Here is a 126,545-nt window from a genome sequence, read left to right on the forward strand (position 1 = left end):
TCATTTCTTTCTCTAGCACCTGAGTTGTAGTTTGTGGTTTCAAGCCTCCCTTCCCCGTCTCTGACTGCACACCTTTGCCGTCTGTCCCCTGAGTGCTCACCGGCTGGGACGCCCGCATCCCGACCCCCGAGCTGTTGTCCGCGACAGGACCCTCCGTCCTAGCCCCGGTCGCAGTCTGTGACTGGAGACCCCTTCTCTCACCGCCTCGCCGCTTCTGACTGAAAGCACGTCGGCGTGTGGCTGTGTCCGCTGGGGCGGCCCTCCCTGCGCCCGTGTTCTCCTGCCATTGCTCGGTGGCGATTACGCTCCTCAGCTACGCTCCCCGGCAAGGCCGCTGCCCGTGATCGTGGGCCCCCGAGATTACGCCCCCCGGGGCTGTGCCCCTGGTCACCTGTGCGCCCTCCCACCCGTGAGTGGGGAACCCGCTTTTTCATGTGCAGAAATGCAGCTGCTGCAGCCCAGAGTGGAGCTCCGGTCGTCCCTGCCTGACGACAGCCTGTGTTCGGCTGAGCGACGTGAGCTGCTTGGTTCCACCTGCACAGGGGTCTCCTCAGCCCCAGTTCTCCCGCGGCAGGCTTGCCTCCTGCCCTCTGGCACCGGGCAGGCTGTCAGGGGCCTGACAGCTCCTCAGCAGGACAGGACGGCTCTGCAGCGGGGCCACCCACCCCCGTGGCCAGGCGAGCACTCGGACACCTGGCCTTCTCATTGGCTTTGCCAGGAGAGGCGGGAGAGTGACCGGCGACTGGTAACTGACCGCCCAGATTCCCTGGGAGGAGCCGCAGGCTGGACAAGGGAAGGTGGCCACGAGGGCCTGCCAGCCCAGGCTCTGGACAGGTCCCAGCTTAGGACGCCTTCTGTCCCCAGGTCTGGAAATCGGCGCCAAGGCGGACAGAGCCATGGTCCACACTGACAGGCGAGACCCCTAGCGCCCTCCTTCCCCAAGGAGCAGAGTGGCTGCGAGGACACGGCAGCCACCTCCACACGGCCTTCCCGCCGGGGGAGAAGTGGCGTCAAGGGTGATGGACGAGAGCACAGGGACGTTGATGACCTCCATCCCGGGGCTCGGGAAGAGCCACCAGCCGCGGGAGGCACCTTCCGTGCGGGGATCTAGCCTGGCCCGCCCGCCACGTCCGACTGAGCTGTGTGCTTTCTGCGAGATTCTGGGGGTCACTCAGCCGGAGCGCCCACCAGTTTTATTGCTCTAACATCTGGGACCAGGGACACAGGGCTGGTTCTTAGCAGGACACGCGGACGGACGGGGCTGCCGGTCCCCAGGGGACTTGCTCAGGACCCCTCTGCTTTCTGGCATCAGACCGAGGTTAGGCCTATTTCTTCCCCATCGTGAAGTGAGTATGGGCTCGGTGTAGGAAGCCACCGACCCCCAGCCGTGGTCCAAGGGTGGCCAGTCTAAAACTATCAAAGGCTTTGATTTTAAATTGTGTGTGTGATGGCCAGCGGACCCACATCTCCTCGTTGTGAGAAAGCGGAGGCGTCACCTTGATTGAGGTGCAAAACCTCCGTCGCTGGGACTCAGGGAGCCAGACCCTCGGGGACAGACCAGGGCTCCTGGGTGTCGTGCACACTGACAGCCTGGTCACCAGGTGGGAAGAGGCCTCGTCTGTCCCCAGGGTCCATCGACAGGGCACCGGCCCACCCCACAGGGCCGGAGCATCCAGGGCCCCACGTGGAGCTGGGGGATGGGCAGACACCAGGCTCTCAGTGCCCCTGGCCGGTGCTCCGAGGGGCCGCATTGGCCGTGGAGGCACAGCAGGGAAGGCGGGGAGGGAGGTCGGGGTCGTGCTGGCCCCCAGACTGCACGGGAAGGACAGGGCCCCATCGGACACACGGCCAGGTGTGGCTTCTGTCTCCCTCCCACCCCCAATCCACGCGCATCCCAGTCCGACAGGTGTGAGACAGCAGTGGGCAGAAGCCTGGGTGACATACTCGACACACGACAGCGGAGGAACGTGTGGCTTCTGAGGTGAAATTGCCCATGTGAGGCCGCCAGGCCTGGATCCCCGCTGGGGGAGGTGCCCCGCGGCGAGAAGACTGCTCTCGGTCGGGGCCCCTCGGGCCCCTCCACGTTCCTCCCTGAAAGAGAAGCTCTTCTCCTCCTTTCTGTGATTTGACCCTGGGAGTCTGAGTTCCTGGGGTTGGACGTGCACCCGGGGGACAGCTCCTCCTCCTGTCCAGCTCCCGGACATGGCCACCCCCAGGACAGGGCCGACTCACCGGCCAGCAGCCATCGCCCCGCGTGAGCGCCCAGCAGGCGTCTCCCCTCCTCACACGGCCGGTCCGCGTGGCCCCGTCTCCGGCGAGAGGTCTGGAGTCGGGACCTGGATTTTCTCTGGGTGAAGCACTTCATCTGATTCAGGGGTTTCAGACTTCAAAACCCATGGAACTTCTTTTCAGAAGAAGCCTCACCTGGAAGCCCAGCCTGAGAGTGAAGCGAAGGAGAACTTCCCCACAGGGAGGAGCAGGTGGAGCGCCTGCGCAGGTGGCTCCCCCGCGACCCTGCCCCGGAGGTCTGGGGTGGGGCCCAGGCCTCCCTGCGAGCTGCCTGTAGGGAAGGACGAAGTCCTTCTCTGCCTCGGGTTTTGTGACGGGAAGATGCCACCAGGGGAGGTGGGGCTGGGAGGGCCCTGGTGGGAACAGTTCCCAGAAAACCATTCAGTGATCGGCTTCCCAGAGAGGCCGGTATCTGGGCTCTCAGGAGCTTCTCAACCTTTCCATCACCTCGAGGGGAGAACAGAAGGCGACTGGGGTTGCTGGGGCCTGTGGCCCTGTGCACCTGTCCCCTGGGCAGGCAGGAGCATTTCTACAGCCCAGACCTTGAGACCCTAAGCCCCACACGCTGCACCACCGAGCTCAGGGGCAGAGGCTGTCTCCCAGAGGTGGTGCTGCAGGAAGCTTCCCGAGCCCCGCGGGGAGTTCAGACTCTGGTGTGGGAGGTCCCCAGGGGCCATCGAGTCCACGAGGTGGGACCCTCCCAGCTGGGGCGAAGTCAGAGGGCGGCTGGGCCATGGGGCGGGTCTAGTTCTGCCAGGAGTGGCCGCAGGTGGGCCTGAGCCTGCGAGGACCAGCAGTGACCATGACCTGTCGCCCCAGGGCAGCAGGGGTCCCATTGTGCGGCTGCACCAGGACTGTCAGAGTGGCTCCAGCCAGCACGCACGTGTGACACCAAGGGCGGAGCGCACCGGTCGGGACTAAAGCAGGATTGTTGTCTATGTTTGCCCGACTTCAAATTTTCCTTCCGTAAACGCTGGCCAAAGGCAGAGTTGGAACCCACTTCCATGCTCCTTGCCATCTTGGGGTCACTGACTCGTGTCCAGTACCACTAGGAAGGTGGCCAGGCTGGGCAGGGGCACCCTGAGCCGATGGCCCCTCCCCCTCCTTGGTCTTCCCGAGTCCTGGCCAGGGACCCTCAGAGTGGCCTGGAGGTTCCCTCAGAGTGGAAGGAGGCAGCAGCGTTGCCCCACAGTTAGGCCTTTCTTCTGCAGGTTTTACAAAGCGTTGACTGTGTGAACATGGGCTAAGCCCCTCCCAGGGCTGGGAGCATGAACTCTGGTCTTTTGTGGGTTAGTAGGAATCTCGCCATGTGAAAACAGAGCCAAAGGTCACACGCCAAGACCGCGGTGTGAACTTAGACTCCAGGAAAGCACAGGCTCTGAGCTGGGCATCAGGGACACAGACCTGGGGGCCCAGCTGGGAAGGCAGGGGCTCTGCTGAGGCTGAGAGAGAGGGCTTCACAGACTCTGACCCCCAGCTGCCACCAGGCCACAGGGTGTGTTCCTCAAAGGGCCTGACCAGTCCCTTGTCTGACTCCAAAGCTGGGCATCCACCCCACCTCAACTGGACACACAGCGCGATGTGGGTGGTGGGGTCATGGCGTCATCAACTTAGTCCACGGCCAAGACGCTCCTCAAAGACTGGAGACCATAAGGTGATTCGAGTGGGGCCCGGACAGCTGGCAGCTGAGGCTGGAGCTGACGGGGGGGACGCGGCCCTCGGGGTAGGACGGGATGGGAGGTGCCTGGCCAGTAGGAACCCCAGCACGACCCCGGCCTCGTGGGCACCAGCTCCAGCCCCTGGGGACGGAAAGGGCTTTCTTTCTGGAAATGCGGGCGTGGTGGACCCGGCCCACCAGGAAGCAGGGAGCAGGTCACCCAGCATCGCTGCTGGCGATGCCCCGCCTCGCCCTCCCACAAGGACTGCAAATGCCCAGTACTGGACGGGATCTTCCTCCGCAGTGGGTCACCCCAGAAATGCACCCGGCCACACTCAGGCAGCTCGTGGTCAATTGCAGTGGGAGGCGGGACAGACAGACGGACGAGCTTCAAGTCTGTTTTACTCTGTTCAGCTAGGGCTGCTCCTGCGAGGGAAGGGCCGCTCCCACCCTACAGGGAGGTCCGGCAGGAAGTGTGCTTGTGGTCACACAGCCAGGACAGCATGGACCTGGCCCTGAGGCTCCAGCTCTCTGCATTTTGTGACCTGGAATGCTCTCCGACAAGCCCCAGCTTCGCGGGAGCCCCAGACCCTCCCAACTCTACAGTTTATGACCTTGAGGCCACCATAGTCACACACAATCTTCCCAAAAGTAGCAGGTTAGTCCCGAGGGACAGAGGCGGGCGACCCTGTACAAACTCGAGGGGAGTGGCCTCTGGAAAACGCTCGCCCCGGGCAACCCTCCAGGGCGCCCAGGGAGTAAGACTTGGGGGCACTGGGCGAGGCAGCACCACGCGTAGCCCTGGTCCTTTGGAGGTGCAGACTGAATCCCAGAAGGTTCCACAGGGAAACGTGTGAGGAACGTGCAAACGACAGAGTCGGACAAGCCACAGACACACCGGGGAAGAAGGAGAGGGAGATGTGGGCACAGGATCGGCCGTTCCAGCCCTAGGAGACCCAGGGTGGACGGGGTGGTCCCCGAGGGCCCAGGTGTCTGTCCTGGAACCAGCTTCACTCTGTGCACCCAACAGAATTCGCCCCAGTGCATGTGGGACACCAGAGGAGACACAGCATCTCCGTTCTCAGGGCAGGACGACGCTGTCAGAGGTCACGAGGGCAGGGGCAGTGCACTCCACCCACTCGGACATGGGCTTGGCCTGCCCTGTGTGCGTGGGCACCCAGAGGGGCACACGGAGGAATGAGTGAAGGGATGAATGGATGTGTGATGGACCAGAGGGGGCTGCCATGTGCCCAGGGCAGGGGCCGCTCCCCCTTCCTGGGACCCAGGGCGGCTGCAGATCCAGGTGCCCTGGGGCCTCTGGTCTGAGGGATCCCAGCTGCCCCTGAGGCCGCCGCCTGAGGAAACCCTCTGTGGAACTGCTGCGGCCGCCGCCGACGGGGCTTCCAGCTGCTGAGCAGGACGTCCGCGTCGCCTGCCTCCTCGTCCTTCGAGCAGAACAGTTAGGTGACCAGGTGATTTTTTTTCTTCCTTTGTGACCAGTAACTTCGTTATTACACGTACAAGCCTGTAACGATATTAAAAACCAGAAATGTGAAGAACTCACACAACTCAATCTAGAAAACACTACACAACTGAAAAATGGCAGAGGATTGGAAGAGGCGTTTTCCTGAAGACGACGCACAGACAGCCAAGAGGCGTGAGAAGATGCTCGACGCCACTGACTGTGAGGGAGACGCAGGTCAGCACCACGACGAGGCGTCGCCTCACCCACCAGGATGGCTGTTTCTAAAGAGACAATGAATTAGTGTTGGTGAGGACGTGGAGAAAAGGGAACTTCCCTACCAGTGCAAACTGGTGCAGTCACTGTGGAAAACAGCGTGGAGATTCCTCAAAACATTAAAAGTAGAGCTACCGTATGCCCAGCCATTCCATTCCCGGGCGTGCGTCGGAAGAAAACGAAAACACTAACATGAAAAGATCCACGCACCCCAGTATTCACAGCAGGGTTACATGACAGCGGCCAAGATACGGGCACAACCTAGGTGTCCGCCGACGGAAGTGCGTCCGCGCGCACAGCAGAATACCACTCGGCCATGGAAAGGAGCGGGGTCTGCGGCAGCGCGGGCGGGCCCGGAGGGCACCGTGCTCAGTGACAGAACTCAGGCAGAGAGCAGGTGCTCTGAGATACCATTTATATATGGGATCTAAAAGGTAAAACAAAATATAACAAAGCGGAAACAGACTCACAGACAGAGAACAGGCCACAGGGGAGACGCGTGGGGCGTGGCCCCGAGCTACGACGACTGGGTACAAGAGGGTGACTCACGGCCCGGGGAGTGTGGTCGCTGTCTCGTGCCTTCCATGGAGGGTAATCTGAAAAGTGTCACATCGCTACGTTGTGCACCTGAAGCCAATGCGACTCCGTCCGTCAACCGCATTTCAGTGAAAAAGAAGCGTGAGGTGAGAAATCAGTCCACTTCAAAATTAAGTTACCTCAAGGTGTGTTTTTAATTAATTAACTAAAACAAAATTAAAGTGGGAGACCCCTCCACACCTGAAGGCTCAGACACAGTCTCCTGCACCCCCTTCTAACTCACGGTGGCAGCCAGGGCGCTGGCGGAGCCCGGCCTGTCCTTACGTGAGGGCTGGGGGAGGAGCCCGGCCACTTTCCTCTCGTGATAGCTACCTTCCCCACGACTTCATGGAAGAGTCTGTCCCCGGTCACCCCCCCGTGACCCCCCGCCCCCAGGACTTGGTCCGTCCTTGCGCCGAAGCCGGTGGCCCCGCAGCCACGGCCTGGCGGGCAGTCTCGACGCTGACGGGGAGGGCTCCTGCCGGGGGCGTCCCCTCTGGCCCGTCTGTGCAGCTCGTGTGCCCTCGTCCCCGTGAGCTTGCAAGTCGGGTCGCCAGGCTCGGGGCAGAGCCCTCTGGAAGCCGGCGGGTCTCACTGCCCACCCAGACCCGCCGGGAGCTCCCCAGCCTGGCGACCTCCCCAGGAGCTCAGGCCTTGGTCACGTCTCAGCAAAGCTTGCACCTTTCTCCTCAGGTCCCCTTCATCTTTTGCTGGTTTTCGCACCTTTAGGATGTCTGCTCCGGGGTACAGAAGTGCAGCTGATCCCGCATGCTGGGTTTGCACCCAGCACGCTGGCTGCACCTGGTTACGTCCGATGAGCGCGTGCACGTCACTCTGAAGCTGCTCCCTTCAGTCTTTTACTTCTTGTCTTACTTCTTTCTCATCTTCCCTAATTTCTGTAATATCACTTGTGAAAAATCTGTTTTCCCTTCCAACCGTCTCTCTCTCCCTCCGTCTCTCCGACTCTCTGTCTCCCTCTGCCTGGCTGTGTGTGTCTGTCTCCCCCGTGTCGCTCCCGCATGGATGATGTGACCCGCGCCCCTCTCGGGATGGTAGGAACCAGTGCTTTCGGGAGGCATCCTTGTCGTTCCTGCTCTTAAGGGGAACACTTTCTGTTCAACCGTTTAGTGTTACACTTGCTGAAGGTTTTTGGAAGATGCTTCACCCAGTGAAGGAAATGCCTTTCTGTTCTTAGTCTGCTGAGAGCTGTTGTGGACGACTATGGAGAGCTCGCAGATGTTTCTCTACAAGCCAACCACGTGGCTGCTCTTCTTTACTTGTTAGCATAGCTCTAGGAACTGGAATTTTGTCTGTCTGGGCACTGCAGCATGCCCACTGCCTAGAGCAGGAGCCAGTGACAAAGCACCTCAGCCTCCCCATCTGGAAAATGGGTCCATCGCAGGCACCTAGGACCGGAAATCTGGCTTCTGGAAGCAGACTGTGGCCAAGTCACAGCAGCACCGGCTGGGCCCAGGGCTTGGGCCAGTGGCCGGCGGGAGCCGTCGGCGGCTGTCAGACAGGACGGTCATCCAGCTCTGCCCACTCTCCTGGCTCAGGGCACAGCCCAGGACGTGGGGGCCTATCACTTCAGCTTCTCTGGGGTCTCAAACTGGAGAGGTGGCCTTTGGAGGACTGCTCCAGCATGAAGGGGCCACGGGGTCCTTGGACATGCCTATGAAGCCCCCGGTCCTGGGGGTCAACTCCACCGCATCCCAGGGCAGCCAGCTGAGGAGGACTCAGGCGTTGGGGCTCCCGGAGGGACTAGCACGCAGAGGGGTCAAGGCGGAGAGGCCCCTTGGATTTGTCTGGGGCCCAATGAGCAAACATGGTCACTCGCAGCTCCCCCAGCCCGTGAGCACCAGCAGGCCCCGCCACCCCCGTTCTGACACTCTGGTCACAGTTGCTGCACGGGGCTCCCTCTGCCCAGTCTCCTGGGCCAGGCAGCCAGCACCTGCGTGGGTGCGTGTGTGCTGGCACAAGTGGCCTGCCCGGAGCTTCGTGAGGGGGACGGGCCCTCTGTGCTGGCATTTCGCGGTTTGTCGACCACACACCTGCCCACCTCTCAGTGCACAGTGCCCTGAGAGGCCGACCTCACGAGCACCTGGGCCATGTGGCCTCTGTCTATCTTCTCTTCCCTGGGCCCTGCACCCCCCTCTGCCCTGAAGCCCATGTTCGAGGCACCTCCAAGACACCTCTAAGCACGAAAATGGGTCAGTGTGCCTGCGATCTCATCTCAAACCCAGCAACACGTTCTCCACCAGCCTTACGGTAAAACGTCATCCCTGCTGCTCTGAGAATGGCCATTAGGCGGGGGTTTTCCTTTCTCCATCGCTTTTACCCAGTCCTCCCCGACGGCGACTCAGAGTCTCTGCTGAAACTGGAGAGGGGACATGGGTGGCAGAGCTCACTGTGACGGAAATCTCAGCCACGTTCATGGTGGCTGAGGGGCGAGTCTGGTGACGCGTGGAGACGTGTTGCTGCTCTCTGCGATGGGGCCCAGCTGACGCGCCGTCAGCACCTGGGGCCCCGGGGTCCGAATGACCCGCCGCGTGGCTAGGGCCAGAAGCCACTCACAGCAGGTCCCTGACTCACTCCTTTCTCCAGGGAAAGCAGGTGAAGCTCGGGCGAGGACAGAACATGTGCAGGACTTGGGAAAGCTTCACCACAAATGTCAGCTCGCTGTGGTTCTTCGTTACAATGTGTAATAACCACCAGCTGTCAAAATTGTCAAAAACGTGTCAATCCAGTTACAGTTACGGGATGGCTAGTACAAGGAGAGGAGAGCTTCCATGTTTCCAGGGATGAAGGTACAACAGGAGTTTAAGGGGCACAAAAATATTGTTGCTAAACCAAACTTGGGCTCTCCTGCCCACGTTTATTGCAGGCGCCAAACAAGGAGTCTGGGTGTCAAATGCGTAAAAGACCCGAACGCGCCACGGCTCTCAGGGGAGGGTTTAAAGACGGGGGAGGGGGGGCTGTGGGGGCAGGATCACGCATGGACGCTGTTCTGAGTGGTCGGTGGGGAGGTCACCGGGCGTCGGCATCATCCCCCTTCTGGTTCCAGCTGATCTGGGTCCACGTGTGGGGGGGCAGCTCGCAGTCAGCCTCTTCCCCCGGGTGGGGGCCTCGGTGTCTGCAGAACAGCTCAAAGGACGAGGCTCAGAGCATTGCCCACAGCCCCTGAGGAGGAGCTGAGAGTCCTTGACTTTGTTTAGCGGCTGAGCTATGACTAGTTTGTCTTGCTTGACTGTTTTCCTGTGTGTCTGCGTTTTCTCACTTTGCTGATTAAATTTGCTCTTTGGAACTCGGGGAAGCCTGGGAGGCTGAAGCTTTTCTGCAGACAAGAGGGCGGACACGGCGGGGCCCTGCTCGGTCTCACTGTGAGGTTGCAGACAAACTGCAGACCCTTTTCAATTCTTTTTCAAAGAGGTTGACGTGAAAGCCAACTGGAGCCCCTGGCCCTGGGGGCAGGAACGCCGCCGGGAGTGGGGACGCAGTGACCTGACTGCTTATGAGCTGTCGCGGCAGAGCCATGTCAGACTCTACGCTCACTTCAACGTTCTCTCCTCACAAACAAGAACCACGGCAAACGTGGGGAAAGCATGTTAGTAACAACAGTCGCTGAGCGCTGTGCACACAGGAACTGTCTTCCAGCCAGCCCACGTGCGTCAGAACAGTCCGGCCCTCAGCACTGTGAGGGGCGCCGCCTCCTTCCCGCTTACAGGCCTGGACACAGCACCCTCGGGGGCGCCAGCCAGGACGGGCACATCCAGGCAGCTCGTTCCGGATGAGGGGCTCCCTGCGTTCAGGGCCGCAAACGTGGAGAGCAGGAGTTACCCCACGGCAGGACGGGGAGAAGTTCCAGGTGCCAGGGAGCCGAGGCCGCCGTCTGCTGCTGGCAGATCCAGTCCTGGGGCACAAGGGGGCCCGCGGGGCTTCCTCCTTCCTGAAGCACCAAAATTCAGAACCTGTCAGCAGTGGTTTCCTCTGGGCGTGGAGTGAAGGCGAGCTGCGGGCTGTCACTTTGCAGCTTTCTTTAAGCACGGGCACCATACTTTTTGTAACTTGTTACTTTGAAAATAATTTTGGAATAGAGAGAAGTTGAGAAACAGTACAGAGAGTTCCCGTGTCCCCTGTGCCCGGCGTCCCCCAGGCCGGCATCTGGCGTAGCCTCGCCGCCATGCTGGGGTTGGGGGCGGGAGCCGATGCGGGTGGAACACAGTCAACTGCACTTTGTCGGGTGTCAGCCTCCACGCGTGCCCCTTCCTGCCCCAGGTCCTGCAGAGGGCCCCGCTGCACTTCCGGTCCTGCTCTTGGTTTCCTTGTGACCATGACACCCACGAAGGTCAGGGGTTTGCCAGACGTCTCTCACCTTGAGCGACTATTATGCATTTCGACTCGACTGCGGTGACGTATCTTTGCAAGAAAACAACAGGAGCGCGGATCCCCCAGTGCCATGTCGGGGCACAGGTGCCAGTGTGCTCTGACCTGGTGGCCCCGGGGAGGTGCGGTCAGCCAAGATCCTCTGCTGAAGTGTCCCTCTTTCCTTTGTAGTCAATAAAGATCTTGGAGAGAGACTTTGAAACTGTGCAAGTATCCATTTCTCCTCAAAACGTTCAGCCTGCCTTGGTGGGTCTTGCTGCAACGACCAGCCCTGCAGTGCTGCATGGTGATTTTCTGTTTCCCCCACTCCTTCCGCATTTAAGACCTGGAGTCTCTCTGGAAGGAAGGGCCGTCCTTCTCCCTCGTTCACTGACACCAGTAAGGGCCGCAGATGCTCACCGTCAGCCTCGGGTCCCGCCCCTGCACAGCCGGAGCGCGCCTGGCGGCTCAGACGCCCAGCTCTGGCTGGCGGGCTCGACCAGCTTGGCTCCTGTAATGTTCAACACACCCCGTGTCTTTCTGAGCACTGTCCTGCTTTCTGGCACAAAAGGATGCTCTGGGCTCATCCCACATTCTCCCCCAGCCCTGGAATCAGCCACTTCTCCAAGGAGCCCTGGTGCCTTTCACTGGACAATGGTGTCAGAGGCCAGCGTCTGGGCACTAGGTGTGCTCGTTGCTGTGGGCGCCATTGCGCAGAGAGATATTAAATAGCGAGCTAGCCTGTAACTAGTGCTAAGTGTTTACTGAATAAATGAACGAAAGAACGAATGAGGGAACTGATTCATCAAAATAGTCAAAAGCGGTTTCTTTTTTATAAGAAATAATTTAAATGTAAATAAGCATACGTTTTACTTGCGCTGCTTTTCCTTCTCATCTCGCTCCTCCTTGCGTCTGGAGAAAAAACCCATGCAGATGTTTTGACTAAATAAATCTGTGGCCCCTTCTCAGCTCCTGTCCAGCTCAGAAACGGCACCTGTCACCGTCCACAGGGATCCCTGGGGCCTTAGTAACATAAACGAACTTCTCAGCCGAAGCAGAGTGATCCCGATGGTGCTTCTTCACCTGAAAGCAAAGGCTTGCACGCTGCCAAGCAAAGGCAGGGAAGGGCGGACACGGCGTGGCCACGAGGCAGGGGCGCCAGCCCCGCCGGGCTCTCTGGAGTGGGGATTGTTCCAGGAGCGCTGGGTGTCCTGCACACCATCAGTGTCTTAGCTGGGGACACCTGCTCCTCCTTCTCGACCTGCATTTACGCTGGATTTTCTTTCCTTTGGTAAGTAGGTTATTCTAGGCGTATTTTCATTGCATCCACAGCAATTACACAAATCTTCCTGTCGCAGCTTTGCTCCGGGCAAGACCAGCCGCCTGTGGCCAGCATCGCCCTGCCCCCGCCGCCGCCAGACTTGACTCCGGGTGAGAGCGCTTGTCACACCACCGCCTGGCTTCCCATTTCCATCGACCGTGGGTGCCGTGGGGGCTGGAGCCTAAGCCTCTGCCTGTGCGCGAGCCGCCGGGAGGCGTTAGAGAGTGAGGGGCACCCGCCACAAGCAGACGGAATGCTGAGCGAAACGAAGTAAAAGTAGAATGGAGGCCTTAGGTGAGGAGCTGGACTTAGGGGAAGCGTTGCACTCGGAGAGCACCTGCCTCCCCACGAAGCCGGCGGGTGCAGTCAGCGTAGTCCGGGCCACGCATTACACCACTTCTGCCCCGGGAACCACCCGGGTACAGAGACAGACAGGCAAGAGGGCCGCAGGCGGAAATGGCCGAGGTCGCTGCCAGGAGTAGGTGCCCAGGTGTTCTGATCCCCCAGCCCCGGGCCAGCCCGCCGGGCTCCCATGTTGCAGTCGCTTGCCCTTCACCCCGAGGATGGACGCTCCGGAGACGTGGCCGCAAGGGAGGGGGGCAGACCTTGGAATCCACCTGCATTGACTGTTTAAAATGATTAATTATCAAGGAGGGGATTAAAGCCAAAAGAAAGTATAAAGAAGGAAGAACCAGCACGAAATATGAAAAATAAACAGGAAGAGTTTTTAAAAGAACAAAATAAAACTTTGATCAGTTCATCTGCTACAACAAAAACGCCACAGCGCAGAGCGTGACGGGCAGACGTGGTCCTCACGGTCCTGGAGGCCAGGGTCTGGGATCAGCAGGGCCGTCCTGGGAGGACGCTGCTGGCCGGAGCCGGCCGTGTTCTCTCAGAAAGGGCGCTGGAGCTCCGTGGGGCCCTGTCATCAGCCCGCCCGCCAGGGGGACCCTGCCCTCACGACCTCATCCCCTCCCAGAGGTGCCGCCTCCTCCACATGGCGCCAGGGTCAGGGGCTCAGCACGTTGCTTGGGGGACACAAACATTCAGTGCAGAATGAACTTCCAAGACCAAAGCATGTTGTTATTTGAAATTAAACCACAAAGAAAGGGACCGGCAACAGAGCCATCGCGACTGAGAGTGACGCTTTGGAGAAATAAGCCACAAAGTTCGTTCAGAGAGAAAAAGAGGCGGGGAGAGTGGACGAGAGGGTAAGACACGTGGACGAGAGGGTGAAAGGTCCAGCTGGTTGTTCACGGGAGTTAGAGGAACAGAAGAGAAGCACCTTACGACTGGCAAGGGCAAGAGAAACAGAACCACCCAAAAAGACGCCACGTCTTGCAGTGAGGCTGCAAGACATGGGTGGTGAGAGCAGCTTCAGAGCGTTCTGAGAAACGGCGCGTTTCCTCCAGGCAGCGCTGCGACAGAGGGAGGCCCCCGGGGGGCAGTAGCACCCGCGTGCGCACGCGGGCGCGGGCACGGGGGACCTGAGGTCCGCGTCCAGCGGTGGGGCGGGGGGCCAGACGTGCCCCCGGTCTCCAACGTGGTGATGGTTTCATAGCAACGTCTGTGGGTCGAAGCTCGCTGTGTTGCACGCTTGAAATATAATCACTTTTTGTATTTTTGGAGGTCAATTATTTCTCCCTAAAGTTGTAAAAACATTTTTTTAAGACAAGTCTTAACAGGCAGGTTTAAAAGCAGGTCAGACCGAGGAGCAGAGAGGATGGGGAGGCTTGACAGGGAGGTGTAGAAACACCTGCACTGAGGACCAGAGAGAAAGCGGCGAACATGCGAGCTCCAGTACGTGTGAGAGGCGACAGTGGCGGGATGGGAGCGGCTAGCACCGTGTGCACTGCAGCCCCAGCCGTGGAGTCGCGGCGCACGGCCACTCCAGCACCAAGGTGGGCGCCCAGGAGCCCAGCAGTGCCAGGTCACAGGAGAATCGCTGGAAACCAGGGGCAAAGGGGCATTTTAAAAGCCAGAGGGAAAGCAGAAATACACTCCACAAGGAGCAATAAAGTAATGGACCCAGGAAAGCGCCCTGACGTCTTCGTGGCCTGAGAGAAAGAGAGCACGTTCTCTTACGCCCACAGCGCAGCCTTCACAGCGCAGGTGGGACAGGCCGCTCCAGACTGAGGACCAGGTGGCCGTGGCCAGGGACCGGCCGGACGGAGACACCAGCGAGGTCACCCCGGTGGGAGGTGTGTCCCGGGTGGAGGCACGAGGGTGCAGGTGGTGTGAAGACAGTGGAGAGGGCGACCCACCCCTGGCACATCCGAACGGGCGTTGTGAGGACTCAGAGCTGCAGGCTCACAGCACCTCCCATGGGGGGCCGTGTCCTGGGCTCTGACGGACACCCTAGCTGGTGACGTCGAAGTTAACAACCAAAGGTCCACGTGGATGGGTCCACAGTCACCACGGGGACCTTAGCACACGCTTATTAGCAAATGGTAATAAACTGCCAGAAGACAGAGATTTGTAAAACATATTTACGTAATTGACAAATCAGGGAATTCAGTGCATAAAACAAAATTTCAAGAGTAAGCAGGCCATTTAAAGCACTGACCACAAGCTGGCTGTGAAGCGAGTCTCCCAGAACTTAAACGACTGAGGACCTTGAGCGCATCTTGTCGCCGGGGTGGAGAACAGAACATGATGTCAGAAACCCTCAAGTGTTTGGAAATTAAGCAGTCCCCTTTTGGATAATCCGCGGGTCAAAAAGGAATCACAGTGGAAATCAGATCATATTTGAACTCAGTGATAAAAATACACAAACGTGAACCGCGGTACGCAGTGATTTTACAGCCTGAAATGAACATTTAGGGGAAAAGAATTTAAGAACGATGGCCTGGTCACCCACTCTATGGAATTAAAGAAGATTAAAGAAAGGAAAAGCCAGCGAAAGGAGCGGGGAGGGCAGGGCAGGCGCTCACCAAGTACAGACATGCAATAAGGCGTTGTTTTTAAAAAGGTGGCTCTGTGAAAAGACCTGGAGCGCTGATAAAGCCCCGACAGCAGGGGGTGGACAGGAGAGCAGGCCCCGAGGGCCAGCGTCGGAAGCATGCGCGCCGCTGCCGGCCGCTCCGCGGGCGGCAGAGGCTGTGAGAGATTACTTGGGGACGTTTTCTGCCTTTGTATTTGAAAACACAGAGGAAATGGATGAGTTCCCAGATAAACACGATTTTCCAAAACTGACTCAAGAGAAGGAGAAATTTGAATCCCTCGATGAAGTCGATCTGTAATTAGAAGTCTGCCCCAGAGAGAGTTCGGCCTCAGCTGCTTTTCTCATAACAGTTTCAAACTGGAGGACGCAGACCTGGGAGGCTGCCGCGCTGCCCTCACCCGCCTTCCCCACCCCCGGGGCCTGGCCCAGGCGGGAACGGCCGTGTGCGGGGTCACGGCCTCCCTGCAGCCCCAGCAAGGCCACGACGAGCTGGCTGGGGCCCCTGGAGACCCACCCACTCCTGGCGCCGCGCTTCCTGCGCTGCAGTGGTTTTGGCCCTAGTAAGCAGAGCCTGTGGCCCAGCTTCTGCAGTCCCACCCCGAGCGGTCACGCTGCAAGTCTGCACCAGCCCCACCCCAGCGGCCCTTCCCTTGGACCAGGGCTCCTGGACCAATGGGCTCTGCCCTAATGCTGAAGGGCCTGCATCTCTGGGTGAAGACAGCCCAACCCTGCGGCCACACAGGGTCCCTCGACCCCATGGCTGCCCCGGCGAGGTAGGCTATCAGACTGTGTCCACGTGCACACACTCCCGTGCGCTCGCTCACTCACTCACACAGGGACTTCTGCCTGCAGCCACCTGCACGGCTGGTGCCGTCTTACAGCCAAGCATCGCGTGTCCTCACCGGCGTCTCTGTAGGGACGGTGCCTGACACAGGCAGACATCACGGGACCACAGTCTCACGCACGTGCACTCACAGAACTCGCCCCTCACCCTCCATGGCGCCCAAAGGGACCTGGATGAACCACAAACCCCCTGGCAGAGCGGCAGCGGCTCCAGCAGTGGGGGTCGTTCAGCCCACGGACGTCCGCACAGGCCGCACTGCGGCAGGGACCCAGCTTCAGCTGCTTCGCACCGGGTGCTCTCTGGGAGTGGAGTAGCATTTGCTAAATTTGCATCTGGGCCCTGTTTTCATGACTTGGTGTCAGTTCTACCAAGATGGCCCTGAGCCCGGCTGCGAGGAACCCCGGCCCCAGATCTGTCTGGAGAAGCGTCCAGACGGGCAGGGAGCGGGGACTCTGGGGAAGACGAGTCTCCAGCGCCCGCTCCACCCCACCGGAGACGCCGCAGGGGAGACCCCAGGAGCCGGGGCGGCTACGGGCACAGGGTCACCCTCCCTCCCAAAGGGCCGCCACCCTGGAACATGCGGATACAGTCAGGGCACCGCCCTCCTCTCTTGGGAGTTGTACCTCCCTCCCTCCCGGCTTCCAGGCCTTTCACAGCGGGACCTGTCTTCCCTGACGTCCACGTGCCACCTGGCAAACGCTGGTGGAGGGGGCAGAAGGACAGTCAGGGACGGGGTCCAGGAGCCTGGGCCTTGCACAAGCTCCCCCCACTGTGGGCACAGCGGGCTTGGAGCAGACTCGCAGGGCTGCGGGCGTCTGTGAGGGGCCGGAGACAGCTGGGCCTGGCTCACCTGGGCAGGCGACATCGCCCGCCTCTGGGCAGGGCGGGGGGTGATGTCACCACAAGTGCGTCCGTTTCCTGAGACACACACAGGCCACACCTGTGACTCTGGGTTGGCCGAGGAGGCTTCTAGGAGCAAAACGCCATCTCCTGAGCACTAATGAAAACGGGAAGAGAAACACCAGTCTAAACGATTCAAAGGAATGTGGGTTGAGACAGAATGTCTGGGGCCGCAGTGATGTCAAGGCATCCGGCCAACTCAGCCCCTGTGGACTGAACTCGGGGACCAGGGACTCCATTGGTGCCTTAACTGACCTAATGTACTGGTGCCATGGAGACCCTGCAAAGAGTGGCTTCCTGGGGGGAGGGCGCAGCTCAAGTGGCAGAGGCTCGAGGCAGAGGTCCCGGGTTCGATCCCCGGGACCGCCCTGAAAATAAACGAACCTGCTCACCCCCTCAACCAGAGTGAAAAGGAACTGATAACACAGTAACGCCTACACATGGAGAGAGGGGCTTCTGACGGGACTTTCAGGAGAGAGCGGGTCCCCAGGGAGGCCTGCGGTGGGCTCCTCCCCGGAGCTCGGCGCCTCGGGCTCGGGTCTGCACGGATGGATGCGGGAAGGCGCTCTGGGAGCCCTCAGCCTGGGAGGCGCAGCCCCCAGGGCCGCCCGCGACGCTGAAAGAAACGCAGCATCTATGTGCACACTTTAAAGGGCCTTCGTGCCTTCCCGAGTCACCGCGAGCTCGCGTCCCGCGGTGGCGGGTCCCTGCGACAAACACTGAGAGGAGCTTGTGCGTTTGGACGCGAGCTGAGGACGGGCCCTCATCGTCTTCACAGACGGGCTTTCGGTTAACGCTCCTCCTGTCTCCCGTTTCCAAAGGCGTTTGGGGAGGCAAGTGTGTCGGCAGCAAGGCCCTGAGCCGAACTTGCCAGAAAAGGGGGTTGTTCCCAAAAGTCAGGTTCCCTAAAGCAGACGTTCGTTCGTTCGAGTGCCGCCTGGCCGGACGCCGGGAAGCGCGTGAGCGCGGCCCGGCCTCCGGACGGCGGCTCCCCGCGTCCGCGGGCGCCCTGCGCGCATCTCCCCAGAGCACCGAGGACAGGCCGTCCCTCTGGGCCCGAGGCTGTGTCGTGCCTGTGGGGCGGAGTGGGCAGGACCGGCCCTCGTTCCAAAGTGTTTCGCAAGCCTTTCCCTCAAGATTAGACCCTGGGCCACTGGTAGGGTTTCAAATCTGAACTGGAAACAGATTTGTTGTTTCTGCTTTGATGAAGTTCTGCTGTTTTGTGGGGCTTTGAAGTTTATTTATTGTCCTCAAATTGCATTAATTATTTTTGTGCTTTGTACTTCTGTTCTTGCCTTTAAGGCTTTGCGAAGGGCCCAACATACCCGTAGAGTCAGACAACTCAAAGGAACGGATCCAACAGTCACTTTTAATTGGCAGCAGAATGTGGCATCAGCTTTTGACAAACTTGCACGCTATGGTTTAGAATTAATTTAACCTTCCCTTGAAGCTGGAGTTCAAAGCCTCGCTCACGCTTGACGTGGCATTTTCTGAGGAGAATGTCTGATTCCTAGTTTGAGACAAGAGCCTGGGTCTTGAGCGAGGCCCCGTATTACTTCCATATGAAGGGGCAGAACTGGAAGGACGGGGCTTCGGACTCCCGGCAGGTTTTCCAAGACCAGTGACAACTGTCTTTGGTTTGTGTCCTCTCCGACTGCCACCTGGCCGGGGGCGTGTGCAGAGCACGCCCCTCACCTGGGTCACAGGGTGGCCATAATGGCAGGCCCCTACCCCAGCGGGGCCGGGTCGGAGCCCAGCACCCCCGCCGCCCTCACTGCGGACGCCTCCTGGGCCTGCACAGAGCAGCCCTCTCGCCCTCTTGCCCTCTCACTCCTCTGTCTGGCTCCTTTCTTTGCTCCTTTCTCAGCGGTTCCTGGGGCGCCTGCTGTGGGGGTGCTTCTTCCAGGCCCTGAGGGCCCAGCAGGCAGATGAAGGCCCTGCCCTCAAGAGGGGCCGTCCTCCGGGCGACACAGTGAGCGCAGACCGTGTCCTGGGTGCTGGCCGAGGCCCACGTGGGCTGGAGGAGGGGAGCAGGGGGTGATCCCCCCACGCAGACCCCAGGACGTACAGGACGTATCCGGGAGGCAGCCCCCGGAAGCAGCAGGGGTCTGTGTGTCCCAGCAAGGACAGGAGGGGGTCTTCATTGTCTCTGCCCTGGGGCCGCTGACCTGCACTTCAGGGCCACGCTGCCCTGGGCCTGGGCACAGCCGTCTGGCGATGCTGAGCATGTCTACGTGTGCGGCGTCTATTCAGCGGCCGGGAAAGCAGGGCCCAGGGGATGGGGTGCATCCACATTACAGCCCCTGAGCAGAAACCGAAGGCCTGTGGGACCCGGCCCGTGGGCTTCTTGGGCAGAGAAGCCCTGTCCCGAGCAGGACCAGCTGGGTGGGCTGGAGGGAGCTGGGGCGGGTGGGCGGCGAGCCAGGGCTGCGAGCCCAGGCTCCAGCTCTTACCGGGAGCGGGGAGGAGCCTCGGGGTTTGGTCGGGGGTGTCTGGGCCTGACTCTTAGTTTTAAGGACCCTTGGCTCCTGTGGAAGACACACTGTGTGGGGGCGTAAGAGCCCAGGGCAGCTGTCGGGGCCTGGAGGGGCTGCAGTGAGGGGCCCGGGCCCGGCAGGGTTCGAAGGCAGAGCTGAGAGGACTGTTGACAGCTTGGATGGAGCGTGAGGGGACGGCCAGGACGACTCCCAGGACGTCGTCTGGAGGGGGAGGCTGCTGCCGCGGGGCGGGGAGACGCGGTGGTGGACATGCTGGGGGGACACCAGGGCGGGTGTCCTGGGAACTCACGTCTGTGGTCCCAGCAAGAGGAGCCAAGGGTGTCACGTGACCTGTGGGCCAGGAGGATGGCACCTGTCCCTGGACGCACCCCCCTACAACCCCAGAGCAAAGGCCTGGGCATGCGGGTGCCACGGCTGGGGACAAGGAGTAGTGGTCAGCAAGGAGGAGGGGAGCGAGAAGAGGGGCGTCCAGCCAGCCCGGGGGCCTGCACCCATCAGCCCCTCAGGTCTTCAGACACTTCCAATGTGTCAGGATGCGTCCTGGCGCCTTTCAGTCGTCCACTCGCTCCGCCTTCCCCTTCCCTGTCCTCGTGTCTGCCTGCGCTCGCACGGACAGCACACACTCAGCCTGGGCCGACCCTGGTCTGCCCGTCCCAGGCCCCCCCTGTCGACAGCACTGGAGTTTTATCCTGTGTAAGTGTGTGTGTGTGTGTGTGTTTCTTTTCTTGGCCTTAGTGTTTCCTTAAGACAACAACAAACTTTATCAAGATATAGTTTAAATCTTTCTTTTCTCTCTTCATATCTCACACCTTTTCTTGGGTTTGTTCCTTTTTATTTTGAGGTTTTCATTGTGGGTTTTGTGGGCAAATCTTTTGAAACCTTGTAAGAGCAGTTTCCTTACAGCTTCAAAGCAGTTTGCTCTTTTCAGCCTTTGTGCACCTGCCAGCTCTGCTTTCTTCTTGTTTCTTCTTTTCCCTGTTGGCGATGTCTTCCCTTAATCTGAAGGGCGGCTGTCGTGTTTATTTCAACTACCTTGTCTCCACTAACACCTCTGCCTCAGGTGCTACAAGTGCCCTAGCTTGTGGCTTTTTCTTTGGTGATTTTTAAACTTTCTGGTGTTTAGATTCCTCGACTCAGAGCTCGCCTCCCCCGAGAAGTGAAATAAGCAGGCTCTGGAGGAAAACATACCATCGAAAGCCTCAGTCTCCACGCATGGCATCCAGAACACACTCAGAATTTCCAAGGACGAAGCGGCCAAGCGCCAAGAAACAAAGAGGCAGTGTAAACAGAATCAGACGTGAGCAGACATCGAGCTTACCAGACATGGGTGTTAAATAAACTGTTTTCAATCCTTCTCTGCCAGTTTTTAACAATTAAATTAACTGGTAATATATATACAGAAATGTGACAAGATGGACAATTTCACAGGAGAACTAAAAAGATTCTTTAACTCAGTGGAAACACTAGAACTAAAATCTGCGTTAACTGAGACTAAGCCCTTGACGGGTGGGTTTGGTGACGGGTCAGGGCGTAGAGCAGAGGCCAGGGGACCAGCAGAGTCAGCAGAAAACACCGCAAACAGTTGAGTGAGCGCTGAAAGGATGGAAACAGGAGTACCTGCACAGAGGGCGCAGGAGAAAGGTGCGAAGCTGTGGCACACACAAGGGAGCCCCAGAGAGGAGAGCATGAGGGGCGTGCAGCGCTGGGGGGCGCACTTGCCGAGAAGCTTCCCAAGCCAGGAAAGGACATCAAACTGTCTGTTTGTGAAAACCTACAAACGTGAAGCAAAACAGACACAAAGGAAACGGCACCTGGGCGCCCGGCACCCAAGGGTCAAAAATAAAAGCCGAGGAAAATTGTGAACTAGGTGACAGGCAGCTGACATCCCCACAGAGATGATGGGAGCTGGGAGACAACTGAAGGATCTTTTTTTTTTTTTTTTTCATTTTTTGGGGGGTTGGTAATTAATTTTATTCATCTACTTATTTAATGGAGGTAGCAGGACTTGATCCCAGGACCTCATGCATGCCAGGCATGCACTCCACCACTGAGCTATACTCCCCACCCCAGTGGATTTATTTAAAATCCTGGGGAAATAACAGCTCACCTAGAATTCTCTGTCCAGTTAAAGTGCTTTTGGAAAGTAAACATGAAGTCAGGTTGTATTCAAATGAACAAAAAAGTGGGAGCATTTGTCAACAGCGATTTTCACCAAAATAAACGTGAGAGAAAACTTTTCAGGCAGAAGATAAATCTTGGTTTTTTAAAGCAAGAAAATGAGGAATAGAGAAAAATAGAAAGGGAAAAGAGTGTGGAGAAACCCAGATGGCTACTGACTGCAACAGTAACAATAAGGCCTCTTACAGAACTCACTGCACCTGAAGCCGTGCTGCAGAGCCACGGCACAGGCCGGCGGGCTCGAGGGCTGACGCCTGCTTGCCTTACCCCGCCCGCGAGTGAGCACTGACGCTCCTGTACCAAGGGCGCGTGTGGAGAGGTGTTAAGAGAATAACAGAAAACAGCTTTGGGGGAAATCATAAGAGATAGCTGATTAGTCAAAGTCTAGCAGAGAGAGGTTTTAGAGGAATAGAGGAGACCACTGGAAAGCCAAGTGTAGCGTGTTAAGTTTGACACAAGTGAGCCATTAGCTACACCAGAATAACGTCCTCGTGATTTCGTTAAGTCAGTACAGTATAGTGATTCTCTAATTAGAAGATGAAGGTTTCAGGCTGAGTTACACACAAAAATCAAACCAACGTTCCTCCAAAAGACATGCACATGTTCACAGACAAACGTGAAAGGACGGGGAACACTGTACCACCAGAGACAAAACCCGGCAGAAATGCTGAGGATTTGAAAAACACAATAAATAGATTTGAGCTGAGTGACAGGCACAGGCCCTGCTTCTAACAGGCGACTGCAGTGTGCACTTTGTTACAAGTGCACAAAACTGTGACAAAAAGATACATGGGGGAAATTTCCAAATGTTTGAAAACAAAGTCGTAAACTTATCAGTGACCCATTAGTCTAGGAGACGTCTCAGTGGAAATTAGGAAGTGCTTTGAATTGGATGATGATGAGAATATGAAGTATAACCACTTGTGTGATGTGGTTACAGCTGCACTGAGAAGACAATGTGTGAGTTTCAGTGCTAATATTAGGGGAAGTACTGAATATCAAAGAGCTAAGTACTTGACTCAAGAATCTGGAAAAAGGACAGAAAACTAAACAAGTGCACTCAATAAATTAGAATGAAGTCATGATAAAATCAGTCATTAACAAACTGTAAAGCATACATGAGAAAAAAACCAATAGCCAAAGGCTATTTGTTTGAAATAGAATAATAAAAATAAAATAATAAATTCCTAGAAAGTTTGATCAAGTGGACAATCGGGAGGCACAATTAACAATGTCACAAATGAGGCTGAGACATCACTAGGCACCCTACAGACACCCAGTCATGGAAGGATACGCTGAACAATTTCTGCCAATAATGGTGACAACTTAGATGCACTGAGCAAATTCTGAAAAATGCAACTTGCCAAAACTAATACAGGAAAAAATTTAAGTCTGAATAATCCTACTAAACACGTTCCCACAAAAACTCCACATCCAGTTGACTTCGCCAGTAAATTCTTCCAAATGTTGTGGAAGAAATGACATCGGTCCTACATGCACTCTTCCGGGGGAGAAGAAAGGAGGTGAGGCTTCACAGCGTGATTTAAGAGAACAGAATGGCCCCAGCACCGACCTCTGTAAGCAGGTGGCAGGGCGGCAGTCTCTGACACGAGCGCGGACACGGATGTGTGCGTGAACTCGGGAGGGCGCAGTCAACAGGGTGGAGAAAGACACTCGAGACTCGCAAGGACAGCAAAGCATCGACGAGTAAACCAGCATAGGCCATGGGCAGTCGGACACAAGCAAGACACGCTGCACGCGGGCGAGCCCCGGGGACATCCCGCCGACACCGTGTGGCCGTGCTGACACGAGCTGCGCAGGGCGTCAGAGCCCCGGAGACGGAAGGCAGGAGGAGGTGTCGGGGGCCGCGGGAGGGGACGGGGACTTACTATGCAATGGAGTCGGGTGTCAGCTTCGCAGGCGGAGGAGAGTTATGGAGATGGATGGTGGTGATTGTTGCCAGCATTTGGGATATACTTAATGCCACTAAATGTACACGTGACATTGTTAAGATGGTAAATTTTGTTATGTGTATTTCACCACGATATTTTTAATCGGAAAAAATAAGGGGAAATAGCTATGGAAGGAGAGGAAATATGTAAAAATCAGGCTTCATTCCTTCTCCATCTAAATCAGTGTAAGCCTCTGTCACGTGGAGACCTTTACAGGAAAGTGTACTTTACCCAAAGGAAATTGAAGACATATAAACTTTAAATAGACTCCTTTCCATAGAAAAATTAGTGGAATTTGTCAAAGACCTGCATCTGAAAAAAGTCACCAGACCTGTTCTTTAAATGGTTTCAGAGCAGAGACTAGGAATAGAAAATTCTGGATTCTCTTTATGAATTGCTTAGAACATCAATGCCAAAACCCAGAATGCACCAAACACAAAGCAACAGGCCAATCTCGCACCATAAACGCTGACGCGGAAGTCTGTCTAACATCTTGGGTGACAGGGTCCAACAGCACGTCAGAGAGCGACAGCTGCCGGCCAGACAGGGCTTTCTCCACGACGACCGGACGTCGGGGCCCGTGAACGCCGTCACACGTGCTCGAGGGCTGGAACCCCGTCTGGCATCTTTCAGGGACAACTTGTGTTTTTTGTAAAAACGGGGGCAGGCTTGTGTTTCCTCGTATGTGACTGAGAAGGACCCCCCCACCTGGAAGCACACGCCTGTCGCCTCTGGAAGGCGTGGGCCTGGGAGAGACTGGGGGGGGTTCCACTCTATACCTCTCTGTATATTTGCTAAACCACACGGATATGTTACTTATTCAAAATTGTTACCTAAACAAATAATAGCCACACCGACCTCTGCCAACCGTGCAGCCGAGAAAGCAAAGATTAGACGCCAACACGCTCAAGAACCAAAGTAGAAGAGGGACGTTCCTGGAAAACTAGGGGACGCCAAAATCAGTGCAAGAAGGCACAGGGAACGGAATCGTCCGGGACCTGCCGAGAGCTGGGGCCGCAGCCGGAGCTGGAGCCCTGCAGCCCCAGCCCACCGCCCGGATCAAGTGCCTCTTCTGTGGGACGCCGCACAGAGGCCGCGTGCTCCCGCGGGACCAGGAGGAAAGGCAGGCGGCCCCCATCCCCACCCGGTGCCGAACAGGCTTTGCAGGGTCCTGCCCCCAAAGAGCAGGGCAAGCCGCTGGGAGTGTGTGGACGCGTAGAATCGTCTGCAGAGATGCCTCAGGGTCAGTCGACAAGCTGGCCTCACCCAGGCCAAAGTCAGGCTGACGGTGTGGCCCGCCGCGCCAGCACCAGCCTTTCACCCGCGAGAGAGAGCAGGGAAAGACCGCCCGAACGGACCGGAAGAGGGGTGTCCTCGCTGACACTGCCCCCGAGGCCAGGCGTGGCCCGAGGACGGGGACCAGCCACGTGCCAGAAGGGGGGCGCTGGGCCCCGGGAGCCGTGTGCGAGCTGCTCGGCCTGTCGGTGCCCTCACAGCACCGCAAAGAGGGCCGCGGGGCGAGGTCCACAGGGGTGCACGGTCCTTACAGCTAACACGCCTGAGGGCAAGCCGTGCCTTCTCGCTCTTCCTTCCTAGGGCTTCCCTGACTACTACTGGATACTCTTTTCCAGATAAACATAAGAATTATGTTTTCACAAGTTTCCAGAAATGACCGCTGGGACTAACTTTATGGGCCAGTTTGAAGGATGCTCAGCTGGACAAAGCGTTCCACCTTCTCCTGTGGCCTCAGGAAAATTTGTCGTGTTTGTCTCACTGAGCGGTTTGTAAAGCTGGGCACCGTGTGCCTTCAAAACCCTTATGACGGGGTCTTTGCTGCGCGTCTGACAAGTCACGTTCCCCCAGGGCCCCATCACACACAAGCGAAGGCCTGTGCGCTGGCCTCTGAGCCTCCTTTCCAGCACCTGGCTCTCCAGGCAGGTGGGCTGGGCCTGCCCCTGTCCCAGACACCACGTCCTCCAAGGGTCAGGGCTGCCCCACGGCTGCCCCCATGGCCCAGGGCTCACCCTCAGCAGGTAGCTGCGTTTCACACTGCGAGGCTGTTCGGGCATCACATCTCTTCGAGACTCTTTGTCCGTGAGGTCCCTGGGCCAAGGGCAGGAGGGGACACTAAACTCTCGCTCAGGTTGGCTGGGCACCTGGGTGGTGGTGAGAGGGACTCAGACTCAGAAATGAGGAGCCCACACTCCCCTCTCGGGAAGCACCTGTCGGTCGCAGGGACCAGGTGTAGCTGTCGGGGCCCCAGCGTGGGGCAGAAGCGGCCTCCCGGGTGGCCAGGCCAAGGCCACAGGCGAGGTTGGCTCAGCTCAGCCGCCCGCGCCTGGTGGACAACGCGGACCAGGTAACAGGCTGCGGGGCCAGACACCATGGACCCCCGGACCCCAGTGCCCACGGGGCCCCACGGGCGGCTCCAGGCAGACTTCTCTCCCGCACTTGCTTATTGCTCACACGGTCATCAATGTGCAGGCGCTGCCTCCTGCGGCGAGTGTGACAGACGCCCGGCTCCGACCCCCGTCCACTTCCCCCGAATGTCTGTCTGCGAGGCGCCGGGGGCGCCTGGCCTGCACGTCTAGCCTCTGCTCTGTGTGGGCGCGGCCCCGGTGCTGCAGGGCCCCAGCCGCCCCCGAAGATGAGACGAGCTGAACGGTCCCGCTTCCTTGACGTGTTTCCTTTTCCTCTTGACTTTTGTAGGAACCGTTTCTTGTGACTGCAGTCGAGATCTAATAAACACCCTCGGCCAAGGGAAAGGCCGCTGCTCCCATGGGGCTGCGGCTCTGGGGAGGGAGGTCGTGCCGGACGCATCTGCAGGAGCAGCGAAGTCGGGAACGTCTTCGAATAGAGGATTTGATTGTGTCTCATTTATTTCTCTTGTGCTGCCTTGGCTGGTGAGCCTCGTCAAACGCTTTCCTGGAAAACAATGCATTCTTCTCTCCCAGAGCACTCTGGACGTCCCCGTGGCTCAGAAAGGGCCCTCTGTGGAGCCTGTGGGCGGCGGGCGGGGGTGGGGGCGGGAGGCCGCGGGGGCGGGAGGCCCGCCGGAGGGGCAGCCGCCGGGCCCAGTCTTCCCGGGCTCTCTCACAGACCCCACCAGCCCGTGTGTCTGGCCCTGACTCTCACTGTGCATGGTGGCTGGGTGGCCTGGGCCCTCGGGGCGGCCTCCGGTCCCCGGCACCTTCGGCTCTGCCCGCCTGGGTGGCTGCGGCCGGGCAGCAGGGACAGTGACACGGAACAGAGCACGTGAGGTCTGCAAATAGTGGAGACTTTCCAGTAGCTGGTGCGAATGGTCCCCAGAGTACGCACATGGGAGAGAACGGGAACCCTGACCCGCGCTGCTTGTCAGAAACAAAAATTTAAAGTGGATCACAGGCCTAAATGGGGACTCGAGAAACAAACCTCTGGAGGAAACAGGAACGTGTCCTCATGACCCGGAGGCAGACTTCTCAACCAGGACAGAGGAGCTGTGTTCATGAAAGAAGAGAGGGGTCAACCGGGCCTCAGTAAGGTTGAAAGTGTCTGTCTGTCCATCCGAGACACCAGGGGAAAGTCCAGCCGCAGCCCGGGAGACGTGGCAGGGACACTCGGGTACGACGTGGGGCAGTGCCCGGGGCCGCCAGGGACTCTTGCTCCAGAGCTGGGCAGACAGATGCCGGAAACCGGGCCAAGGGCCCGAACCAGCACTTCCCAAGGGGGCTTTCCAGCGACAGGAAGGGGCTCAGTGGGCTGGTAAGCAGGGAGACACAGCTCAACCTGTGACAGCCGACTCTGCAGAGGCCACGTGGCTGGGGGACCCAAGGGGCGAGGACACAGGGCCGCAGGAGGGAGGGGGAGAGCCGCTCCAGCGGGAGGCTGCCTGGTGGCGTCTGCCCTGCTCCCCGCACGCCCTCCCCTCGGCCCCGCTCCTGCCCACGGCTGGCGGCCTCAGCGGGGAGTTCAGAGGGGGCCCTCAGACCGGCTTGCGGGGTCTGGAAGCAGCACTGACAACAGCGCCAGGCGGAAACTGGAGCGAGAATGCAGGGTGCGTGCGGGGGCAGCAGCACCAAATCTGCGGGGCGCCTGGGCCCCGAGGGGTCTAGTGGGCGCTGGCTGGGAGGGGCCTCCGGGGTGGCTGGCACCGTGGTCCTTCTCAGTTTAATCAAACTGCAGTTGGAGCCCCCTTGCTTCTGAACGTTTACACCACAGTTTCAAAGGATAAACAGACACACATTGTTTGCTGGTCCTTCTCCGAAGCGAGTAGCACATCCATTCCCGGAGCAAAAACCACAGGTGTGTCTGGGTGAGGCTGGTGCCTCACGGAGGACGTGGGCTGCTCCTGGCCCCGATTCACTCCCTCGGGTTAAGAGAGATTGGGAAATAAAACACCAGGCAAAAACGTTCTCAGGGGCACACACTCAACTGCCATTCCCAGATCTTGGCTTCCAGGGACGCAGGTAACCAAGTGCCCAGGTGCCCCAGAGCTCCGTGCAGTGTCCCCGTGTCTGTGCTGAAGGAGCCTTCCGCCGAAGGATGGCTCAGCCCACACGGCCAGCCTGCAGTGGGCCCGCACTGGCCCTCACCACTGTCTCTCCCTCTGACTCTGTCTCTCCTTCTGTCGCTCTGTCTCTTTGTTGCTCTGTCTCTCTGTCGCTCTGTCTCTGCCTCTCCCTCTGTCGCTGTCTCTGACTCTGTCTCTCCAGGACCCGCCTGACCCCTGACTCGCCACAGCCACTCACACGCCGTTCTGGAGACGCTGGGCAGGACTGACTGCTCCGGGATCCACAGTGCAGGTGTGGGTGAGGTGAGAACGGGGATGAGGTCCAGCAGGAGGAGCCCCACTCAGGAGAGAGAGGTCTGCTCCCGGCTGATGTCCCAGCAGAGCCCCCTCCCCAGCTCCGTGCGTCTCGGGGGCAGCGCTGGAGCTGGGGCCCGGGTCCAGCCCCCAGCGGTCAGAGAACCAGCCCAGTGCTGGGGGTGCAGCTGCCAGACGGCGGGGTCGACCGGGTGCCCGGCACTGATGAGGAACACCAGCCCTGACCCTCGGACTTCGGCGGAGAAGTCTGGTGCTCACTCCCTTTTACCTCTGAAGCTAAATGAGCGATCAAACCGCACCCCGCCCCCGCCCCCGCCCCCGCCCAGGCCATGCAGCTCAGCTTCCCGGACTAGTCTTTAAAGAACGAGGCCCCTCCAGGCAGCTCCCTGGTGCCCCTCTCCTCGGAGTCCCCCTTTCCTCTGCCCTCCCTGCTGGGGGCTGCCCAGTAGAGCTAGTCAGTTACCTTAGAACCAAAGCGTTGAGGACTAGTTAGCCAGCTAACCAGTCCTGTGGGTGAGACTCTGCTGCCAAGGGACTCTGGTCTGGAATCAACCCTAGGCTGATTTCTTGGAGCCAACGATCCCCGGGGGAGGGGCGCTACCATCCGCCTCCCCTTAAACTTGTACTTTTTAAAAATTTTCCCCATCTATTAAAAAACATGTGTTTATTGTAAAAAAAATTTTTTTTAAGTTCAGAACTGAAAAAAAGCCCCCCATCCTTCTTCTAATAGAAGTAACTTCTGTTAACGATTTAATATGCGTCTTTCCAGACACACCCCACGCAAATCAGATAGAATTACTTTTGTACAAATAGGATCATAGCAAAAATATGTTCTGAAACTGGCTACGTCTTTCTCTCAACAGTAAGTCTGGGGCGGATGTTCTTTCTCCGAGTCTGCTCGGGTCCTGGCCACTTGAAGGCTGCGCGGCGTCCCTCAGGCGGGAGTGGTGACTACTTGTTCCCGCTGGGGCACGTGAGGCTGTTTCCAATTATTTTATCTTTTTAAAAGCAGGGCTGTGATGACGCCACAACCCCCACCATGTGCACACATGCACGCACTCGCACGCACACACACACCTGTGCTCATCCCTGAGGCGTCTGCAGGAAAGGCTCCCGTGAGTGGCACACCCACCCCAGGGGACCAGCCCCGGCCTCTCTGTGTTGAGTCTTGGGCCTGACGAGGTCATCGGGTTCCCAATCAAACGTCCCCTGGGACAAGCCCGCCCGCTAAGAGAAGTGGCTGCCGAGCCCAGGGCACCTTCTTTCTCCTTCACGTCTTGTCCGGCACTCAGCCTCACCCACCACCGGCATCCACGGTCGTCAGAGTTCAGAGCCAGGCTGAGGGCGCTGGTCTCCAAGGGGCAGATGAGGGTGAGGCCCAGCCCAGCTCCAGCCAGGGCTCAGATCCCACGGGGCCGATGACTTCGCGACGCCAGCCATCGGACCTCAACCTGCTGGCCAAACTCCATGCAAATTCATTCCGGGCAGCAGGTCCCAGTCTCCGTCAGGATGGCATGGTGACCACGATCACCCTGGCCTGGGATGGACCCAGCAGGTCTCAGGGGCAGGCCCTGGCCACACGGCCAGGTCAGGAGGCTTTGAAATGGGGAGGCTCAGGGCCCTCAGTGGGCCACTCACTGGGAACTCCTCGAAGTGGTGCTGGCAGGCCCCGTTCCTGTGACCATCCAGCAGCCCACGTGGCCTACAGGGTGTGGAGCTGGGCCGCGGCCCGCGCGGACTAGACCGGGTGTCACTTGTCTCCCTGCTGCTCGCAGGAAGGAGAGGGCGGTTCCCGCAGCCTGCTTGTCGGGACATTTTGGCCACGCTGGAATCAGCGCTGCCACTCCAGCCTTGCGGTCATCCCTCCCTCTTTTCTGCCTCTATTTGCAAGTTCTTCCAGGGCAGCCTTGCCCAGTGGTTCCCAGAAACTGGCCCCCAGGCAGGGGGAGCCCATAACCAAGTTGTCCTCCGTCTGCTGAAGACAGGAAAAGGGCCCAGAGGAAGAGGGGCTCCTTGTGAAGGTCCGAGGGCATCACGGAGGCACTGTCCCTCATTCTGAGACAGTTCTACTCTCTCCAGGGCACTGAGTGGCCGCAGCGACTCTGCACCGCACATGGAGGGCGTCCCCGGGGCAGTCCAGGGCATGGGACCCCTGGAGCCTCCACCCACCACGGGGCGGCCTGTCCCTTCCCTTCAACACGGGCATCTGACAGCCTCAGAGGACAGAAGGCAGCACGGGGACCCGCCCGACTTCAGGGCCGGGCCAGGAAAGCCCCACCTCCCCCGGGACACGCCAAGAGCTTCCCCAAAACGTTCTGGTGTCCTGAGGAGGGGACGTGGTACTTGGAGCCCACTCCCCCGGGTCCCTGTGCCGTCAGCCCCGATGGAGAAACGAGCACAGGAGGGCGTGGCTCTGGCCACCCCTTGTGTCTCCTGAGAGAACACGTCAGCCCGTGACTGTCAGAAGCACTTCCCACACGCCTCTCTTCCCCAGAGGCTGATGTCCACTTGCAAATCGCCCGACAGCTCCCTGACCTGACTCGAGTGAGCCCAACACGTCCAGTTCCCACCGGGGAGTCACGTGGGGGTACATTCATGATGCGGCAAAAACTCATCTTCTTAGAAGAGCCTCAGGTCCCCTTGGACCAAGGCATCCCTGAGCATTTAAAATATTCAGTTCATAACTCTTCTATTGGCCACATGATATTGACTGAATGTTCCATCCCCCCAAATTTGTACATTGAAGCCCTGCCCCACCGAGCGATGGCATTTAGAGGTCATTCAGGAGCGTGGAGGCTTCATCTGGGGTCAGTGCCTGTGTAAGAGTCACTAGGGCGCCGGGTCCCTTGGCTCTGCTCTCTGCCGGGGGCGGACCCAGTGAGCAGGTGCCGTCTGCTCCTGGAGGAGGCCTCTCCGGAACCCGCCCCAGCCGGCCTCCTGATTTCCGGCCTCCGGCCTCCAGGACTGTGAGAAATAAATGTCCGTCGTGTATAAACTGCCCGGTCTGTGGCTGAGACACACAACCTCCAAGGCTCTGTGTCAGTCTGCAAAGAAGTGATTCTCTGGCTTTCATCTGCAAGGCAAGTTTAGGTGACTCCCCCTGAATTCCCGGGCACTTTTCATTCACTCATTCATCCACGCAGCAAATAATTTCTGAGCAACTGTCCTGTGCCGGGCAGCGGCCCAAGCACTCACATTCCCAGGCTCCAAGGACCTTTGAGTGGCCAGAGGCCATGAACACACACACAGAGGGGAGGACGGCCTCCTGGCGGCCACCTGAGTGAGGACGCGGGGCGGCCAGCGTGTGAGGGGGATGTCCCAGGCCCCCTTGCGAGGCCAGGCCGGCTCGCCTTCCCTCTCCAGGACCTCTGTGTGGCAGTGTCCCACCTCTGGGGGAGGAAGAGGGAGCTTGAGCCCCCAGCCCACTCCCCGCCTGGGCCCAGGAAACCTCCTGCCTCCTTCGCAGGGGTCCTTTGGGGTCAGGGAGCTGGCGGCTCAGTTCCCACCAGGAGGGTTTGGGGGCTGTGGGGAGAAGCCCGCCACTCGCGGGCCGCTCTGAGCAGAGATCCAGCCCACGCTGCCCACTTGAGGGGATGGGAATGAACACCTGTGCGCGTCCTGATGTGTGAGGGCAGCGAACGGCAGTTTTGCGTCCGGTTCCGCGGGTTTTGGGAAAAAGCCCATGTCAGCGCTGACTCTGAAAGCCCTCATACCTGCGACTGCCACTGAGGGCAGAGACCACGGGGACACTCCCTGGGGGCCCTGGGGGAGGCACAGGTTGGGGTGCTGGAAGGTGCCGATTGGTGGGGATCCCAGGGCGAGGGCTGGGGTCCTCTCAGCACGTTGGCATTGAGACTTCACAGACTGTGTGGCTTGGGGCTGCTGTCCACCGCGTGGCCTGCACGGGCCCTCCCAACCCATCAGCTGGGTTGCTGGGAGCTGGTGTGATGAGGAGAAGGTGCTTTCAGAGTCTGCCGGGCACGGACTAGTGACTAAAGATGCTTCAACACAGCCCTTCTCTTTGAAAGTGCTGAGAACTGATTTTATCAACAGCAAAACTGTCCTGAAGGCTCCATGACCTGGAAGGGGCCCCCATGGGCCCCACCTCCTGCCGCCTCTGCCCTCCCAGCTCCCTCGGGGCCACCTCGATGCCTGGACGTGCAGGGCGGCAGGAGCCTCCAGGCGGAGCTCAGGGCGCAGCTGCAGGGAGCCTGAGCCAGTCACAGCTTCTGGTAGGTCCCGGCTCCTCCACCTGCAGTGGACAGGACACTGCCAGTGTCCCTGCCTGCACTGGCCCTCCCGGGGGACCAGGACATGGAGAGGGACTGAGCTCAGGAGAGGGAGAGGGGCCTCAGCAGGAAAGTCGAGTCCCGGGCAGAATATCCGTCCTTGAAGGCAGGAGGTAAATGGCATCCCACAAGGGCCATGGCCAGGACACGCCAGTTGGTGTCATGTGAGGGGCCACGCAGCCTCACAGGGTCACGTCGCAGCGCAGCACTAATGCAGACAGATGCCCACTGCACAAGGCGGGCGACAGGGAGAGGCTGTCCAGAGTGCGGAATGTCCGGGACTAGGGTGTCACAGAGCACCCCCAGCCCATTCCCACCCACAAAATGACAAAGGGGACAAGGCCACGTTGTGTCGTGAGTGGTCACAGTGGGCTCCAGGCTTGAGTCTCGAGAGGGTGCGAGCCAGGGTCTCTGTGGGGCCTGGAGCTGGCGACGACGGGGTCCAGAAGGTCCCCCCTTGGAGGCTGGCCAGGGAGGGGAGGGTCCAGCAGGCACCTCGGGGTCCAGCAGGGATTGGGGTCTCTGCATGCCTGGTCACTTTTGAGCTGGGATTGCAGGCAGGGCTGGGGAAGAGTCTGGACTCAGGTAGGGTGCCCATCCCTCAGGCCCAGGGATCCGGCCCCTCCCCTGGCAGGAGCACCCTTGCCTCTGGGGCCTGGGGAGGAGTGGGCGGGCTCTGGGTCAGAGCCCCACCCCTCCGCCCGCTCTCAGGGTTCCTTGCTCACAAGCACGCCCTCTTCAGGGGGAGGAGCCTTTACACCTCGGCAGGGTCGGGGTGTGGCCAGTGCTCAGTCAAAGCTGCACCCGCAGCGCAGCGCTGGTCAGACTGGGCACTGCTGCTAATGTGTGCGTTGCAGCTGAGATCACAGGTGAGCATCACCAGGGAGCAACCCAAAGACTCTTAGCTTGGAGGTTCTTCCCGAGAAGTTAAGTGACTGCTGCAAGCTGGGAGCAGAGGACTTGCCTTTCCTGCGTCCGCGCTCCCCACTCCCCGGGCGGCCGGATGGAGACAAGGCCAGCCGACAGGTGGGTGGAACTCAGCTCGGACCGGCTCCCGACAAAGGGCCCGGGCCCAGCCGGATGGTGGATGCAGCCTTGGCCCCCAGGGCACCGCGGGCACAGTCGCTCAAGCTGGCTGGGAGGGGCGGACCCAGCCCTTTGGGCGGGACGCCGAGGAAGCTGACAAGCTGAGGACCAGGATGGTGCAGTTGGAAGATAAAACCTTCAGTGTTTTTTATGGAGGAAAGGGCTTTGGAGGCCAAAGTGCCAGGTCTGGCTGGTGAGCCTGACAGCTGGACGGATGCCCGCACTTCCCAAGCCGGTGCTCCAGGCCCTCCTTCCTGAGCTCAAGCAGTGAGTGCACCCTGAGATCTGGCAGTCAGGGCTCCGCGGTGAAGGTCCTTCCCCGAGCTCCCTTTCCCTCCCGGCCTTTTCTGGGCTGTTGCTGAGGCCCGGGGGCTTCCTGGACACTCAGAACGCCCTTGACCTTGCATGGACGATGAGGGCTCAGTGGAGTGAAGGGGAGTGCACATTGTGGGGGTCAGACTCACCCGCCTGGGAGGCACCAGGGGGTAGCTGGCACCTGGGTCCCTGAGGCCTGAGCTGAGGTCTGGGGACCCTGCTGCTCCTCGAGGCACCGAGATGCCACCTTGAGCCCAGAGAGCCCAGCAGAGGGGGCTAGTGCCCTGCCCAGGGCAGGCGGACGGTGCAGGGTGCCCGGTAGGGGCACAGCTGCAGCCTTGCCCAGCGGGGAGCACGGTGCCCCAGGCGGCATCTCCAAAGTCAGCACCCCAGACAAGGGATCCTGGGGGACTGTTCAGGGTCTGAATGGGGGCACAGTCTGCTGCCTGTCCTCTCATGGCACTCATCTGTCTGTGCAGCTGATGGCAGCCCGCAGCCGAAGGGAGGGGGTGGCGGTGGCTGTTCTCCGGAAATGTCCATCCATGCCATTTTTTGTGCCCATGTGGGACACCTGGCGGCCCTGCTCCGTGAGGCTGGGAAGCCACGGGCCACTCTGCATCCAAACAAGACCAAGTGGAGGACTCAGGACATTACAAATAGTCAGCATGTCTGCCTGGCCTCCTTGAAGGTGATTCAGGATTTCTGGTCCGTACTCCTGGGCACAAGACACAGGTGAGGGCACACGGTGCCTCTGTCCTGGCTGAGACCCACGCTGGGTTTGGACTCTGAGGTGGCTGCTGTCCACGTCAACCCAGCACAACCCCCTCTGCCACCGTCCCCCCAAGCACAGGGGTGGACATAGAGCAGGCCGCCCACCACCAAAGAGCTGATCGGACTGTCCTTGCTTCTTCCCCAGTTTCTGGGTGTGGGTGGGGCTGCCAAGGCCATGTCTACACCCGGAGGAAGTCCAGAGTCTCTGGCAGAGAGAGGCCCCAGAGTGTCTTGGTGGGTGAGTCCCCGGTCCAGTTGCCCCAGGCAAGTCCCACCTCTGCCCACCTGGGGCTCCGGTACATGAACCTGTGTGGGGTTCAGTGAGTCTGAGCTGTGTTTCTTGCAGTCAAGAATTCCTGGCACCAATAACCTCGAGGGAGTTCCCAGGACAACTGGCTGTGCCCTGCCTCTTGGCTGCAGCCACATGGGCCGAAAGTCAAAAATTAGGACCCAAAGAAACTAGAGGTATGCCACCAAAAGCACAAATAACCAAAGATAAAACAGACACACTGGAAATATCAAAATTAAATGGACACCATTAAAGAAGTGAAGACAAGCTACAGTATGGAAAAAATATTTGGAAATCATATACCCAATAAGGAACTCGTATCCACAATATGTAAAGAGCTTTAACAGCCAATAATAAAAAGGACAAAGATTTTAATAGACAATTCTTCTGAGAAGGTGAGCAAAAGACAAGGACATGAAAAGACACTGGACATCATCACCCATCAGGGAGATGCAAACCCAGACCACGTGAGACACCACGTCACCCACCAGAACGACCAGAATCAAAACATTCAAGAGCCATGAGAGTCGGCGAGGGCATGGAGCCTCCCATTTGGCTGGCGGGCTGGGACGTGGTGGGGACATGGAGTGGCCACTGGGAAGAGCATCGGGGCCTCAGGGAGGTTGTTCCTCACATGTGAGACAGACGCCCCATGTGACCCAGAGCCCCCTGCAGGTGGGAACCCACGAGACTGGAAATCCGTCTACGTGGGTGTGTGCACGAAGGTCCACAGTCGCCTGAGGGTGGAAACCACCCAGATGTCCACCAGCAGATGGACAGAAAAACAAACAGGGTCCCTCCACACCATGGAACTCTATTCAGGCATGAAGACAGTGAAGCAGCGACACTGCGATCTGGTGAACCTGGGGCACCTCACACTGAGCAAAGAAGCCGGACACGAAAGGCCATGCATTACACAAGTCCCGGAAATGTCCAAGCCGGGTGTCTCTCAGAGACTGACCGCAGGCCGTGGCTCCCTGGGACGGGGGTGATGGGAAGGCTAGGGGTGATGGGTTTCTTTTCGAGGCGACAAAGGTGTTCTGAAATCACCAGTGGTGGCTGCACACATCTGTGAGAACCCTAAAAATCATGAACTGAGCATGCCAAGTGGGCGAATGCAGGGCATGTGAACTCAATAAAGAATAAATTTAAAACACTCACAGGTAGGCAGGTCAACGTGGAACATGGGTGAGGTTTCTGCCACCCAGTGCTGTGTGACCGGGTGGACGTGAGGACAGATGCCCAGCAGCTCAGGGCAGGCCAGCCTCACTCTGCTCGCCATCCCAGGACCCTTGCTCTCCTGTCCCCCTTCTCCAGACCTCCTGACATCCGCAGAGCCTCTGCCAGAAGGAATGAGACTCAGCAGTCCGGCCAACACACCTGGACAGGCGTCCCAGCCAACAAGCCCTCTGTGGGGCATGGGGTACCCGGCTTCGCAGCATCTGCACCAGTGAGCACACAGGCGTCTCGCACGGCTGTGTCCAGGAATGTATTCCCACACGGGGTCGCAAGCCCATCGCCGAGTTGCTGCCTGGCGTGGATATAAACAGTGCATTCGGAAGGGCTGTAATCTCCCAGCTGTCACTTTCCATAACGCACAATGGCATTGTTACTATTATTGTCTCAAAAACACGGATAGGACCCAGGAAACCACAAGATGACAAACCATCACATCCTAAATTGGGGGTTAAAGGCCACATGGGGGTTGGAGGTAGCGAGAGAGGGCTGGAAGGGCATGGGAGCATGGCCGGGAGAGAGGGTCTTTGATCTCACCCTGGAGTTGGGTGCCACAGGGAAGGCGGCTGTCCCCAGGGTCAGAGACTGCGCTGGCCGCAGGTCCAGCCAAGACCCCTGCCTCCCAGTGCTGGGAGGTCTGCTTGCCCAGAGTGCCCACAGTGTGGCTGGGTCCTTCAGAAGGGATGGTGGGAAGGGCTGGCAGGCTGGGCTGCCCATAGCACTGTTCCCACGCCGAGTTCACGCCCCTGTGTGCGGCTTGGTTCCAGGCTAGGGGTCAGCACAGGACTCCACCTCAGTCTCCAGTCTGTCACTGACAGCGGTGCACCTGGGGGAATCACATGGCACTTTGGGCAGCAGTAAAATTGACAACAACACCTGCAACTTGATGGCCTGAAAGCTGGACAGATGGTGTGTGTGAATCGCCCGGGTCCCAGACTTGGCTAGACGTGAGCTGTGGGGCTGCGGTGAGCAGGGGAAGCCCAGCTCCAAGGAGGGGAAGGGCCACGCCTGGGTGGGGTGTACCCTCTGCCCAGGCAGCCCACCTCCAGGGCTGCGAGCCATCCAAAGAGCTGGAGATGTGGGAGTGACCACAGGGTCACCGGCACCCGCGGAGTCGAAGCTGCTGCAGGAGATTCAGGTGCGTGTGTGTGTGTGTGGGGTGTTCAGGTGAAGTGAGGGGAGTAGCAAGCTGGGGTTCAAGGAGAAGGTGAGAAGGGGTGGTTTCTCCCAAGGCGATCGGAGAAGGCAAGGGTAGGGGCCATCACAGGGGAAGGAGCCGAGAGGGTGCTGCGGGAGGGGTCGGAGAAGCTGGGCTCCTGGAGGGAGGCAGACGCAGGAAAGGTGCACCTGTCCCTCACGTGGAGGAGGCCGAGGGCAGGTGACCAGGCCTGGGTATCCCAGCTTGGCTGACACCCTCCCCCCACTGCCCAGGAGTTCAGCCAGGTCCAAGAAGATGGGGTGCAGGCGGAAACCCACCCTGGGGCCCCACCCCAGTCCCTTCCTGTCCTTGATTGACGTGAGGTAGAGAGGCTGGAGCTGGACCTTCCAGGAAGGAGCCAGCGGTTCCACGTTAGCCGGACCAGGGCTAGCAGTTGGTTTTTCCCAGAGACCCCCCTCTTCCGTCCTCTGTCCCTCCAGCCGACTCTCCCCCACGGGCCACCTGTGGGCTCCCATCCCCCACCCCCCAGGAGACCCACTACCATCACCGCCAGACAGGGATGCGGTGCCCCAGCGTTCTCTCCTGCAGAGGGCCCTTGGGCTCCTGTAGGATGCGGGTGCCTGACCTGGGATGAGAGGGGGAGGGGGTGGGGAGCTGCCCCTGAAAGCATCCGCTCGGGACCGCGGGGTCCACTGCAGCCCCCGACATCCTTACAGGCGGCTTGTCCCGGGTCCTTGTCGTTGGCAGGCGCCATCCCCTCTACGTCCCCGGCTTGGCGCACGCCCCAGCGGGGGCCCGGACTGGGGAGGGCTCCCCTGCGGACGTGGGAGGGCCGGGCTGGAGGCGGGCGCGAGTCCCGGGGGCCGGTGCGCTGCGGACGGCGGCCGCGGGGGGCGCTGCGGCGGCCGCGGTTAAAGCCCAGGCGCGGACGCGCGCGCTCAGAGGGAGCCGGGCCGCCGCCGCCGCCGGCGCTGCGCCCCCACCCGCCGGCCCGCCCGCCCCGCGCCCCGCGGCTGCACCCGACCCCCGCCCCCTGGGTCCCTGCGGCCGCCGGGGACGCCTGGCCCCCGCGCTGGACCCCAGACCCGCACCTGAGCGCGGCGCCGGGAGCGCGGGCGGGCCGGGGCCCGGGGGAGACATGGGGAAATTCCAGTCCAAGCACGGTGAGATGCGGGCGGGCCGGCGGGCGGCAGGGAGGGCGGGCGGCGGGCGCCGGCCACTCACTGTCCCTTCCCCTCTCCCCCTGCCCTCCGGCCGCGCCGCAGCCGCCGCAGCCTTCAAGCGAAGAGAGAGCCCCGAAGGTGAGCGCGCCGGGCGGCCCGGGCGGGACCCGGGGCCAGAGCACGACGCGGGGCCTGCCCTCAAGCCCTCGGGTTGGGGGACGGTGCCGCGGGGCCTCTGGGAGAGCGCAGCCTGCCCCACCCCGGTCCCAGACCCCGACCCCGGCGCACGCCTGAGCCCTGCGTCCCAGGCCCCCGCGGAGACGGGTGGGCGCGCTGGGCGGTGGGGCATCGCCAAGTCGCAGCTCCCCCGGCCCTCACTGCGCGTCTCCTTCCCTTCTCGGCGCCCTGTTTCCCGCGCGTCCGCCCGCGGGGCTGCAGGGGACAGCTTTGTGGTGTCTGCGTACACGAGTGGCCGCAGAGGCGTGGAGGAGGTGGAGCGGCGTGGCGGCTGCGCAGAGCACAGTGCGAGGGACAAGCAGGTAGGCGTGGTGGGCCTGGCCCCACTGAGGCCAGTGGATGTGAGTACCACAGCTGCCCCCCTGGCTGGGACCCGGGATTGAGAAGGCAAAGGCCCAGATGGCCGAGAGGGAGTGACTCCTGCTGGGCCAAGAGAGCCAGTCCCTTCCCACCTTCAGGTCCCAGGCGGGGGTCCAGTGGCACAGGCCTCAGTATCCCCCTCTGGCGCAGTGGATAGCAGGGCTGAGTCCTGCTTTCCTTTAGGATGCTTGTCCTGCACAGCAACGTCACCAGAGTTAAAGGCCACCCTGCTGCTCATCTGCCACGTGGGTGACCGCTGGCCTGCAGGGAGGCTCCTGGGAAAGCCAGGCTCCAAGCGGACAGCCGAGGCCACCCAAACAGCAGGGCCGGCAGGGGCCACAGGGGTCCCGCTCAAGTGCTCTGTCCAGAAGCAGAGAATGCCCCGGCCTGGGGTGCCAGAGGGGCCCTGGGGAAACTAGACTCCACACACTGGCCACGAGGAGAAAGGGGACGTCAGATGGGGCTCAAGTAGGTGGCCACACAGACGGCTGAGACCCTCCTTGCCCACTGCTTGCTCCCCACCCGCCCCTGGAGTCCACAGAGCACCAGCTCACAGGCATGTCCACTCCCTTTACAGAAGGACACTCTACTGGCCAGTTGATAAATGATAAGTTTTGAGAGTATCTGTAAACACTGGTATGGCATTCTGAGAAGGGGCCCAGATATGCCCTGAAACCACATACTAGAGTTACGATTCTCGCTTTCTGGGAGTGGAGTTTTAATCCCACATGTGTGAAGGTAGGAACTACGTTTTAAAGTACTTGCTGGGTCCATCTAGTGAGGTTGGACGGACTTGCGCTCCTCGTCCCTGGGGATCGGGCGGGACCTCTGGCTGATGCAGTTTGCCTGATGCAGTTTGCCTGGGAGGTGGGTGTTGGTAACAGGGCGTGTCTCCTACAGCTCGGTCCTCCTGCTGCGAGGAATTCAGCGGTCAGTGGCGTAGGCTGGCCCTGTTCTGCCAGCCGTTGGCCTGCGGCCTTCTTGGGAGGCGTGGGCACCATGGCCTGCACTGTCCGTTCAGGCCCTGGAATCACGGGCAGCGCGCTTGTGAACGGGAGTCCGGCCGCGGTGCAGCAGGGCGGCCCCCACACCAAGGCAGGGCTTCCCTAGGGGAGCGGGCTCACGGAGAGCACGCCCTTGGAAACTGTGAGGTGGCGGGGCTGGGGCTGCGCTGGTCTTCTAGGCCCACAGGGTCCGCACGCTTGGGGCTTTTTCGGGAGTGATGAGGCGCGTGGCTTGGGTTGTTCCCTTATTACTCTGTTCTCTGCTGTGGTCTGAATGTGTGTTTTCCCCCAAAATTCATGTTGGAAACCCCCAGTGTCATGGTGTCGGGGGGCCCTTCCGGGAGGTGTTGGGACCTGAGGGAAGAGCTCTCATGTTGGGCTGCGTGCCCGATGAAGACCCCAAAGGGCTCCCTTGTCCTGTCGCCACGAGAGGTCATAGCCAGAAGGCAGCCTCTGGGTCAGAAAGGGGCTTACCAGGCGCGAGTCTGTCTGGGTTGTTCGGGCCGCTGGTGAAGTGAGACAGCCCCGGCTGGTGACAGGTTCTTCTAACACCATGATGTAGGAAGGCCAAATTTCAGAACAATGGATGGTCCTTTAAGTAAAATACATTTTTTCTTTTTCCACGTTTCCCCATCTTTCCCTCATTTGGCCACAGGGCTGTGGTTTAGACCTCCTGGCCCAGGTGCCCCTCACCCCGGCACACACAGGCACCTCGCTGCTGTGTCCCTGTCCCCTCCCTTGCCCGCCACCCCAGGTTCTGCCCTGGTGCTCAGTCAGAGGACACTGGGGTGTCGAGTCCTACCTCCCTCCCTTTTCTGGCCCTACTCTTCGTGTGGTGTCCAGAGCCCCATCCACTGTCCCTGCCTCCCCAGGTGATGCTTGGGGAAGGCCAGCACCCAGTGCCATCTGCCTAGGGCCCAAGAGGGGACACATCCTCCTCTCCTGAAGGTGCTTCCCTGCAGGTCAACCCTGGTGGGTCGCGTTGGCACAAGAACTGTGGCAAGTGACCTGGCGGAGATCATGTGAGTGTCTACCAGGTAACTGACTCTCGCCTGCCCTCGCCCGCGCCCCCAGGAATAGAGGAGACGAGGCTGGTTTTGCCCACTGGTTGTTAGTGCTGGCTCCTGGTGCCAGCTTGGCACACGTCTGAAGCAACCTCTGATCGGTGTTAGTGTTTTCTAGGTAGGTGGACTGCCTGCCTCACCACCTGGAGGAGTCCTTGTCGATCCTGAGCTGCGCTGTATTGCTCCATTGCCAGGTGCCCCCAGAGGGTCAGCACTGTGCCGGGTGTGGGGGTGATGAGGATGGTGGCAGGAGTGGCCCAGGGTCTAGGAAGCGGCGTGCCTGACCTGGCACTTGTGCTGCACTAAACTTATGAGGAGTGCGGGGCGGGCTCATGGCAGCGGAGCAGCCGGGATCAGGGTTACTGGTGGGGTCGGCACCGAGCAGCGGGGGTCCTGGCGAGGCTCTGTGGAGGTTGGCTGTCCCTGTCCTGGAAGTTTGTCCTTCTCCGCACACACTCGCTCCCCACGTCCCCGTCTGATTTCTCCAGCACTCCCTGAGGGGCGGGATAGTTCAGAAAACAGGCGTCACCAGTAACAATTGAGATTTTGTTGTGAATAGAACAGATTTCTGTTAAGTAAGCCTGAAAAGGGGACCTTCCAGCCAACTCTGGAGGCTCATTTCAACTGAGACTCGAGTTGGGGTGGGACTCCCCGTGGCTTCACACACGGCCCGGACGCCACCCAGTCCCCAGTCAGCACAGAGCCGTGGTGCGGGGAGTGACCACACGCTGGCAGGAGGCACAGGGTGGGACAGCGTGTGCGTGTGTGTGTCCTGCCCTGCGGATGCTGTCCGGCCGCAGGCCACTTGGAAGGAGTGATGTTGCCTGTGTGGCGTTCAGCAGACAGGCAGTGGGCACTGCGGCCACAGTGCGGCTCCACAGGCTGGCCCCTGTGCTCTGGGGACACTATGACCTCTAGAGTCCCAGCCCGTGTGGGGTGTCTGGATGCCATGCCAGGACCTGCCAGAGAGCGTCATTTTCTCTTAGGAGCCCACTGCGCACTGGTCCTTGGGTACTGGAAGCCTGTTTGGCCCAGTCATGAACGAGGCTGACACGGACACACGCAGAGGCCGGGGGCTCATCTGGATTCGGGGGGCACTGACATCAGGCCAGGGAATCCCTCCCGAGGTCAGGCGGCATCCGTGCCCTCACCCCACCCCTGCTTCTGGAACTGCCCATGGCCGCACTGCACCCTCTGGACCGAGGATGCGCCAAGCGGTCCCAACTAGCCCATAGGGGGCCTCCTGCGGGGGACCCCAGAGCCACGAGGTCCCCTCCTGGAGCGGGGCGGGGAGGTGAGGACCCCATGGGGGAGTCGGCTGCTCTGTCTCCAAGGGCGAGTGGCTGACCTTTGCCTCGCGTCTGCACCTGCAGACCTGGGTGGCTGCTGTCTGTGGGGAAGAGACCCCCGGGTTGCGGGGGTACAGGAGGTGGGGCCGTCTGTAACCGTGCAGCCAGGAGCATCTGATGCCCAGGAGGGCCTGAGGGCACGTGGACGGGCCAGACCATGTGTGCAGCCCCGCCCCGCTGGGGTGCCTGTGAGGGGTGTGCAGGGACATGGACCAGGAGAGGCTGCCGGGCACCCCGACCTCAGGCAGGGGCAGTGGACCCACGCTGGCTGTGGGGGACAGAGGCCGGGTGGCAGAGCCCGTCTCCCACGGTAGGAGGGTGGTTGAAGGGGGCTCCTCCCTGGATGCTGGTCTCTCGAGATGCTTTCCTGGTGGCCAGGGTCGCTTCGGCACGTGAAGGCGTGCTTTTTCTCGGGCAGGCCTTGCGTGATACGGGCCCTCCACGTCTGCGTGTGCACTTGGGGGCTGCTCTCGAGGAGCCCCAGGTGCAGGTGAGGGGCTGTTCACAGAAGGAGGATGCGGGAGCACACGGACACCTGCCCTGGGGACGCTGTTCTGGAGCCGGGAGCTCACACGGCGAGAGGAGGGGCCCGTGGGACTGAAGCCGGGCTCTGTAACAGCCGACTTTGCTGCTGGGTGAGCGGAGAGTTCGACTTCCTGAAGTGAAATGAGAGACCTGACGTCACCTTGCTCTCATCAAGGACGTGACTGGCCGCGTGAGGACACTCGGGGATGCGTCCAGGCAGTGCCTGTCCCTTCTCTCCTCATCTTTACTTGGGGACAAGGCGTTTGGATGACTTTGAGGGCTTCTGTTGATGTTTCCTTTAATAATCGATGCTGGTTTGCAGTCTTCAGAAGTCAGCCCTCGGCCCCGGGAGCTGTCTGGTCAACCGTGCCCACTGTTAAGGGGGTGTGAGCGCAGATCCAGACGCAGGTGTCAGCACGGCATGCAGCCGGGCGCCGTCTCGGCTCTCACACCAGGTGCTCCGGGCCGGAGGGCGCTGTGCCCACCCCCTGGGGTTGGCAGCCCCCAAGGAGCCAGGTGCCCAAGCAGGCGTGGCAGGCGTGTGGTCGCAGGGGCCCCTGCCCCTCCTCCTCCCTGAAGAAAGGAAGCTGTGGCCGCCGCAGCCATAGCAGAGGCTGGGTTTGCCAACGCCGGTTCCGGCTGGGCCGGAGTGCAGTCCCGCTCATGAGTCTGTGCGGCGGCCGGGGCTCTAGGGGAGCTGTCTGGGTTGGCTGCACAGTGTTGCCGTCGGCGACGCCTGCATCAGAAACTCGCTGGGTTTGGAAGAAAAGCCTGTGGCATCTGGAAGTTCTCCAGGAACCTCCCCCAGCCCGAGGCAGGCCTGGCATGTGGATCCCTGTGGAGCCCTCTCCTGGGCGTAGGTCCCGGCACGGGTGCCCCAGAGGGCTGTCCCGGCCGTCTGGGTGGCCCCGTGGAGGGAGAGGGCCCAGCCCTGCCTGGCCGTCGTGTTGGTGACAGCCCAGGACCACGTGTGGGTCTGCTCTCCTCAGCGGGCCCGGTGCCCTTTCCATCCAGCAAGGCGCCCATGGACAACTCTGCGTGTGGGGGTGGGGCTGCCAGTGTCACAGCAGAAAACCCTGCTGGTGTGAGCTTCCCAGGGGAGGTGGCCTTGGCGTCCGGCTGTGTCTGGGTTTCCTGGGGCCATGGTCACAGCAGGAACTCCTCGTCCCGGTCCTGGGGGCTGGGGATCCAGGGGTCCAGGCCCTCCTGCCGGGCCGTCCTCACAGGGTCGCTCCCAAGACGTGATGTCCTCTTTGTCAGAGCAGCCTGCGGAGCAGGGTCCACCCTCATGACCTCGTCCTAAGTGAGGACCTCTGCAGTGATCCCAGCCCCGCACACAGCCACGTCCTCAGGAACTTGGGCACAGCAGCCCTAACAGGCCACAAGGTTTCCTCAGCTCAGAACTGGCTTCCGCTTCCCGCCACCCTGGCCCCTCCACGTCCACCCTGTACCGGCCCCACCGCTGCTGGGCTGTCCCGCTGTGACGGCCGAGCGTGAGGTGTCCGTGTGGCCTGAGAACACGAGGCCGTGCCCGCTCTCGGCCTCAGCCCCTGGGCTCCTTTTCCTGGCGTTTTATTAACAACCATTTTGCTGTGCGACGTCTGTGCTTTTCTCCAGGCTCCACCCCTCCTGAGACCCCTCCACATCCCCTGGTCCCGACACTTGGGCTGTCTGTCTGTCCACCCCAAGACGCGCTCTCTCCACACCGCTCACCCCAGTGTCACCTGGCGTTCTCGGCTCTGCTGTCCAGACCAGGCCAGTGGCTTGAGTCCCTGAACCAGTGCGTCCCCAGGATGGGGTCTCCTGGGGAGAGAGGACTGAGGAAGGCCTGGTCCACCAACATCAGGGGCTCCCACAGCCGCTCTGACCAAACGCTCCTCCACCCCGGCCAGGCGGCCGCTGCACCCTGGCTGCAGGAGCTGCCTGAGCGTTGCTGCTCCCCGCCAGGGTCCCCTGCTTCCCGGAGGTCCCCCTGGAAGGGCTTCTGGGAGGTGGGGCCGGGGAGGGGCCGCATGCCTGGCTTTCTGGTTCCAGTGTCCAGAGCCAGAGCCTGTAATCCTGCTGGCTGCTGTGCCTGGAGAAGGGCGGCTGCCTCTGCGCCGTTCCCCTGCCCCCTCCAGCAGCACTTGTGAATGCCCCCCCCCCGCCAAGAAGAAGCACGGGAAGCTCCCTCTCTCTGAATCCTGAGCTCCTGCCCTGACTGGAAGGCAGAGAGCCCGCGGGCTGGGTGCTTCCCACACCCACGGCCTCGCCGCGCCTGCTGGGGTCTGTCTGCAGCTCCTGGCCTCTCCTCTCCCCCTCCCCCCTTCTCCCCGGCTCCTCTCCTTTACGTCCAGACCTGTGGGAGATGGGCCAACCCCGCCCGGAGGCCGGGGGCCCTGGCCGTCCCAGGGCTTGCTGCTTCCTCCTGGAGGCTTTGGGTGATTCCTCCTGCGGGGAGCTGGACCCCTGGTCTCACTCGTGGTCAGAGGACACTGGATGTTTGAAGGTAGATCATCCTGGAGTTTCTGGGACTTTGATAGCTAATCAAGGTTAGGAATGCCTTAAAATTAAATATTTTGAAGTAATTATGTGAAAAAGCAGCCTCAGGCTCCCTGTTTTGAGGTCCTGGGGCAGCTGTGACGAAAACCACGAACTGGGTGGCCTAAGGCAGCAGCTCTTTCCTGTCTCTTGGTTCTGGGGCCAGAAGCCTGACATCAAGCTGTCGGCAGGGCCGCACTCCCTCCGAGGCCCCGGGGGAGGGTCCTTCCTGCCTCTTCCAGCTGCCAGGGTTCCAGGCGTCCCTGGACGTGTGGCCACATCTCTGTGGTCTCTGCCTCCGCCTCTGTGTGGCTTCTTTGCATTTCTGTGTCTCTCCTCTCCTTACGGGGACCCCACCATTGGATCAGGGGCCCGTACTCAGCCAATCACAGCTACAGAGGCCAGCCCGTCTCCAGGGGAGGCCACACTCTGAGGCTCCGGGTGGGTGTGGGTTTGCGGGGCACCGGGAGAATGGTGTCTGGCACCGGGATCCACTCAGGCGTGGAAGGGGCTTGCACAAGGAGCGTCGGCAGCCAGGCTCTTCTGACCGGATCTGTGCATCTTCAGGTGATGCGTCCATCTGAGATCCTTATTCTGAGACCGCCCCAAGTGTCCCCACGAGCGGCCGAGTTGCTACGTTTTAGTATTTGCTAATTTAAGACTGTATCTCTGGATCGACTTCTAGGCCCAGGAAACCGGCCCCATACTTGTAGAACGAAGATAAGTTCTATGTCATGGCACCGACTCAGGGACAGTCACCGTTTAGCTCCCAGTCACGGCTCCCAGCCTGTCGCCTCTCTGAGATGGATTCCTGATTCTGTGCAGCCGGCCTGGAGGGGAAGGTGGCTGGCAGGGCCTCTCCGAGAGCCCAGCCCAGCCCAGCTCAGCCCACACCCAGGTTGTTAAAAGCCGGATTGTGGATGTGGCTGTGTCTGCATTTGAAACAGTCTGATTAGCTTGCAGCCATTTTAAGAGCATTGAATTACTTCACTTGAGAAGGAGACCTTGGGGGTCTGCTCTAGGCTGAGTAAGCAGCTCGACCAGGCGGGTTATGAAGGTCTTGGCTGGGTGAGGCTCCAAGCAGACACAGCTGCAGGCCCTCCTGGGCCTTGCTCAGCAAGGCCTTGCCCGTTGGGGTGGACCTGCTTGCTCTGGGGGCTTCAGGACTGGCCTTTCGTGTGCCCGAGAGCCTGGAACCTGCTTTCGTGGTGCGGAGCAGGGTTCCACACTGAAGGGGCCTGTGAAGACTGGGACACAACTGCACTTGGCCCGTAAGTCCTCTGGGAACCCAGAAGCCTCCTGAGCCGCCAGCCCCATGCAAGCTGCAGATAAATGTCCTCTCTGCACTGGAGGAACTTGCTCCTGGTGGGTGTGGGCACCTTCCCCGCTGGCTGCAGTTCACCCTTGGTCAGCTCACAGTCACTTGCCCGGAGCCTGCGGTCCCCCCACTGCCTCCCGAGCAGCCCAGGTGGGCTCCGTGCATCGATAGCCCCCGCCTGGAGGTTGAGGTGGGGTGCAGGGTGGGCTCCACACCATGGTGGACGGCCAGGACCTGGACAGCGCCTGCTGTGAGCACTGTGGCCAACGCCGGTCCACTCCCAGCGGGCTTCCAGCACCTTTTTGCCAAGTAGCGGGTCAGACATCAGGGCCTCTGTATTTGGAAGCAATCTTGACCTTACTGCCTCTGGCCAGGAACCTGGGGGAGGTGGGACTGCCGTGGTCCCTCCCAGAAGCTGTGCAGGGGCCATCCTGTGAGCTGCAGGCAGGGTGTTGGTGGGGGGAGCCCTGCTGCGGGGCTGCAGCCCAGCCAGCAATCTCTGTGACCTCAGCCAGTCTGTGTGTCTCAAGGCCCAGCGTCCCTGCCAGTAGGTGGGAGGTGGAACGGGATGCTCCTGGGAGGCGCTGTCCAGCGGGACCGGGCGTGGCCTATATCCACCATGCCCTCGACAGTCACCGCTGGCCGCGTCTGTGCTTGGAACATGGCTAGTGTGGCAGGGAGCTGATTTCTAACGTGGTCTCACTTTAATAAATGTAAACGCATGCCACGTGGACAGCACGGCTCCAGAAAGCACCGTTTGGCATCCAGCAAGCCCCATGTCTCCTTCCTCTGTGGCTGGAGTTTGGAGGCGGAGAGCCCAGGCCATCTTAGCGGGTGTCACTCCTGTGAAGGCCTCATCACCAAGGTGGGCACAACGAGTGTCCTGAGGGCATGTGCAAACCCTGCTCATTTTTGAACACTCTAGAGGCTTTGGTTTTTAAATTGGCAGGAGGCTTTTCAGATGTAAGAAAGCAAAGCAGATTGTAGCACTAGGGTTCTGCAGTTCCTGCTTTTGTGCGGCAGGTGACGCACCCAGATGTGCATGTGTGGAGGCATTCGGGGGCACTGACCACCTCCTTCCTTGCCAGGGCCACGAGCAGGGGGAGGCCGCTCTTGGTGGTCCTGGGGCCCAGGGGACCCACCGCCACCTGCTTCTCGCCCATGGAGGTTTGTTGGCAGAGCAGCAGAAGGGCTGCCGGGAAGCCACCTTGCACCACAGATGAAATTGGCCAGGACGCTGTGAGGCCCTGATTTGTAATCTGTGGTGGACTCTGCTGCAGGGAATGTGGGAGGGACAGTCAGTGCCTTGGGTCTTCCCACTGACCTGTGAGATCAGAAGTGCTGGTGTTTGTGGGTGAGGAGGGAGGGCAGTGAAAGGATGTCATGGGAGGTAAAGTCCTGGGTCCAGACTCCACAGGCATCGGTGCTGACGGGCCATGTGTGCCTGGGAATGGGCTGCTGGGGGGGCCTGCCCGAGCTGCCTGAAAAGCTGATGCTGAGGGGTGTTTAACCCAGCCAAGCTGGGGGGCTGTGTGTGTGATTTTCAGACGCGAGTTAGTGCCAGGTGGCGATTCCCCAGAGGAAGGAACCCAGCCAGGTGCCCAGATTAAAGCTGCAGCCTGGAGGTCGTGGCGTGGAACAGGGGACCCAGACAGCTCCCGAGGGCCCTGGTGACCCACTGGAGGAGAGGGGTTTTCAGAGAGTTGGGGAGCACCCAGGTCTGCTGGCGGCTGCTCTGCTGGTGTGTGAGAGGTCGGGAAAGAACCACTGGGAAGGGGCGGCACCACAAGCCCTGGGGCTCGGGGGGTGGGGGGCAGGGGGGCGAACGCTTTGCTTCCATCAGTCGGAGCAGAACAGGCAGGTCCTCGGAAGGCATCACCTTCACAGTGTGGCTGAGCACTTAGACTACAGGCTTAAAAGCAAACCTAAGGCCAAAAATCCGCACTCAGTAACAAAATACAACATTGTTTGAAGGAATATAACCAAATCCAGCACAGACAGAAGTCACGATGTCCAGCACACAATCAAAATTTTCCAGGCATGAGAAGAGCAGAGAAGTTACGATCCATCACTGGAAGAGAAGCATTCCGTAGAAACAGACTGAACCACGACCGTGACGATGGAACTAGCAGACGGGACGTCAGGACAGCAAGGACAGACACACTGTAAGTTCTCCGGGAGGAGGAGGAGATGTGGTCACGGGAGGTGAGAAGGGGAAGAAGGCGCTGGAAACCCAGAGGGAGTGTCTGGAGGTGAGAGAACCGTATCTGAATGAACAGTCCGTGGATGGCAAGCGACACACAGCGGAAGAAAAGATGAGTGACCTGGAAGCCGAATCAAGAGAGAGGCCGGGACGCGGCTGGGCAGGAGGGCGTCAGCCTTGCTGTGTGGCCCTGGTCACGGGGGGTGACCCCTGCAGCCTCCAGCCGTCCACCCAGGAGAGTGATGCTGTTCACTGGTGCCTCCTTTCACGGAGGGCTTAAGTGATGTGCCCAAAGTCAGAGCACGAGGGACCGTGGGGCCGAGACCACCCCCCTCAGCAGACTCCCGGTCCTGCTGTCCAGGCATCTGCGGCTCCCAGGCCGGGAGGAACAGTCAGATGGCACAGTGGTGCGTGAGAGAAACCGGAGGGGATGTCCTCCGCTGATGTGGTGGCCTGAGTACAGCGGGGAGGTGGCCCTGACAGAAGGCCTGACCCGGGGAGCGACAAGGAGGTGACCCCGGCTCTCAGCTGAGGTGGCACGTGCAGGGGACTTGTGAAAACAGGGGAGGGAGGAAGAATGACTGGGGCCCACACCCATGCTCCCTCCTCCCAGTGTCCACATGGCTGCTTTCCAGACCTCGCGCGGCTCAAGGAGGGTCTGAGATGGCGTCGCCCACTGGGGGAGCGGCAGTGCACTGGGGCGGAGGACCCCACACCCAGCCACCCGCTGCCTCTCGGGGACTCCCAGCCCCGCGTCTTCCCAGCTTTGGGGAGACAGGCTGGAGCCCTTTCTCTCTTTCCATTGGTTTGTCTGAAACAATGTAAGTTTCTCTAAACCAGAGCTGGCTTGGCCTTCAGGAAAGACAGCGCTTTTTTGTGTTTCTCGACGTCTCCCCTGAGGCCTGAGATGTGTTTCTGGTTTCTTCCAGCGCTCAGGGAGGGTTGAGGTGATGAGTCAGCTGTGTCTGGGGTCCTCGTGCCAAGGCAGGGATGCCATGGCCCCTTGTCCCTGGGGTGGTGGGGGACAAGGTGGCAGGTGCTCTCCCCACGGGCTGAGCCCGCCCAGCTGAAAGGCCTCACCTGGGACTCCGCGGACCTGTGCCGACCTGTCTCTGGCCAGAGGCCACCCTCCGGGGAGGGAGCTCAGGCAATGCTGGCCTGCCGGCTGTGTGAGATGGAACTGCCTAGAAGTGCCTGGCCTGGTGCTCAGGTGCCCAGCCCTCATTTCCCGTCCTATGGCCTGTCCTGGAGAAGGACAGTGCCTGTCCTCCGGGTCCCGGGACAGAGGCACATCATGCCTGATGCGAGGTTTCTCGGGGACCACCCGGAGCAGGGCTGCAGGGCCCGGCGGGTCTCTTGCTCTTGGGGTTCAGCCTGTGCTCCCCAGGGTGTCCGGAACCACACAACTGCCCAGGCCTGGCACCGCTTTTGAGACAAGAGCATCGTTTAACAAAGACGTTTTTCCAGACACCTACAGATGGCCAACGGGTACATGGAAAGGTGCTCAACTTCACTGATCATCAGGGAAGTGCAAACCAAACCACAGTGAGCTATCAACTCCCACCTGTCAGAATGGCCATCATCAAAAAGACAGCAAATAACAAGTGCTGGCGAGCGTGCTGACGAAAGGGAGCCCTCGTGCGCCGTTGGCGGGAACGTAAATGGGTACAGCATGAGGTTCCTCAAAACACTAAAAACAGAGCTACCGTGTGACCCAGCAGTCCCGCTGCTGGGTGTGTATCCAAAGCAAACGAAGACACCGGTCAGAAAAGGCGCGTGCGCCTCGGTGTTCACGGCGGCTCTGCTGACGGCAGCCAGGACGTGGAGGCAGCCCGAGTGCCCAGCGACGGATGGCGGCACGAGGAAGACACGGAACACGCACACAGCGGAACACCTCTCAGCCGTAAAATGGGTGAGATCGCGCCCTTGTGACTAAGGAATGGATGTGGAGGGCCTTAAGCCAAGTGAAATAACTCAGAGAAAGACAAATGCCACGTGATCCTCCTAAACGTAGAATAAAACAGACGAAGTCGAGCTCATAGGTACAGAGAGCGCGTTGCTGGTTGCTGGAGGTGGGGGGTGGGTAGGAGAACTGGGTGAAGGGGGTCAAAGGGTTTAAAAGGGCACGTATGGGTCTCCTCAGAACACTTTTTAACTTTCACACGTGGGGTCTCAACTAAATCGCTTCAAGGGTGGACTTTGGTTTCTGCCTGTAAAAGCAGCTACGGTTCCGTCCCTGCTCCTTTAAGATCCGGCTGTGGCTGGGGTGAGGGTGGGGCAGACTGCACTCCCCTTTGACCCCAGGGGCCTGGAAGCAGCAGCAGAGCTGGTTCGAGGGTAATTACCTCTCAGGGAGTCTTTCTACCTGACGCTAGGGAGGAGCTTTCAAAGGAAGGGAAACCCTTATTACTTTTCTTAGTGTGGTTCAGCCCACTGGGTCCTGGGGCTGTAATCACATACACACCCGTGACATTGCCAGTCTGTTTATCTCTGCTGCGGCCCGGACATCACGTGTTAACACACGGAGCCTTCTAAACTGAAAAAAAAAAACGTAAAATGCATGGGGTTCTTTGGAATTACTGTTCCTTTGAAATAGGAAACATGAGGCTTTAATACGAATGCAAGAAAACAGAAAGTCCAGTGTTTTTTCCTGAGAAAGAATTCAGGTGGAGGAAGATGAATCTGGGTTTGCATTTAACACCCAGGGGCGTTAAACTTCGTCTAAACAGAATGATGGCGGGTGCGATGGTTCAGGCGCATGGGGCGTGGGTCCTGTCAATAGTGCCTGTGCTGTGACCTCTGCGGCCGGGCAGCGGCAGAATTTGGAAGCTCGATCACCCATGATTTGCCTTTTTCTGTGAAGTTACTCACTGCTAGCTCTGAAGAGAGAAACAGTAGCAGGCGTGACTGGGAGAAAGCTAGGTCTGCAGACAAGCTGCAAGATGATCTAGCGTTAAGCTAAAACCAGAGTTCCAGGGTGCTGAGAGCTGAAGTCACTGAGGAAGTTCCTGGCGTACTTTGTGGCCACTTCTCAATTTTCTGGGGTGGAGATTGTGTGTGTGTGTGCATGCACGTGTGTAAGTGTGTGTTCACAGGTATGTATGCGTACATGCATGTGTATATATGTTCACAGTGTATCTATGGGCCCACACGTGTGCACACACGTGTATGTTCGTGCATGTGTATACATGTTCGTGCATATGCGTCTATGTGTATATGTGTGCACCCACGTGTTCACAGTGTACACGCACGTGTCTGTGTACATGTGTGTTCATGCACGTGTGTGTATGTGCTCGTGCGTGTGTGTGTGAGTGTGTGTACACATATGTAAGGTGTTTATATAGCTTCTCACTGGCCTCCCCTTGGTTATGCTTTCCCTGCACGGGTCTCATGGTGGAGTTATTTCCCCAGCAGGTGGCCTGGATCCCCCCCCCCCAGTAACTCATTCATAACCGTGCCCTGTGGGCCTGCCACTGGCTGAGCTGCCCGGGGTGTGTCCCCCTGGTGTGTGTTTCCAGGCCCCCTGCACGGGCATGGCAGCCTTTCTGCGGCAAGGTCCGAGTGCAGGTCCTTGGGGACCCTCTCGGGTCAGGGTGTTTTTGGGGGTGACTGCCAACAAATAAACCTCCATGGTGTGTGATAGCAGAACTATGAACAGCTGTGGTGGGGTGAGGTGAGGATTGAGGTGAGCATGGAGACAGGAGCCATTTCCGCTTTCTGGCCTCACACAGGAAGCAGGTTATGGCAGCGTGCTGCCGCGGGAGGTCTACAGATGTTTATTTCAGGAGAACCTTTGATCCCCAACTACTGAGTTTGTAGATGTAAATTCCACATTTGGTTACTCAGCCCGGGTACACGGCCCTGACCCGGAAGCACCGATGGGCGAAGCCCAGGGATCTGGAAGCCTGGTGTGAACTTGGAAGGAAGAGGCTGAAAGCCTGTGTGTGTTGTGCAGAAGCCGCCCCTCCCGGATGCCGCGCGGTCCTTACTCTCTCGCTTTAAAATCAGAAGTTCACAGTCACGTGCACAGTGGCCCTTGAATGGAAACCCTCCGTGGGCCTCACTGTGCCGGGACTGCTGAGCCCATAAAACAACACGTCACATCTGAAACTGTTCAGCCGCTGCAGCCGGGACTCCCACCGCCAAGCTGCCCCGGCGTCTCAGACAGACGCGCTGCCCCAGCGCCTTCCAGTCCGTTCTGCCGGCAGCCCAGGCGGAAAGCGCCTCCATCTCCCTCGCGGTGCTTCTGATGAGAAGGAGCCCGGGGCAGGTGCGCCCCCACCAGCCCTCGGTCCTGCGTTGGCAGAAGCCCCACCCCCGACTTGGTAAAAGAGGCCCCGGCGTTCTCTGCCACCTGAGGCCACTGTTCCCCCTCCACCTGCTGCCCCACCTGCCTCCTTCCTCTTCTTCCCCCCAGCCCTCACTGCCATCACCCTGCAGTACCCTTGACCTTTGACCCTTGGCCCTGGTGCTTCTCCCTCTCCCCGCCTTGGGGTTTCTCAAATCCCACCCCTTGCCTTTTCCCGCATGGTCCAGTTCTGTCCAGTGCGTGATGACCGCAAGCCTCCCCCACCTCTCACCCCACACCAGTCCTGTCCACGTCCAGTGTCCTGACAGCCCTGAGCAGGGGCTCAGGTGCCCCCGACCCTGGCCCAGGCATCCTGGCCTGAATGTCGCATTGTCCCCTGCTCCCTGCCCAGCCCCAGGTGCCTCCTAAACTGCCCTCAAGTGGCCTTGGTCACCGGCAGCACAAGCCTGGTGGGTGCCTCCCCTGGCTGTGCCCCTTTGCCTCGCAGGGGGCAGCCCATGGGGGAGCAGGCGGTGCGGCTGCAGAGAGGCGCCTGGGAGCCTGGGAGCTCGTCTGCTGGTGACGGGGTGTCAGAGGAGAGGTCCGGCTCGTTTCTGACTTTGGGAAACACCTGGTGACGGCACCTTCTAGATCATATATGTGGCCCCGGGTGTAGGACCTGCAGGCCCTGTGGCCCCAGACATCTGCCCAGCATTGAGACCAGCCTCTCCTGAGGGACCTGGGGAGCATCCCCGCCCTCCCCCAGAGGAGCCCCTCTCCCCTATCTCTCCCTCTCTGTCTTCCTCCTCCCCGACCCTCACTTGGACTCCCATCCACACTGAGCCCCCTTCTGCCCCCCTCAGTGCCCCTCATCTCGGGACTCGGGAATTCACCCAGTCCAAGGGGGCGGCCGTCACGGAGCCAGGATTTCCAGATCCCTAGAGGTTTTGCACATGAGGCACAAGGCAGCTGCAGCCCCCGTGGAGGGGGTCACACCCTGTTTTCAGGGAAAGGGGGCGGTTCCAGGAGCAGTGGCAGGGGGACAGGGGTCGTCCTCGCGTGGTTGGCGGCGCAGCCCCGCTCTCCGCGGGGGACGCCCTGGAGACTTGTCACAGCAACACATCCCTGAGGCTGTTCACAGAAAGGAAACCGCGCTCTTGGTCCTCTGGACTCAACACCCAGCTGGAATTCTGAGCAGAGTCAATACCGGATGCGCCAGCCGGAAGCTCCCTGTCCTTAGGGGTCTGTGAAGGGTCCACCTGTGGGGCGGACACGCGTCTCTCCTCCTTGCGTCTCTCCTCGCGTCTCCAGCTGTGACCCTGGCTTTGAAGCCGGGCCGCAGTCTCTCTGCCCCCTCAGGCCAGAGGAGCTGGTCATTGAGCTGGGGTTCATGGCCAATATATTTCTGCATTTGTCTCCCGCCCTGTTTCGGGGTGTAGCCCCCCTCGAGCATGTGCATGGTAAGAACCGCTCCTGCATCCCAGCTTTGCTCCCCATGAAGGACGTGGAGGCCACGTGGCCAGGCAGCTGGTTCCGGACTGGAGACCAGTCACAGCTTCTGGACGATGCTGGACTGAATAGCAGCCCTGAACACGTGCTCATAACGCCTTCCTGGAGCCTATGACTGACACCCGACAGAAAAGGGGTCTTGGCAGACAGGATTAAGAGAGGGATCTTGAGACGGAAGTTGTCCTGGTGGCACTGACTGCCCCCACGTGTCTCTGTGAGGGCGAGGCCGTGGGGCTCCGATGGACCACACAGGAGAGACTGTGCGACCACCAGCTGAGGTTGGAGGGACGTGGCCACAGGCCCAGGGACACCAGGGCCCCTGGGAGCCTGAGGAGGCAGGAAGGAGCCTCCCTGGAGCCTCCAAAAGGAGCTCCCATGACACCTGGATGCCAGGCTTCTGGCCCCGGAATTGGAAGAGGATAAATTCCTTTTGTTTGAAGCTGCCCCGTTTGTGGCCATTTGTCACAGCAGCCCAGACGCTGACTTGCTGTCCCCCAGGCACTCTATCCCTGACAGCTCCTGCTTACTGAAGCCCAGGAACCCCGGACCCCTGTGCTGACTCGCACGGAGCACCTAGTTTGAGCTATGCTGGGTCTTCAAAGGGAAGCTCAGGGCAGGTTTCATCTGTTCGGAAAGAAGAGATGCCCACCCTTCTTGGGACAAAGCCAGGCCTGAACTGACCGCGAGGGCTGCCGCCTGGAGACCTTTCGTTCTCCTGGAGCTTCTGAGGGGTGTGACAGAAGCTCTGGGGGGTCAGAATGTGAGCCCCAGGCTCGTTAGCCACTGAGCACCTGCCACAGACCCGTGTCCACGCCAGGACCTTGGGTGGACCCTGAGTTCAGAAGCCGAGCCCCCAAGTGGATGCCGGACACACTCCCAGCCCGTGTCCAGGGCTGCCCAGCTGGCTCTGCTGCAAGGCATGATCACACGCCATGCAGCCAGAGGAAAGGGGGGGCCAGCCCGTGGGGTTTTCACAGGGGTGTCCCCTCCCTGGGGCCTCATGTTTCCAACAGACCATAAGGTCGGGCCAGGGCACCCAGAGGTTTTTAACCAGACTCTAGCAGGCAGACGATGGAGCGGGTCTTCTCATGGCACTCGCCTGGCCCAGGTCTCCACGGGGGCAGCAGTAACTCTGGCCGCCCCGGTTTCCTGGAGGACTTCCTGGGAGCCAGGAGACAGGAAACGGAGAGCTTTTGCTCTGTCAAGAGTGTGGGGTTTTCAAGGTCAGCAGGCGGCCCTGAAGACCCAGGAAGGTGATCACAGATGCACCAAAGTCTGAAGGAATATGTGAACGTTGACAGTGGAAAAGCAGATGCATTCAGGAGGTGGTTATTTGTGTCGCCAAAGGTTTCTCCTCCGATCACCGGGACATCCCCACGCCCCCGTGGCCTGAAACAGGAGTCCATCTCCTGCGCCTCGACCAGGGTGTGTGTGGCCCCCCCAGACCTGGCACCACAGGGTGGACAGCCCAGCGCCGATGCAGGGTGGGGACCCCTGGACCTCCTGGGAGGCCGGGAGCTGAGATCTCAGGGGAAATCTCTGACGTCTCCGTGCCCATGGGTAGCGGTGGGAAACGTCTGGTGGGCCTTACCTGGACAGATGGGCTGTACTGGGCCTCAGAGCAGGACCTGTCCAGGTCAGGGGCCACCTCCCGGGAGGACAGAGAACTCAGTTCTGTGCTGTGGCTCGTGAAGCAGACGGCCTCGGGAGTCTGAGTTTAGGACAGAGTCATGGCAGGCTGTGTGGATGGCGGCCTCTGGGGGCAGTGACCCACGAGCCTGGGGTCTCCCCTGAGAGCCCCTGCAGGGTGAGAGGGGCAGGGATGGGACTGTGGGGGCCCTGATCCCATCCCCGGGGCCAGCAGAGAGCCTGGCAGGCACTGGAGAGTGAACACACGGTGCTTCAGGGCTGCAGGAGGTGGGAGCCGGGAGGCGAGGGGACAGCAGCCCAGGCCGGGCCTGGGTGTCAGTAGAGCCGACATCACATACAGTGCCAAGGACCCTCTCCAGGCAGGAGGGAGGGGCGAGGGTGGGGGCCAGAACGGAGTGACAGGCGGGGTTGGAGGGTTTTATATGCGGGAGACTGGGGCTCCTTTCTCGGGGGGCAAAGGGCATGAGGGGTGAGGTTGGCGCTGGGGGGTTCTGCAGCAGGAGGGGCTCAGAGTAGGGCCGGGTGCACGCTTAGCACGGCTGGGGCATCCCAGGAGGGGTGGGGCGGGCCCCGCCCCGGGGGAGGTGCTGCTGCAGGAGGGGGCCTTGCCTGGGGACGTTAGAGATGGTCGTCCGTGTGCACCCCAGTCTGGCTTGAGGGCCCTGGCTATCTGGACACTTGGGAGGTCACCCGGCAGGGAGCGGCCGCACTCCTGGCCAGCAGCCCTGCAGTGGGTTTCCGACGTTGCAATGAAAGCTCTCGGCCCTTCTGTGTCTCCAAAGCAGAATGGATTAAAGGGCATTTCTGTGTGACCAGGACGGATTCGACTGAAGTCACCAATCACAGGGACGAGCAGGGTTGCTTCTCCCACAAACGCCCTCTTTTCCCACACGGGCCCTGCCCTGCGCCTCAGAGGTTGCTGCTGACTGGGGTCCACGCTGCGCCGTCTGACGTCGGGCTGAGTGTGGGTGAACGTTTCCTCAGAGGCCCCTCGCTTCTGCCGCTTCAGGGACCGTCACGGCTGGCCGTCGTGATCGCTGCGACCCCGGGGTCATCCCGGGCCGTCGGCGTTGTGTCGCTGTGTCATTATTGTGTAATTGTAGCATTATTGTGCTGTTTTTGTTATTGTGGTGTTGGGAGCGTCTCAGGGTCCCACCAAGGGTCTGTGCAGACTTTCTGTCTTGAACCTTCCGCCGGCCCAAAGTGTTTGTACCCTTGTCTGTAACCAACACAATCGCCAAAAGCAAGTGCTCACATTATTTTAAAAACAAGATTGGAACGTATTTTTGAACTTTCAGCTAATTCAGCCTTGCGTGTTAGGGTGCCTGGCTGGGCCTGTCTCCCTTTGGCATCTCGGCTGCATCAGGGGAGCGACTGAGACCCCCGGGCTGCAGCCCGCCGCTCAGGCTGCCTGCTGCCAGGCCCTGCGGGAGCTGGTCTCCGGGCTCCGGCCGTTTCACCCGTGACGTTGGCTCTTTCCGCAAGAAATGCTGTGCTCCGCCCGGCCTCAGATCCTTCCATCCAGAGTGGGCGGCTGCCGCCGATATGTTTACTTCTGTGATTGTAACCAGATGGGCAAGGGAGGCTCGGGCCGGGCTGGGATCCTCTGGAACCGTGCAGAGTCTGGGCGTCTGACCCCCGGAGCCCGGCTGGACGCCTGGAGAGGGCATGCGGTGGAGGGTCTCTTAGTGATCAGGAGTTTTATTCCTTATTAAAACAAACTCCAGCCCATGTCCCACCTGGCACCCTAAGAACCCACAGAGGCAGCCTCGTTCTGAGGGGGTGACGCGCGTGGCGGTTCAGGGCAGGGATTAGGAGGGAGGAGGATGCCGGGAGGGGGCCACTGTGGGAGCTCCGGAGACAGACGGCAGGGGTCCCCCTCCTTCCTGGGCCCGGCGATGCCAGCTCCACCCACTCATCCCCTCGAAGCTCCGTCGGCACGGCGATGGTTCCTGAACGATCCATGTCCTCCCGCGGTGGCCCACGACCGGCCGGCTTCCTTCCCGCGACGTGCACGGGGCCCCCTGGCCCAGGAGGCATCTCGTGCAGACAAGCCCGTCTCTGCCCCCGGCTCCGCCCTTGATGCAGCCCCAGCGAGCCTGCCGGGGTCCCTTCCCCACACAGAGGGCCGCTGGGCTGGGCCTCAGCACACTGGGCAGTGTGCGCCACAGTCACAGGCGTGTGCTCGGCTCCTCGTTCCCAGGCTCAGGGGCTTCAGGGTCCTCGCTCCCAGGCTCAGGGGCTTCAGGCTCCTCGCTCCCAGGCTCAGGGGCTTCAGGCTCCTCGTTCCCAGGCTCAGGGGCTTCAGGCTCCTCGTTCCCAGGCTGAGGGGCTTCAGGCTCCTCGTTCCCAGGCTCAGGGGCTTCAGGGTCCTCGTTCCCAGGCTCAGGGGCTTCAGGCTCCTCGTTCCCAGGCTCAGGGGCTTCAGGCTCCTCGTTCCCAGGCTCAGGGGCTTCAGGCTCCTCGTTCCCAGGCTCAGGGGCTTCAGGGTCCTCGTTCCCAGGCTCAGGGGCTTCAGGGTCCTCGTTCCCAGGCTCAGGGGCTTCAGGCTCCTCGTTCCCTGGCTCAGGGGCTTCAGGCTCCTCGTTCCCAGGCTCAGGGGCTTCAGGCTCCTCGTTCCCAGGCTCACGGGCTTCAGGCTCCTCGTTCCCAGGCTCAGGTACTTCAGGGTGTGTTTTATGTTTGTTGTCGAGGAACCTCCTCCGTCAAAAGGACCGGTTTGTACATCTGGGCCAAAGCGTTAAGGTGTTTCTGTGGTTGGGCTTCATCTCGTTTGTGCTCAAGCCTCAGACAGAATGAGCTGGAGGTGCAGCGCTGCATTTGAGGACGGCCTGTGTCCCTTCTCTCCTGCCAAAGGACACGGCCCCCTCGAGGGGGCTGGCGGGCCTGGTGCGAGGGTGCTGGGTCCGGCTGGTGGCACCGGCCCCGGTGAGAACCTGAGAGTGTGGTGCCAGCGTCGCGGCCACATGGAGCCTCCTGTTTTCTGCAGTGAGTGGGGCACCGCAGGCCAGAGTGAGGGTGCCTCCAGGCCACGCATGGGGTCAGATGCGCCCGATGAGCCGTGAAGGTGGAGGCCCCTCCACGTGTGGTCTCCCTGACGCCAGCTGGTCCCTGGACGTGGTCCCTCCTGGGTGGGCCTGAACACGTGGGCACGCCCTCCAAGGCCTGGGCCAGCCGGTCCTGGACTCAACCTCTTGGTGAGAATGCTCCCAGTTTGTCCGGATGACAAGGAATGCCAGCAGGATGATCTGAGACAGTACCACACCGTGGAGGTGGCGTCAGGCTCTTCTGTGGACAGGGTGGGAGCCAGTCCCCTCCCCACTGCCTGTAACCGGGGTGGCAGCTGATCAGAGCCGTCCAGCAGGCACTGCAGGGACTCTGACCAAGGTCCCAGAGCACCTGGGATGTCAGGTGACCTTGTGGGGTGACCCCACTGGGCCTCCTGCCGCGCTGGGCCCGGGCCAGGGCCTGAGCCCGTGGGAGAGAGGAGAGACCCTGTGACCCGGCTGCAATAGTGCCCTGGGGCCTGGAGGGCCGGCGGGCGGGCGGCCGTGGGGGCCCACGTCCACATGCACACAGCCTCCCCTGTGCACCCCTGGCCGTGCTCTCAGCAGCTCCGCACCCTCGGCAGCAGAAACGGAAATGCTGGGAACCGCGGCCTGCCCGGTTCCCGGGGGGCGCTGCCCTGCGACCCCCTACCAGGGACTGGGATGCGGCCTGGCCACGCTGCACCCGCTTCCTGTGTCCGTGCTCTTACTTTTGTGGCCTGTCCCCGAGGACCACGCAAATGTCTGTCCTGTAGTTTCCCGGCAGAATTGTCCTTTGGATTTGTTGGAAGTCTGGTCCCATTTTTCCATAACTGCTCTTGGGGCGGCTGTGGAAGCAGGGGGCTTCCATCTGGGCCCTCGGCCGCCCGGGGGAGGTGCCGGCCCCCGGGTTCATGGGTACGTGGGGCAGCTCAGCCCAGTTCTTGTCGGGCTCCGGCAGGGGGTGCTGCAGGTGGGCTGGGGAGCAGAGGGCGGGTGGGTCTGCTCGCAGCCTGCTGTCTTCTTCGGCACCACCTCTCCTGGCAAAGACTGGCAGTGAGCCTTGTTCTCAGGGTGGCCGCGCAGTTGTGGGCACTGTTGCAGGTGCCCTATCTAGTCCTGGAGACAGTTCTGATAGAACCGGACAACACTGTGGGACGTGCGTTTGTTTTACTTTAAAAAACCCAAGGCTTAGTGAGGTGTGGGGAGGTTGGCGTTTCTGGACCGTGAGTGCCTGACACCCCAGGGCATGGGGTTCGGTTCAGTTCCCAGATCTCGTACTGGAATGTCCACAGTCTGCCCTGTTCTTTCTCCCTGCAGGAGCTGCCCAGCGGGGACCCCAAGGAAGGACATTTCCGGGAGGACCAGGGCCCACTAGAGGGTAAGGCCCAGCATGCTGTGTTAGTGTCAGGCTGTCCCAATGGTCAGCATGTGAAATGCAGCCGCCCTGAGTGGCCACCACGCACAGGTGTCTGCGGCGGAGGGTTCTCTGTGCAGCACGGCAGATGGTCACCAGGCTTCCCTGGGGGACGGGTCCCAGGGTGAGTGTCCCTATCATCTGGGCAAGGAGTCGCTCCGGGTGCAGGAGGCCAACCAGCAGGGCTGCTTCAGAGGGGCCCTGAGAGCCCTAGTCAGGAGCTCGGGCACCGAGCATCCTCCTGGCAGCTGGACGAGTGCCGAGAGGAGCACACCCGGGCGCCCACCCTGGGGAGCAGGTGCACCCGGGAGCAAGAGCTCATGGTCCACCCTCACCCAGCGGTCAGGGAGGGCGCTGCCCAGTGCACAGGCCTCCGTGGACTCGGGTTGAGGGTTGCTGGGAGACCGGGCCGTGTCGACGGGCAGGGGAAGCCAGACGATGCAGTGATTCTCCTGGGGGTCCCGCGGGCTGGGACCTCCTTGCGGGCCTGCAGGCCTACCTTCTCCCAGCCCTGTGCTTCGAAGCGACTGCTGGTCAGGTATGGCAGAGGCAGAGGACACACCTGGCCATGGCTCAGCCGGGGCGGGGGGAGCTGGGGACACACCTGGCCGTGGCTCACCTGGGCGAGAGCTGCTCAGCCGTCTGCTCGGGTCTCTTGGTGCCAGTGTCTGGGAAGGCCAGGTTCTTGGCTCAGAACCATCCTGGAGGGGCCCCGAGGCTCAGCAAGGACTCGGGGGCTCTCGGGCCACCCTTCCCCACGCCCTCTGCCCTGCAGCATCAGCTGGGCTGGGCCTGGGCAGACGGCCCTTCTCACCTGTCCTGTCATCTTGTCCCTGCAGTGGTGCTGCCGCCTGAGAAGGCCGAGGGCCGAGAGGGCCTGGGACAGCTCTTGAGCCCAGAGGGTGCAGAAAGGGCGGCAGCCCGCGAGGGCCCCCGAGGCCTGGGCAGGAAGCGCCTGAACGTTGACGTAGGTCTTCGCTCCTGCCTACCTCGTGGGGCGGGGCCGACGGCCGGGATGGACGTCCCTGCGCCCTGCGGCCTGGGCGGCTCCCCTGAGGGTCAGCGGGTTGGGGGAGTTACAGGGCCCTGGGCTGGGCTGCTCCGGTGGGCAGGCTTCAGGGGTGGAGGTGTCGCCGTGGCTAGCCAGTGTGGTGCCAGGTACTGAGCGATGTCCCCGGGCGTCCCTGCGGCACAGGGGAGTGACCCAGAAGCTGACTTCACAGACCATCCTGTCTCCCCCACCCACTTAGGAGGGGAGGGGTCTGTTTTCCTGGAGTGAGGCAAGGCTCGGGGGTCCCTGCCCAGGGGTGAGGCCAACCCTGCTGCCTCTGCCCCTGTGCACCCCCATAGGCGCTCCAGTGTGATGTCTCAGTGGAGGAAGACAGCCACCAGGAGTGGACGTTCACCCTGTACGGCTTCGACCACAGTGGGAAGGCCACCAGAGAGGTGACTCACTGTGTCTGCATCAGTCCCCATGAAGGGCGCTGGCAGCAGATGGATGACAGTGCCGGATCTCTGTGATGGGGAGATGGACTGAGCCTGTCTAGGGTGGGAGGAGAGGCTGGGACCCTTCCCAGGAGGCAGGCTGGGGTGGGTGGGTGGGAGGGGAGCTACCACAGGACCCAGGTGACGGATGGAGCTGGCTGGAGTCCGTGTCAGCTCCCGTCACCCTGTGCAGCCTGCATCTGCCCTGGCCAGCAGCCCCTTGGCCAGGTGGTGAGGGTCCCGGGAGTGCCCCCAGTGCTCGGTTCTGCTGGGCTGTGTGTCTTGGAGGCACATGGTGCTCCTGGAAAGGAAACAGGCACATAGGATGACTGAAATAAGTGTGTTCATGTTAAAAACAAAACTTTGATAGTTTACCAGGTTGCTAAGTTCTTTGAACATGGATCCAGTTTGAAGTTTACAAAGTCAGAGAGGTGTGCCTCCAGCAGGGCCGCTGACTCGGGCCTCCCGGTGCCCACACCAGGCTGAGGAGGGCTGCTCAGATGAGCTGCCATCTCGCCGGGCTCTGTCAGGATGCTGAGCAAATCAAACAGGCAGGCAGCCTGGAGGCGGCAGCGGGCAGCGTGACTTGGGCAGTGCCCCCTCAGTCTGCCTGTGTCCGTGACACCCACGCCACCCTTAGGACATGTCCAGCCTGATGCACACCATCTACGAGGTTGTCGACGCCTCGGTCAGCCACTCCTCGGGCAGCAGCAAGACCCTCCGTGTGAAGCTGACTGTCAGCCCAGAGCCCTCCAGCAAGAGGAAGGAAGGCACCCCCACTGGCCAGGGTGAGGGCCAGGGCTCTGGGGCTGCAGCGGCCCCCCAAATCAGACGCCAGAAGACCCTGCTCTAAATGGCCACCCACACTCCCTGCAGCCACCCCTCCTGCCCCCGGCCCCCATGCTGCGTTTCCCCATCGCTCTTAACTCCTGCTGACTGCGCCATGGGCTCCTTGTTAACTGTGTCTGCTGTTCAGTGTCCCCATCAGGACAAAAACCTCTGTGGTTTCCTGAACATGGAAGGTGGGGCTTGGCATCTGGCAGGGCCTCGAAACTGTTTGGTTAAGGAATGACTGAGGGCGTGAGTACTGGAGAGAGAGTGAGTGAGTGAGTGAATGAGGGAAGAGTGAAGAGGGAGGGAGGGAGGGAGGGAACGTATGCCCACCTGTTGCAGACCGGGAGCCCACGCGCTGCAGGACGGAAGGGGAGCTCACCGAGGACCCCAGGGTGGCGGACAAGAGGCTGTCTGCGCACGTCAGGTGAGGGGCTGGGATCCAGGTCCGCCCTCCTCAGATGGGAGCAGCCCACCCAGTCCTTGCTGCCCACTGGCCTCAGGGGCCGTCTGCTCCAAGTGGCCCAACAGGATGGGCACCGGGGTGCAGAGGCTTGGACGCAGGCAGGGAAGCCTGGGCACACCCTACAGTCGGGGTGGAGGCCAGCGCTCGGGGTGGAGGCCAGCGCTCGGGCTGGGGCTGAGAGGCCGGGGGCGTGGAGGGGAGCAGTGGGTTGGCCTGCAGACGCCCGGTGCCCTTGCCCCGGTGCCCTGTGGTCCCACTCCTGCACTGCGGTGGTGACGGGGGCGGCGGCCACAGAGCCCCAGCAGGTGTCCCAGGTGAGCCCAAAGACAGCACAGGCCAGTGGGTGTGACTGTGGTTCTGCTGGTGGGAGCCTCTTGTCCCGGTGGGGGTGCTGGTCGGACCCTGAGGGGTCAGGCCCGCCCCCTGTGCCCCACGCAGGAGGCCCAGTGCGGACCCCAGCCCCTGCTCCGAGCGGGGTCCGTACTGCGTGGACGAGAACACAGAGCGGAGAAACCACTACCTGGACCTGGCTGGCATCGAGAATTACACGTCTAAGTTTGGACCCGGTAGGTACCGGAGACCCGGCCCCCGCCCCGCGCCGCCTCCAAAGGTGGGCTCAACAGGCGTGTGGGCGTGGGCCTGGTCCAGGTGAGATGTCCAGGCCCTGCAGAGGGCCTCACAGGTGCCTGTGTCCTCAGGGTCCCCCCCAGGGCAGGCCAGGCAGGAGCACCAGGCCAAGGCCCCGCACCCCCAGACCAGGTCCCGCTCCCAGGAGTCGGACGCGCACTCCGTGCACCACCGCCGGTGTCCTGCACCGGCCGACCACGCCCTGCTGGCCGCGGAGCCTGCCCCCCGCGCCCTGGACCTGCAGCCCCGGCTGAAGGGGCAGGAGAAGCAGTTCCTGAAGTCCCCCCAGGCTGCGGGGAGGCCGTCCGGGGCGCCCAGCGGGGCGGCGAGGACCGGGAGAGCCTTCAGCTACCACCCGCCACCCCCCCCATCCCAGGCCCCCCAGGATGGCCACCACCTCCCACAGCCCCCGCCCCAGCCCCCGCCACCGCCCTACGGCCACAGGCGGTGCCGGCAGAAGGGCAGGGAGGGCCCCTCGCCTCTCAGGGCTGCGCTGGGCCAGCCCGCGGTGCTGGAGCACGAGGTGGTGCGGGACCTGCCGCCCCTGCTGCTGGGCGAGGCCTGTGCGGTGCCCGTGGTCCAGCGCCACGAGCACCACCACCACCACGAGCACCACCACCACCACCACCACCACCACCACGCCCCGTCCTAGGGCGGCCCCGGGCACCGAGGGACGCTCTGAAAGGCCCTTCTTCCCTCGGCTCTTCCCGACGGGCATCCAGAGACTGCATCCCTGCCGCTGACGTCCCCGTCACCATGCTGCTCTGTGTAATCGTAACAGCACACCTGCGCTTACAGAAGTACCTGAACCTGCCTTCATCATGAAACCAAAGTGCAGCCCCGCGGTGTCGACGGGTCTGCTCGGACGTTCTCGGCGGGTCTTCCTCTGGGGCCTCGCACTCGGGGTTCTTCGGCTTGTGGGGCTGGGGGTGTGGACTTGTCCCCGGGCTCGAGTGGGCAGGGAGCTTCGTAGGCCTTCTGGGCTCATCGTTCTTGAAGCCGGGAGCCGTGGCCTGAGGAGCAGCTGCTTCTCCGGGCCCACACGTGCGGTGGCCAGTTCTGCCACACGAGGCCGGCACAGATCACAGAGAAGAAGGGGGCCGTGTGGGCGGGCGGGCGGGCGGCCTAGGAGGCTCCCCAGAGCGCGGCAGAGCAGTCAGGAAAGGCAGAGGTCAGAGCTGGGAGGAGGGTGCCGGCTGGGCTCGGCCTCAGGGCAGCACTGCCAGCATCGTAAGTGGACGCAGAGGTGGTCAGCAGGGCCGGGGAGGTGAGGGCCCTTCCTGAAACCCACTCGCAGACAGTTGGGCAGTAGGTGGGTGTCCCCTCCTCTGTGGACTTGAATCTGAACCATCGGGTTCTCGGGACACAGCTTCAGCTTTGGACAAGCCTGAGTCCCTCCGGGAGGTCGGGAAGAGGGTGTCAGACCAGCAGGACTTCCCAGAGCACGGGCAGTGCCGGTCCTGGGCCTCGGCCGGGGGCGTCCCCGGGCCGGGAAACTGCTGCTGCTCTGTCCGAGATGAGAGGCTTGTGAATTTGTGCAGCTGGCTTTGTCCTTGGCTCCTCGGCAGTTTTTAAGGATAAAGCAACTTGGTGGTTGACTTGTGATTGAGTTTTTCCCAGTCATAATAAAAATACGTGCATTTTGTAACATGTCATACCTTGTTTAAAGTGAGTTTCCAAACAGAACCGGGCCGTCCTGCACCAGCACCGGCCACCAGCACAGACAGCAGGCGGCTTGGTGGGGCAGGCACACGCTGCAATGGGAACGCGTGTCTGTGTCTGCTGATACATGGGTGGGAGGAGGGTCAACACGCGTGCAGCACACGCCACTCCACACTCACGGGTGACCCCTCCCCACTTACTGCCCTAAAGGCACAGCCAGAAACACCGAAGCCCCAAACTGGGTTCGTGGCGCGGGGACACTTCCCGCCTTTGTCTGGGGCCACGTGGACCAAGGCTCCCGTGCTGGCGCTGGCTCCTGGTGAGTATGTCGCCCGGAGGAGCCGGTGCTCCTTCCCCTCTTCTCTCAGCCCTCTCCACGGGGTGTTCGTGGCTGCTTGAAAGCCCCTCGGGGTTTCCGAGTTGCTGCCATCTCCGTGAGCCGCGTCCGCGTGCTGGGAGGGCTGGGGGACGCGCACATCGTGGTGCTCCGGGTGTTGCAGAAGCAGACTCAGGCCGTGCCTGGTGGGCCAGAGGCCAGCGGCCAGGCAGGAAGACTGGACAGGTCCATGTTCCGGCCACATTCTGTTCACTGGCTGTGAGTATTGCACAAAGAGGTGTTTGCAGAGACCTTATCACCCCCGACCCTGGTCCCTTTCCCACGTGCAGAGCTCTCACACATGAGGGGACCTTTCAGTTGGCCCCAGCAGACCTGTCCAGCCCTGCGACTGTCCACTGAGCCCTTGGGTGCATGCTGGCCGACCAGCTGGCAGCTGTGATGAGGCCTGAGCTTTGGCCTCTTTGACTCCAGACCCTGGATTTAAAGACAAAATGTGAGGGAAACACCATCAAACAGACCAGAAGCTGAGTGCTGCTTGTGGGGCTGGGAAGCAGGGAAGCCCAGCTCCCCGACACCAGTGGGGCCCAGGACGGTGCACTCGAGCACCAAAGGGACAGAAAACCACTTGAGGGTGTTGACTGCAGAAAAGATGCCCACCCTAAAAGCTGAGCTATGTTTTATTTGGTGGACTTAGTGGGGACTCGCGCCCGGGAGGCGGCTTCTCAGATGCTCTAGGGGAAGCAAGGGAGAAACCGGGACGTGCAGGAGTTTTTCAGCAAAGACCAGGTAGCTGGAACATCAGAAGGTGACTGTGGATTAAAGAACAGCAGATACTTCAAGGCAAGGAATTCAGCGCTTTTCCGTATATGGGAAGATGCAGGCGTCTGGGCTCACTGAAGCCACCCCTGTGACGTGCACCTGAGCTGCCCGGGGCCAGGGTCCCGTGCCTCCCCACCCGAGTCCCCTCGGGGGCACCGCCCGGGGCGGCAGCAGAGGCCGGGCTGCCTGCTTGTCCGCATTCCGAGTTCCCTGCGAGCCCCTGGGGGCCAGGGTACTGTCTGATGACTTGATGGCACAGCGTCCTTTGTTTACTGGTGTGGCTGCCATACTTTTCACTCACGAGGTCAACAAGGAAGACCGCTTGTGAGCATTGATGTGGACACATTAACCAAACACCCGCCTGTGCAGAACCTGTCCCGTGGATGCGGTAGCTGCCCTGGGGCTGGGGGCGCGGGGCTGGGGGCCCACAGGAACCCACGTGTCGGGGAAGCAGAGGCCCCCCCTGGAAGAAAGGCTGGGGTGCGGCTGGAGGCGGAGATGGAGGAGGACTGTGCCTGCCCGGGGCCCTGGTCGCGGAGCCGGTTTCCCACGCTGAGTCCACCCTCCTTGAAGACACCACGGATGCGTGGTGAACAGTCAGGTCTTGCCACTGATTTAAGTGTCGACTTTGCAAGTGGATCATCTCAAAGGTGGACCAAGCTGTATCTTACAGGCCCAAGAAGGCCCCCTGGAGAGTGTGTTGCCAAATAAACCTGGAGCTGAGTGAGGGGGGCTCTCTGTGGCGCTCCCAGGGCGTGGCCTCTGGTCTCCGGCTGACCCCAGAGCCGGTCATCTCAGCTCCTCGCCCCCCGGTTCCCCTCTGGACCCTCCGTCCACACACACCTGGCTCCCTCTTGTGCCGCTTCCCAGGGAAGGGGAGGCCTTGTCTGGGGTCTCGGGGTCCAGTCCTGTTCCTTCAGCGGCTCCAGGCCTGCCAGGTCAGTCCTGCCCACCTGTCTGGACCCATGGGCCTGTGTCTCAGCTGCCCTGCCCATCCCTGTCCTCCCAGCCCAGAGGTGGGTCCAGAGAGTGGCGCCACCCTGCCCTGTGGACCTGGCCCAGCGCAGCCTGGCCTTTCCGGTCCACAGCACGCAGGCCGCGGGGCCACAGCCTCCCCACCCCCATCCACACTTTTTTCTCTCTGTTTCCCGGATCCCTCTGAGCACAGGCAGGACACGGGTCACTCACGTCTCTGCATTCCTGGCACGTGGTGCAGGATGTGGGAGGAGACGGCCCGGCCCAGGGCCCCCCACCCCCAGCCCATCCCACCCCCACCCCGGGCCCCTCTCTGCCTCGTTTACTCTCTTCTGCCCACAGCCTCGTGCTTCTCTGCACTTGAGGGGAGCCCTGTGCTCCCACCACACGCTGGCCTCGCTGCCTCGGGTCCTGTTCCCACCTGCTCCTTGGGGCCCCACAGCTTGTCCCCGGTGCCACGCTCCTCAGCAGAGGGGCCCAGTGAGCTGAGGGTCACTGAGTGACTGGACGTATGGGCTCCCCGCCCCCGGCCCGCCCACCCCCACGACCAGATGTAGGACAGCCGCCCAGCCTGAGCCTGAAGGGTGGGGAGGGAGGCTCCCACCTCCAGCCAGCAGCTAAGAATGGGGGCAGTGGCCTCCCGTGGGCTCCATGAGCCACAGCTCCGGCGAAACACTCAACGCCTCCGTTAGCGTTGAGGGTGGGGCTCTGCCCCTGGGAGGGGCAGACCATGGACAAGCGCGTGCCCCCAGCCCCTCCTCGCCCTCTGATGTGCCTGCAGCCCCGGGGTCTCCGTCTGGAGCTGATTCTGGTGGGGCTGCGTCCCAGCAAGATCCTAGTTGGTGCCATGACGCTGGTCCAGAACCCTGCGCAGGAAGGGGCACCCAGGGCCCTGACCTCCTTGCACCTGGTGGCCCGGGCGAGCGCCCCTGGCCACTGCTGATGCAGGCGGTGAGGGTGTGCGCCCGGCGGCGCTGGGGAGAGCAGGTCCTAGGGGACGGGATGAGAAGGGGCTCTGGAGGGAGTGGTGGTCAGACCTCACTTACCAGGAAACCTGGGGAGGCCCGGTCGACAACGTGGAGGTGGGGAGGGAGCGGCGGGGGTGGCAGAGTGGGGCGTGCCGAGAACTCCCACAGAGGACGGTCAGCAGCTCAGAAATCACAGCTCATGAGCCCCTCAGCCCTGAAGGCTCCCCAGAAAAGATTCCAGATCACAGGAGAGGCAGTAAATGCACACTGACTGGGGCCACGGGGACCTGAGGGTCCTGAGCGTGGGCTGAGCAGGGGGAGGGCCGAGGTGCCCACAGAAGGCTCGGCAAGTCCAACAAAGCCCCCAGACATGTGCTCAAAGTCCAAAAGCATTTCTGTCAGGCTGCCACCAGTCAGGAGCTAATGTTTAAAGTTACCGTGTTGGTTAATTTCATGTCAACCTGACTGGCTCAGGGGCCCAGTGCGCTGTGAAGCGTGACTTCCAGGTGTGTCTGTGAGGGCTTCTGGAAGGGGTCAGCCTTTGACTCAGTGAACTGAACAAAGATTCACCCTCCTGGCTGTGGGTGGCACCGTCCAACCCGTGGACCACAGCTGTGACGGGAGGGCCGACTCCCTCTGCTCCAACCGAGCCGTGGCCTCTGGCCCTGGGCATCGCAGGTTCTGGGCCTGGGGCCTGAGGACTGGCACGTACACCGCTGGCTGCCCGTGCTCCTGGGCCTCCAGCCTGAGGGCAGGTGACGGGGCCTCTCAGCCCCCAACGTGGAGCGACCCCCGTAATCACACCTCCTCTGACGTCTGCCGGGGTGCGTCCTACCATTGTGAACATCAGCGTCGGCCAGTAAGTCTAATGGGGGACATACGCGCCCTCCCCAAAAGCTAAGCTCCGAAGACACCCACGTGAAGCGGCGACGCAGCCCAATCGGAATCTCCAGGGGACGGTTTTGCAGCCGTCAAATAGCTGATGCTAACAGGGCAGGAGCCGCGGTAACTAAGTCAGTGTGCGAGGCCCAGTGCGAGGCCAGGCAACGGGACCAGCGGGGCAGGACAGCGGGGCACGAAGGTTGCTGCCACGCTCGGCTGTCGTGGAGCGCAGGGCCATGCACCTCCACAACTGTGGACAGCATCCCTCGGCGGGGTCGTGGGGTCACATGGTCACTCCATGTTTAGCAAACCTAGGAACCGCCACTCCCTTCCCAGGGCAGCCCCAGCTGCGCCCCCACCGGCAGTGTCCTCCACACGCCTGCAACACGGGCTCGTCTCCTCTTCCTCGGTCACACCCACATCCTAGTCCGTGTGAAGTGCTGTCCCGTGAGCCCATGTATCAGATTAAAGGGTCCCCTTTAATCAGAGTCTTTGCTGGTTCCACCCGTAGGGAAACTGCAGGCTGGGTAATTCCAGCGAGCAGCAGCGTCTCCTTACTGCGCTGCACACGTACCTGGGGGGCAGGGGGCTGCTCCCTACTGACTCCATCAGCCTGTTGCTTTGGTTTGACTCTTTCAGCCAGTTCACATGCTAACTCTCCAGCCACATGATCAGACCTGAAATAAACCCGGGGGCGGGGTGCGTTTCTCCACACGTTTAATTTTCATGCTCGATGAGACAGGGCGTTCCCCAACACACTCAGATCTTCATTTTATTCTACTGACAAAATCATACAAAGAACCTCGAAAAGGCAAACACGAAGCCAACGGCCACAGTTAAGAGTCCCACAGTTTACAGAACAGGAAGGACCTGGGGTGCAGACACAGACGTGGCAGGTGCTCGGCTGGGCCGGGTGTCGCAGAGGGTGGGGGGTCCTGTATGCGCAGCTGCTTCCCAGCCTTGACCAACCTGCCAGCCGGTGCACAGGGACCCGGGACCCAGGAGAGGGGCCTGAAGAGGAGGTACAAGTCACCACTGAACTGAGACCCCCGCCCCAAGCTCAGCTGTGGCGTTTGGCACACGCTCTGGCCGTGGTCATCCTGACGGTGACGCTGACCCTCCATGCTGCCTGACTGCCCCTCAGAAACATCTGGAAACACACGCTTAGCCCCTGCCTGACCTTAAGCCCGTGGACAGGGCCGATTCCCTTGGGAGCCCATGGAAACCAGAGAAAGCCAAGGGCCTGGCTGTTCGGAGCCCATTTCACAGACACAACCTCCTTGTGGACGACGTTTATCACTGAAACTCCCCCGGGCGTTTAAATAAATAAATAACCCATACAGAAAGTGAGGCACAAATTACGGCAGCAACACACGGTGAACATGACAGCGCGTGTACAGTGCAAACAGTCCAGGATCACGGGAAGGTGCCTGTCGGTGCCCTGAATGTGGCGGGGACACCCCTGCCCCCACAGCTACAATGCCCCAGGCCCGGCGGTGCCGACGGGAGGTGACAGGCTCAGCTGGCAGCCGTGTGCAGTGGCTGCAGGACCTCCCACCGCTGCACCCCGTCCCCTCTCAAGAGTGCGAAGCATGGAAACGAGGTTGCAGGAGCCAGTGCGTCAGACGCTGAACCGTGTGGCACTCCCCATCCTGAAGGCTCTTCCACTGCCGCCTGCAGTGGGGGATTCCCGGCACCCGCCATTTCTAGGGTCGCCCCCGGCCTCCCACAGTCACCCACACCAGGTACAGCAGCTCTGGGGTGCCAGCCGGGCCGTCAGTGCGGGGAGACAACTGGTCACGAGCACGGCCCGGCTCTTCCACCGGCTGCTTCCTGGCATGAACCCCACCAGGACCCGCCCACCCACCCACAGACGCCTGCCCTGCGGTCCGCAAGAACCAGCGCATCAGCCCACCGCCGAGGGGACAGTCTTTACTCTGCCTCCATTTCAGAAACCCCAGCCCGGCTACTGAGAGGGGCAGGTGGGCAGCATTGCCCGGGGAGCTGACATGAGCCCTCAGCCACGGGTCAGCTTCAGCCTGGGGGCTTCTCCTGGCACCGTGGGGGGGCCGGGGGTCTGAGTGACCCTGACTGCACAACAGCCTGCAGGTCCAGCCCAGGGAGATCAGTTTGAGAGTCCAGGTGCTCCCTGTCTCACTTTGCCGTCAGGAGACGGACGGGCACAGACCAGGTCACCGCCAGCACCCCCGGGAGCACGGGGAGCACTGAGGGTGTCGCAACCTGCCCTGGGACGCGGGGAAGACTTCAGTCACGCGTCAGCTCTCAGCCTGGAGAGCCCCGGTGCTATCTAGAAACTTCTACAGGACGCCACGCACTGGCCACTGCGCACTGCAGCACCGACCCCACCTGCCCAGTGCACCCCCAGGGTGGCCGAGCGTTAGGAGTAGATGGTGACCACCTCCCGGCCGCTGCCCCTGACCAGGAGGACCCGGTTCAGCCCCTCGGTCAGGACCTCGAGGAACTCCATATCTGCGGTGCGCTGAGTTAAGGACACAGCTGACCCAACCATGCAAGAAGCCAGAAGTGTGAAAGGGACAGCTTTACTCACCCTGGTCCTGTGTCTAGTCAGGATCGGTTTGAGAAAGAGGGGGAGGACGGGGGCGGCAGGCCCGGAGAGGGAGGGAGGGACTGTGCGAGGGGAAGAGGGGTGCTGACCCCGCCCAACAGAGACCTCAGCTAGGGCTGCGGTCGGCCTACACCTGCAGCTGCCTGACCAGGAACCTGGAGGGACCCCCGTCCTTGCCCAGGGGCTCTGGGCACAGATCCAAGGGGAAGGATGCAACAGACACGTCCACCACCAGGACACCCAGACAGACCGGAAGTCCTGGCTCCAAGGAGGCATGGATCCCTGGGCGTGTGGTCCTCCTGAGGCTTAAAGCCCGAGGACCAAGCTGCCGGCCTCCTCACAGCTTCCTGCCTGCTGCCCCCCAGGGTGGGGTGGGCTGAACCCAGATGGCCAGGCTGCACGCCCCCTGGGTGACCCAGGGTGGGGAGGACCTGTGACCCCCGAGGTCAGGCCTGGCAGCCTTGCTCCATGCAGCAGCTGACGGGGTTCCATGAGTGAGGGGCACTTGGTGCCGGGAAGGGCTCAGAGCGGAGCCACCGGCAGAACCTCGTGGACTGGGCCCCCAGGCTCTGCCCCGTCCCCCAGATGACTGGGAAAAGGCTGGGACAGGAGCTGGGCAGGCAAGAGCCTGCAGCCCAGAGCCGATGCTGTCCTGGAGCCGAAGCCGAGGCAGGAAGGCAGGGTCAGTGACATGGTTTCTGGGCCCATGTTCACCCCACTCATCACCTGAATTCCCCAGGTGTCAGCCTGCTCTCCACGGAGGCCTCTGTCACCCAGAGCACCAAGCACGTCTTCTATCTCCTCACCTCCACAAGTCCACACTGTCTCCTCGGCCCCGTGCTCACGCTGAGTCAGTGAGGGGTGATTCCTGAGACTCCCCAAGCCCAGCTTCCCTGGCCATCAATAGCTCAAATGTGGGGACCAGGCAGATGACAGGAACTGGGTCTGCTCACAGCCTCTGCGCCCGCTGGCCCACAGCCCCACACAGCCCCCATGATACAGCTCTGGTCCAGGCACCTCAGGTCACCCACATCCCACGCTAAGGGCCCCACAGCTCCCAACCCCAGCCCCAGGCGCCTCCCCTGAGCAGGAGCGGGGTGAGGGGCCCTCCCACCACATGGCAGCTGTCCCCCACCTCAGCAAGGGCAGCATCTGGGAAAGGATACAGTTCTCGTCCCCCTGTCGGTTTTTGGGGGGCCCCGGCATGTTGAGCAGGACCAGCTGGGCATCCTGGGACTTGTCAAGGATGACACCATTGAGCTTCACAGCCGTGTGCATCCTCCGGACGTTGGACTGATTCCTGTGAGAGGGAGACAGTCACACGGCACCTCCAATCTGCGGTCCTGGGCACCAGGCTGTGTCTGAGCCCCAACTTGCCCGCTTGGCTCCCATCAGAAAGGGCAGGTGGAGACAGGTGAGACCCGCCACCTGGAGAAGCCACAGGATGCGATGCCACGTGGGGCAGAGACAACAGCCGGAGGCCACTCCTGTGGGCGGAAGCGGAACCTCGGACGGCACAGCGAGCCCGTTTCCAGGTTGAGAGGCGTCTCCGTCGAGACCCCTGCCCCGCGGCCAGCCCGTCCTTAAATGCTGCCCCATGAGGAACCTGCTGCCGGAGTGAGCACCACCTGCGGCCACCAGCCCAGTGGGTGAGGAAGGAGGGCCCGGCCCACCACCAGTGCCTGAGGCCTGAGCCCCTCTAACAGAGCTGGGGACGCTGGCCCAGTATGTGGCCACCGCGAGGCCCGCCCCGGCTCGTGGCCTGCCCGGACGCTGCTGCTCCTGGCCGATGGCAGCCGCTCCCACACCGGTGACCAGACCCTGTGCCTCACGTCCTCGCCCACTGCCCAGGCCCCACAGCCTGCTGCACACTGATGCCTCTCACGGTGCTCTGGGCAGCCAGCCTCCCAGGGAGGCTCCTCGGGGACGCAAGACTGGGGACGATGCTACCCTGCGCCCGCCAGCAAGCCCTCCTCCTCTGCATCGGCCCCTCAATGAGCTGCACCCCGGGAAGCACACAGCAAACCCCAACTGGGAGGACCCAAGCCCCTGCGCCTGCACCTCCCTCTGCACAGCTGCCGGTGCCAGAGGCCACGTGAGGCAGAATGGGGGGCCAGTGCAGGGGCTGCAGCTGGAAGGAGCTCACCATGCCCAGGACACAAGAGGGGCGGGCGGCTGGGCAGGCAGACAGACAGACAGACGAGGCCGCCACGCGATGGTCGGGAAAGGCCCACAGGACGGGAGCCTGGGCCACAGCCTTTGATCAGCTCAAACTTTAAGCCAAATAAATCCAATTACAACTGCCAATTACCAGGAGAAAACGGGGAAATGGAACCCTTGGTTTTCTCGCTCCAGTTTCATCTGATAAAATTACAGGCTGGGTCTCTGTTCTCGGCACAGCCAGGGGCCTTTGGTTCCGAGAACCATGAATTAGTTGCCTGGATGGATCCTTATTATCGGTGTGTTTGGGGACACAACAGCAATTCTAGAAACGTGTCTGTGACATTATAGGGCCTCGGGGTTAAGAGTCTGACAACACATATAATCTTAAAATCAAGGGCCAGGCCTGGACATACCCGCGGTTCCAGGACTGTGGGCCCGTGGAGGCCAGAGAGGCCCAGGTGGCCCTCACGTGTCCAGAAGGTAACAGACACTTGCACTGGTTACCCGACAGCCAGCCGTGAAGACACCAAACGGGGAAACGCGTCATCACATGCTGAGTCTGGTGGAGAAGCGCTTCCCCAGCCAGGCTCTCTGAGGCTGGACCTGCGGTCAGGCTGGTGGGCTGCCCGGGGCGGGGGAGGGCGGGGGAGGCCCGTGGCCGGCGTGCTGGCAGGGTGGGATTCTGGCCCCTGGCTGCTGACAGCACACAGCCACAGTGTGCCCGCCACGGGGTCACCTGTGGGCTGACCTCCCACCTTCTGGGAGCTTCCCGCAGCCCAACCCCTGCGGCAGAGGCAGACTGGCTCTCCTGCCCGCTTCCCGCAGGCCCGGGACAGTGGCAGCTGGCTGCACTCGGGCCAGGCCTGCCGCTCGCAGCCCCTTTGACGGGGGGTTGGAGGGGACGCCTACTGCTGCGCTACGGGCTTGTGCGTTCTTAATCAAATGCTTCACCTGGAGATCACTTTACGTTTATGGAAAAACAGAGCAGGCAGCAGAGTCCTGTGTACTCGCCCCCGGGGCTCCTTCGGGGACCCACACTCCCGCGGCCCCTGGGGCGTGAGCTGCTCGGGTCTAGGGGCTGAAACAGGAAGTCTGGCTACCGAGTCACGAGGCTCCGCTGGGCACCGGAGGGAAGACAGCCCGGAAGTCACAGGGGAGCTGGGGCGGACAGACAGACAGACAGCAGCCCCTCCAGGCCCTGGATCTCTGGCCCTAACCCCCAGGGCCAGCCCCAAAAGAGGATTCACACACATCCCTTCTGACGAGATCAAACGCGGTTGCTTCCTACAGGGCAAAAAGGCACCGGGCGCTGCCGAGACAGAAGGAAATGCTGTCCCCACACAGCCGAGACTGGGTGCATCTGAACCCCGGGACCCTGAGGAATGTGGGTGAATCAAACTAACAGCTACCAGAACACTCGCCCTCCGCTCTGAGGCCGCTCAGGACCAACCCTCCCCAGACCTCGTCCACAGGCGCTGTTCAGAGAAGGAATGTCGGGTATGTGCCCCAAGCCACTCCGGGCGAGGGAGTGAGTTAAACAGGAAGTTCCTGAAAGCCAAGCAGCGCAGGGCTGAGCACGGACACATGGACACGCGCACGAGGCCAGGCATGGAGAAGGGACACGCGCACACGGGGCCGTGCACACACAGGACTGCACATGTGTGTGCTTACGGGCACATCCACACAAGGGGCCCTGCACACACACACACACACACGGGGCCGTGCACACACTCTGACGTGCACGCGCGGGTCGCGAGGGGCAGTGCGTGCAGCGCATGCCAGGCAACCAAGTCTACGAGGTCCCAGGACTGGGAGGACTTACAGGTTTCCCCACTCTCTATGCGGAAGAGAAGACAGAGTGCACGTTACTTCCAGAGCAAACACGACGCACCCGCTGACTGTGCTCCTCCTCCAGGGCATCTGTCCCCTCGGCCCAGAGAGCCCCCCAGGCCCTTCTGACAACTCGGGCTATGCTGAAGACCCGGGAGATGCCGCCCTGACTCTCCCATCCGGGACCCTCCTCAGGCCCAGCCACATGCCCACTGGGGTGCCAGCCCTGGGCTCCCAGCTCAACGCCACAGGCGGAGCCCTGGCAGGCGGATGGGCCAGCCTGATGGGCAGCCTGGAGGGTCAGAGCGGGGAGTCCGGCCCGGGGGCAGCCCCAACCTCCGGGTGCTGCAAGAGCCCCCGGAACACTGCCTGCCACCTCGCCACCCACTGCTGCCCACTTCCCTGCTAACTGGCCTGAAAGGAGACCGAGGGGCAGCGAAGGGGCCCGTCCCCACTGTGGGTCAGAACAGGGCTGACACTCACGGCTTCAGGCTGAAGAGGTCCTTGAACCCGGACACAGCAGCGTCCTTGTTCCGATGCTTCTCGGCGATCAGCTTCTCCTTCGTCCAGGTCATCTGCACTCTGTCCGGTGTGGATGGGGCCTGGGTCCTAGTGGCCGCCGCAGAGTGGGACGCGGTGTGCCTGTCATGGATTAGCTGGGCCTGGCGGGAGGGCAAGGCAGCGCCAGTCTCACTGTGATGCCAGGTACCAACCCCCAGAGAGGAGCGAGCGGGCAGAGAGGCTGGCAGCCCCACATCCCCGGGGACGCCTGGATTGGCCCTCCCAGCCCCACGGGCATCCAGACCAAACTCAAGGCTTCCTCCTGTCTCCTCCTGCCCCAGCTTTGAAAGCCCAAGAAAGTACCCTGGTCTCCACATTGACAGGAGGCACTGACACCCAAGACTCTACCTGATGCAGCTCCACGTGGACACGTGGGCTCCACCCCGACCTGCTCACCTGCCTGCCCACCCACCCTCCCCCTCAGCCTTCCAGCCACCTGTCCACCCACTGACTCATCTGCAGTGCAGAGACAGCCAGGGTGCCCAGGCCCCGGGGAGGGGCAGTAAGAGCTGCGGAGTTTGGGGGGGGGGCGCAGCAGCACACAGGCACCCTGGGAAGCTGCGGACGAAGACGGCGCTGACTGGCAGCCAGAGGGAGTCAGGGAGGCCTGTGAGGATGAGCGGTCGGCCCGTATGGCCAGAGTGAGGTCTCTCAGGTGGTGACGTGTGAGGTGGAAGGGAGCTGGGAGAGGGGCAATGAGGTGGCCCTGAGGGACTCATGTGGCTGCTGGCTTGGGGACTGGGGTGTCACGGGAAAGGGGGCCGTGGTGTTCAGTAAAAGATGGCTCCAGACGGGGGGACTGTGCGTGAGCAGGATGGCTGGGTGGACGCCAGCTCTGTGTGGACCGCACGTGTGAGCCCAGGGCCACAGAGCCCCTGAGCCCGGCCTGGGTGGCAAGGAGGGTGTGACGTGAGCTGAGTGGGGAGGTGAGGTGGAGCAAAAGCCGCATCACCAGCTTTTCACAAACCAGGTGGCGGTGAAGGGCTCACAGTGACCTCAATGATCCCAGTCCCCATGGTCACGTGGGGTCTGGAAAAAGGCAGGCCAGCCTTTTGTCGAAGGCTCCGGGACGACCACCTGTGCAACGAGCCGGACACGCACCTCCCTCTCGCGCTCCGTCTTGGACAGCTGCATCTGCTTTAGCATCTGGGACCTCTGCTCCATCACCAGCGTCTTCTCATAAGTGAACGCTGAAATGTCATTCTCAACCTGCAAGTTCCAAAGCGCAGAGATAAACGCCAGTACAAAACTGATGCGTTCTCACCAGGCAACCCCAGTTACACAATGAGTGTGCCGTGCGTCCTCAGTGCCCTCGGCAGGTCTCAGAGCCCCGGGCCCCGAACTCCCCGAGGGGGGTGTGTGTGCACTACGTGTGTGCATGGGCGACCAGGAGTCTGTGAACGGCTGTCAATCGGAACGCCCTCTGCCCACCCCAGGACCCATGTTCACTAACACACGAGACACAGAGAGGAAAACACCACAGCCGTGGCTCTGGACAGGAGCCCGCCCACTGGAACCAGGAAAGCAGGTCCAGGCGTGGCTGACAGGAGGCGTTTTCGGGCTCAGGAGAGCCGCTCGTCAGCGCAGGGTCAGTCTGTAACTCCCCGCCCACTGGCCCGAGCTTGGTGGGGACGGCCCCGCAGTGCACCATCCCACGGTCCTCAGTCATGTTTGGTCCAGCTGGGGTCTTCCTCCCACAAACCCACCACCCAGTCCAGCCATGGGAAAAACGCCAGGCAAACGTAGACTGAGCGACACCGCACAAGGTGCCTGAGCCTCCTCAGAGCTGCCAGGGTCACAAGAAAGGGGAGAAATCTGAGAGGCTGCCACCACCAGACGGCACACAAGGACTTGGGGGAAGCGGAAGCCAACAGCCTGGGGGTGGAAGTGAGCCAGCAGCCCTGGGCGGTGGGTGTCCCGGGGACCCTGCAAATCAGAGCTACACCCTTGGGGCGCAACATGCAGCCCTGCCCGGCGCCAGCACGCCCTCACCATCTCCACCACCTCCACCTCGGCGCTGATCCGCAGGTGGTACAGGAACATCTGTAGGTCCTTCTTCATCTGGATGCTGTTGTCGTCCACCTGGGCCACCGTGAAAATGCGCATGCGGCACTTCCGCCACACCTGGTGGCGAGGCAGGGTGGGGTGGTCAGTCCCACCGCTGTCCACCCCCAGCGTGATCCCGCCCCTGTATGCCCGCCCTCCCCCACCCCACATGGACCTGCCCCGTGTGCCCCACCTCACCCCATGTGACCCCACTCCCATGCACCCTCCCCTCCACGCATGGACTGGCCCCATGTGCCCTACCCCCGACCCACATGGACCCGCCCCCTGGGCCCCCACCCCACCTACGCTCCCCCACCCCCGCATGGACCCGTCCCCTACATGACCCCACCCACAACCTGCCCTGAGCACTCCACCTTGTGCTGCCGCAGCAGGAAGGGCAGCAGCATGAGCAGACCCCCGTCGTGCACGATCCACCACACATCGATGTTCCCGTCGCTGAAGCGCTCCTGGTTTTGCGGGAACAGATCCACGTTCTTGGCCACCAGCAGGGCCTGATGAGCTGCTGTGGTGTCTCGGACAGTGTCTGCAGAGAGATGGGCACGTCACCACGTCACAGGCCCTGGACTGCGTAATGGCTGAGCCTGGGGTCCCCACAAAGCCCCACACAGGGTGCACCCCGCGCTCACACCCTCATCACTCCATGGCCCTGGCCCAGTAAGAAAGAGCCCCCGGGAACTGCCAAACGCGGGCTGGGCCCGGGGAGGGGGCTCCCGTCTCCAGGCTACTGAACGGCTGCTGGTTTTCTAGAAACAGCACAGCCAGGGCCTCTGACGGCCCCCGGGGAGCAGGTCTCAGCCCAGGACCCCGAAACCCAGCACAGGGCCCTGACCCACCGACAAAGTTCTTCCAGGAGAAGGGGCTGTCCTCCCGCTTCCAGGACTGGGGCCAGGCCATGAGCACCGTGTTGTGCTTCAGGGCCCCCAGGCCAGCTGACTGGATCAGGTGGGACATGCCGTCCCGCAGGCTGGACGACACCACCAGCTGGCAGAAGCCCTTGGTCTTCTCGGTGCACATGAGAGCCCGGATGTTCTGGGGACACAGGCAGGTCAGGGCGGGCAGTGGGCGGGCCCCTGGCCAACGTCCCAGCCTCACACGCGGAGGCCGGAGGCTCAGCCCCACGTTGGTCCCCGAAGCCCAGGCCCAGTGCCACCCCCGCCACCCCTCACCTGCCACCCAGCCCCACCTCCTCGGCCTGCTGGGCCTCCGTGTGCTTGTCCAGGAAGGTGCCCTCCAGCACGGAGCCCACGATGGTCAGGCCCTTGCCGGCCTTGAGCTGCGAGGTAAAGGACAGCAGGCGGGGGTGCTTCACACTCTGCTCCGCGTCCAGGTTCAACATCACGAGCACCTGGGGCCTGCAGGGGGGGGGGGGGGGCAGTTACCACGTTCTCACTGACAGGCAAGACCCCTCCCGGGGCCGCGTGCCTGAGGACCTCTAGGGCCGAGGGGCTTTCAGTGCAGGTAAAATCCCAGCTTCTCAGGGGAGCCTCCCCATCTTCCTCCCAGAAGTGAGAAGACTCGCAGGGGTCCTCCACCCACAGCAGGTCCTCGCTAGGTCAGCTCAGCTCGACCCCCCACAGCCCGGCCCGGCAGAGCCCACCTCCACCCTCGCCAAGTCTCATCGCCAGGCAGTCAGATACGCGCTGATCACGCCCAGGCTGATGCACCATGGGCTCAGATGCCAGAACAACCGAGACAACAATGGGAGAAGAGGACGATTCCTCTTGGTAAAGTCTGACCTTAGGACTCCGTGACCTAGGACTCTGTGGGGCCAAAGGGCATGAGGAGGCTCTGGGCGCTCACCTCCAGTTCTTGGTGTGTGGGGGGCCATGCTCCACACGCAGCAGGGCGTAGCGGGCGGCGTTCAGTGACAGTCCCCTGATGCCATCACCCCACTCCTTTTCGGCCCTGTAGGAAGGGGCAGCAGTGAGGCCCTGCTCCCCGCATACCCAGGAGGTACCTGAGGGGCAGTCTCCCCGGGAGGCCCTGGGGTCTCAGAAGGGGCTTCCCAGACCAGCCAGGAATAGGAGGGAGCAGGATCGGGGGGGGAGGGGCCCCCCTGGGTGGAAGGGCAGGGGGAGGCGCTGGCAGCTGTGTGGGACCTCAGAGTTGGGGCCATCAATGGGGCAGAGGGCGTGCGGAGGGGGATCTGTTGGGCAGGCAGCAGCCGGGCTCACCAGCAAGAGAAGTCACAGCCCCAAGACCCTCCTTCCAAACCACTCTGGAAAAGCTTGGAGGGGACTTCAGGCAGCACCGCTGGCGTCCCCCCATCCCATCCCCCCCAGAAGCCCCACCCCCAGGACCCCACCTCTCTCCCCCTGGAAGCGGGCCAGGGCGTCCAGGGGAAACGCCCCATGATGGACCAGGGGCTCTAAAATGCAGTTAACCTGACCATCATTTTGGTTTTTCATGGTGTACCTTTCAGAAATTTGGAAATCCCGCGCACGTCAGTTAAACAGATTAAAATGGATTAAATGGATTTCAAAGCTTACAAACAGCACGCTAAAAAGGTAGGCTTTTTATACTCAGACGTAGATAAACCTAACGACTTGTAACAGATTGGAATCAACTACAAACAGCAAACGCGGCTCTCCACCTGTTAAAAGTCACAGGCAGAAAATCCTGGCGCCAAGTGTGGGCTTCGACGGCTTGGCCACTAGAGGTCCCTGCGCACTGCCCATCAGGAGGGGGCCCCACAGCATGGGCCGGCAGACCCCGGGGAGGCGGGAAGGAGGCGGGAGGGTGGCCCGGGCGCCGCGATGCAGCGGCGGCAGCTCACCCGCGGTACTCGATGTACTTGTAGATGCAGCCGGCGATGAGCATGGCGACCAGGGCGTAGTACCAGGAGCAGATGAACATGAGCGCGAAGCACAGGCTCATGCCCAGGAAAGAGAGGGTCCTGCGGGGACACGCAGCTCTAGGCCCCGCCCCTCGCCCGGCCCCGCCCCTCACCATCGGACCCCGCCCCTCGCCCCGGCCCCGCCCCTCACCATCGGACCCCGCCCCTCACCCCGGCCCCGCCCCTCACGGCCGGAAACACCCCCCCCCCCCCGCAGGCATCTGAGTGGCTGCATTGAAAAGGTCCCTTGGCCCCAGCAAAAACCGTTCTCTGTTACAGCAGTAACACAGCAATGACGCGGGTGATTGGCGCCTCCACCCCCAGGTCACCCACAGGAGACCCACTCAGAGACCACGCTCAACGCCCACTGCGCTCCCGGACGTGCCAGCTTCACGCATTCTCTAGGGTGTTTGCCGCACTGGGCATGTGGAGACCGGGCAGCCCCACACTCCAGCCCGGGGGGACAAGGGCTGAGCACCAGGCGCCACGTGGCTCCCGATGCCCGGGCGTCCAGGGTGACAACATGCACATGGCCCTCCCCAGCCCGGCCGGGCTTGTTCCGCAGAGCACCAACAGGGACCCAGGCAGCCACCAGCCTCGCAGAGCCACAGCACATCCCCGGGCCTGCTCACCAGTGGTAGTACTTAAAGCGTGGACGCCAGTTGGGCGTGCGCAGCAGTGTCTGCAGGGCGCAGGCCAGGTTCACAAACATGTAGCACATGAGGAAAAACCTGGGGACGCAAGAAGCAGCATGAGGGGCCCAGCCAGGTCCCATGGGGTCCCTCCGAGCCCCAGTCACCGCCCCTCCTGTGGGGCCTGCCTGCCCCCCTTCGCCCACCACGTGGCCCCCTGCTCTGCCCACGTGACTGCCTGGCCCCCGTGCCCGCACCCATCCCTGCTGTCCCCTGGCAGAAGGCAGCCCCGGAGCAAGGGCTCACGTCCCCAGGGAGGCTGACAAGAGGCACCAGCGGCCACTCACATGGACAGGATGGGGGCCACGCTGTCCAGGGAGGCGATGAGGATGCCAGTCTCACAGATGAGAGCTGTGAGCAGCAGAGCCCACGTGGGCTCCCCGTTGGCCTTTCCGTGGCCAAACACCTGCAGGGAGAAGGGCAAGTGGGCAGGGGGCTGAGGAGTGGGGGGCTGTGGGAGGCCAAGTGGTTGGGTCCAACACAAGAGAGGTCAGGGATACAACAGAAGCAGAAATGGGCTTTCTACAGTGCATCCCAGACCTCCCCAGCCATGAAGAAAGCCTGACACCCTGCAGACGGATGATGGCCTGGGTACCAGCAGACCCCAAGACCCTTGGAGAAGGCCGGCCAGGATGCAGGGCGACACCCCAGGGTGCTGGTCGGGGGTCTCCTCACATCACCCCACCCTGGGAGACTTCTGTGAGGGCCCTTCACCCCACGTGGGACAATGGGCTTCCCGGAAGGAAGCCTTTCTACCTCCCTCCCGCACGGCAGTTCTGGGAAGGGAAATCCAGACACAAAATGCAGACCTCAGGGTAGGGGCTGCCACGCTGCAGGTGGGGATTGGGTCCCACTGTCTTTAACTGCTTTAAAGATCTTGCTCTGGGGCAGACCCTCAGGACCCTCCAGACGCGGCCCTTCCCGAGGGTCCCCTGCCCCCAGGAGGCCATGGCTACCATGCTTACCTGCAGGAAGGGGACGATGCCATCCCGGGCAATGGCCTGCAGCAGACGTGGGGCCCCCGTCAGGCTCTGCAGGCCGGCCCCACAGGTGGAGAAGAAGGAGCCGATGACAATGACCCAGGGAGACGGCCAGGCCAGAGCGCCGATGACGAGGCTGCCCTGCAGGGCCTCCCCGAACCTGGAGGTGGGCAAGCTTTCAGACACCAGCTGAACACAGAAGTGTTCTCCCACCCTTTGAGTGGGACGATGGTGTCTCCCGGGAGCCCCTGCACCCCTGCTCTACTGGGTCCAAGGCTGCTCTGCCCAGCTCCAGGCTTCTCAAGTAGGAGAGGGATGGACAAGTCAGAGCCCAGCACACGGCCCCGGGGCTTCCCACTACACACATGCACACACACAGACACACACACATGCACACACACAGACACGCGCACACACACAGAGACACACACGCACACAGACACACGCACACATAGACACACACACACAGAAATGCGCGCGCGCGAGCAAAGCTAGAAACCCTGGAGCTAAAGTTGTCTTCAGGAAAACCAGTGCTGACCCCAGAAGTTTCCAGAAGCCATACATAAATGAGACCAACATACTTGTCTCGTAAGACCACGCCTTCGATGCAGGCCCCAAAAAGCACAATGCAGGAGAGGTCTGCGCTCGGGTCAAGGAAGCGGTGGGCGCGATGCACTGGCCGCAGGTGTGCCTAGACCGGCCCCACGCCCTCCCCCCGCCCCAACCCTGTCCCCACTGGGCCCCGCCCTGGGCACATGGCTGCATCCTGGCTCCACAGGGACCTCAGGGCACTCAGGAGGGTGGGCCTGGCCTGGAGCATGACCGCTGCAGGGACTGGGCAGGGGACCTCACTGGCTGGAAAGGGACAAACCCAGCGAGAAATGGCTCCACTGGCACCTTAAAGCCAGTGACCCACGGACAAAGCCGTGACAAGGGTGCACAGGCACCACTGTCACGGGACAAGCGTATCACTACATGTTACAATGTGTCACTAACACGTAACAGTGTGGCTACTACACGTGGGTCACGGACACCTCACATGCCACAACCAACCAAGGCTGGGGTCCTGATGTCCTATTCTCCATGTCAGGCCACCGGCCCAGCCCCTCTGAAGGTGGACGTGTGGTTAGGACTGCATGCAGTAGAGAACTCCCCCCACCCTGAGGTGCCAACAGCGCAGCAGGGAGCAGAGCAGGGTGTCGGGGCCACCTGCCCCAGCCTGGCCTTCCACTCTCCATCCCCCAAGGATACAAATAAAAGATGTGGTCACAATGGCCAAAATGGTCCCCATGGGGATGGACTTCTGGGCATCCTTGAGGTCCCCAGACCGGTTTGAGCCCGCCATGATGCCTACGGAGACAGACAGATAGCTGATGGGTCACAGTGCAGAGCAAGATGCTGCCACCCAGGCCCGTCTGGGCAGTCAGAATGAGGCCGGGACTCTGCACGACGCCAGGGAGACCCCGCGCCTGCATAGGCCGCCGTCCCTACGTTGGGCCTCCCAGAGCCAGCCTGGGCCTCACTGTCCACGCCCTGGGATGGCTGCGGCAGGGAGACAGGGTGAGCAGCCCCAGTGGGCAGCCTCCCCAAGTCTGCGGACAGGCTCCAAGCAGGTGCAGGAACAGGAGGGACAGACATGCTGACAGCCGCAGGCCTCTCAGCCGGCACCAGCTGGGTGGGGGCCACTGATCCCAGGCAGGCTGAGGGCCGTCCAGGAGCGGGGGTGTGTGTGTGTGTGCACATGCGTGTGAACCCATGTGTGCCCATGTGCATGTGTGTGTGCATGTGGGGGAGATGGGGGACCAGTCTGTGTGGAGCGCCCCCTGAGAAGTCAGCTGACCCGCTTAAAAGGACAAGGACGGCCGCAGCTCCCAGCCTGTCAGCCCTGGTGCCCACTCCTAGCTTCCAGCATCACAGGGCCACTTCTCACAGCACGGGCCTCTTGGGAGAGCATGAGCAGAGCTCCTTTAAGCCACATGCCTCCCCGAGCTGCACTCCCAGAACAGACAGGTGCGTTTCTTGAGCCAAAGCAAAGAGGAAGGGGAGCGGTGTGCGGCGGAGCTGCGGCGGCACCGCCCCACCGGGAACACGCAGGCCTCACCGGTCACAGACGGGAAGTAGATGCCGACCAGCAGGGTGAAGCAAGTGGCGATATCGGTGAGCACGTACGGCGGCCCGCCAGCCCCACTGTCCTCCGGCACGGCCACCGAGGGCAGGCCCTTCTTCTCCACAAACGCACCCTTGTCCGCGTATGCGCTCCACAGGTTGTCTGTGGGGACACAGACGGGCTGAGACTCCAGGACCTGCTGGCGGGGTGACCACCCCCCACTGACCCCAGACCCCAGCTCCACACAAGGACGGGGACACCTCACTCAGACTGACTGTTCTCTGCTAATCTCTAGATGAGAGATTTTAGGCTTTCAGTCAAGTTTGAACAAGAAAGTTACCTCCTACAACAAACGCGGCCCTGACAGCCGCCTGCGGGACCCCAGTGAAGATCTCTATTTAGAGGGAGTCAGTCAGTGATGGAAGACCCCCAGCACACACACACACACAGCTGAGGTAAGCAGCTGGGCCCCCTCCCACCTGTGCTGACACCAGCCTGGCAGCCTCGCCTGCCCAGACCCTTCCCACACAGGGACCCCCCCCTCCGCAGACATCTCACCTCACCTCCCTCCTGCCAACCCCGGCCCCTCTGCACGCTGCCCTCCCCGCCCTGGGGGACCTGTTGGTGGCTGCCCGTCCAGGGGTTTGCTCTGCAACTTCCACCGAGAAGCCAGAACCCAGAATCCAGAAGAACCCTCTGGGCGTCAGGACCCCTGTGCTCCGAGGAACATGTAGGTGGGCAGCACGACAGCCCCTTCCCTCCCCGCCCCCATCTCGGCCCCGCCCAGCTCCACCTGCAGGACGAGGATGGTGTTACGGCCTCCATGTGCCCGACACCCACTGTCGTCTTGGCCTCAGACGGACACACGACAACTGACCGCCCACCACAGAGCAGGCAGCCAGGATCAGCCTGGTCTCTACCCTAGAAGGGCAGACCTCTCACCTGGAGCAGGGAGGACCAGCTCGATTTTTCTACGTGGACGAGCAGAGACAGCAAAACAAGTCACCTCTCATTAATTATTTTCCTTATTAACACCGTGACCCCATGCGTGTTGCTATGAGTTCCTAAAGATAAAGCATCCAACTCGAAGCCTGACCTGTTGTCGCCATGACACACGCGGCGTCCACGGCTCGGGCAGAATCAGCCCAGACAGGGGCCCCAGTGGGTCAGCAGCAGGGGACGAGCTGACAGCCACAGCTGGGGCAGAAGGACGGGGCCCCAGGGACTGGGCCTCGGACCACCCGCCCTGGCAGAGGCCGCCGGACGCTCACCCAGGAGGACGCCGCTGGCCACACCGGGGATGCCCTGGATCTCCGTGACATTGTTCTGGAGGAAGTACTGATCGCAGGAGGTGCTGGCCGTGGAGCTGTTGCAGAAGAGGCCCCAGAGCGCGGTGGCCATCGAGCCGTTGTTGGCGGCCTGGACTTTCGCACAGACGTCGAAGCCACGTCGGGACAGCGTGCGGTTCCCCAGCAGGCAGACCCTGGGGCGGGAGCGGGGAGTGAGCCGTGCAGCTCCCCCGGGAACTTACTGCCACCCGGGGGCTTCCATGAGCGCTAGGGGAGCTGCTGGTCGTCCTCAGGGCCGCGGCCACCGCACGGCCCTAGACCGTGCCCAAGCCTGTCCTGTCCTTGCAGACAGCACGGCTACAAGAGCCTTATGACCCGCTCGCCCCCAGCCCGGCCAGGGAGCAGACGCGGCCCCAGGACTCACGAGATGTCCGGAGGGTCGAAGGCGGTCTTGATGACGCCGGCGTAGATGGCGAGGATGGACAGCACGACGCAGGCCAGGAACACCAGGGCCAGCTTGTTGACGTACTTGACGCCCACGAAGACCACCATGGCCATGAGGGCCAGCGTGCAGGTCCCGTAGACACGCATGTTGTGCAGCATGGCTGCCGCCTCACCATCCGCCGCCTCGGCCTGGATGATGGCTGCGCTGGGGGAGATGTAGGTCTGCGGGGACAGAGCGAGGTCCACAAGGGCCAGGAGGGACACGCGAGGGACAGGCTGGATGCACTCCAGCACCTCCAAAGGGCCTTCTCTGGTGGGGCTCAGAGCTGGGCTCCCCCCTCCCTGAGAGCCCCCACCCCACCAGAATGCATCTAGGACAGGATCTCAAAAAACAGGGGCATTGGATGGCGGGGGATGGAGCACTTTTCCAAGGTGAAACTCGGGCGCCCCCCAGGGAAGCAGAACACAAGGACATCCCGCTGCCCCAACTGAAAGTAAAGGCAGTGTTTTTCTGCCAACAGGGATGTGATTCCAGCCTGGAGAGCCAGCGCAGCCCTCTGAGAGCCACGCGGGCCCGAGGGAAGGGTGACAGACCAGGAGCAGTCACCCCATCGCCCGCCATCAGGAACCTGGAGGGGGTGGGGGCAGCACCAGTGTCTCCAGCCTCCACAGCCATGGCGACAGAGCAGGAGGAAAATTGGGGCAGGGTGGCAAGGGCCGGCAGGCTTCCCAGAGACCGTGACATCGGAGGAGCCTGGCAAACCGGGGGCTCTTCTGCCTTGAACCCACTTATAAGGAGCGCTGGCCTCGGGGCTGGCGGGCTGGGGCGTCCCTTGGCCGCACCCGAGCTCACAGCCTGCAGGCCTCGGGGCTCCCACTCTCCAGTCGGCCACACACCACCCACCACCCGTGCCTGGCAAGCCTGCCGGCTCGGGAGGCTCCAGCCTCCCCTGCCGAGCACTCTGGGCGGCCGTGCCTGGCCGTCACGTGCCCAGACAGAGATGGACACACCGACCTGCAGAGTCTGAGGAGACGTCCAGGGTGATGAGGCGAAGGGACAGCTCAGGGAGCAGCGTGTCCCGGGAAGGGGACGGACACACGGCCCCTTTCAATATCCCGTCAGCTGATGGTTGGCTGTGGCCTGGGCCACGGAAACCAGCCCAAAGCAAAGCACTTACCAAAAAAATCTCAATGGTCCCCAGGATGTACATGGCCCCCGCGAACGTGGTGCCCAGGTAGAAGCAGAGGCCCACAGCGCCCCCGAACTCCGGGCCCAGGGACCGCGATATCATGTAGTAAGAACCGCCAGCTGCAAAAGACGCCAAAGCAGGAGCGGCAGGTCACAGACGCGCCACGGGCCGCGAACGCAGCGGGGGCCGGGCCGAGAGGGTGGCCGGCCGGGGACACGCCTGGCCCACAGCCCAGCACCTTCCACACCAGCCGCCGGGTCTGGAAGCTGTGACTGATGAGAATACGAGCAGCCACGGCAGGAGGCCCGCCCCCGAGCGCCGCGCCCCAGCCTGCAGCTGACCCACACCGGACACCATGATTCCGTTAACTTTTGCCCAAAAGGGTTTCAAAACAACGAGGGCTGCTGGAGCATCACTTCTGCATCACACCTGAGAGCATGCCGACACCCAGGGCCTCGCGGGCCAGGCCTGGTCACCCTGTCGGTCAGCTAAGACCCGACTCAGACCCCCACCAGGGGCCACGCGTGACCCCAACACCTGGAGAACGTCTCGGGATGCACTCCCTTCTGAAAAGCAAGCTTGACCCATCTCCCCAAGGGCGAGGGTTGCACCCCCTCCTCCAGTGGGAGCGTGGGCGCTGCCTCCCAGCCAGGCCTCAGGCTATGAAGGTGCTCCCCCGAGACGTGTCAGCCACAGCGACACAAAACTCGTCCCCTCACCAGGGGTGGACCCACCAGGGAGGCCCCTCCAGCACTCCTGTGGGCAGAGAGGACAGACACCCCCGTCCCCACTCTGCTGCCCGCTGAGAAGTCCTGGGGGCCGCCCTCCGAGGACTCGGGGCGCAGACCCCACTGGGCCTCAACCAAACACACACAAACTGAGTGACTTGCAGAGGCGGCCTCCTCTCGGGTCCTCGAGTCCAGGGAGGCTCCTCATTGCCCCTCTGCTCACAGAGCAAGCAGGCCTCAGGCCCTACTGCACACCCTATCCTCCGCCCGAGGCCACCCACCCACAGGCGCTGCCCACAGCGATGGGGACGCTCCCCTCACTGCAGGGGAGTGACAGCGAGCAGCCAGGGTTCCAGGCTCGAGCGCCCGGGGGGCCGCAGGGAGCTGACCGACGGCCCCCGGAGCCCTGCTGCCTCGCCCGCTTGGCCCACCCCCGCCCCATTCTGGTCAGCCACTGCCCGAGCAGAGACCATGTCCTGTGACGCTTTGGTCCTGGAAACGCCTCGGCTTAAAAAAGGAACAAGCTTGTGGGAAATCAGAATTCAGAACTGAAGGGCAGCAGGGCTGGTGAAGGGCCGGCAGCCCCACCTGGCCCAGGGGCAGCCGTGTGACCTGGAGGAGAGGGAGCTCAGAGGCCTCCCTGCAGGTCCCCCTCTGGGGAGAACCCCAGCCTCACAGCCACCCCAAGGGCGCAGCCAGGCTCTGGGGGACAAGGGGCAGGGTAGCACCCCGTCTGCTCTTAGAAAAGCCCGCAGCACCCTTGCTCCAGTGGGGCCGGAGCTGTGAGCACTGCTGCCTGCAGGCAGGGTCCCGGCTGAGGGGCCGAAGTGTGAGGATGTGTCCCCACCCGCCAGCCCCTCCAGATGCGAGGCCTGTCCTGCCAGGCAGGCGATGGCGTGTCCACACCGGGACCCCCTTCTGCCTCATCTGCGGCTGCTGGGGTCGGAGGGGGCGAAGGTCGGAAGGAGACCGTGTGCGCAACGCGGTCACAGAAGGGCCTGCTCAGCCACCCACAGCCGCCCCAGTACCTGGGACCACGCCGTTGGTCGCAATGGCACTCATGGAGATGGCCGTCAGCATCGTCTGCAAGAGGATGGGTGCCCTTCAGAAAACACAGCGTCTGAAGAGTCACCCGCACGAGGACAGCTCCGGCTGGGGCGGTGCCCACCTGCAGGCTGGCTGCCAACTCCCAGCTCCTGACCTCAGCTCCCCCGGGCGCCAGAACCTCAGCCCCACTCTCTCCCCCTCGACCCCCGAAGCTAAGCTCCCGAGGGCAGCTCAGAAAACAACTGACCCCGGACCCTGTCCCACAGTGGAGGGCTGGCTTCTCGTGGCGCTGACCTCCCTGTGGGGTGTGCAGGACCCCGCCCAGTACTCACCTGCCCAGGGGGTCCCTGGGAACCCCCTCTAGGTGCCCACCCCCCATGGGGTTGGAGGACCACCGGACCCTGCCCAAGGCGGGCTACCTCCGGCTTGCAGCACCTGCTCAGGGAAGGGGCCACACCTGTAGCTTGGGGAACGATCACTTCACAACCCGAGGACCAGAAGAACAGCCCTGGGAAAGCGTGAGGCCTCAGTGACCCCCTGACCCGTGCCTGCCTGGGCACGTTTCCAGCCTCACGAGGCCCTGCCCCGTATCCTGCTTTCTGTCTGTTTTGGGGGCAGTTGCCCCGAAGATACTTCCAGGCTCATTAAGTGTAAGAGGCACTCAGGACAGGAAGGACAAGGCGTGACCTCTGGGCAGACAGCCCAGGACCGTGGGCACGGAGGGCCCCGGGCGGGGGGCGCAGTGGGGACGCAGCAGGGGACGGGCGGGCGGCCGAGCGACCCCACTGCATCGCTTGAGTCTTTCAGACACTGCATCTCCGGGCAGCACTTGGGCTGAATTGCCCTCCTGGTCACAAATGAAGGGGTAGAGGGGAGCAAGGCAGGTGGAGCTGAGTGCTGAGGGCACGTGAAGGCTAAGCCAGGCCCGACAAACTGTGGGAAGAAGACACGTGCTCCACGGAGACGCACCTAGGACTGAGCGTGCCGCCAGCGAGCGCCCCTTCCTCTCCACGGGAGGCCCCGAGAACAGCCACCTGGAGGGGGACCCCGTCTACTCGCAGGACGAGTGGCTGTGAGTTGTGCCTGGGGGGGACGCACACCCTGCGCTCCTGCAGATGCAGCCCCAGACACCCCCTCAGGCTCCTCATGGGCCTGGTCCCGCCCGCCCGGGAGGCCATCGTCCTGTGCTCACACAGCCCTGGGAGGGACTGCTCGTGGGGACAGTCTACTGGCCCAGCGCAGGGGCCCCTGGAGGGCCCCAGCGAGGGTGCCAGGCTCACTCACGCAGGTGCAGCACATGGACACGATGAGGAGGGACTCCAGGACGCCGGCCGCCCCCACGATCCAGGTCAGGCGCAGGAAGAGGATCACCCCGAGGATGTTCTGCAGGCAGGGCAGGTAGACGCCAATGAAGGTGCCCATGCGGGGACCCTGGAAGAGAGCACAGCGGGTGGGTTCCGGGGGCCGCCAGCCCCTCCCCTGTCTCCCCCAGGAGCCGAGTCCACAGCGTGGGCCCTGGGGGCCGCGACGAGGTCGGGGGATGGGAGGGCGAGGAAGGAGACCAGCAAAGCGCACAAGCTTCAGTTACAGGGAAAATGGGAGAAGCAAGAGCGAGAACCCTGGCTGCCCAAGAGTGGGAACCACGCCAGCGGGCAGACGGGGGTGCAGGGCTTGGCGCCTCCTCTGTGGGAAGGTGGGCGTGTTGGGGTGAATGGGGAACAAGCTGCCCCAGGCTCTGTTCACTGCACCCGCAGCCCAGATAGAGCCTCCGGAAACCAGACATGAGGGAAACGAGACAGAGAGGACTCCTTAGGGTCCAGCCATCGTTCCCAAAACATCAGGAAGTACAGAAACACCAAGTCCAGACAGAAGTCTACAGCATCTTGCCCACTTGGTGGGAGCGACCAAGGGACCCGGAGCTCAGAGAAGGCGCACTCCGGAGTCACCCCTCCCCAAAGGGCCGCCCAACGCGGGGTGACGTCGGGGAGGGCGCCTGACTCAAACATCTTCCGCAACCTGGAAAGGCCACAGCCAAGCAAACCAGCCCAGAGGAAAGCTCGGGGACAAGGCCAGGGGCCTGCCCGGCCTGCCCAGCGCCAGCGTGACACCGCAGCTGGGCAGCACACCCGTGCCCAGCAGGTGATAAAAGCTGCTGTGGGTCTGCAGCCTGCACGCAGGGCGGGCGTGCACGGTCTTGGGGGCTTTTATCCGCACAACAGGCGGCAGCAGCGCCAGCTCTGCTTCATGGTCTCGGGGAGCGCGAGACACCGGATGCAACCCCTCCTGTCTGAGTGGCAGCAGGGCCCCCGCCCGGCCTCAGGCCCAGCTCGTGCAGGGCTGTTCTCTGTCCAGTGGCTGAGATGACCTTGAGTTGTCCTGAAAGGCCAGATGGGGCCTCCAACCCTCTCATAAAAGGCAGCTTTGAGGGTCAATCTGACCCGGTCACAAGGCCCATGATGCCAGGGCCACCCGGGCCCTGGAGAAGGTGCCTCTGGGGGGACCAGCACCTCACCTCTGTGCCAGCTGGTCAGACAGACATGCAGGGGGCTTCCGCCCTCTCACCCCAGGGGACCGACACTCAGTCCTAAGTGGGGCTCCGGTTCATCCCCACCAAACCCACCCAGCTGGCCACACAGCAGTTGTGCTGAGGGTTATGGGCAGCAGCTGGGTCCCTCCTGGGGCAGACGCCCAGCTGTGGCACCTGGTCCCAGGTCCCCGGGGACGGAGGCCGGGCAGCTGCCTGCCCCAGGGCAGGTACTTTAGGCCCTGCCCTGCCCATGCTGTGTGCTGTGTGCGGATTCCACAGCCTGGACAGGGCTCACAGCACAACTTACAGCAGCAGTGTGGGCTGCATTTCCATCTGTGCGTGAGGAAGGCTATGGGGAGACCCGGCAGTGGGCTGGGGCCACGGGCAGAGGCCGGGGGTCGGTCCTGGGAGCTTTTCCCCAGAGCAGGGCAGGGCTCCCCTGGGACACGATCTCTGACAGACAGACAGAGGGACAGACATGCAGCACAGGGACGGCCTGTGGCTCCCATGGTCCAGAGCCAGAGCAAGAGCCTGAAACCCCAGAAATGTGCCCGGAAGCAGTTCACCCACAACCACGGCAGTGGTCACCTCCCAGCGTGGCAGCATCCCCCACTCCCGGGAAGGCCCAGGGAGGTCCTGGTGGGGGTCCACTGAAGTGGCCTCCGCCCCTCTGCCTGGGGAGGGCAGCCAGCGCGAGGCTGGACAGGAGCGCGCTCCAGGCTGCCCAGTGGAGGCTGCGACCCCACATCCCGCCTCTGTTACGTCCTCCCGAACAACAGGTTCTTCCCTCGCACAGGCGCCCTCAGGTGCACAGGACGCAGCCTGCAGCCTGCTGGTTTACAGGAGGAGGAAAGAGAGGGGGTGCTTGCCCGTGGCCCGACTTCTGACGGCCGCGGGGGGCCGGGGTCAGTCTGGACCAGGCACGAAGGAGGCCCTCGGGGAGCCAGGCACCTCGGCCCAGGGATGGACGGACCAGCAGGGCAGGGAGGTGGCCAGGGTCGCCCGCCAGCTTTGTCTCAGCATCCGAGCTGGGGGCCACCCCTCAAGGCAAGCCGGGGCTCAGGCCACACCTGCCCTCCTCCTGCTCCCTCTGAGAACAGGACCTGCAGCCTGCTCTCCAGCTGAGAGCTGGGGAAAACAGAAGGAAATGTTACTGCTGAGGACTGGGACAGCCGAGCCGCCTGCAGCAGAGTCGAAGAGGGTAAAAACCGCTGTGAGAGGCCAGGTTTTTGGTCAAGATTCCAGAGAGGAAGGGACAAGCATAACTCTTCCGGAAATTGGCCTGAGGTGTTTTTCCTGAGCACCCTCCCGAGTTACCGCAGGCAGGGCGGGTGTCCGGCCCCGGCCGCCCCAGCCCCACGGCCCCTCTCCTGAGCAGCTCCATGCTTCCAGGTGCGGCTCCTACAAAGCCTCCCCAGCAGCATCCTCGCTCAGAGCCCTCAGGGCTGCGTGGCTTCACCTGGCACAGATTCCCAGAAATAACCAGTAGGAAATAAAGCTCCGAGGAAGATGGGTGCAGGGTAAGTCCCACGATGGGAGACAAAGTGGGGGGGGGGGGCCAGGAGTCCCGGGGCGGCGGCGGGGCGGCGGCGGGGCGGTGGGGGGCCCCACCTTGGCCTCGCGCCGCCGGCTGTCCTCGGCCTCCTCGTGCTCCACGACGCCCTGGCTCAGGTTGGTGTAGTTGGCCAGCTTGTTGAGCAGTGAGGACACCATGGGGTTGCTGTCCATTTCCTCCTGTTTGGGGCCAAGACGTGGAGCTAGACACTCACCCCCAGCCAAGACGCCCCCAGACCAATGGGATTGACCACCCAGTGGGGACCCTGCCGACTCCGGGGCTGTCTGGGGCCTCAGCTCCACCTGCCCTGAAGCCAACAGACCTGAAAGGGGTCTGAGGCCCCAGACACGCGCTCGGCAGGTCAGAGTCAGGGGCTCGAGGACACGCTGAGTGGGGCCACCAGCCGAGAGGGAGGCCGGGGGTCCCCAGACGGCCCGGATTCAGCTTCTCTGAGGGGCTCCCTAAGGCCTCTGTATGACCCGCGTTTCTCCATGATACTGGGGGCCTCGAGACCACGGCCTCTTTTCTTGAACTAACCACAGCTACTCTCGCACCTCCTGCTCCGAAGGGGAAAGTGCGAGTTACCTCAAACAGCGCCATGTTCTTTCGCTCAAAGAGACTCTCCCTGTCCACCTCGACGCCGTGAATGAACGGGCTGTTCTCCCTGGGGGTTCCATCTCCTGCAGGGAGAGATCGGTCAGTTTCGGAAGGGACTGAAGGAGGCCCCGAGGGGCCCTGGGGAGGGGCTTCCTTGCACGCCTCTGACTCTCGGGGCAGGAGGCCCGGGCAGGAGACAGTCAAGGACAGCGCTCCTCCCACCAGGGCTTCAAGCCCCACCCACACCCTTTCAAGTCCGCAGACCCCAGATTTGCTGAAATTCCCAGGATAAATGTCCCAGGACCAGCAGCTCCCGAGAGCCTGGCCGTGACCGTCCACGGTGGACGGGGCGGCACGAGGTTTGATGTCTGTTTCGACAGCAGCTGTGGGTTTCCAACTCCTCTGATCCCGTCGGTTTTGGTGGCCTCACCGGTGATTCCCCCACGGGGCTGTCACGGAGCCCAAGTGGCAGGTGGCCCAGGGCTGCCCTGCTGTCTTCATGGCTGTTTCTATCCAGAGGGCCTGACCCTCCAGCCCCAGGCTCGAGTGTATCAAGGCCTCACCGTGGCCAGACCACAGAGGAACAAGGGTCAGCCCCAACTCAGTCTACAACGCTCCCAGACCCTCAAACACTGGCCCGACCGCATGCTCCAAATTTAAAGTTTAGAGAAAAACCAAAACGGCATGGCTCTGATCCCCAGCCCTGCCCATCCCACTGCAACGGGGCAACACCATCCCAGAAGCCACCCGCAGGGACAGGCCGGACTCAGAGAGCAGTGGGGCTGGGACTGCCTGCACCCCTGTCTGACCCTCCAAGTAAGCACCACCCATGGGCCTGGGGGCCCCACAAGGCCTTCTGCTTGCAGCCTAACCCCACATCAGAAGGACCAAGGGAGGACGCCAGGGAAAGGTGTCCAAAACCGGCTTCTCTCAGGCCCCTGGGGCTCCGAGCCAACCTGAGCATCAGGCCCCCAGGGTCTCCGGGCCGACCTGAGCATGAGCTTAGCAGGGAATCACCGGCCCACACAGGTCCGGCCGGGGGTGACTGGCCATGGCCTGACCTCCTGACAGACTCCCCAAAGAGACGGGCAGGGCACTGAAGTGTGACGCTCAGGGAGGTGACGCCCGCAGTCCGTCCTCATGGAAGCTCTAGGTTATGTCCTCGGCCTCTCACAGGGAGACAACGCCAGGGGCCTTGGGGGTCCAAGGCCATGGCCCTTCACCCCCTCTCAGCCGACCAGTGCCCCGAAATCCCACAGACCCCGCTCAGCCCCACACCCACCCACCAAGTCCTCCCGGACCCTCCCCAGAAGGTTTCCCAGGGCTCCACCCGTGGGGCCACATGACAGCAGACCCCTGCCCACTGCTGAACCCCGGGTGCCTCCTCACTGCCGGGCCCCAGCTACCAATGTGGGAGCAGCACGGGCAGAAGCCCTGCTGGACCCCGAGCTGCAGTGATGGTTTGGGGCAGAAACTGCCTGCAGACTCAGGGAACCCGGTGGGAGGTGGAGGGAACAGGGCAGGGACTGCACCCAAGGCCCACAGGGAACCGACTCAGTACAACAGGGGTGGCAGGGGGTGCAGGGCAGTGCCAGGAGGAGAGACCCACTCACCCACGCTGGGGCCAGGTAAACACGCGGTCACAGCTGACCGATACCCGGAGACACAGTGTCCCCGAGCCCCATCACAGGGAAGCCCCAAGCAGACCCACGGGAAGGACAACCTTCAGCACCGGCCCTCCTGGGGCAGCCAAGAGAGAACCAGGCCGGCTCCAGAAAGTTCCGGAGGAAGGAGGGCACAGAGATGGGACGGCAGGAAGCAGCGCGAGGACCAGCTCCTCAGGTGAAGGGCATCACCGGGCTGAGGGTGGGAACCGTGTCAGACCTTCAATCAGGGCAGGCTTCCCACCTTGGTGACTGCACCGCAGGGATTGTGTGTTTTAGTAAACACGCCCAGAGAGGGCGTCAGACCAGCGCTGTATCCTCAGCGGTTAGGGAAGGTTAGGAAGGGTGTGAGACGGGGCAGCAAAGGAGACGCAAGCACGCGGCCACACCAATACGCGGGCCCAGGACACGATTCCCTGCTCCTCCTGGAAGTTTTCTGGAGCCTAAACTAGGTCCAAACAAAGCTTGAAAATACAAATACATTCAAATAAGAAAGAAATAATTTCTAAAAGTCCTCTCCCCACACCACCTCGGCCCCTGGCCGGGCCTCCTTCCTGTTCTGCTCAGCATCCTTCCCCGGTAAGAACGACTTTATTTTCTGGTAAGAACCATCCTTTTCCTGGGACAAGAAATCAGCGGCTCCAACCAGTAAACGGAAGATGAAGAAAGCTCTCTCCAGAACAGACTCGAGGACAAGCAGGCCGGGGCACGGCCGCCCCCCGGGGTGGGGGCGGGGAGAGGGCAGACCCAGTTTTGGGTTCGCCCTCTGCCACGACCTTGGACAAACTCTTGGCTCCTCGTCTCCTGCTTCTGGTCCGGGGAGGGGCGGCAGAGCGGGCAGGGCCTCCTCGCAGCGCAGCTGTGGGCAGCACAGCCTGGGCCTGGGGGGATCTCCAAGGTTCACCTGAGCACCCGCCAGACTCAGGGAGGGCACCTGCAGCGACGTTAAAGCCATAGAAGCAACATCTTTCCCGGAGCATCTGATGCTCCCGGAGCCGCCGGCTGGGAAGGCCAGTCACGACCTTGTAAAAGGAGAGCTGAGACAGCCCGCCCGCCTTCCCGCCGTGACTGAGAGCACCCAGAAGGGAGGACTCGAAAGGAATGGAACAGGTGAGAAGGGCACCGTGAATGCTCCCCGGGACCCGGAACGACCGGTTCGCGTCAGTGCACGTCAGCAACTTATCACACACAGGAGACCCGAGGACCGAGACAAGGAATGGAGAGGTGAGGCCCCACGAGACCAGGACGGCCACGACCCAGCGTGGACAGTGGCCGGTCGCGTGTGCGCAGGAAGCCCAGCACCCGACTGTGAACCTCAGCTTTGCCATTCTGCTGCTGATTTATGGCCAGAGTAACACGTACGCTGCGCACAGAAAGTGGGGGGGAAATTCTCACAAAATAAACAGGTAACAGCACACGCCCTCAGCGTCGGGGGCGATCCCTCCCGCTGGGGGCCGCACCAGCCACACCGCAGCCCTGCTGCCAGGGTGGCCGTCTTCATCACCAACCCTTACAGGGAACACACTTCATTTCTCAAGGACCACTTCTCCAGCCAGTCAGCCCCCAAGGACGCTCTCACAAGCGGAAAGGAAACCCGTCTGGGAGAGGGTTTCCAGGCAGAGGCCACAGGCACAGGGCAGCAGCCCCGGGCGGCAGCCGACTCCTCGGTTCTGCCGGAGGAAGACTTGGCTAAAAACCAAACACTTCTACCTGAGGGCCTCACCTGCACTTTCGTAAAAACGGAAACACCGGTGACCCGTTACCTGGGTGAGTCTCAGCGTCTCCTCATTGCCTTCACCACTGGAGGACACGCAACTTGCAGCTGTCACTTTTCAGGGGAGGACAGGTTACAATGAAAATCTGCACAAAGGAAACCACAGTCCCCAAATCCCCAGGGCCTGATCCTTTCACATACGCAGGGGGCTCTGAAGGCCCCACCCCTCTGTGGACTCTGACAGCACCAGGCACGACCCTGCCGGGTCTGGTCGCTGCTCCAAAGGGCAGGGGTCCTCCTCTGCCAAGACTCTGTTTTGGGGAAGGGGTCACTCACCTGGGCCTGTGCCCCCTTCATCACTCCGCTCGTTCATGACATGAGGACGTAGGACAAGCCTGAGTGGAGGAAATCCTGGGGGTGCAGGTGCTGGAGGGCGGCTGGTCTCACCAGCCCTCCTGGGACGGGTCCCCCATGGTACCCCTGTCAGGCACGCACCCCCGAGGTCGCCGGGTGCCTGAGCCACACAGTGGCTGCCGGGTCACATGAGGAGGCAGGGCCCCACAAGGGTCAGGTATCCTGGGCCAAGGCAGCTAGGAGCGTAGGACACACATCTGCTGTCTCTGGGCAGGAGTGCTCAGGACAATGGCCCGGCGCGGCCACGGCCATCAGATTTTTAACCACAGACACGGCCTGGAGGCTCCCTCCACCGGCCAGGTCCTGACTCGCCTACACAGCCAGGCTCAGACGCGGCTTTAAACCTGCTCACTTCCTGTGACAGATGCGACTCTGGTGCCCACCCCACAGAAATCGCAACCCACGTGATCAAAGGTTGCAGGGCGTGCGTCCAGCCATGTGGGTGCAGCGGGCGGGTGGCCCCGTTGTGACTCGAGCCCCCGTGGAGCTGGGGTGAGGGTGGGGCCAGGACGGCGGCTCACTCCTCTCATCATCCAGGAAACGGTCTGACTCAGTTTTAAAACGAGGATCCTTCAGCCAATAGAACCCGCGTGGAACAAACAAGGCTCAGAATGTCACGCCACCCCTCGCAAGGGCCTGCCCGTGAATGCCTCAAAACGACGGGGCTCCCAGCGCCAGAGACGCCCCTGGGGGAAAGAGAGGGCCTAAGGGCACCTAGGATCCAGGGTGACGGCAGGGACCTGGGAGCGCTCACCGACACAGCCCCACGTGCTGACACCAGTGGGGCGTTGGCACCCGTGCGCAGGGCGCTGCCTCGTCAGGGACCCCAGGAGCCTGTGACAGTCCCCCCGCCCCCCCCCACAGGTGGTGAATTCAGCAGAAAAGCCACCAGAATCCAAACACCTAAAGACACTGCGCACCAGCGCCACGTGGCCTGAGCACGGGCCGCTGGCACGGGCCCTAGGCCCTGGGCCACACAGCTGGCTCTGGACCCCCACGTCCACTCACACCCGTTCTGCCCTATAGGACGTGGCGGCCACACGCTGTCATTCATCTTTCCACACCTTTGAAATGCAGCGTGGCCCCCAGAGACGGGGCCGGCTGAGAAGCAAAACCAGCTGTGGTGACTGGTCCCAGGCCGAGGAAGAACTCCTAAAACCAGGCCTCACGGGTTCAAAGGCGAATGAGAAGGCTCGGGGAGGGGGGCTGGACTTGATGTCGTGTTTCCTGTGAACAAATGCGGCAGAAGAGGGGCTTCCCTGGGGAACCAGCCTGGTGACAGCGGGTGCCTTGTCAAACGGTGAGAATTCAGCCCTCCGGGGGCTTCCTCCAAACCCACACCCGGCCAGCACCGCTCAGAGCGGCCCAGGGCACAAAACAGGAGGGTCTGAGACACGCTCACGGCCCAAGAGGGGCCTGCGGAGAGCCGCCTCCCCTCTCTGGTGCCCCCGTGCTTGCCAGCCCTGGGAAGCCCGAGGAAGCCAGGCCCTGGTGTCCACACACCCGCTGGGCTCCCTCAAAGTCTAAGGGAAGTTCCAGCAGCACCTGGGAAACGCGCACCCTGAGCCCATCCAGCCCCAGAGGTCATGGCTCTGGACGGGGGATGGCGGCCAAGCAGGCACTTCCTGACTGACAGCAACGCAGCTGGGCCTCCGACCAGCCCTCCCAGAAATGGATGGGATGGCCATTGAGAACCCAGGGCTCAGGGAGCCAACACGGGCCAGGAAGGGGTCAGCAGGCAGAGCCCTCGGCCCTGACCCCCATCCCAGTGAAGGCAGCGGCAGGGCAGCTCTGCACAAGCTCATCACAGACGCTCTGAGAAGGCCCCGCGCCCGCCAGTGCTAGCCACGCAGCCGCGCGGACCCTCCCCAACCGAGACCGGACGCGGCCCAGAGCACAGCAGCCACCCCACCTCCGTGTGCCCGGCCCCGCGGAGACGCGGACCATCCCCGACACCGCAGCCCAGAAGGCCCCCGCCCAAACCCAGAGGAGGCCTCTGCTCTTTTTCCCACATCGGTTTTGATGCCCAGTTTCTGGCTCCATGAAATGCAAACTTAACTCTGACATCAGTAAACATGAAGTGCTGAGCAGAGACAGCACGCGACGTGGTGCTCTGGGCTACGGGGTGGGAACAGGAAGCCGCCGGGCACGCTGGGCCGGTCCCTGGAGAAGAGCATGCGTCCTTGGCACCGGCGAGTGACGGCAGCAGAGCCTTCTGTGGGGCGGGAGGCACAGGGCCGGAGGGGAGGTTGCCCCAGCTCAGCATCAAAGCAGCGCTGTTAGACCCCCGTCCAGCCGGGTCCTGGGAGCCCAGTCAGCGGTCTGCTGTGGACGCTTGGTTGAGTCCCTCGTTACAGCCCCCATCAGCCTCCCCATCTCCACGCACCACCTCCTCTCCCGTCTCCCACTCCCGGCATGCCAGCGCTCTCTGCCCCGAGTCCTCCCCCTCCAGGACTGGCTTGGGATTTTACCACCATCTCTCCCAGGACGGCTCCCAGGGGAGGGGCAGGCAGGGCCCTGAGCCAGACAGCTTCCCAAGGGTCAGCTGGGCCTGGCCACCATCGGCAGCACGGCCCCTCCCTGCCATCAAGGGCAGGGTCTGCCCTGTGGCACTGGCAGTGGGGGAGGGATGCATGATCTCCTGGGGTGCTGCCAGCAGAATGGGGCCTGTCCCCGGACCCCAGGGCACCCATATAACCACGTCCACGGTGGCAGGTTCTCTTTGCAGTGATCAAGCACTGGAATAGAGTCTGAGGTCAATTCCTGACGTCTGGCCCTTGCCTTCTGCCTGCGCAGCCAGGATCAGTGCTGGAATCTGAAATCCAGCAGCCTGGCAACCCGGGCGGTGGGAGTCCCCGAGGGACATGGGCTGAGAAGAAACAGCTCTGTGTCCAGGCCCAAGGCCAAGAGTCCCCATGCTGTTAACAGCAAGTTTCTGGTTAAAACAGAAACCCATTCTATGGCAAAAACAGAGGAAACATTGAGAGTCCAGGAATCACCCACAGCCCTCCAGCTAGATGTGGCTGCTTGCCTGTGGCATCCCCTGGAGGGCAGGCCAGCCTCTCTCATCCTGGGTTTCCAGCGGGAGAGGCATCTGCCCGCAGGTGGGAGCCCAGAGGACAGAAGGGACGCACCCCTTGTGCCCTTGGACCTGGTCCCCCCAGAGCCTCCACGTGTCCCTGCTGGACCTCGCATGGCCTGCGGGGTCACTGTGCCATCCTACACAGGACCAGACACCCAGAGATGCTTCTTCCCAAAGGCCCTGATGTGTGACTCTGGGCACAGGCCCTCCTGCCCTGCCCTCCAGCCTCCTCCAACAAACACAGCCCTGCTGCTCAGGACTAAAGGCAGCAACGTCCAGGCCCAGGGACCAGGGCGGAGGCACGACTTGTCCCCATGCCAGGGGCCCCAGACCCGAGTGACAGCCACAGGCACCTGGACACCGGAGCCCAGCACCTGGCGGGGGGGGGGGGGGACATGCCACTTGGAGAGGTGGCAGGGCTTGTCACAGCACCTCTGCAGCTTCCCTGAAGGGACTCAGCCCTCACTTCCAGAAGCATCCTGTCTCCAGCAACCCCTGACACCAGGCAGTGCAGCCTCAGGGCAGAAGCCACCTGGCCCAGGTATATCCCCCGCACACCCCCACCCAGCATGTCCCACAGGGCTCCCACCACCACTGCCCACCCCACAGCCCTGGGGTGAAGGTTCTCCTTGGGGGCTCTGAGAGGAGTCAGGAAGGCTCTGGACGCTGGAGGGACGTGGCCACCCTTCAACCAGGACTAACACTGCCACCACTGCCTCTGGCCACCACCAGCTTCCTCTGCCCCCAACCAGAGGGCCTCGGCCCAGCAGTTGAGCCAAAGACTCAACTTTCAGTGGCTCATCCCACTGAAACCTGACACTCGCACAGTCGGGAAAGCAAGGGAAGAGGCACTCAGCTACAAAGAGGCACCAGCGCGGAGAAACCACGTGGACACGCACCCACACGTTAACACACGTGCACGTGCACACAGGCATGGCCGGGACCATGGCTCCGAGACCTGCTCAAGAGCAGAGACTGTCTGGGGACTTCCCGTCTACAGGACACGCCCTCCCACGCTGGACCTGCCCCCTCCGGGGAAACAGCGGGGCTGAGCCTCCGGTGGACTCCGGGAACCGGCTCCCGCCACCGCTCGGTCCCACGGCTGCCTGCTCACGGTCTGGTCTGCCCTCCCCGTCCTCGGGTGGCAGTTGTGATCCGAGCCCGGGGGTGGGATGCCGATCAGGGCGGAAGGGCTGGCCCTGCTGCAGGCAGAGGCAGGAGGCGGGCGGCCAGGCCCCCACCAGCCCCCCGGGGCGGCTCCCGTTTCCAACACAGGCTCCTGTCTGGCTGTGGTCGAGACCCTTCGTCAGATGAAAGAGGAAACCCAAGAACCATCTGGCGCTTGTCTCCTCTGATTTCGGCTCAACGTGATCCCTCCCCAGTGACCGTCCTGAGAGCCTCCCTGAGAACCCAGGCCTGACCCGCAGGCGCCATGACCGGACGGAGCCCAGGACGGGGCCACCCCTGGGACAGGCCGGCTCCAGGAGAGAGAAACGAACAGGAGGACACTCTGGATGGCCATGGGGTTCACGTGGACAGCGGGGGCGCCCCCACCTTGCGGACGGCGCCAGGCTACCACCACGTGCTGCCCGCGCACGTGGATGCCCAGACAGGCTGGGCTGCAACACGCTGCCTGACCAGCTCAGAGCGGCTGCAGGCCGGGCGGACTGAAAGTGATTCCGGCTACGCATGGTGAACGCAGGCTCAAGGGGGCCGTCCAGCTCTCCTCCCAACACCCAACAGAGACTCCCCAGGGGCCACATGCACACGGAACCAGGACCATCGGGGATTTTGCTCCAGAGGAACTCAGAACCCAGAAGGCAGGAAACTCGTAACTGCCGCCTGACCACGATCACGGGTCTCACCCCAGGCCACACGTAGCTCAGAAATGGCACCTCCACGGCCCCCCCAGTTGCGTTCTCAAATAGAGACCACCCGAGGGAGGAAAGGGGAAACAAACCGCGGCAGCAGCCGGAGCAGAGGCGCCAGGGCCTCGCCTCTGAGCCCCGCGCGGATGCCGAGACCCCGGCAAGGCCCCAGCACCAACAGCTCACACCCTGCCCAGCCGGGCGCCCAGCCCTGCTGACACCCTGCCCCGGCCGCCACAGGGCCCCCGGCAGGAGGCTCTGGGACCCACTTGGCACCTGCAGCCACGCTGGGGGAGCCGGGCCGCCTCATCGCTCCGCAGGTCTGGCTGGCGCTGCAGGCCTATCTGCACGGCCCAGACCTCTGCTCTGAAGAGGGAGTTCCCTCTTTCTCGTAAAAGAGAGGCATTAACCCTTTGTACTCTGCTCTCTCCACAGAGGGCGCTGCCCCAGCGTCCTCCAGAAGGGAGCCCCACGCCCGGCTTCTATTCCTGAGTGCCATCCACTCCCAGGCCCCGCCGGACCCCAGACCGCACCCTGGCCTCAGCCTGGCAGGGCCCCATTGTGGAGGGGGTCTTCCTTCTCGGGACCCCAGACTGGCCTCACTCTCTCAGAGCGGCCTGCAGACGCCTGCCCCACTGCCCCTGCTGCAAAGCGGCCCTGCAGGAGGGACGCCCCAGAGCATCTGCGGCCTGGATGCTGGTTAACACTTAACGCTGAACATCAGTCCTGCCCTCCAGCCTCACATCGGTGGCCAGGACTTGGATCCACTTAGATCCCAGCACGGGTGATACAGGAGGCGCGGGCAGCTGGCCAGTGGCACACAGGAGTTCTGTCTACACCGCTGGACATCACACATCTTCCCGTGGGCCTCCGCTTCCGAGTTCCGCCCCAGCCTGGCTGCCCTGCTGCTGCACCCCAGCTGCATGGCGGGGTGGAGAGGCCGTCTGCAGCGGCCTCGTGGACAGCAGCCCAGTGGACAGTGGCCCTGCAAAGGTAACCCCAGCCCAAGGCCATCCCTCCCCCATTGCAGGAACCTCCTGAGGTCAGCTTAGGACCGGGGCCCCAGGTCTGCTGGGCAGAGGCCCCCTCCATGGCAGGTTCTGCAGCAGGAGGGAGGCGAGGCCAGACCCTTGCCCATGGGGCCTAACCTGGCAGACACCTCTGGCCGCACCAGCCATCCCCTCCGTGGTCTGTGATGCCTCAGCCCTGACCAGCTTGGCCCACACAAGGCCCCTCACCCTCCCCAGGCACCCCCTCTTTCCAATGGCCCCGCAAGTACTTCATCCAGCCTCCTACCCGGTAGCCTGTAAGCTCGCTCCACCCCTCAAAGCGGGGACATTTGGGATCAAGTACTTGAAAGAAATACCCTGAGATTCAGTAGAGCCTCAGCCACTGAGGGAAGGACAGACGGTGCCATGTGGCTCCTGCCCCTCCCAGGTTCCATAGTGAGAAGGGGGCGCACTCTCCACCAGCACACAGGACACCACCAATGAGCAGGACCCATCCAAGCGCTGGGACAGCAGGGAATTCCAGGGCCCACCCAGCCCCGCAGGGCTGCCGGGCAGAGGCAGGTTAGCACGCCCTAGAACACTCGGCACACATCCAGCCCCACTGGCCCCCAGGGCCCTCTACTTCCCCAGCAGTGCTGAGAGCCCAGCTGAGCACACGGCCCGGGACCCACACACCAGGCAGTCCCCCCACAGCCCCCCAAACACGCACGCGGGACAGTACGGCTGCCCCAGTGCCTCCAGGCTGCCCTTCGTGGAGTCCCCCTGGGCCAGCTCAGTGCCCCGTGGCCTCAGACCCTGACTCACTGCCCCAAGGTGCCTGTCTCAGGCCAGGCTCACCTCACAGGCCACAGCACTTCACTCAACGCAGGGGCTGCACCCCAGGGGGCTGCATGAGGGGGGCTGATTTCCTGGGGTGGAGACTGCTGGTCCTTGTTACCATCCCGCTGGCCCACACGTGGGGTCAGGCCCAGCACACGATACACGGACAGCCACCGGCCACATGCCCACATCAATGGAGGTGGCCACACAAGCAAACAGTCTGTCTGCAGGGCCAGCTGCTCCCCACTCCAGGCCACAGCCCACCTTATGAATAGAGACAGGTGGGTGGTGGGTTCGCCTGGACGGAGCCCCTTCTGCCTCCTTCACTCCCAGTGACTGGGTGCCCCCACCTGCACGAGGAGGCTGCAGCTCAAAGAAGCCCACTTGTCTGGACAGTCACATGGCCGGGACATCAGAACCAGAATGGCTCCAAAGCCCGTGGTCTCCGCGTGGATGGCGCTGAGGTTCACATCTGAAGGCCACCCCCACCTGCTGGTGGCACTGTCCTCAGTGCCCAAAACCTGCCTGCACAAGTGTCCCCTTCTGAAAGACCATGCTGACCACCGCCCAGGTGCTGTGGTGTCCTGCTTTCCCCATCGCACCATAAATCACGTGCTGGTTCCTGCAGCTGCTGGAACCCCCAGGAAGAGGGCAGAGACCTCCTGGTCAGTGATACACCCCAGGATCATAGTGGACCCGATGTGGACACTCACAGTGTTCACTGAACAGACCGTAGCTGATGGAAACCAGTGCCCAGCGGCCCGGACTAGCCCAGCCCCTCGGGGCGCTGCGGGCAGAGCTGGACCCTCGGAGGCACCCCTCACACCCAGACTCCCCACTGTCCACAGATGCCCACCCAGCACAGCGTCGAGATCAGGAGGTCCGGGAACTTCCCGGAGGAAGAGACCACAGAGCTGGATCGAAGAGGCTTCCCACGCTAGGAAAAGGGCACGCAAGCTGGGAACAGAGTTCAGATCAGGACGCAGGTGTCAGCACAGCCACCCTCTGCGAGTGCGATGTGGCTCCTGCCATTCAACCAGCAGGGTCTGCTGGGGGCCGAGAGGGAAAGAACAGGAATCCTGACACCCCAGTGTGTGACCCAACGCTGTGACCGCCAAGCGTGCTCTACCCACCAGCCCACGAGCACACACACACACCTGCACACAAGCTCATACAAACGTGCACAGAAGTGCGCTGTGCACACACACCCACACATGCACACACGCAGAGACACGGGTGCCCACGTGTCACGCAAGGGCTCGGCAGGAGAACCTAGAACATTCTCCCTCCATTTCTAAGAAAAGGACCAGCTGCCTGGAGCTGGCCCCGGAGCCCCTGTGAGCGCCGGGGGTGCAGGACCCAGGCTATGCGCCAGGAGGCAGCGCCCCACTCTCCGCGAGTCTCCACCCCCTTTGCTGTCCTTTGCCTTTAAAAGCAGGATCCGGCACAAAACACACGTTCTGTAACCTCCCCTGGCCCTCCGTCCAGCATCACGAAATCTTCCCGAATGACGTCCAGAGCCTGGACCACCCACGGTGATTCCCACGGAGACCGGGCAGACGCTGACCCCTCAGCCCGAAGGGACAGCTGGACAGCCGGCGCCGCCTGCCCTTCCTGCTCTGCTCCAGGCCAGCGTGACGCGTCCCTTCCTTCCTGCAACCCAGTGAGGGAGCTACTGCTCCGAGGCCTCGCCCAGCCGGACGGAACCTGGAAGCTTTGTCTCGGGCCCAATCTTCGGCCACACGGCCCCCGATCTCCACGTCCCCAGGCCCAGAGCCTCAGCTTTGTGGTCTAGCCATCTGGCAGCGGCAGCCCCTCAAGGGTCTCACACACAACAGCAGAAAGTGTGCTGACAGCCTCCGAGGTCCCTGTGCCTCCTGAGCCCCCGCGGGTCAAAGGTGATATTCCCCAGGGCAGCCTGGGTCAGCGGGTGGGGGACACAGCGCCCCTTCACAGAGGGCCAGAGACCCCCGGGGGGCCAGCAGGACCTGAGCAGCAGAGCACGAAATCACAGAGAAAGATCCAAAAAGAGGAACAATGAGGAAGGAAGAGGAAGCCCAAGTAGAGCTGCAGGCAGTTCCTGGAGGAACAGGCCCCAGCCGGGGCGGGAACACCACCCCTCCAGGGCTGCCCCACTGGGCCCTGCGGAGGAGGGCAGGCGGGGTCGGGCAGACCCTCCTGGGGGCGCAAGCGGCAACTTCTAAGACACTGGGACCCCCCCCTCGCACCGCCCACAGGCCTGCTGCCGGAAGGACTCAAGTCAAAGCAGCAGGGGCAATTCAAGGGCAAGGCCTGGTGTGGGCCAGCCGTGCGGATGGAGGCGCAGGGCTCCAACAGCCGGAATGGGTCCGGCCCCACATGCGGACAACAGGGCTCCCATCAGGAGCAGAAGCAGCCCAGGATGGATGCACGGACGGACGGCTCCCTCCACCTCCAGGTGTCACAGGTTCATAACTAGGCCCTCGGCCTCGGCCGGGCAGGCCCAAGCCTGCTCTCACTAAGCTCTGGGCCAGGCCAGGTGGGCCTGCAGAGGGGGCTGCTGCTCCCCCCTCACCTGGGGGTCCCACGCCTCCTACTTCCACGGCAGCCCCAGGGACACCTAGGAAGGGTCTCCCCAAACTTGCTTCACCACCACCCGGAGGCCTGCCCAGGAAGCCAGGTGCCTCCCTGTGTGTTCAAAGGCCAGTCACGGAGTTGGAGAGGAACTTCAGTGAACGCGGGCTGGACCACAGGGCAAGGACCCCCACATGGGCCCTCAGAGGGGGCTCCAGCCAGCTGCCCAGCTCCTGTCCCATCAGCAAGCAGGGGGTGACACCACTTCCCCAGGCCCCCCTCATGGAGCCCAACAAAGGACCTCTCTGGGCAACAACTGTGGCCTGACGGCTTACAGTGAAACTCAAGTCCAGCCAAGCAGACCCTAAAAGACAAGAGCATGCATGCCTGTGGCCCCACAAGGGCTCGGACCCAGTCTGGAAGTCTTCCTGCCCAGCGCAGAACACAGAGCACGCAAATCCTGGGTTTGAGTTCTGTGCCAGCTCAGCCACGTGTCACAAGTTCAGCTCAGACCCTAAAGGGTTTCTTGAAAGGCGTGCAGGGAGCCCGCCCTTGGCGTTTGCCAGTGCTCCTGCCTGAGATCACGCAGGCAAACAGGATTCCAGATGAGCTGGTGGAGCTGAAGTGGGAATAGGGCTGAGAAAGCAGGAGCCTCGGAGTGAGAGGGGCTGGGGGCTTGAGGCCAGCCGGGCGATGCTCGCAGGCCCGGGGGCGCCGCTCGACAGAAAAGACAATGGGGCCAAAACCAGCCACACTCCAAGCCTACAGAGAGCGAGCATGGCCCACCCGAGAAGGGCCAGCAGACTGGGAGCCGGGCATCCAGGAAGGTGCCCAGGGTCCCCTGAGGACACAACAGCTCCTGGTATCAGGTGCGGCCCGGCGGGCTGGAGCAATGGTGAGAGAAAGGCTGGGCCGTGGACTCTGGTTTTGTGCCTCCCAGCCAGGCGGCAGTCATGACCAGTCCCGTACCCACATGCAGGGGAAAGCGGGATGGGCGCCTTAGGAAGGGGGCAGGACCCCACCAACCCACCCCCGCCCACCGGGACAGCACCTTCACAGGGGCTCCTAACAGTGCCCCAGGGGCTGCCCGGCTTTCCTGCCAGGACAGGGGGCTCCAGAGGATCAAGGCCTGGGCCCAGGACCTGCTGCCTCCACTGATCTCAGCCTGTTTCCTGCTTGGAGCAGGGCAGCCCCTCCCAAACACTGGCTAGTGACCCCCAAATTCTACAGGGGTGCTGACCCAGAGATGAAGCAGCTCACTCAGGGTGACCCATCCCTCAGCTGCAGAGAAGTGGGGCTAGGAGCCTGGATGATGAAGTAACAGGATGGGGACCACCCCCACCCCGCCCGAGAAAGTGAAAGTGCCAGGGACCTCCTGATCCCAGAAGCAAAGACAGCGAGGACACTCCGCCGGAACTAGCTCCGTGGGATTTGGCGGGGCCCCCTCCCCGACCCGCCAGGGCCCTGCTGTCCTTCTGCCGATGGCCCCGCAGAGCCTGGGCCTAACCACGGTCAGCCGGGCTTATCTGACTGGTGGCCCTTTGCCCCAGCGCGCAAGAGCAGAGCCGAGGGTGGAGGCGGCCGGGAAGGAAGCAGGCAGGCGCTCCAGCCCCGGGAAGCCTCACCACGAGATCCCGAGGCCCTACTGGCTGACAAGCCTGGGGAGCCTGGGGGGCCTGGGGGGCCTGGGAACTCGGGTGGAGAGAGAGGCTCCTCCTCCGTCTCCATAGCTACCCAAGGCGTCCCACACCTCCCCAAGTGCCCCATCCCGAGTGAGGGAAAAGTGCTTCCTGTGTCCCGAGGGGGTGGGCAACGGGGGCGCAGCAAAGGAGAACCCACAGGCCCCTGGGCCCTATCGCCTTGCGCCCCCACCACGAAGCTTGGTGACGGGGCTCTGGAGACAGGAGGGGAGGGGGCGGTGAGAGGGGAACCACAGGAGCAAACAGAGCAGTGGGGACTAGTGAGGAGAAGAGGAACCGGTAGGGGGCCGGGGAGGCGGGGAGGGGGCGGAGAGCAGCCCCAAACCCCTTCTTCGGGCGGCGTCCCGGCCCACCCCCTCCGGGCCTCTCCCGGGTCGCCCTCCCCCTCCCTTCCCCACCGCGGGGAACTCTCCCGCCTCCCGGGCCTCCCTCCTCCTCCTTCCAGGGCCGCCCCCTCCTCCCTGGCCACCCTCCGCTCCCGTGCCGGCCCTGGCCACCCCAGCCGGCCGTGCGCAGCCCGGCCTCCGCCTTTGTCCCGCAGGCGGGCAGGTGCGGCCGCGCTCACCCGGACTCGGGAAGTCGGGCCCGCCGCCCTCGGGGGGACCCGGCGCCTCGGTTTGCTCGGCCACCTCATCCTGGCCGCCGTCCTCCCGCGCCTCCACAGGCACCACGGTGAAGTTGGTGGGCATGGCGCGCTCGGCAGTCGGGCCGCTCAAAGCGCCCTGCTCCGCTCCGCTCCGCTCCGCGCGCCCCGGCCCGGCTCCGCCCGCTCCGGCCGACGCGCCGGGACTAGAGCGCAGGGGCGGGGTCCGCGAGGCCCGCCCCCGGCCCGCCCGCCCCACGTGACCGCACCTGCGGTCCCCGCGGGCCCTGGAAAAGTTTGCGTGCCGCCTGGCGGGGCGGGGCGAGGTGTGGCGGAGCGCCTTCCGCAGAGAGCCCCCCTCTCCCAGCCTGCTCCCGGAGGCTGCCTGCGCCCCCGGACCCCAGTGCCGCCGCTCCCCCAGCGGCTGACTCGGTTCCTGCACTGCCCGCCCCACCTCCTGCCCCAAGCAGGCCTCTGCCTGCTCTGTCCCCCCACCAAGCCCGCACTTCCACCCCCTCCCGCAACTGCACCCACCTCTGCCTTCACTGTCCCTCCCCAGTCCTCTCTGTCCCCCACCTGCAGCCGGAGAGTAGGACTGACCACCTGGGGCGGTGATCCGGTCTCCCCTCCCCTCCCCCTCGCTGGGCTGAGGCTCACCAGCCAGGGATCCAGGGAAGCGCTTCCAGCAGGGGGGCCAGTCTAGGGGCTCCGTGCACAACGGACATAACCCCACAGACACAAGTCACCAGGGCTCTGGGACACGACCTCTGCCCACTGGGGACCCCAGGCCCATCCCCGCGGCTCAGAGGAGCCCTCCCCTGCCCATACCCCACTGGGGCACATCTGGGCAGGCCCCAAGGGTAGCTTGCAGTACAGAGCAGGAAAGGCCGCAAGGTGGGCTTGGGACCCCAGCCAGGCACTTACCAGGATCTAGGGGCCTCGTATCCTCCAAGCACCTGGAAATTTATTAAAGACACAGGAAAGCCGGCAACAACCAATGTCCATGAAAGAGAAGTTGGTCCAAAAAGTTGTGACATTTGGATGCAATGATCACCCCAAAACAGTTTTACAAAAGTAGAGCAGAAATACAGGCGGTGTGGGCAAAGATGGTCACAACACACTGTAACAACAAGCAGATGCGCGGGTGGGATTGAGCGTGAACCTGCGTGGGCTTCTCCGGGCCTGAGGCAGGGAAGCGCTGTGTACGTCGGGGTGGGGGCCCCAGGGGCTCTGCACTTCCAGGCACTGTGCTCCCCTCAACAGCCAAACCACAGAAAATCACAACGAGGAAAGCCACGCGCAGCAAAAGACAACGGAGAAGCAGGTAGGGCGTCTCAGTTCGGCAGAAGCTGGGCACCTGGGCCCTCCAGGGATGTTTCCCTGTGACCCCGCCCCCACCCAGCACCAGCCTTCTGAGTTGGGCCACGCTCACACCCACCTACACATAAGGAAGGGGCTGGAGTGTCACATGGCAGAGGTCAGGGCTGCGGGTGGCACTAGGTGGCTGTTAGCTCCTTCTCCACGTCAGCAGCATGGAAGGTGGGAAAAAGACCACCCCAAAAGACAGGGGGGTCCCCAGGTGTCCTTCCCAGGGAGGCGGCCCGCCCTCTTGGAAAGGTGTGAGCATCAGTCTGCGAAACCAAGGATGTGGTGCTGAAGTGGGTGGTGGGAGCACAGGCACCTCATAGGGTCCCCTGCACCCCTGCCACTGGGTGCTGGGCACACCCTCTCCCCAGGCCCCGCAAGGACCCCATGTCTGCCCCACATGCAGTGGCTCAGAAGGGGCTGTGGCCTCTTCCCTGGACCTGGGAACCTCCACACCTGAGACCCCGGCCCCACATGTCCTCCAGGACAGCAGGTCCGCAGCCCAGAAAGATGAGGCCACAGCTGACTCTGGGGTGGCAAAGTTGGAGGACCAACCACAGCCTCTGAAAGAGACAGGAGACACCCTCCCAGCCCCCTGCAAACAATCCTTCACCTCTGGCCACAGTTTCCTCATCTGTAAGATAAGGGCTGGACCTGTGCTGGCTCCTGTGGTCATCAACACAGCTGGACGGAGCCGAGACCCACCCTGGGAGGTGGCTGCCCTCCTGCCCTTGGGGCTCTGCCAGTACAACCTCACCCTCCTTCGGGTGGCAATCAGGGCTCAGTCTGCAGAAGCCTTTGCCAGTGTCCCCACAGCCAGCTCCCCACTGTGACCCCCTCTGTGACCCCATGTCCAGGCCCTTCACCCCCAGACTCCCTCAGATTCTCACTGTGACCCTATATCTGGGTCCCTCCACCCCCAGGACTCCTGCTGTGGTGCCCCAGCCCTGCCCACTCAGAAGCCCGCAGTCCACCCTGGGAACACATCCCCCAGCGCCTCGCTGGTTCCAGGGTTCTGCAGAACAATGGCCTGGCTGCTGAATCACATCATTGTCACCTGAGAGTGCAAACAGGACCCAGCCCTCAGCGGGCGGGCGGGCGAGAGGGGTGAGGAGGTGAAGGGGAAATGGAGGGGCAACTGTGAAGGACATTATGGGGCACATGGGAGTCCTCACACTATTGTTGCACTTTCCTGGAGCTTCAGAATTTTTCAAAATAAAACCATGTTCTAACTCTAGGTAGAAGCTCCTCGTTGCAGAGTGACACACAACCATATCTTGAAACATGTTGTCTCCACAACCTTCAGTGCCCCCAGGGAGTGGTGCTGACGTCCTGATCCCAGCTGGGCCCACTCTGCCTGTCCCCGGCTCAGGATGTCTGGTGCTTGTGGCCGAGTGGCCCAGTCCCGGTTCCAGGATGTCTCAGGCTCACCCCCCTGCTCCACCACCCCCAGGCCCGGGGTGCACACAGAGGAGCAGGGAGCAGACCCCCAAGAAGTATTGTCAGGTTTGATCTGAAGACGTCCAGGTGGGACCCCCACCCCCACCCCCGCTGCAGACCCCGAGCCCTTGAGACCTCGCTGGGCTTCATTTCCTACAGAGCAAAGGAAGTCACATCAAAAGAAGGAGCAAGCTAGAAAGCCTGGGACTCGAGCGCCGGAGAGGAGTCACAGCCCTTTCACGGCCGGCTCGGGCTCTGTGCCGTGGGAGCCGTGCCCTCACTCCCGCCCCTCTCCCAGGACGCTGCCAGCTGGAGCGAACCGGAGGCTCCAGTATCTTTAAAGTCTGAGATGCCCAAATGCTGTCTTGTCCTCCAGCTCCCCTTCTGGCTCCACAAGTCATCTCTTTTCAAATGAGTCTTGGATAAATGCTTGCTGTCAGCTCAGAGGAAAGTCCACACCAGTGTCCAAATGGGTTTAGATCCATCTGAACCGGCACTGAGAAGCCAGCTCCAGAGTCGGACGGAGGGTGAACCTGGGACTGACTTGGGGTCCCCGGAACTGTCGACCTCCCCTCTGCAGCACAGGCAGCCTCGGCTGAGGGACGGGAGGGTGGGAGGTGGGGGTGTCTAGTGGGTGGTGGGGGTTGAGTGGAACACAGCCTTGGCCAGGGGTGGGGAGAGCTGGGCCTGCAGCCTTGGAAGGGGGTTCCTGCCTGTCCTCCTCTAGGAGGACCCAGAGCCCGGATGAGAGTGTGCTAAGGCCCCGCCCGGAGAACTTTTCCCTGTAACCTGAGGACTTTGCAAAGACGTTCCAAAAACTACAGCAAAAGAAAGCAGCCTGCTAAGTGAAGCGGGGAGCCGCCACCAGACCCAGCAGGGTCCTCCGCAGTAACAGCACGGATGTTCAGGAAAGTAACTGGGAGCCAGACAAGTGGACAAACCCTGACACCAGGGCCAAGGACCTCGCCCTGGGCACGGGCAGTCTCGGGAAGTCTCCCACTGGAGACAGGGTGCACCCCACCAGGAAAGTGAGAATGCGTCTGCAGGAGGTGGAGCCCTGGCCAGCACGGCCCGAGGGGGCTGGGGTGAGTCCTCAGCCATGGTCTTGAAAGTGGAGGGCCCTGGGCGACCACACTCAGAACAAACTGGGCTGAAACCCCAAAGACGCTGACCATTGAGGAGGTTCTTCCAGGGGTGGCGAGGCGACTGGCGGGCCTCAGCCTGATTTCCGGGGAAGGCAGAGCCAGTCCAGATCAGCCGCTGGAGGGGCGGGGAGAGAGGCAGGCCCAACTCCCGGGAGGCTCGCAGCCTCCGCGATCATAGACACGATTGTTTAAATTTTCAAAAAGGAAAGTGGCCTGCAGTTGTTGGGGACGAGCATGCCAGACCGTCCCCCACGGGTAGCCTGTTCCCGAAGAGGGTGGAGCAGCATTTTATAACTGGCCCAGAAAGGAGGACCCTGCCTCTTTCTTGTGAAACCAGAGTCTGATCTGTGAAAGTACAAGTGTTGCTCCCGACCTGAGACTGTACACGGAGGAGATAAAGAGGTTTTGGCAAGCTGGAAGAATTCACCCTCTGTTTGGCAGAACATGAGAGAGGTGCCACCGACACGTCGACATGTATCAAGCCCCTGGGCACTGGGGATGCAGACACCAGACCCACAGCTGCCACCACCCTCTCCCAACCCTGTCCACGGGCCACGGCTGGAGCCCAGACGCCTGGCACCCACACGGCGGTCCCCAGACTCCCCGAGGGCCGTCAGCCCCACAGAAGCGCTGGAGAGGCACACACCTCCGCTGGCCGTGTGGAAATGTCTGAAGCTACCCCTCCGTCCACCGCTGCCCACATACACTATTGTGTCTCACCCGTGTTCGAGGTCCCTGGGGGCCCAAGCAGCCAGTCCCGGCTCAGCCGTCAGGCCCCAGGAACAGCAATGACTCTCAGGCCACGGGGCTCCGGGCCAAGTATCTCCCCTACCCTGCCGTCCCTCTGCTATCTCTGATCCAGCCCCTAGGCCCCTGGGCTCTCCCCAACCCCCACCCCCAGCCCGGCCCGAGATGACTCAGGGCATGGGCAGGGCCAGCACCAGAGCGACCCCGCCCTCTGGCCTCCTTGTACGTTCACAGGAGTGAGTGGACTTGACGCCACTGTACTGCACACTCGCATACGGTTAACATGGCCAATTTTATGTTATGCGTGCAGGGAGCGAGAGGGCCACCATCACCGAGGGCCACCATCACCAAGGGCCACTGTCACAGTCACCAGCACAGGGCCGCTGTCACAGAAAGCCCTCTCCCCAAGAGGGCCACACCTGAGCTCCCGCCATCAGGTCATCCCATCTTCTCCACAGAAGCCTCCCCCCTCGCCCCTGTTGGGGGGCCCCCCAACCACTTCTGCCAGATTCGAATCCATGTTCCACCACGAAAATGTTTCATGTGCCTCAGTCCACCTCTCCCCACACGGCGCACAAGCATCGCTGCCTCGGTCTCCAGAAGTGTCTCGTCACGCACAGCTGAGGCTCGCCCCACTGGACTGTGACTCCCCGTCCTCTCCCCAGCCCAGGACCACCGTCTGCTCTGGGTCTCTATGGATCTGACTCCTCCAGACCCTTGGGTAAGGGCAGTCCTGCAGTGTTTGTCCTCTTGTGACCAGCTCAGCACAACGTCCTCGGGGTGCACCCCTGCTGCAGCCTGTGTCAGAGGTCCCTTCCTTTTTAAGGCTGAATAACATTCTGCATGTGGACTGGCCACGTTGTGTTTGTCCATCACCCACGGACGGACGCCTGGGTTGCTTCCTTCTCTTGACCGTTGTGAACACATTTTCTTTACCACGTGACTTCCCTTCTGTCAAGTGGTGTGGAACACTTTCCAGGGTATTTGTCTAAGTGAGAAACAGAAGCGTACATACTGCGTTACTATTTTTGTAAGAATCACACGCGCACACACACGACTCTGGGAGGATACGGGAGACACCTCGGTTGACAGAGGAAGGGGGCTGATTTCCGCTGGCTGCGCCCTGGACCCTCTAGGTTCCAGCACTGCCGAGACAAAAATACTTCACAACCATTTAAACTAAACGGCCGCCGCAGCCAGGAGATAAGCAGGTCACGCTCGGGCGCCCAGGAAGGTGATTTGTGCCCTATTATTACCCACAGCGCAGATAAGGTGAGGGAGGCCTGTCCCAAGGTCACAGCCGGGGTCCTGTGGCCAGGGGAGAGGCCCCGCGCCCATGGGCTGGGGGCTCCAGGCTGAGTCTCCGTGGGACACACGCGTGTGTGTCTGTGCGCCGTGGACCCGGGGCTGCGTGGGGGCCGGGGGGCCACAGGCTTGATTCTGCGAAACGTTTCCCAAACTGGCCGAGGTGTCACCGCATGTTTTAAACTTCAAATCTGCCTGACGAACTGAACCAGACCACCTCTTCTTCTGCACTTTCTTCCCCACGAAGGGGAGAGAGAGGGAGGGATGCCCCATCAACCATCTCCAGGTTGGGGACCTGTCTCTTGGTTTAATCCCCTCGTTCATCTTTGGCGCGACTCACGTGAGAGCGGACCGAGGGCGGTGCTGGTGGGGGCAGCTGTGTCTGTAGAGAACAGCTTTTTTTGTGTAAATAGTGCACATCATTGATTACTATTTTCTCAGGGCAACGAGCTAAAAATACATTTAAAAAGCTCTGATTGCCACTGAAGGGTGCCGAGGTCAAGCGGGCCTCACAGCTCAGAACCACCAAGTCAGCCTGTGCCCAACGCAAGAGACAGACGCTCTCGGAGACAACGTCCACGGGCCAAAACCTGTGGTCACAGGAGCAGTGAGCTGGGAGGGCAGGCAAAGTCAGGGGACAAGACCTTCTAACGGCGACACTCGTCTTCCGAGGAGAACGGGGCCACGGAGCAGAGAAGTGAACCAGCAAGGCGCTGCCACCTCAGCCCGGAGGCCAGAGAGGCCAGCGGGCCGGCGGCTGCCGCCCAGACTCAACACCAGCAACGTGGTTGGTAGTCAGAGAGGAAGGCAGAATGAAGACGCTTCCAGGTGGGTGAAACCTGAGAGAGTTCCTCCCAAGCTGAAGGTGGCTGGAATGAGGTTCCCAGCAGAAGCACAGAAGCACAGGACAACCAGAGGGTGAGGATGGAGGAAATGCGTCAGAACACGGACCTCGTAAGCCAGCAACAGCCCAGGGTGCGAGTCTAAGCGGTCGAAGCGTTAAATAGGTTTGTGGAGTTAACACGCAGCAACGTCGGGAGGTGGGGGAGGCCCCGGCTCCTGAGCTCCGGGAGAAAGTGCTAATTTCCCCAAGCAAGCAGAGGGCAACCCCAGGGAACGAGAGAAAGCGCAGCTGACCAGGTATCAGAGGGAGAGAACCGGAAAGTAAAAAGCACACGCTGACAGCCAAGGAGGCGAGAGGAGGCGAGAGGAGGTGAGAGCGGGGCGCCGTGGGAGGCGAGCCCTTCCGGCTCCTCAGCTCCAGACGGCAGGCCTGACAGAGCTCCAGCGAGAAGCGGGCGCTGCCACACGGACAGTTATTCTGAGACGCTTTCAGTGGCGGACAGAACAAGTGGGCAGAAGCAAACACACGAGAAAACCAAGCTCAGCAGAGACAAAGTCGTGAACCACACACACGTGTAACGAGAGTGACAGGAGAACGCGCACAGAGGGCTGAAGACGCTCAGAAGTGGCCCTCTTTGGATACAGGGCCATTACAGATGCAAGGCCAGGTCTTGGGGACTCTGGGGCCCTGATCCAACACAGTGGGTGGCTTTAAAAGGAGAGATGTGGAGTCACCAGAGAAACACGGGGCGGGAGGTCAAGTGTCCACAGGGGCTGAGGGTGGAGGGATGCAGCCACAAGCCAGAGATGCCTGGAGCCACACGGGGCTGGAGGAGGGGCTGGAGGAGGGGCTGGAGGAGGGGCAGGAAGAGGGGCAGGAGGAGGGGCAGGAGGAGGGGCTGGAGGCGGGGCAGGAGGCGGGGCTGGAGGCGGGGCAGGAAGAGGGGCAGGAGGAGGGGCTGGAGGAGGGGCTGGAGGCGGGGGCAGGAAGACCCTCCCCCGGGCCTCCGCTTGATTCAGGAGTTGTAGCTTCCAGACTGAGAGGATGCGTTTATATTGTTTCAAACTACCAGTTTGTGGTCATTTGTTATGGTAGTTTTAAGAACTTGATACACATAGTAAGAAGAGATCATGGAATCACCTCCAGGGTCCCCCGCAGAGGGAAGGGGTGGCCTCCAGGCGCCTGCACCCCAAGCGTCACTGGCCTCAATCAGGGGCCGGGCCAGGGTCTCCAAAGTCGCCACAGAACAGGCGCGGGAGCGCCCAGAGGCCACGGTCTCGGGAAAAGTCTCCGCGTCGGCTCCAGTGGGCTGCGACCCGCAAGGTTGCACAGGAAGGAAATAAAAGATTTCGGCTGAGATTACACTCGAAAACACCAGGGAGCCCGGCTTCCAAGCGCGGCATTACTCTTCTGCCCCGAAAACCAGGAGATTCAAAAGGAAAAGATGTCCGGCTGTCGGCGGTCGTCAGAGGCTGGGAAGCAGTGCTGCTCACTGTCACCGACTCCTGGCTGGGAGCCCAGGGGCAAGGTCAGCCCATGTGGGGGGGCGTCCGCGCCAGGGCAGCCCGGGCTCACATCTCCATGTCCCCTAGCAGAGAGAGTTAAAAACCCGAGGAGCTTTTGATGGCACCTCCACAATTTCACTTCTGGGCGTGTTTCAGAAGGTGGGCTGAAAAGTCACCTAACACTGTGCTTGTGTGGTTCACAGGAGTCTCGTCTGGTGCCTTCTGCAGCCGCATCAAGGTGGCCGACTGGCAGCTCCAGAGCCTTCAGAACCTTCCAGAGACCACAGAACTTGACCAGGTGACCGGTGGGGGCCCCCAGGGGAGGCTGGCTAGAAGGAGGTGCCCCCTCGGCAAGTGTCCTGGGTGGGCAGGCCAGTCTGAAGAGCCTCTGCGGGGTCAGGGGAAACTTGATGGGGGCCCTGAGCCCTGACACATGGGAGGACCCCCCCATATGGGCAGCAGAGTGGAAGGTCAGCCTGAAGTGAGGGAGGGAGGGGCTCAGCTCAAGTCTCCAAACCCCCAAGAGTGGACACCTGGTGGACCTTGAGTCGGGTGGTGGGGGGAGGGGTGGGGGTTCCACCCACCCCTGTGTGCAGCCTCGGACACACCTGGACAGGTGCGAGGAGAGACCCCCAGGCTTCCAGGGCCTGGGGAGGAAGCAGGGGGAAGCAGAGGATAAGGACCACCAGGCGTGAGGGCAAGGGGACATGAGGGGATGCAGCCATAGCTGGCAGAGAGGGAGGCAGAGCTCAGGCCAGTCTGAGGGGGGTGGTCCAGGGAGCCAGATGGTGGGGGCCAGAGGCCTGGCAAAAATGTGTCCAGGGAAGTGTTCTGGGGGCTGCAGTGAGCCCAGGGTGGTGGGGTGGGGATGGGGAAGAGACAACCCTGAGTTGAGCTGCAGGGTGAGCAGGATGGGAGAGGGTCTGGGAGTGAGGGCTGTGAGGCTGGGCTGGAAGCTTCTGGAACACCTCCACAATGCCTGGCCTCTGGGCAGGATCTGAGAGAAACCATGGGTGACCAGCAGGGTGCAGCATGGTGGACGGGGGCCCAGAGCAACCCAAGGACAGGAGGCCTCACAGGAGAAAGGCTGCAGGCAGAGCCCGCGCAGCAGGACTCAGACCTGACTGGGAGGCGATGGCTTGCACAGTCCTCCCGCCCCCTGCTGGCCATCCTGTCACTCGCCCCACGGCCCCCTGGAGGCCAGACGCCTGGATGCTGGAGCCTGCAACGGAGGGCCTAGGAGGAGGCCAGTGTCGGCACCACACGTGGAAGATTCTGGAAACTCAACCCCTTGCTGGCCTCACAACATACAGAGCCCCACACAGCCACCCTCCTTGTTGGCGGTCACCGCGGACCCTGAGGACAGCAGAGGCAGATGGCCCGGGGGCTCCCGGCCTGCTCTGAGCTGGGGCCTTCCCTGACCTCTCTCACCTCGTGGCCCTCACCTGGACCAGGTATGGTGCCGGCTCCGCCCTGCTCCCCAGCTGGGCCACCTGGGCTCACAGGCAGGCAGCCCGGCAGCAGCCTCCCAAGTGACAGTGCTTTAGGGCCAACCAGTGGGCCGGGAGGTCACCTGTGCACAGTCCTGTTTTCTCCTCTTTCCTTTCCATGGAGACTCCAGCTGCTCCCTGGACCCGCCCTTGGGCCACACTTGCCAGTTGTCCCAGCGTCCAGCCTTCTCTAGGGCTCACAGGGCCTCAGGAGGCGGTCCCAGGAGGAGGCTGGACCCTGCTCTGCTCCCAAGTGGCCCTGGACCACCGCCCCCCTGTCTCCTCCATCAGTTCAGGCCCCTTCTGCTACGCGAGGTCCCAGCCTCCTTCCCTCCAGGGGTCCTGAAGCCACTCTAGGATGACATCTGTGGTGCAGGCACCAGTAGGGGGGTGGCCAGGTAAGCACAGGGCGTTGGTTACATTTGAATTTCAGGTAAATACCGAGCTTTTGGGTATGCATGTCCCACAAATCGCCTGCCATGAGAATTACTTGTGGTTGTCTGAAACTTAGCTTTCCCAGCTCCTGGCGTCATCGGCGGGTCTGGCTGCAATACGTGGTGGCGGTGGGGGTGCAGGCAGACAAGCCTGCCCCGGCTTCAGGCCTCTGCGCCCACCTGCCTCTCCCAGGGGGTGGAAGGTTCTCACGTGTGCTCGTGGCACTCCACCCCACAGCCCCCTACCCAGGGACAATTCGACAAGAGGCGCCCAGCACTCAGGTGCACGTGGTCATCTCTTTTCTAGTCAGCAGGCCCTGCTGCAAGACCGGCAAGAGTGCCTGGCCTAGTGCCTCCAGGGCAGGTCCTGAGAGCGGTGCTGGCCTGCCACTGGGGGGCGCTCGCTGGCTGGCAGCCCCACGGCCGCATCACCGGGAAGCACCTGGAGACGGTCCTCAGCTTCAGCTTGGAGTTTCAAGCTTTCTTCTTCGGTGGAAGCTCAGAGAACTTAGCGACTGGGGGCTTGGCCCAGGAAGCACGGTGGATTCACACGGCCCAGCTGTCACTCTGTCATTACCTTCCTGAGTACTCCCAAGGTGAGCCGGGTTACAACCCTGGCCAACAGAGGCAGTGAGCACCTGGACAGGCTGGCTGGGGGTACACAAGTGCAGCGGAGAGAACGCTTGGGGGTGGCCCCAAACCTGCCCAGCCCTCGGCACCGAGAGTGCTCTCAGGACAGACTCCGGCCACCAGAGAGCAAGTGTCCGGATGCCCTGGAAGCTCCGGGCTGGCGTTGCTCTGGGGGAACCAGTCCTTAGTCCCCACGCAGCTCCAGTTCCCAGATGCCAGGCCAGTGACACGGTTCCAAAGTGTTCAAAACTTCAACACCTGTTAGGATGGCTATTATCAAGAAAGCAGACAATAACAGGCGAGGATGTGGAGAGATGGGAACCAGGTGCACTGTTGGAGAGAATGTAAGACGGTGCAGCCACCGTGGGAAACAGTGTGAAGATCCCTCAAAAGATTAAACACAGAATCACCACTCAGTCTAGCAATCCAGCGCCTGGTATTTACCCAGGAGAACGGCAGGCAGGGTCTTGGGGAGATAACCGCCCCCACGTTCACAGCAGCGTGTTCCCAGGAGCCGGGAGGCGGGAGCCACCCTGTGTCCATCAGCAGAGGGTGGGCGAACACAGCACGGTCCAATCATATGAGGAGATGTTATGCAACCTTAAAGCAGAAGGCAGTTCTGACTCCTGCAGTGACTGGGGGACCCTGAGGACGTGATGCTCAGTGAAAGAAGCCGGTCACAGCGGGACCCCACTTGCATGAGGGACCCAGGGAACCGGGGTCACAGAGACAGCAGGCAGGTGGTGGGGCCAGGAACGGGCCGGGGCCGGGGAGTTAGCGTTAATGGGTGCCCCTATCACTCTGGGGAGATGAGAATTTTCTGGAGGTGGTGGTGGCAGCCGCACACTGTGTGACTGTGCTTGACCCCACTGAGCTGTGCACAAAAATGGTTGAGAGTGAACTTTATGTTCTGTGTATTTTCACCACAGAAAGAAAGCTCTAGCCAGTGGGGGGCTCCTGCAGGTCCCACCCACCCCCAAGGTGCCCGAGGTCCAGCTGGCTCGGTGAGTGGTCACCAGGAGGCTCTTCTGGCCTCAGCACGCAGCATGGGGCCAGCGAGTCATCCCAGGCCCTCAGCCCGGCTCTAGCGCCTGCGGCTGTGGGACTGTCAGCCACCCCCACCCCGTGATGTCCACAGGGTCCCTGCCCTGAGGTGGGCTGTGCAGTGGGGTCAGCACCTCATTCCTTGCCCCCAGGACCCCTGATTCTCTCCTGAAACTTACTTTCCCTGCTCAGCCAGGCCTGGCTCCCCATCTCCTCACCCTGAGCCCATCCTTGGGAGGGCCCCACGGCCTCCTTCTGATCAGGCCACTTCCTGCTCCAGTCCCTGCTGACGCCTTGGCCTGTCAGACCCAGGCCAGCTGCCCACCTGGGCCAACTCAGCCCCAACACACGTGCACACGTGCACACAGACACACACGCACACACACACAAACAGATACACACGCACACACACGTACACAGACACGCACACACGTAAACAGACACACATGTAGACATACGTGCACACACATGTAAACAGACACACGTGGCACACATGCACACAGACGCACATGCACACACGTAAACAGACACACACACAGACATATGTGCACACACATGTACACAAGACACACATGGACACAGAGACACATATGCCCACACAGAGAAGTACACAGGTGTGCACACACACAGATGCACAGACACATGGACATACACAGATACCTGCACACACACACACCCACAGGCACACATGTACATGCACAGATAGGCGACACCCCCTAACAGACACCCTCCTTCATCTGGGCGTCGCTCCTGCCCCCCCAGGAGTGCGCATCACCCTCCAGTCCCCTCTCCCCCGGCATCCTCTCTGCGCCGCCATGGGACCCACTGCTGCCCAGCGCAGGGAGGTGAGTGGACCCTCTCGGGTGGCAGCTGGGTCAGACCAGGCGTCACAGCCAGACACCAGATGGGGTCGGGCTGCTCCCCTGGGACAGCTGTGGGAGGACCCTGGGGTCAGTGGTGAGCTGGGGCAGCCCGGGAGGCAGGGCTGGACGAGGGGAAGGAAGAGGCAGCGGCAGAGCCACCGCGCCCGGGCCCAAGGGCTGCAGGGAGGATGAGGGCAAAGGGCACCTCCGTCTGCAGGGTGTTTCCACTGCGGGCACACCCAGGGAAAGGGGGACTTCCTCCCCACACCCGTGGGCCCCCATGGCCGCCAGGGCCCGGCTGCGTGACAGGGCACTGTGTTCCTGTGGCTGCGAGCGGCTTATGACTCAGCGTCCACGGGCTTCTCTGAGGAGCAGAATGGCACCCTCCAGCCGCAAGGAGGCCAGTGACCTGGGAGAGGGACAGTCAGGGCCCCGAGAGTGAAAGAGAAAGCAGGAGGCACGTGCCCGCCGCCGCCCGCTTCTCCATCCAGCGGAGCAATCACCCCGGGGCGTCTGCAGCGGCGGGGGCGCGGCTCTGGGGTACGTGCCTCTCTCGGACGGCGGCGGGAGCGCCCCACGGGGCCTGGCCTGCAACGTTCCCCTGGTCACTGCGGGGCTCTGTCCCCCCGGTCCCCCTGAAGCACACTCTCTCAACAGCGGGGTGTCCACCCCCACGGGTGGGCACACGGGTCCCCTCTGGGAACCTAAACACAAGCCAATAACCGAAACATTCGAGTCCAGTAAGACCCAGAGCCCACCCTCCTCGCAGCCCCACCGCGCGCCCGAGACACAGTGACAAGGATCCACGGCCCACAGCCTCTGCAGCCACCATCCCCAAAGCCAGACCACAGCCTCAGCAGCGATGCCTCCCGAAGCTCGGGACTTGCTCAGCGATGCCTCCTCCAGCTCAGGGCCACCCTCGCCGACCTCAGACGACGCCCACTCCTCACGGCCCCTCGGCCTCCCCAGGCCACGGCCCCATCGGGACACCTGCACCCCCTCTTGGCGGGGACCCCCTGCCACTCCTCTGCCCGTCGGCCTCTCTGTCAAACGAGTGGCACGGCAGGGCGACCCCCTCGTCCTGCTAGCTCGGGGGCACGGCCACCACCTACCCACCAGGCGGTCTTCACTCATGTCCACAGCCATGTCCTAAAGCTGGCACCGCTCCAAGGCCTTTGTCCTTGGTGGACACTGGGCAGCCTAGGGCACTGTTCCTGGAAGCAACCTTTGCAGCCGAGGCCCTTCCTGCTCACTCCGGAGCGTCACCCGTCAGGACCAAGGGGGAGGCAGCCGCCCAGTCCACCAGCTCCAGGACACAGCGATCCCTTCCCTGCAGGGCCCCAAGCCCGGGGCAGGTTCACAGGTAGGAACCCTGCAGACAGCATGCCCATGGGGCAGGTGCACACCCCAGAGGCTGGGGTACCCCTTTCTGCAGGCCAGTGTGCACAGGCTCGTCCATGGAAGGCAGCCTGCCAGGGGGAGACCCAGGCCCATGGGCCTGTGTGGCCCCAGGCTAGTCCTGTGGAGGAAGGCAGCCCCCGTGTCCGCCCGGGCAGTGTGGCCTGGCAGTCCCTGAGTTAGTCCTGACTGCCCCTCTGAGGGCCCCTGTGGAAGACCGTCTGGGCACCCTTGGCTCATTAACACCCCCAGGCCAGTGGACACAGGTGGACGGGAATGGAGGTGGGCCACTGGTATTGCCTGCTGGTTCCCCGGTCCCTCCCAGCAGCCCCTCAGAGGTGTCCTTCCTAAACGGGGGATGGGGGATGGGGGACAGGGCTCAGCCGCCACCCAGAGTGCCCAGCATGGCCTCTGCTCAGGATGGTGGTGCCGCCTGGTCTCCATCTAGTCCAGGGGGACAAGAGCTCTCGGGTCTCCAGGCAACGGGAAGACAGCAGCCCGGCCCTGGGGAGGGCTCAGGTGGCCAGCGGGGGAGGGGCCGGGAGCCAGTGGAGGAGGCTTCAGGGGAGGGAGCGTCGGTCCTGACTGTGTCAGGAGCACCTGACACAGTCCCTGCACATCTGTGATGGCTCAGAGTGACCTCGGGTGGACCACTATGGGGAGGCTATTAGGGGAGCCAGCTGGGTGCTCAGGGCAGGGTCACCGAGGAGGCTGAGCCAAGACAGGCCTATCTGGCGGGGGCAGTGGGTGCCTGCGGCCCTCATCAGCTCAGGCGGAACAAACCGTGTCCTCACGTGGTCATCCCTCTGTGCGCATCTGTGTCCTGGCCTCTCCTTACCAGGACGAGCTGGAAGGGCCCCCTTGTGACCTCGTTTCCCCTAACAGCCTGTTTAAAGTTCCAGCTCCACAGACAGTGACACGCGGAGCTCCTGGGGTTAGGACTCCTACAGAAGAATTTGGGGACGTGACTCAGTCCACAGTGGTCACAGTGGTCACAGCCATCATGGTGTCTCAGGTGTCACTGAGCTAAGGGTGGGTCTGGTGGACCCCCGCTCTCAGGGTCCCTGGAAGCCCCTCTGGAAGATGAGCCAGCGTGCAGTGTCCCAGAGCTTCCTGGGACACCTGGGCCATACCGGGCATCCTTCCCAAAAGAAGCCGGAGAAGCTCTGAGCTGTGCGGCATGTGCACCTCCCCCGATTCTCCCACCTCCCAGCCCCGCTCGTCCACCGAGGGCCCCGCCTGCCCTCGAGCTCAGGGCAGGGGCCCGGGCACCACAACCTGGTGTTGCACAGAGGCTGCCCGAACGGGCCCGCCAGCCACACAGACAGCAAGTCCAAGGGCAGCTGCACAGCAAGAAAGGACGGCTGCCAGGCTCCCCTCCCCTGCAGGGGCCTCGCCGCCGCCCCACCAGCTCAGTCTGCCCGGCCCAGGGGCATCCTCAGCAGAGGCCCCTTTGAGTGAAATCCACAAGTCACAAATTCCAACTTTAAACTGGTCCCCCCGCCCCGGACAGTTCTTGGCCTGAGCATCATCACTGCAGTTTGGAGGCAGGAATGCAAGCACGGAAACGTCGTGGCAGGTGGAGGGTGCGTGGTGGGGACACACAGGATGGTGATTAAATGATGGGGCAGGTTACCTGTAGGCAACTGGAAAGTGACGTCCGGGGAGCAGAGGCCACGGCTCTTCACCACCATGACGAGCGCCTGTCCCCCAGTGTCCACACTGGCAGGTCACCAGCTGGGGAGGGGCAAGGTGCACACAAAGCCACCCCCAGGAGAGGTTTCCACGGCAGCTGTTTCTAGCACTTTCTTCTCACTGTTGTGGTGGTAATTTTA

At 62.0% G+C, this 126,545-nt stretch overlaps 2 protein-coding genes and 1 long non-coding RNA gene across 7 annotated transcripts; 2 read left to right on the forward strand and 1 right to left on the reverse strand.

Moving 5' to 3' along the window:
• Positions 1-38,161: 38,161 nt before the first annotated feature.
• NKD2 (NKD inhibitor of WNT signaling pathway 2) lies at positions 38,162-65,905 on the forward strand. 3 transcript variants are annotated; one of them, XM_074355646.1, is made up of 10 exons: positions 38,162-38,371; positions 38,474-38,509; positions 38,810-38,910; positions 60,745-60,805; positions 61,681-61,808; positions 62,192-62,287; positions 62,967-63,114; positions 63,500-63,584; positions 64,062-64,189; positions 64,322-65,905. In XM_074355646.1, exons 1-10 carry the CDS (start codon positions 38,347-38,349, stop codon positions 64,900-64,902), a joined length of 1,389 nt encoding a protein of 462 aa, XP_074211747.1. In that variant the 5' UTR covers positions 38,162-38,346; the 3' UTR covers positions 64,903-65,905. The 3 variants fall into 3 exon arrangements, with proteins under 3 accessions (XP_074211747.1, XP_074211754.1, XP_074211742.1); XM_074355653.1 differs by lacking the exons at positions 38,162-38,371; positions 38,474-38,509 and adding an exon at positions 52,798-53,221; XM_074355641.1 differs by lacking the exons at positions 38,162-38,371; positions 38,474-38,509; positions 38,810-38,910; positions 60,745-60,805 and having other exon boundaries at positions 60,812-61,808.
• A 4,688-nt stretch (positions 65,906-70,593) lies between these two features.
• On the reverse strand, positions 70,594-110,704 carry SLC12A7 (solute carrier family 12 member 7). 2 transcript variants are annotated; one of them, XM_074355630.1, is made up of 25 exons: positions 110,483-110,704; positions 95,082-95,176; positions 94,553-94,675; positions 91,699-91,845; positions 90,396-90,450; positions 88,628-88,758; positions 87,430-87,671; positions 86,988-87,199; positions 85,711-85,878; positions 84,861-84,959; positions 84,191-84,248; positions 83,595-83,769; positions 82,917-83,035; positions 82,570-82,668; positions 81,878-81,997; positions 80,902-81,006; positions 80,285-80,453; positions 79,935-80,130; positions 79,455-79,624; positions 79,027-79,158; positions 78,136-78,243; positions 76,957-77,135; positions 76,466-76,480; positions 73,647-73,780; positions 70,594-72,383 (listed from the first exon to the last, which is right to left on the reverse strand). In XM_074355630.1, the coding sequence occupies exons 1-25, from the start codon at positions 110,604-110,606 to the stop codon at positions 72,292-72,294; spliced, it is 3,267 nt and encodes a 1,088-aa protein (XP_074211731.1). In that variant the 5' UTR covers positions 110,607-110,704; the 3' UTR covers positions 70,594-72,291. The 2 variants fall into 2 exon arrangements, with proteins under 2 accessions (XP_074211731.1, XP_074211734.1); XM_074355633.1 differs by lacking the exon at positions 76,466-76,480.
• A 7,629-nt stretch (positions 110,705-118,333) lies between these two features.
• Positions 118,334-121,821, forward strand: LOC123612935 (uncharacterized). 2 transcript variants are annotated; one of them, XR_012502592.1, is made up of 4 exons: positions 118,334-118,874; positions 119,055-119,149; positions 119,876-120,739; positions 121,083-121,821. It is a non-coding gene; the product is annotated as an uncharacterized LOC123612935 (long non-coding RNA). The 2 variants fall into 2 exon arrangements; XR_006720231.2 differs by having other exon boundaries at positions 119,876-120,305.
• The last annotated feature ends 4,724 nt before the right edge of the window (positions 121,822-126,545 follow it).

This window comes from Camelus bactrianus, chromosome 3 (assembly GCF_048773025.1).
Source record: "Camelus bactrianus isolate YW-2024 breed Bactrian camel chromosome 3, ASM4877302v1, whole genome shotgun sequence".
Lineage (NCBI taxonomy): Eukaryota > Metazoa > Chordata > Mammalia > Artiodactyla > Camelidae > Camelus > Camelus bactrianus.

Coding starts and splice junctions, on each gene's coding strand:
- NKD2 (XM_074355641.1), top strand. CDS start 61,410: ATGGCTCAGCCGGGGCGGGGGGAGCTGGGGACACACCTGGCCGTGGCT. Junction 62,288..62,966: donor GTGGGAAGGCCACCAGAGAG/GTGACTCACTGT, acceptor CGCCACCCTTAG/GACATGTCCAGCCTGATGCA. Junction 63,115..63,499: donor AGGCACCCCCACTGGCCAGG/GTGAGGGCCAGG, acceptor CACCTGTTGCAG/ACCGGGAGCCCACGCGCTGC.
- SLC12A7 (XM_074355630.1), bottom strand. CDS start 110,606: ATGCCCACCAACTTCACCGTGGTGCCTGTGGAGGCGCGGGAGGACGGC. Junction 84,249..84,860: donor TGTGACCACATCTTTTATTT/GTATCCTTGGGG, acceptor ACCCGAGCGCAG/ACCTCTCCTGCATTGTGCTT. Junction 81,007..81,877: donor AAGTACATCGAGTACCGCGG/GTGAGCTGCCGC, acceptor CCCTTCCTACAG/GGCCGAAAAGGAGTGGGGTG.